Genomic DNA, 141,616 nt, shown 5'->3' on the forward strand with positions numbered 1-141,616 from the left:
ATCTTTTTTAAAATATGTATTTATTTTTATTGGAAAGTCAGACATATATGGAGAGGAGGAGAGACAGGAAGATCTTTCATCTGATGATCCACTCCCCAAGTGGCTGCAATGGCTGGTCCTGCGCCGATTCAAAGCCAGGAGCCTGGAGCTCTTCCGGGTCTCCCATGCAGGTGCAGGATCCCAAGGCTTTGGACCATCCTTGACTGCTTTCCCAGGCCACAAGCAGGGATCTGGATGGGAAGCGGGGCTGCCGGGATTAGAACCAGCATCCATATGGGATCCTGGTGCATTCAAAGTGAGGATTTTAGCTGCTTAAGCCACCACACCAGGTCCCAAATCTTAAAAAAAAAAAAAAAAAAAAGTGTTTTCAGGCCCAGCACAGTAGTCTAGCAGCTAAAGTCCTTGCCAGGATCCCATATGGGTACCGGTTCTAATCCCGGTAATCTAATCTAATTCCAGGTTCCTGGCTCAACCCTTGCCATTGTAAGGTCACTTGGAGAGTAAATCAATGAATGGAAGATCTCTGTAACTCTGCCTTTCAATAAGTAATAAAGAAGAAATGAATGCATTCAACTTTAAAAAGTGGAATTTACTTACTGACTTTGGGACTTGGGAAACTTCAATAACAAATCCTTTTTGCTAGTTATTTGAAAATTCTTATTATTTTATTTTCTGGGAAGGCCTGCAGAGGACATTTGGTACCATAGCAGAGAATGGAGAACAGAACATATGGACAACTACCCCAGGCAAACAATCACAGCAAATATCTGGGTGAATGGAGTCTATAAGGTCGACTGTATCAGCCAACGGACATTGGAAGGGATTCCTCATCCATAGATCGGTGAGGTCGACAGCATTTCAGAACTATCACATCCACCTGGACAGAACCCTTGGTGCATACGCCACTTTGTGACCCTAGGTTGATATAGGGTGGCCTTTCCCCATCCTCGGGTACTGGGATGGTTGGGGGCTATCACCCCCCATACACACACACACACACACACACACACACACACACACACACACACACACACACACACACACACACACACACCAGAAATGGAAAGAAGAAATAGAAAGCTTGGAAGTAAGAAAAAAAAATCAAATATTATCTTTTCAGTCATTTTTCAGTCATTATTATAACTCTTAAGAAATCCTCACAGCACCTAGCATGATAGCTCAGTGGCTAAACTCTTGCTTTGCAAGAGCCGGCATCCCATGTAGGTGCCAGGTCATGTCCTGGCTGCTCCACTTCCCATTCAGCTCCCTGCTTGTGGCCTGGAGAAGCAGTAGAGGAGGGCCCAAAGCCTTGGCACCCTGTACCTGTGTGGGAGACCTGGAGGAAGCTCTTGGCTCCTGCCTTCAGATCAGTTCTACTCCAGCCATTGCAACCACTTAGGGAGAGAATCAGCAGACCGATGTTTCTCTCTCTTCTCTATAAATGTGTCTTTCCAATAAAAGTAAATAAATCTTAAAAAAAAAAAAAATCCTTCCAGTATCAGGCCAGTGTTATGACACTGAGGGTTAAAGTGCCACTTGCAAAACTGGCACTCTACTACCAGTTTCAAGTTCCAGCTATTTGGCCTTCTGTGCCGGCTCCCTGCTAATGTAAATTGGAAGGCAGAAGCAGATGGCCCAAATGACTGGGCTCCTGCCACTCTCAGGAAGGGACGGACTAATGGCCCAGCCCTACATGTTGCAGCCATTTGGGGAATGAACCAGCAGATGGAAAAAAATTGTTTTTCAAATAATAAAGCTAAAAGGTAGAAATAAGGTAACTGGGAAACAGCATTAACTTGATAAAAAAGAAGAAGCCAGCTGGCATCTCTTGGATGACTGTATGCTGTATTTTACCATACAGTCTCTAACCCCTATAATATGGAGGAATTAGATTAAAACTAATTCATGACTTTTCCATGAGAAATTCAAGTCCTAAGAAACATCTCCCAGGGGACCCGGCAGGCATTGGGTCACCTGGCCCGGGTTCTTGGGCCAACCTGTGAGGCGGATGCTGGGCTTGTTTGGGCCCACCTACGAATGAAAAAGGCAGACCAGTGGATACAAACCCTGATGCGCATGGAGAATATGGCAGTTCACTGGGTACCAGAGCAGAGGAAGAACTGAACAAATTGGAAAACTACCCCAGCCAAACGATGACAGCAAAAATCCGGGTGAATGGAGACTTAAGGTCAACTATGTCAGCTAATGGACGTTGGAAGGGCTGTCTCACCCTTGGAGTGGGGACAGCATCTCAGAACTATCCAAACCACTTGGTCAGAAGTACCACATCAGGATCCTGGGTTGATACTGGGTAGTGATTCTCCAGCCCAGGTCATTTGGAAGACTGGGTGTGGCTTCCGCTTTATCTCTCCCCTTCCCCCAGAGACAAGAAGAAACAGAAATTTTGTAAACAATGATTTTACCCACTTTTCCCTAACCCTCAATCCTTCCCACCCTGATCACCCATGTAAATGTTAGATTTGCTGGGTCCGGCGCAGTAGCCTAGTGTAAAGTCTTTGCCTTGAACGCACCGGGATCCCATATGGGCGCCGGTTCTAATCCCCGCAGCTCCACTTCCCATCCAGCTCCCTGCTTGTGGCCTGAGAAAGCAGTCGAGGACGGCACAATGCATTGGGACCCTGCACCCGTGTGGGAGACCGGAAGAGGTTCCTGGTTCCCGGCTTCGGATTGGCGCAGAAGCGGCCATTGCGGTCTCTTGGGGAGTGAATCATTGGGTGGAAGATCTTCCTCTCTCTCTTCCTCTCTGTATATCTGATTTTCCGGTAAAATAAATAAATCTTTTAAAAAAATGTTAGATTTGCTGACCACCCATGTAAGAGAAATATCAGCCGAACATACAAAACAATGCAAAAGATCTTTACTTAAGGAACCCCGCTCTTGGGGTTTTCTCCTGCACAGAGAGACAGACATGGAGAGGAGGGCTGCAAAGGAAAACAAGGTGAGAGAAAAAGCAGGCAGGGGCTTTTGAACCCCTCCTGATGCAGAAGCTGAAGCAGGGTCGCTTTGATCCTTATTACGTAGATGTTGGCCTAAGCTTGTCATCGGTCCACAAGGGCTTTGCTGCCCTCGTGATGTGACGGATTCCTGCTGCCCCTTCAGGACTCGGCCCAAGTGACCTATTGGGTCTGATGCAAACTCTGCCCAACTGCTGTAACTGCAGCAAACACCAGTAATCATCATCAAAAATTAATAATAAAAAAAAATCTCCCAGGGCCAGAGCAATGGCTGCACTGGCTTGTCCTCCCCCTTCAAGCACAGGGATCCCACATGGGCATCAGTTCCTGTCTTGGCTGCTCCACTTCCCATCCAGCTCCCTGCCTGTGGCCTGGGAAAGCAGTTGAGGATGGCCCAAAGCCATGGGACCCTATACCAGATGGGAGACTCGGAAGAAGCTCCTGGCATCGGATCAGCTCAGCTCCAGAGCTCCAGCTCTTGTAGACACTTTGGAAGTGAACCAGTGGATGGAAGATTTTTCTGTCTCTCCTTCTTTCCATAAAATCAGTCTTTTCCAATAAACAAATAAATAAAAGAATTTCCTAGGTTTGGTTTGGGGTACAGTGAGTTAAGCTACTAGGACCCCAAAACCTAAATCTGAGAGTAGGCTGGAATCCTGCTACTCCACTACAGACCTAGTTTCCTGCTGATTATACTGGGAGGCAGATGATGACGCAAGTGATTGGGCCCAACATCCACATGGGAGGCTCTGACATACATCAGGGCTCCTGACCTCAGCTCAGCTCAGCACAGGTTGTGGGTATCTGGGGAACACACCAGTGGATGAAAGATCTTTCTCTCTGTTGCCCTGTCAAAAATTAAGCATTGAAAAATCAACTAAACCCTGGGGATCAGTATGGTGGTTCAACAGGCTAGTCCTCCACCTGAAGGTGCCAGCATCCAATATGAGCATTGGTTTTAGTCCAAGCTACTCCAGTTCCCATCCAGCTCCTTGCTTATGGTCGTGGAAAGCAGGTCAAGCTTTTAGACCCTGCACCCACACAGGAGACCCAGAAGAAGCGCCTGCCTTCAGATTCGCTCAGCTCTGGCCATTGTGGCCATTTGGAGAGTGAAGCAGTAGAAAATCTCATTCTGTCCCTTCTTACTGTAAACCTACTTTCCAAATAAAATTCGTTTTTAAAAAAAGCCCTAACAGCAGTATGAAAAACAACTTAAGTTCCTATGTGAATCTCAAGTCTGGGAATATTTCTAGAGGAGTAATGAATATGCATAAACCCATTTGATTCACAAGGTTGGACATACTATAATTCCATTTAATGGTTTATAAATGGTATTACTTGAACAGTTGGGAGACACATGAGAAATTGGGAGGACTAACCAGGTTAAGTGACTTTACCAAAGCTACTCAAAGAGCAGCTGTGTCCCGACTTCCGATTCAGTTTTCATTCCATGGTATGAGCCATTTTCCCAAGGAAGACCAATTACTTGTGCCAAGAGGTATTTTTCAGCAAATGCTGACGGTTGTGGAAGAAACTCAACCTCTTACAACAGGCTCCTGTCTTGTTGCGACCCTCCTCATAATCCCTTCCTCCTGGTTTTAGAAACAAAAGGGCTGCTCCACTTCTTATCTAGCTTCCCCCTCCTGTGTCTGGGGGAAGAGGGGAGGGTGGCCCAGGTGCCTGATCCCTGTCACCCACCTGGGACATCCATCAGGAGCTCGTGCGACCACAGGGTGGAGTGAACCAGCGGCTGCAAGGTCTCCCACCAACCCTTCAAAAAAACCCAACTACCATGCTTTCCTCCAACACACACAACAAGCGAGACCTCTGCAGCCATTTCCCACTTCATTCACAATCCGACAGGATTCAAGCAGCTTCCTTTGCGGCGGATGCTACCATGCTAGTCTCACACTAGCATGATCAGAGACCGAACTCCGAAGGCGGCTTCACGACTCAGGGAGGAAACGGGGGCACTGGTTTTATTTATTTTGCAGAGTCCGGGAGGGGCTGCGGGGGGCGGAGGTCACATGGTCTCAGGGAGCCCCTCAGAGCACAGGACGCGGCTGCTGGGTCATGAGCACCTTGAAGCGCTTCTTGATGGTGATGCGGTGGCGCGAGTACTTGTCGTCGGGGGAGAAGCGAGCAGGATGGGCTGAGCAGGTCTGCTGTCCCAGAGGGTCAAACTTCTGCTCGAGGAAGAGAGAAAGCGACCTCAGCACCGCCGCGACGGGACCGGAATTCTCTTCCGGGGGACCCGCCCCAATCGCTCCATCTCCCCCCCACACACACTCCCCAGCCTCACGTCTCCCCACCTTGAGCGTATACACGCGCTCTCCATCCTCGTTGAGATAATACTGCAGAAACATGACCACCGGGTTACGGATGCTCCAACGTTCTCCCCAGCTCCTCCGCCGGCCGCCTCGCGTGCGCTCCTCCGCTTCCTTCCGGCGGGAGTCTGACGTCTGTCTGAGGCATGCTGGGAAATGTAGTCCTCTTTTCCTCCTCCCGCGGCCAGAAGGGAGCGCGCTGGGGCAGGGGCTGGGCCTGGGACGCCACTTGTAACACAGTTGCACACCTCTGGCCTGGGGGCCGTTGGAGGACACGTGAAGGTGCCCACCGTGTGCCAGGCAGTGCTAAGCGCTGCAGGGGAGTAGGGATGAACCACCATAGGCTGCACCCTGATGTACCCACTCCTGTCTTGATATCAGGACCCACAACTACCTCCAGAGCCCCTCAAGTGGTTCTCCAGGGCCCACAGAAACAAGGGCCGGCAGATGGGGCGTCCCTTTACCTCAGGGAAGAAACAAGGTTTTCTAACCACCCCACTTTTTATATCTGGTTCCTCCGCCCCATTTCAAATTCTTGGCGGTAAAAAGTGCATGACGGGTATTCCATATTCCGTAGAACAAACAACCTAAAGTTGTCTTATGAGACGGACGCAGTATGTTCTAGCGGACGAAAATTCAGCGCAAATTCAGCGCTCGTTCTTAAGAGCGGTAAGTAGCTCGTACTAGCGTAAGATGTGTGTGGTCCAGCAATTTTTAGAATTTGTAAAAGAACGTAGACATTCTCCTAGCACGCTAAAGACGTGACCCTCACAGCGTTAGTGGTAATGTCCAAAACATTCGAACGTATGTTAATTTTGTAAGGAGAAAGACCGAGAAACTGTTTATTTTAAAGAACGTAGTTTGTACTTGCTTGTAGTTGATTCAGATACCTCTGCAATAATTAACAAGAAACGTATTAGTCTCCTGCAGCATAGGGAATGAGGCTGCTAGGAAAGGGGTGGAAACATGTTGCTGTACCGTCTGTTTTGCACAACTTGACTTTTGGAATACGTTAATGTATGCCCTACTTACAACTTTTAAAACAAAATAGTTTAACAAAAAGGAACTTTCTGGAAGTTTTTTCTTTTATAAGAAAATATAATGAGGCCTTCAGCAGAATAATCTGAGGGGCGCTGGGGACCCACTTTCCAAGGAAATGATGTGTGTACTGAACACCTCGGGTATCTGAGACATTTCTTCAGTGCAATGATTTTATTTCTTTGGCCCTTAAGTTATCTAGGTAGATTACACTGTGCTCTGGATTTAGTTCAGAAAATATAGTCATCACTGAATCAAGTCAAGGGTCTATCACTAGCTACTCGTGGGAAGTCAGTTAACAAAATTGGTGGAGAACAAAGGGCACAAAACTAGGTATGCTGGTGGAAAATTGAAGTGCAAGGTACTGAAAGGGAAAACTACGGTGTCCGTATTTGGAATCTGAGTAAGAGTTCACAGTCACTCCAAAGGAGTACACAGCATTGGTACACAGGCTCTGGTGAACAAAGTCCCTGGATTGCCTGCTGACTAGAATACCTCCCCTCCCCCGCCCCTGCTCCCCAGCTCTTCTCCCCTCCCCCCTGCAGAATGTCTGGAGCCCTGCATTCTAGTTCTGTTCTGATACAATCCTCACACTCCCCTCCTTGGATGCCTGTGGGTTACTCTCCGGGTCCCCGGAGAGTAGGGACTGCTAGACAGCCACAGCTAGTGCTCAGTCTGAGAAAATGGCCTCAGATGAAAGTAAGTCTGCAGGTGGCAGGGAGGGGTCCCACTGCCCTACCGCCACCCACAACTGCTCTCCTGCTTGGGGATTCAAATTGGACACTTCCTGTTGGATGCAAACTTTTTGGGCTGACTTAAAAGATGTGAGACCCTATCAAAGGCACCCTCCCTTGAGGTGGGTAGGGAGCTGGGGGTTAAGGAAGAGGGTGGATCCTGGCATCTTAGAGGAAACCACCTGAGTCTAGAGAATGGATGGCAGTTGCAACTTGATTCTCTGGAGAGAAGACTTTGCCACAGGGGTAGAGACATAAGTGTAGGGGTGGCACAGAAAGGGTTCCTGGGGAAGGCCCTAAAGTCTGTGTCATCTTTAGGGAACTGGAGCCGGCTCTGGGGTTTTGTTCCTGGATCAACTGTGTTGATCATGCCAGTGGGATGTGAGAGTGGTAGTGGCAGGTGGAGGGCAGAGCAGGGGGATGCCTTGAAAGCCCATGAGTGGAGTTAGCTGATGTAGAGAGATGTCCTGCTGAAATTAGGCCTGGCAGAGGCTTTGCACACAGCCTCTCCGTTCCTTCCTGCCTCTGAGATGGCTCCTCTTTCTGTGTAGGAAAGGTTTTTCTTTGAGAGGCAGATTTTCATTATCCAGCTGAGTCCCCAAATGCCCATAGCAGCTGTGTACTGAGAGCAAAGCTGAGAGCTAGGACTCTTCTAGATCCTCCTCTAACCTGAGCCGCCACTGCTGCAGAGTTGGGGCTGCAGGAGCAGGAAGCTGGAATCACTCCGTGGGGGATGCAGATGTCTTAACCCTTAGGCCAAACACCTGTCTCTGCCCCCGGCTTCTCATGACTCATCCGGAGGGGAGGAGGTGGCTCATCCCTGGGATGAGAGCTGCGGCTTCCCTAAAATAGTTTCCCTGCCTCTTGTTTTGCACGGCTTCTGGCATATTCCTGGCCTTCTGCTCTGTGCTTCGGATGAGTTTGAATCTGACTATGGTGTCTTCCACGGCTCTCTCAGGAGGTCAGGCACCAGAGCTGGACATTCCTAGCTGGAGCAGTAATCTTTCTGAGAGGGGGTAGGGGTGCACCCTGAAATTCACTTGTATAGCTGTTGTTAAAAGTCCTGGGAGCCACAGGCTCTGATGAACAAAGTATATGGTTGTGTGGGTAGCCCCTGCCTCCAGGAGACTACAAGGCTGCTCTGCAGGAGGGGCTGTTCCCCACTCAGGTCCCTTCCTCACTCTGACCCAACGTCTTGTGTCTGGTGGGCTCTCTGATGTTAGGAACACCCAGCAAAAGGGCCTCATACAGAGCTGAACATGTCCAGGGTGGTTTAAAGCTCTGGAAATTGCAGTTCTCTGGGTCATTTCTGGGTCTCTATGTGGTTATCTGGGAATCAAAGCTCTAATCCACATACCGTTTTCTGGGAACCACACTTCTGTGAGCGGTGGTAGGGACCACAGAAGATCCCAGGGCAGAGCGTGTGGGTTCTGAGTTGTGTTTGGAATAGGTGGGAGTAGGAGGATACGTGTAGGCAGTGTCAGGGGACAGGGCTTCATCCACTGCAGCTTTCCTGGTTGCTTTAGGTTAAGAAACAAAGGAAGGAGGTCTCTAAGATGCCACCAGGAAAGAGAAAAAGAGCAGGAGATGGGTCCCTAATCTTGAAACCACCTCCTTCTCATGGGCGGGGTGGGTCCCTGGAGAGGGGCCGGATGCCCTCCTGGGCTGGCTGTCTTACTGCTTCCAGGCAGCTGTGGGCTGTTGTCTTTGCAGAACAGCCTGTGGGGGTTGGCAGGGGTTTTTCTTAGAGAAGCTCTCGGGCTGGTGTCTGGCTGACGGGGGGGCAGCTCCACCAGCACGGCCCTCTCTGCTAGTACAGGTGCCCTGTCTTCCCATCTCTCCTTCCGCTGCATCCCCTCCTTCTGTTTGTCTCAACAGCATCTCCGTTGCCGGGACCGGATATGGCCGTGAAACCTGGTGCTGCCCTGTTTCCTTTCACTGCACTTCCCTTTCCCCCACCCACTCCTGGCGCCCCGGACCCACCACCCTGGGACCCACCTCCACAGCCCCCTGTGCCTCCAGCATTCTCTCCAGGAAATCCACACGTGCTCTCTGCTTTCCCAGGCCCCATGTTGATGATGGGGGAGGAGGGACCTGGCCCCACTGGAGTGGGGGCTGGCAAGGTCACACTCACAGTCAAGACAGAAGGAGGAGCAGCTGAGTCTTCTCAAGCTCACAACTTGGTCCTCACTCCCACCACCTTCAACTGGATTGCTGCAGGCACCCCCTGCTGGGGCCCTGAAGCTCCTCACTTGGTCAAAGCCTCTGCTGTGAAGACCATTCTGCCCGCCAAGGCTGCTGGTCTGAGCCAGGAGGGATCCCCAGCTTTTCCTCCTCAGGCTCCTCCAGCAGCTGCCCATCTGGCACCCATGGTACCCCTGGAAAAGGCTTGGCTGGGGTCCCCAGGGGCGGCTGGGGAAGGAGAGCCTGCTATGGCCAGATCGAAGCCTCCGCTGGGTGCCCTGTCCTATACTTCCAAGGGCGTTTATGAAAACTTTCGTCGCTGGCAGCGCTATAAAGCCTTGGCAGGGAGGCACTTATCCCAAAGTCCTGACACTGAAGCTCTTTCCTGCTTTCTGATGTAAGTGGGTGTGACCGCAGATGAAGGGTCCTAGGGCTGGTAAATATCAGGGACTTCAACTTCAAGGCTGGAGTCAAAGCTGTTTAGGAGGGTTTGAGGCAGGTCTCAAGGGCAGTAGAGGTGCTGAAAACAGCAACAATAGAAAATGATAAGGATCAGCTTCTTTCACCACTTCCTGGTGAATTTCAGCTGTCTCCTCTCAGTGACCCCAGAACCCCCGCAGCCCAGGCCAGCCTTCTCAGAGTAATCCTTGTTTACAAAGGAGGGGGCTAAAGCTCTAGGAGGCCTTCCATCCTCAAGCAAACAGCACTAATTGGAATTTGGGTCCTGGCTTCAAGTGCCAGGGTCCTCCCTCTTGCTGTTAGTACCGGCTTCTGGCCCATCCTGGCCAAGCCCAGGACTCTGTGTGTTGTGCCCCTTCTTTTCTCACCCCCGTTTTGTTCCGGGATAAAACAGGGAAGAAGGTCAAGCTGACTTTGTTCAAAAACCCAGGCTCTGTCCAGCAGATGTGTGATCCCAGGCAGGACGTTGGAGATTCTCGGTTTCCATTTTCTTAGAAGAGGGATGGATTGTACAACCCTTAGAGGGTCGCTGGAAGACTGATGACCTGATTCCCAGAGGGCACTTCCAGAAGCTTGTGGGAAAAAAAATGCAATGCAGCAGGGATTTTTTTTTTAATCTACTGATTTTTTTTTCTTAATACACAATTCTCCATGAGTTTTTTGAAAATCACTCCCATGCACAGTGCCTGGCTGAGGGACTGCTTTGTTAAATGGTCACTTGTATGATTAATTAAAGGCACTCTGCAAGAGAAAGAGGATTCATCCAAGGCCCAGAGTTCTTGCTGAAGAGTGAATGTCCGCTTAGCTAAAGAGCATGAGGTCATTGACTGCTCACTATGTTTATCAAGCAGTCATTAATCTTCTAGGAATTTTTCTTCCCACCCAGGCCATCTTGCTCCTCTGCAACAGGCACTGGACCCTCAGTGGTTTATGTAAGCCTTTGGATAACACATTACACATTTTATTGAATTAAAAAAACAAACAACTAAATGCTGCTCTCTCCCAGGGATGGCACTCAACAGTTCCCTGCCCCCTACCTCTCACTGCCAAGGCCGCCCTGACCCTGGAGCACAGGAACAGACAGGCCTCCCTGAGTTCCTAGAGAGGGGGCATCTTAGTGCAGCTCTGCCCTCTCTCTGGGCTGGGCTGTTAAGTGTTGGTCCTTGCACACTCCTGCTCTCAACCCTCGGGGTGCCAAGCAGGGGCTCCTACAGAGTATAGTTCAGGGTGGGGGGGTCTCAGGGTGCTGGAGGTCATGTTAATAACAAGCTTCCGCAGGTGATTTTCATGCGCAATGTTACACATCAAAGGGAAGTTAGGAGGTGGGGCAGAGGGTCTGACTTTAGGCTCCTGAGTTTCTCTAGATGAAAAAGGACTCAGGAGCCTTCCAGAAGTAGGTATGTAGCATTGGTGTTTGGTGATCTAGAGACAGAGATGCTAAAAAACTGACAAACACCACAAAGCCTTTAGAGACCCTTGTGCTTTAGGGAAAGCCTTATTATTATTTTAATGCAAGACTCCAAGCATGCTTAAGTCTATTTTATGGCTTAAAGGACAAGTCTTCTTAATGTTTAGCTGAGGAACAGCACTGTGGGAATTAGGGGGTGGTTAGTGTGGTTGGTTTTAAAAGGTGGGAAGAGAGGAAGGTGAATGAATGGGTAGAAGGCTGAAGTCTTCCCCTTAGAGGGACAGGACAGCCTTGGAAACATGCTGGGCGTGATGTGGGGTAGGGGTGCATGTGTGGTAGGCTGCGGGACAGGGAGATGCAAGGGTGGGAGGTTTACTTTCAGAATGGGACTGAGACTGATCTAATGGGGGTTTTAGCCCAGTGCTTCGTTCCCTGGCCCGACTGAAGCCCACTATGACCTTGGAGGAGGGACTGCCCAGGGCTGTACAGGAGTGGGAGCGCACCAGCAACTTTGACCGGATGATCTTTTATGAGATGGCAGAAAAGTGAGTCCAATGAACCCTCTTTCACCTAAGGGGGCAGTGTGGCCAAGCTGCAGGGGCAGTTAGGTGATTAAAGGGATGTGAGCACAGGGCATGCAGACTAGGCTAGGGTCTGATGGATCACCCTGCTCTCATCACCTGACTCTTTCATTTTTTTTTTTTTTTTTTTTTTACTATCTTCTCTACTCTTGCAAGCTCCCCTTTCTCTAGACCCTGGACGGGACCATGATACTGCAGGTTTTAGGATAGGATGGGAGCCCAGCACCAGGGTAAACACTATCAGGGAGGGTTTTTCTTTTAGTTTCTTTTTTCTCAATGGTCAGGTGGCAAGTGGCTGTGGATCCAGAACTCAGGACCATCTCTCCTTTGGCATAGAAGCTCCTTTCCCACTCACTCATCCTAGGAAGGGGCTGGTCAGGGAAGGATGGTCCTCAGTTCTTTGGCTATAAAAATAGCAAAATGAACCTTTTCCTCCAAGCCCACCTTCCATGTTCTTCCCTAAGTCTTCTGGGTCAGCTCAGCCCTCCTAGATTAACCCTGCTAGTTCTCAGCCTCCAGACTTCCAGGTCTCAGCACTGCCTCCTGGGGGAAATTGCTTGGAATTGCAACCCAGGTCCTGCCTCAAACATTGAGCCATTCTTTACGGTGGTAGGCAGGTACAGATGAGGCCTGGAGGAGGGGCCTGCTTAGGGGATACCCCTGCTCGTTGTTGTGTATCTGAGTTCAGCATGCATGTATTAAGTACTGCTGTATGCAGTCTTTAGTTGGATGGGACAACTACTGAATAGAAGTGGCAACCATGGTTGTGTCCTAGAGTTTACAAGCTTCTGGATCATTCTAGATCATCCATCTCCTCAGTGATGACTGCAGGTGAAGGCGTGAAGCCTCATGAAGGGGTGACTTCATGAGATTTCCCTGGAACTATTATTGGGCCACTTGTGAGCAACTACTCCCTGGGTGGCAGAGCTAGGCAGGACTTTGTCTCAACCGGGGCACTTCCTCGCCATGTGTGACTGTTGCCTTGTGTCTGGGTTCCTGATGGGACTGATCTCAGCATGGCTTGTTGCTTCCTCACCTTCTGCAGATTCATGGAGTTTGAGGCTGAAGAGCAGATGCAGATTCAGAACACACAGCTGCTGAATGAGGCCCAGAGTCGGCCTCCTGCAGCCCCTCTGCCATGTGATCCCCCAGGCCCCCCGGCCCCTGAGGTTTGCCAGCAGCCAGGTAAGGCTACCCAAGTCCAGCAGAAGCCAGCAGCCAGTTTGCCAGCAGCCAGTCAGATTAGGGATGGCATGGCCCTGGCTTTTGCCAGCTTCCCGGCAGGGGCTGGCATTTGGTGCTCCAAACAGAACACCCCCCTAGCAAGCTGGGTTCCATGGTTCCCTGTGCTGAATTAGGTATTGATCATGGCCACGTTAACTGTTCTCATCTAGATGTAAGTGCTTAGAAATGGGGGCTGGCTAAGGGAGTTCTAAGATTCCTCCTATAGTGCTGTATGGACTCTCTGGCTTTTCAGTCTTCTCCCTTGGCCGGGCTGCACTCAGTTATGCTCTACCCAGACTGCTGTCCTTAGAGCTGGGAAGCAGAGGCCAAGGCTCACGTGCCACTTCCTGTTCACCCTGCCATTTCTTCCCTCAGTATACATTCCCAAGAAGACCACCTCTAAGGCCCGGGCCCCCCGCCGGCGGCAGCGTAAACCCCAGAAGCCTCCAGCCCCTGAGGCACCCAAGGAGATCCCCCCAGAAGCTGTGAAAGAATATATTGACATCATGGAAGGGCTACTGGGGAGTCACCCGACATATGATCCTGGGGAGTCCAGTGGAACCTGGGAACAGGAAGAGGAGCGGCAGGAGGGGCCAGGGGAGGATCCAGAGTCCGACTTCTTGAGCTACATCGATGACCTGTGTTCTCAGGAGGTGTTTGTCTCCCAGGTACGCTGGGTTTGCACAGCTCATCTCCAACAGATCTTGGGGGTGGACACCGTGGGGGAACCAAGGATCTGAGATTCTGTGTGAGGTGGTGAGAATTTGGCTTTATCCTGAAACTAAGCAAATGTGTGTAGCTGCTGGTTGGTTTATAACCATCCTGGTGGTGGAAGAGGGGTATAAACATGCAGGTTAAATCCTGTCAGACACACATCACCTTTCTCTCTTTGCCCCAGGTGGAAGCCGTCATTAACCCTCAATTCCTGGAGGATCTGTTATCCCCGGAACAACAGAGGGATCCACTGGCCTTGCTGGAGGAGCTGGAAGAGGAGGAACAGCTCACTCTTTCACAGGTAAAGCCTGGGAGACAGGGCAGCATTAGAGCGAGGAGGGAGCATGATCTCATCTAATGCTACATGGTCCTGGGTGCTGTGGCTAGATAGAAACAGCTTGGGCTCCGGGTGCAGACCAACAAGGCAGGGGGCTATAGCAAACAGGAGATGAGAGTGGCAGGGCTCAAAGCATGAGGATAAGGCACAAAAAGGTGGGATATCATCACTCAAGCCACTTCCTCGCCTGCCTTGCCCTATAAAGCAGCTCCCACCACGCACATGGCCACCCGTCTCGCAGCCATGGGCAGAGCTGATTTCTCTCTTCTCTTCCAGCTGGTTCAGAAGCGAATCCTGGCCTTGGAAGAGGAGGATGGGGAGGCGTTTCCAAGTAGCAGTGGTGCTCAATCAGACTCCAGTGCTTCTGTTTCTGACGAGGAGGAAGATGTGGGTGGGCGGCGACGGCCCTCACCTGGGCCTCGGGGGGCTGGGGGTGCTGTCCGCCTCGGGAAGGCTGCTGTTGCTGTAGGAAAGCGGGCGAGAGAGGTGCATGGTGGGCAGAAGCAAGCCCTTGAGGAACCAAGAGGGGTGCGCATGGATGGGATCACTCCGCTCTCCTCCAGCAGCTGGGACCTGCAGTTGGGACCTGCAGCTCCGAGGCGAGTTCAGGCACCCCTGGGCACAGAGAGAGGAGGGTCTGGAGAGGTTGGGAATCAGGTATCTGCACATCTGGGTGACCACGTAGGAAGTGCTGGGAGGACTGGGTACGGCTTGATGGCCAATAAGACATCAAAGGCTCCGCCTGGTTGTTGGCAGGAAGACCCCCAGCCCGAGAGAGATCCTGGTTTGGATGTCAGATTCACAGAGCTGGCTCCTCTGCCTGAGCCCGGATCAGAAAAGCAGGTGGGGGAGCTGCAGGAAGGACAGATGGGGGCCCTTGGAGGGCTTGCTCAAGGGAAGAAGCTTCCAGGAGTGTCCCAGGGGGGCTCTTCCAAAGTCAGGTGGGGAGCTGACCAAAGTCCTCCTGTGGTTCCAGGGCACACTCAAAACCATTCCCCAAGAGTGGTGAGGGCTGGTGATAGGGCCCCCCTCAGCCTAGACCTGTGGCTGAATAGTGAGATGGACAACATAAGCCTGGAGTTGCCCTTACAAATTGAAGAGGTCATACAGAGCTTGCAGGATGGGGCATGTATAACTGAGCTCCCGGGAAGCAGCCAGGCCCTAGGCTCTGAGAGCACAGCACCAGGCGATATGGGCGACACTGCTGATCCCTGTGGAGGCACAGTTGCCACCCCTGCCTTAGAGAAGGGAAATGACTGCAGCACCCCAGGACCCCTGCCGCAGGCCAAGAGCCCAGCGGTGATGAGGAAAGAGGACAAAGCACAAAGCCCTGAGACCCTTAAGGGCCGGTGGCCTGAAGGCTGCTCCCCACTGCTGGAGAGCACAGCTCGTGTCTGCAGCCCAGGGTCTTCAGTGCCTGCAGGCCCAGACAGCTTCCCTACCTTGGAGACCCCGGAGGCCTCCCTCCCCAAGGCCAGCCAAGTGACAGGGGACTTGCTAGAAACCACAGACCAGGTCAACAAACTAGATATTAGAAATGACTGTGGCCTCCAGCAGGGGCTCAGTGAGGCTACCTGCCCCCCATGTGTCATCCCTAAAGAAGCCCAAGGAGAGGGCAGGGAAGACCTTGCTCTTTTGCAAGAGAATCCACAGCTTCACGCAGCTGAGGCTTCCAACTGTACATCTCCCCAGGGCCTCGCAGGCACTGCCCCTAAGTGGGGAAACCCAGCTGCCCCTCCTGTTAGTCAAAAACACAGCTCACATGGGGCCAGAGGAAGGAAGAAAGAGAAGAGGCGGCAGCAGAGGAAGGAACTGGATGAGGAAGATGAAGAACTTATTAACTTTGCCAACCTTTTGGCTTGTAAACTTCGCTTAGAGCCCAGGGGCCCTGTCCTCAGCCCTCAGCCTACCTCAGGTCAGGGCGTCCAGAATGCATGTGCACCCCCCTCGGCAGAGGCTAGAGGCCTTGGGAAGCCGCTCTATTCAGCTGCCAAGTCTGGCAAGCGAGTTCTGGTTGGAGGTTCAGCCCCTACTGAAAAGAGAGCCTGCCCAGACACACAGCTTGGGGCCTCCGGGGAGGAACCCTCAGCCTTGGGAGTAGTTCAAGCGTCACAGCCGCGTAAGAGGCGGCGTGACAGTTTTGTCACAGGCAGGAGGAAGAAGCGCCGCCGCAGCCAGTAGGGAGTAGCAGCAGGACCATCCCGCCCTACCTGCCAGCCCTCACAGCTGGAGTCTCCGGGTAGAGGGGCAACCAGCCTCTGCCCAGTGTTGTTTCGTTTTCCGCGGAAGTGGCGAGCAGGTGGTTCCTTTGTTCAGAAGTGACTGGGATGGTACTTATGGAAACAGTTGTGTGGCAACAAGAAAAATAAATATCTTTTTTGCTGTTGTAAGATAGCCTCAATGTGCTTTTCTTTGCGAAGAGCGTCTTCGCCGTGTGAAGCGTGGAAGTAGCGGTGGACACCCTGCCTTGCCTCCAGCCTCACCTGGCGACTCACTGGCTCTTGGGTCCCCAAAAAGGAGTCTGGCATCTCGAGACCACTGAACTCGCTGCCTCTTCCCAAGCCTGGATCTGGCCTCAGGAAGGCTGATCTGCCTTACTCCGCCTCCCTTTAAGTCTGTGGATGGAAAATATGCTTTTCTTTTTTTTTTTCATGCTGTCTCACTAGGATAAGAAATCTAATTCTCTAAATCTAACTAACTTCTTGTAATTGTGTCCAGATATATCTCCTTTCAGGGGCTTTGTCTTCTTCTTGCAGGCAGGGAGGCCATCCTATGGAGTTGGTCCCACCAGCCAGGAGGCTATACTTTCATAGTGGGCATCAAGCCTCAGTAGGATTCTTTAAGGCAGGACAGTATTAAAGCTGTTTTTTAATCTCTTGTGAGACAAAGCAAGAGGGAATAGCATGGAAGGGTTGAAAAAGGTTCATGAGGCAGGAGATGCCGACAGGAGAGGGGGACATGAAGTCGCGTGCAGGGGATGACTTCTGTAGAGGAGGGCCTGGTGCAATACCCTAGTGGCTAAATCCTCACCTTGCAAGCACCGGGGTCTCCCTTATGGTGCCGGTTCAAGTCCCAGCTGCTCTACTTCTCTTCCAGCTCCCTGCTTGTGGCCTGGGAAAGCCATGGAGGATGGATGGCCCAAAGCCATCCTGCACCTGCGCGGGAGACCCAGAAGCTCCTGGTTCCTGATCGGCTGTTTTGGCTGTTGAGGTCACTTGGGAGTGAACTAACAGAAGATTTTTCTCTCCTTCTATCTGTAAATTTGCCTTTACAACCATGGCTAATGGGTGTGACATTTGAAAACTTGTACATCTTCCAAGGGTATCCTGCAACTACTTATCCCAACTAATGATACCATCAATGTGACTGAGCTTCATTTTTTTTAATAGATATAGATATAGATTTATATTTATATATAAAATAGTTTCTTACAAAAAAACCAAACCAAAAATCAAAATCAACTCAAACATCAACAATGAAACTCAAAAAGGAGCAGAGATGGGGTTGAGGCATGGGGTAGGCTCCTGGCGCTGCCCTGAGTCTGTGGGGCCGGATTCAAGCCGCAGGGGGTGGGGCTGGGGGCTGAGGTGCTCAGTCGCCCTTCTGCTTGGGCTCCTGTACGGTGCCATTGGCAAGAGAGCTGGGGCTGCCAGGGGACGAGGCATTTTGCATCTGGGAGGGGCCTCGAGGGGTGTGTGGGGGCCGCAGGTAAGTGCTGAAGAGCTTCCCATAGAGGGGGTCGTGGAGGGAGAAGTTCTGGAACTGACCTGGACAAACAAGCAAAAAGACCTAAGAATGAGGGCCTTAGGAGGGCACCCCTGTGATTTTCTTAGAACACACACATCCCCACCCCCTCAGATCTAACTTGTCAGTCCAAGGTTTGGGTCATCTCTTCCTCTCCTGCTGGTTCCTCCTAGCCATCGCCTCTAGAAGGTTCTCACTCTCAGGCCTGGGATACTACCCCTCCTTCCCGCCTGGCCCAGGGCTTTCTTCTTCAAGCCTCAGTACTGATGGTGCTGAGTGTCCGTGCAGGGCCCGGGGCACCATGACTCACAGAGGGATAAGCCTTGGCTGGGTCCTGCCCGGCATAGCTCAGCATGCAAAGTCGTGGCAGCAGGGCGGGGTGAACCCAGTAGCAGGTGCAGGATGGTGCTGAAGCCATCTTGGTACAGAAGGCGGCCGGGCCCCTCTGCCTGCTCTTCAGCAAACAGCTTGGGAAAAAAAGGGATGCACGTCAAATTCTGTCCTGATGCTGTCGCTTCCAGCTGCCCTGCAGGTCTGCTCCTTCCCTTCCAGAAGTGCCAAAGTCCTGCCTGACGGCAAACTTCCCCGCTCCTGCCCTCTTCCTGTTGGGCTCTCAGCATGGAGACACTGGGGGTCTGCAGTTGCAGTGCTGTGGTATTGGGCAGGATGCCAAACACCTCCTCTCCATAAGCTACCGGACATATCCCACCAGCCAGTCTCATGGGGTGGGATGAATAGTCACCAGGTACCTCCCCTCATCCAGTACCTCAAATGCCAGGCGAGTCAGCTCCTCCAGGCTCCTGCCCCCATCCAGAGCTGCTAGTGCCAGCGCCACATCTCGGAAGTCCACCAAACCCTGGGCATCCTGCGAGTGGGAGGGAAACGAGGGCAATGCAGGGGGCAGGGCATCTCCCCCACCTCTTCTTGGCAGGGACCGGCGCAGTGACCTGCCTGCTCCTAGCTTCGCAAACCGCCAGTGCTCCAGAAGCCGTGACGCTTGTCTGAGGTCACAGGCCTGCTCAGACTGTGCCGTCAGCATTAGCGCTGCCTGTGAGGGGATCTCCCAGGAATGTTCAGGGAATCCCTCAGACAGGCCTCAAAGTTACCACCAACTTCCTGACACAGCCCAGAAGCGGCATTCCTGTCCCCAAGCTGGATGAACTGGTTCTCTCCTCTGACTCAGCCCGTGTGGGAGAACTGGTCCAACACCCCTGGAAGGAGGCCAGTGGCATCACTGCTGAACCCAGGAGGGATGGCTGCTCACCAACTCTCCGTGGCGTTTGGGTTTGAAGTTCTGCTCTGCTACAAGTGAGGGGAGAAAGCAGGAGAATCAGCCCCCCGTCTAAGAAACCCGCACAGCGTGGCACTGCTTATTTCCTGAGAGCATGTTGGGGAGCACGGTTTGCTTCTTAGAGCAGAAAGATATGAAGACCCTGGCTGGCCTTATGGACGCTAAGAATCTTCTCTATCTTTGCAATCTGAAAGGACAACCTGTTTAATTCCTGGGAAACAGATTGCCAAGATGCTTTAGAAAGTCAAGCATCACCTAGAGAACTTACAGGTTTTTAAAAAGGCCCTTGCCCAAAGCCCCATAGGGTTTCCCAACTTTGCCTCTTGAAAATGGATTCAGAAACTTATGGACACTGAGGCTTGGTGATGTCTCCTTTGTTTTTTCTCATAATAGTTCTTCAGGGCTCTGGTACTTGGTTACAAAAAAAAAGAAGGACTCAGGGTCCAGGCTAATCCTTCACTTCAGAGTGCTGGCATCCCACATGGGTACCGGCCAGTTCCCATCCTGCTCCTTGCTTATGGCCTGGAAAGCAGTCGAGGATGGCCCAAAGCCTTGGAACCCTGCACCCGCACGGGAGACCGGAGATCAGATCTGTTCAGCTCTGGCTGTTGCAGGCACTTGGGGAATGAACCAGCAGATGTAGAATCTTTCTCTCTCTTCCTCTTCTCTCTGTAAAATCTGCCTTTCCAGTTAAAACATATATATATATATATATATATATATATATATATATATATATATATATATACTTTTTTTTTTTTTTTGCTTCCCAAGTGGCTGCAACGGCCAGAGCTGAGCAGATCTGAAACCAGGAGCCTCTTCTGGGTCTCTCATGTGGGTGCAGGGTCCCAAGGCTTTGGGCCATCCTCAATTGCTTTCCCAGGTCACAAACAGGGAGATAGAAGGGAAGTGGAACAGCTGGGATACAAATTGGCAACCATATGGGATCCCAGGTGCATGCAAGGCAAGGACTTTAGCCACTAGGCTACTGCGCCAGACCCAAAAACATCTTAAAAAAAAAAAGTGATTCTCCCAGTGTTTCTCAGTAGATGCCCATCTAGCCACAGCTGCTATAATACTCAGCGTAGAAGCCAGTGGATGGTCATGTGACCGCGACGCCACGAGGATATTATGGTCCTTCCATCCCGTGTGTATCAGTGGAAGAGCAAGCCCTCAGCTCTGCCCTCTGCCTTCTAGCTCAGTTACCTGCTGGAAGTAGCGGAAGGCACCAGCCACCGTCTGGGGATCAGAGAGCTGCAGCTGCCTGGCAAACTCCTCCTGGTTGATCATTCGGCTCCGGCCTGGCTCTGCCCCCGTGTCCACACAGCCGGGGGACAGCCTGCAACAGGATTGTCGGAGGCAAAGGCCCACTCGGTTTCCTTCTAGCCACACCGTGCAGCAGCAGGACCCCGGGCCGCCCCCACAGTGCTTCCTGCACATGCTCTGCTCTTGCTTTGCTGAGATGGATCGACTCACAGTCCTTTCAAAGTCCTCCACACCTTCCTCACCTGCATCATTACACATCCTACTGTTTCTTCACCCCCCCATTTTTAACTCCATTATCTTTTAAAAATCCTTCTATCTTTCTACTTTCCTCCTTCCCACTTCTCTGCTTTTTTCTGGGGTGCTTGTCCCCTCGTATTCAGGGCCACTTACCCAGCCTTACGAAGCACTCTTCCCAGTTCCCAGAGCTGTGGTTCCAACGCTACCTTCAGCCGGCCCACCACAATCACAGGCAAGCTCCCTACGAACTCACACTCGGTGGCTGGAATGCCCAGGGCCCTAGGGGATGAAAGGGAGGGGAAACAGGAGAAGCCACTGAGGGCTTCCGGCTGAGCCTGCTGTTGACCAGGGAGACAGGTCAGACCCTTTAATTATCCCCTGCTGAATCTCACCATTGGTTAGTGTGTCCCTTTGCTCACTCCCCTTTCTCGGCCTCAGAACTCTGCCTGTCGGTCCCCTTCTTGTAACTGCTCCACCCCGGGTATCAGCTCCAGGAAATACTTTGTGCAATACTCACTGTGCCATGACCCTCTGGACATTGTTAGCATAGAGGGTGGGGTCCCTGCTCTCCTCCGGGCTGGGGTGATACACAGGGAGGAACTGAAGCACAGACACACGCAGTTCTTATCAAAGTGAGGGTTGACCCCTCCCACCCTGTTTTTCCAGGCTCCTCCCACCCAGGCCATGGTGGCTGGGGCTAATACCTCCACATCCACGATGCTGCAGGGCTGTGAGGCTGTGAGCCACAGGACTTTGAGTCTAAGGGAACAGAGATTAGGGTGCTCACCACTCTGCCTGGAGCCTGGAGGGGTAGGAAAGTTCTGCCCACCCATACACAAGCAGATGCCTAGCCACACAGCCAGCTGGGGGGAGCTGCAGCTGGCAGAGCAAGTGAAGGCTCAGAACGAGACGAGATGCTGGCTAGGGGAACGGCAAGCAGTGCATCTTGGGTGGCCGAGCGAGGGGAGAGAGCCCCTAGGAGACGTTGGGGAGGAAAAAGGAGCAGCCACGATGGGGATGGGACTGTTGAGGGCACTGTCGGGCTCCACTGGGAGACTGCAGAAGAAAGGGGTGCCTCCTTCTCACAGTTCTCAGTGAAAGAGGAGGGGCTAGGAATTCTCACAGACCCTGCTGCCATCCCTAGCCCCAAGAACCCCAGAACTCACACGCCAGGGCCCCTCCACGCCCAGCTGGTGGTGTCCTGGGGAGAAGCAGAGATTGGGGCAGATGAGTGCACCTTTTCTGGAATCGGCCAATCCTCACTGTGCAGAGATCTCCAGCTCACTTCCGGTCCCACCTCCTCCCCAACCTAACAGCCACAGTTTTCACTGGTTCCTGTGTTGGCCGCAAACCCCTGCCTCCCCCTTCCATTCCTTCTTGGACTGAGACTCACCAGACTGTTGGGATAGCGGATGAGGACGGGCTGCACAGGAACCCCTGCGATGAAGGCTCCTAAATCCCAGTCCCAGCCCACCCCCAAGGCAGAGGTTAGCACATGGACACAGTCAGAGGCACAAAGCGCAGGGGACTGGGACAGATCTCGGGTGAGACCTGGCTGTGCCGTGTTCAGTCATTTTCTCTGAAACTCCTGGACTTGTCAGCCTTAGCTAGCAGCTTCCCGTGTCCTTCCTCCCCCAACCCTCCCTACTCAGTGGGTTTGCCAGGAATCCCCACATCTGTGCCTCCCTTTGCCCACCGCCCTACCACCCACTTTCCTTCCATTTACCTGGTTTGAACTTAAGCAAAGCCTTCTTGTTGGAACAGGTGCCCTCAGGAAAGAAGAGCACCTGGGAGGCAAAAAAAAACCCAAAGAGGCAGCAAGAGGTGAGGAGGGTGGAGGCGGAGGAGAGGGTGGCATCTGCGGGGGAGGTCGGAAGACCCTTTACCCACCTGGGGCCACTTGCCTCCTGAGGTGGCACGCCTTCGGACCTCCTCCACCACTCTACGCCGGGAAGCTGGGTCATGGCGGGAGACTAGGATGGCTTGGTTGAATCGAAGGAGGGCTGGGGTTGGGAAAAGATATGGGCAGGAGTCACAGGGTTCCCATGGATTGGGGAGGTAGGGTATGGACACACATAACCTTCTGTTCCTCACAAGAGAGGGTTCCCAGCTATTGCTATGCCCTGGGGACAACCCCTGTTGTCTTTCTAGAGAAGTGAGCAGGGGCGCCCCCAACACCTGCTCAGTGGGCCCCTGCACTGGGAGCCTGGCGGCGGGTAAGTGGGGGTAGTTTACATTTCACTGTGCAACATTCCATATCTCTTTAGAACTTTTCCCCCTCCCTTTCACATGCATCTCAGCTGCTGCCTTTTCCCTTTTCTTTGCCTGCAACTGTCACCCTGCCTGCCCCCTCCCCTCCACCAACTCTCTTACCTCCGATGACAGGCACAGAGAGGTTCTCGGCTCTGGACACGACCTTGGGCAGGTCACAGGGCAGCAGGACAATGGGGTCAAAGAAAGTGGAATGGGGGGCAGCAACAAGGACTGGGGCTTGAAGGCGGGAGGCCCGCTGGCCCCGAACACGAATCCGGAGGAAGCCCAGTAGGAAGAAGAGGAGGCGGCTCAGGCCCAGCACCCCGTTGTGGCACACAGTCCTGCCAGAGCGAGGCGGGGTGACAGTGGAGGGGGTGTGCTGGCCCTCACCCAGCCAGCAGAATTGGGTATCCCTCTTTTGCCCACATGGATACTTTTGGTCACTGGACTGGGGGCGGTGGCCCCTCTGGGACAGGTTCAGGTCACATCACTCAGAGGTGAGGTCCTGGATACCTGGTTGGAGCTGGCTGACTCATCTCACCTACCCCGGCTGGGCAGGCTGGCTTCCAAACCCTCCCCCATCCTCCTCTCAAAGGGGTAGCAATAAGGAAAACAAAAAGGGGTCTCTGGAACTGACCGCCCACCCCCACTTACTTCCTCCATCCTGTGATTGGCTCTTGAAGCTGCTCCTCCGTAAGACCGGCTACTTGCAGCCAGGCAAAGGGCCAGAGGAGAAAGAGGACGATGAAGGCCAGAAACACTCGGATGGGGGCCAGCAGTGCCCCCAGGAGGCAGAACTGTGGAGGGTGGGAGAGAATGCCACTGCAGAGCTGGGAGAGGATGCTCTGGCCCGACCCCAGGGACCCCACTCTCGCACAAGGAGGGACCCAGGAGCAGAGGGCCATCATCCCCTGCAGGTGATGAGTGGCTTGGGAACAGGAGAGGTGGCAGGGATCCAAGTGAAATGAAAACATCAATGAGGGCAAGAGGGCAACGATCCCCACCTATAAAGGCGAATGCATAAACTGTAACTAAGAACATCCATGAGAAAAGCGGTGTGAGAGCGCCTAGCCCTGGGTTTGATGTGGAATCGGCTGGAGACAGGCCCTCCTCCCCCACATCCCTTTCCATAAATAGCTCTATCTCCAAGAGAAACCAGGTGCACGATTCTTTCCACTTTGGGCCTGGAAGGCAGAGGGCTGCCGGCCTCGGTCAGTCCTAGCACTGCCCAATAGCCATCCCGAAGTACTGGGGGCTGGAGATGGGGAAAAGGTGCGAGGTGTCGGGGAAGCGTTCGAACCCCTCCCCCCTTCCCCCGTTGCCATAAGCCAGGGTAACTCCAGATGCTGCCCCCGGGGAAACAGCAGGTAAACAGACCTAGCCCCTAGAGTCCGCCTCAGGGGAGGTGATGACAGCAGGCACCTTGAACACTCCCTCCCCAACACCACCTCCACTTCCTGTGGCCAACCCCCTTTCCAGCATCCCTGCCCCCACCGGGAGGTGCTGCAGTGCAGGGGGTGGGAGCGCGCGAGGGGACAGGAAGAGGGGGTGATGGAAGGGCACGGGGATGCATACTCCGGGTCCAGTACCGTTCTCCCTCCGAGCCAGAGCCCGGAGAGGCCGTGCACCCGCCCCCGCCCCCACCCCCGAGCCTCCGACTCCATCCTAGTCCTTCAGCTTCGCAGGATGTAGCCCGCATTCCCTAGGGGTCCCCTACAATCCTCCATCCTCATCTACTCGAATCTTCCGCACCTACGAGCTGATCCATCGCGTCCCCCTTCAGGGGCTCCTGCTCACACCTTCAGCCACCCCCCACGTGCGCACCTTCGGGCGCCCACTGCGCGAGCAGCGCAACCACCCTCTTCCCGGATCCCCAAACTCCATCCTTTGGCAAGGGCTCTAAACTGCCCCGTCTTCCTCGGCCCGCGGGTCCTCCCGACGCCCCCTGCCCACGCCTCACCTTAACCCTCTGGAGGCGGGAGAGATGTAACTCGTGCACGAAGGGGTTGGGGGGCGCTGGGGGCTCGGAGGTGGCATCGACAGGGGCCCAGTCCCCCGCACTTCCCTGACTCATGGCGGGAGGAGGTGGGCGGCAGGGCGCCCCGACCCCGGCCCCCGGCCCCGCTCTGCAGAGCAGCGGCTGCTCCAGCGGCAGCGCCGGCGCTCTGGCCCGGGCCCCGCCTGGCGCTGGCCGCCGAGGGGCGGGGAACCGGCGGCGCGGCCCGGCCCGCCAGCGTTGTCAGGGCGCCGGCCGAGGGGCGGGGCTTGCAGCGCCCGGGCGTCCCGCTCCTCGGTGCGGCCCGCCGTGCCCGCAGCCCCTCCGGCCATTGTTCCACCGAGGCCGTGGCGGCCCTTGGGGGCCTGCGAACGTCCCTCTGGGAGCAGATCTCCCGCTCCGGCCGCGAGATGCGCGCGGAGCTAAGGGCGCCCGGGGCCTCGGCGGGGCGGCGAGGTCACTGTGGGCTGGGAGGGGGCCTGTCGGGCAGGTGGGAACCGAGCGGCGGCTGTGCGTCCTGCGCCCAGGCCCGCGGCCGTACGGGAAGTCGGATGCTTTGGGGCCGCCGCCCCTCCTGGGAGGCCGGCCACCCCGGCTTCCAGGTCCGGGCGACGCCATCGCGCGCAGCCTCGCGGCGCCTGCGCCCCCTGACGGCCCGCGGGCCGTCTTTACCGCGGTGTCGTCTTTACCGGCTACCTGCCCTGCACCGAGCCAGGGGTCGTTGGTTTGAGAACTGACCCTTAGGGCCCCGTGGGAGAGTGCCCGACGGTGAGGGAGTATGTGGCTGGTCGTCACTCGACGGCCCCCCTGCCCCTCAAACTCTTTTCAGCTTCCTGGTTTTCAGGCTGAGGTGAGAACAGGGGTCAAGGGATTGGGGTAGACTTTGAGATCCGTCACCGGTATTCATACAATAAAAAATTAATAACGTGCGACCGCCGAAGACCTACAAGCTCCATGGCTCATGGACAGAAACTGCCTACAACCTGTTAGGGTTACAAGTTGGCACTGACTGACCTAAATGTGTGTGTGTGTGAGGTGCCGAAGAACAAACGAGAGACAGGCCTTGGGAGCAGCCAGAATTTACACATCAAAAGTCCTGGGAGGCCCCTAACCTTGTGGGTGGGTCCCAGCCTGCCTCTGGAGACACCTCTTGGGAATCTTCTCAGCCCTGTGCCAAGGGGCAGCTATTTGGGCCAGTAACACTGTGCTGATAAACCTGGGGAGGAACTTCACACATTCTGTGCCCAGGGATCTCCCAGAGGAGAGAGAGGCAAGGCAGTAGGAGGCGTTGTGGGCACACAGTCTAAAGACCAGTCTAAATGCTCTGTTGTTCAGGGAGGTGCCTGCCTGGCCGCCCAGGCGTACTTATTTTCTTACCCTTGGTTGGGTTGCTGCCTGCTGCCCATCTCTGGCTCACCTCTGAAATTCCTTCCTTACGAGAAGATGAGGACCTATTGGTGTTCTCAGCTTTCTTGGGTAACAAGCTTACCTTGCGTTGTGCCAAGGAGTGGCAGTTAGGGGAACTGAAGGAAGAAAGTGAGGGAGAAGGAGGCCCCCTCTTGCCACTGAGAGTGTTTGTGTCCACTGGCTTCTGGAAACCGAGCTCTGGGTCCATCTGCTTCTGGGAGAGCTGTGAGCTCGGGGTGAGTGAGATGCAAGGTCATACACATCCTTTGAGACCTGGGAACAGAACTGGGATAATTTTTTCCCAAGCTGAATGGAATTTTTTATACATATATATTTAGAATGGGATATTTTTGTAACATGGAGGTCCCCACACAAATCACACATAGTTCTCAGACTCTAGTTTTGATTTTATTTGTAAAAAGATTCGTTTGTTTATTTGAAAGGCCAAGTTACAGAGTGAGGAAGAGATGGAGAGACATCTTCCATCTACTAGTTCAATTCCCAAATGATTGCAATGGCCAGAGCTGGGCCCGTCCAAAGCCAGGGGCCAGGAGCTTCTTCCGTGTCTTCCATGTGAGTGCAGGGGCTCAAGCACTTGTGCCATCCCCTACTTCTTTCCCAGGTACATTAGTGCGGGGTGGGGGGAGACTGGAACCATACGGAATGCTGGTGCTGTAGGTGGTGGCTTTACACACTATGCCACAGTGCCCACTCAGACTCTAGTTTTATTTCATTTTTTAAAAGCAATTTCTTTAGAATAAAAAAAAAACCCTTTATTTTCTTTGAAAGGCAGACAAGGACACAGATTTTTCCATTCACTGGCTTATTCATCAAATCCCTGACACAGCTAGGGCTGGGCCAAGCGGAAGCCAAGAGTTTGGAACCCAATCCTGTTGAGCCATGTGGCTGACGGACTCAAGTACTTGAGCTGTCGCCTGCTGCCTCCTAGTGATACAAGTGGGCAGATGGGCAGTGAGGGGCAGGGAGCTGAGGAATGCTAACTGCCAAGCTGTGTGCACCATGTCAGCCCCATCACCTTTTGTGCCAGTGATGAGCAGCTCAGCACACTCACACTTCATGATGCCGCAGACACCATGCCCCATCTGTGGATCAAGTGTGCTATGGCCCCACCCCAACCCAGTCTCCTTTGAGGCTTCAATCAGACCCTGCCCTATAAAAGGAAAACTTTCGTCGAGACAATTCTGACTGCTGAGGTTGGCTACACACACTTTTGGGTGTGTGCTGTTGGCTCTTCAGTAAATCCTGTTGGTCTACTCGCCTCTGTCTCCATCTCCCAGTTGCATTCCTGTATGTAAAAAGACAAGAACCTGGACTGACTCTAGCCAGTGGTCTCTCCTTGTCCAGCCTGGACACCTGATCATCTCAGCATAATGTGAGGGTCGTGACCACCACAACACCAGGCAGTGCACAGTAGTAGGAAGTTGGGTAGGAAATGGAGGAGCTGGGGCTTGAACTGGACACCTTGACTGAGATACAGGCATCATGACCAGGCACCTGCTCTTTTTGATTGTTGCAGGGATGAGGAATGTCCAGTATGTGGGTCATGTAAAGTCCAGCAAAAAATTTAGTCTGGATGTACCAAGACATCTTCAGGTGGATTGTGAAGTTCAGTACACCCATTACAGGCTAATTTTTGAGTTGGTGATTCTGTATGGCCCACAAATGATGTTATAAATATCCAAATTGTCCTTGACACAGAAAATGTTCTCTAACCAGGCAAAGGGACAATTTCAGCTTTCTACATTCTCATCAGAACGGAGAAAGTACAATTTATTAGCCTTTTTTTGGCCTTACCTTTGGAGAGGACAAAGTCTAAGAAATGACATAATATTTATAGGATGAGGGACAGGAAAAGAGGAGCATATTCAACAAATACTATGAAAACCAGCTCTATAGCTGGAGTTTTGATTATCAAAGTTATTTGCTAGTGGGGGCTGTTGCAGTGGGTCAAGCTGCCACCCAAACACTGGCATACCCTATGAGTGCAGATTTGAGTCCCAGCTTCTCCACGTCTGATCCAGTTCCCTGCTAATTGCTATGTAGGCTCCTTCCCACACTTCACATTTAACAATGTCTGCATCCTCAAGAACAAAGCAGTCAACATTGTCAGAGAAATGAAAGCATATTCTAGTCCAAGTTTGTTGATTTCTGTTGTTGGCTGAATGTTTGTCCCGTTCCCTCTCATTCGTGTGTGGAAGTCCTAGCTCCCAACGTAGTGGTGAGTAGGAGGTTGGGCCTTTTGGAAGTAATTACGTGAGTAGAGTGGGACCTGCATGATGGATGAGTGCTCTTACAAGAAGAGAACTGGTTTAAGACATTATTGGAATGTCAGTGTAAAACAGAATCATGTTACCTCATAAATGCTTTTGAGTGTTTTTAAAAGATTCATTTATTTCTTATTTGAAATGCAGAGTTACAGAGAGAGAGGAGAGACAGAAGAGAGATCTTCCATCTGTTGATTCACTCCCCAAATGGCAGTAACAGCCAGAGTTGAGCTGATCCAAAACTGGGAGCCAGGAACTCCCACCAGGTCTTCCATGTGGGTCCAGGTGCCCAAGGACTTTGGCCATCTCCTACTTTCCAAGACTCTAATCAGGGAGATTGGTGGGAACTGTAGCGGCTATGACATGAACCAGCATCAGTATGGGATACCAGCATTATAGGTGGAAACTTAACTTTCTATGCCACAGGTGGATAGTCAAAGAAATTGGCCAAAAATCCTTGATAAAATGTATCTGCCTAAGTGAGATCAGCATCCGCTTTTCAGAGTATTTCCTATTACTTTGTTTTAAATAGCAGTTTGGAACACTTAAGGCTCATTACAATAATTTTCATCCATGGTTTAATTTAATCTTAACGATTACTAATGCTCTTCTTTTATTTTTTTACTGAGGCTGCTGTGAATCCAAATTTATGATTCATATCACTGATTATTGTTGAGAAGGCAGGAGACTTTGCAGGAAATAGGAACCCCAATGTGGAAAGAAGGGCAGGGTTATCGCTTCTCGGCCTTTTGGTTAAGATCAAGTGAAAGAAGGGCAGGGTCGCTGGAGGAGATGGTGAGGGCAGCTCAGGAGTGGGCTTGATGGCCCCAGGAAAGGCAGCGGACCTTTTTGGAGGCTCCTGAGGCCTCTTCTGGAAGATGAAGATGGGAATACCTCCCAAATCTGCATGTCTTCTTCTCTAAAAGCAAATCACACTACTGTAGGAGTGCAAGTTGGATTTCCTTAGAAACAAGTATTAACAGTAAAGAGAACAGGGCACGGCATAGTAGCCTAGTGGCTCAAGTGTTTGTTTTGCATGCGTCAGGATCCCATTTAGGTGCTGGTTCATGTCCCGGCTGCTCCACCTTCCTTCTAGTTCCCTGCTTGTGACCTGGGAAAGCAGTCAAGGATGGCCCAAAGTCTTGGGACCCTGCACCTGCGTGGGAGACCTGGAAGAAGTTCTTGGCTCCTGCTTTGGATCGGCTTAGCTCTGGCCATTGTGGCTGCTTGGGGAGTAAACTAGCAGAGGGGAGATCTTTTCCTTTGCCTCTCGTTCTCTCTGTAAGTCTGCCTTTCCAATTAAAAATAATAAATCTTTAAGAAAACAGTAAAGAGAACAAAATATTGTATAAGTAGCTAACAATAGATATTGATCAAATAATTTTTAAAAAGTAGTAAGATTCTTTTTTTTTTTTTTCATTGCACAAACAGGGGAGGCCAGGGGAGCGCAGGTCAGGAAGTTAGCCTTTACCAGACACCACATCTGCCCGGATCTTGATCTTGGATGATAATCTTTGGCATCTTATTATAGCAACTCAAGAAGGCTAAGAGGGGGCCTGTGTTGGGGTGCAGCAGATCGAGCTGCCACTTGCACTGTTGGCATCCTGTGTGAGAAATCATTCCAGTCCAGGCCGCTCCACTTCTGATCTAGCTTCCTGTTAATGTGCCTAGGAAAGCAATGGCTTTTGTGCTGGCTGTTGTTCTTGAGCCCCTGCCGCCCATGTGTGAGACTTGGGAGGAGTTCCGGGCTCCTGGCTTCAGCCTGGTCCAGCCACAACTCTTGTGAATCAGTGGATACAAGAGCTCTGTCTCTCACTCTCTTTCTGTAATTCTGTTTTTCAGATCCAATAAATAAATAAATAAATAAGTAAATAAAAAGACTATATGTATTCATTTTCTTATGGATTCTTAGAGAAGATTGTTTTTACATTCTATCAAAAAGAAGGCAAATTTTTGCATATCTTTTATTTCCCAAAATAGTTCTTATATATTTTAAAGATTTATTTATCAGTTTTGTTGGAAAGGCAGATATACAGAAAGAAGATACAGAGTGAAAGATTTGTGCATCCACTGGTTCACTCCCCAAGTAGCCGCATCAGCTGAAGCTGAGCCAATTTGAAGCCACAAGCTTCTTCTGGGCCTCCCACACAGGTCAGGGTCCCAAGGCTTTGGGCCATCCTTGACTGCTTTCCCAGGCCACAAGCAGGCAGCTGGAAGGAAGTGGAGCAGCCAGAATAGGAACTGGTGCCCATATGGGATCCCAGGTGCATGCAAGGTGGGGACTTTAGCCACTAGGCTATTGTGCTGGATCCACTTCCTATATTTTTATGATTTTTTTTTAGTTAAGGCAAGTCAGAAGTTCATAGTTATACATAATTTTATTTTTAAAAGATTGACTATTTTTATTGGAAAAGCAGATCAGATTTTATAGAAAGGAAAGAGACAGAAAGATCTTCCATTTGCTGGTTTACTATCCAAGTGGCCACATCAGTCGGAGCTGAGCTGATTTGAAGCCAGGAGCCAGCAGCTTCTTCTGGGTCTCCCACATGTGTGTAGGAACCCAAGGTTTTGGTCCGTTCTTGACTGCTTTCCCAGGCCACAAGCAAGGAGCTGGAAGGGAAATGGAGCAGCTTGGACAAGAAGTGGCACCCATATGGGATCCTGCAGCCTACAAGGAGAGGATTTAGTCATTGAGTCATTGCACTGCGCCCCATAATTTTATTTTTATGCAATTGCCCAGTTATTAAGCTTGGAGCCCAAAGCCATATATTGATAATTATCACATACAGATATGTGAGTAATAATAATCACGTACAAGGCACTGTGTAACTGCAGCAGTAGGCAATGCTTGCCTTATACCTTGGCAAGTTTTACACTGCTGGGAGAAAGCAGCCCGTAGCTGGTAGGCATTCAGGACCTGGTTAATGTCAAATTTTGTTAACTATTACTAGTGTACCAGCATAGTTGCCTATTCATTTTTTTTCCTTTTAAACATATGTGGGGAAGGCAGAGAATGCTGGACCAGGACACACTACCCCAGCCCCTAAGTGGAGAGGGGGAAGCTGTGGATTGCCCAGGGAAAGGGGACTGGGGATATACTGGAGTGTCAATGGCTGAGGGCATGTTTGACAGGGGAGGAATGACTTCTGGAGTCTTCCAAGGACTGGGACACTGCACTTGTGGGTAGGTGAGGGAGCTGAGATGGAGAGATTTAGAGGGGGAAAACTGGAGGTGTGTCTGGGTCAGGCCATGGAGGGTGTGTCCGGGTCAGGCCAAGGCACCCACCCATGTAGAAGACCTGGGCTGGGCTAAATAGCGTTTCCTGCTGCCTGCAGGTGCACACAAAAGCTGGGGCTGGGATCACAGTCCCTGCCATGTCTGGCTCGGCTGCAGCACCCGCAAGAATGGGAGAACTGGATCTGGGGAAAGATTCTGTGGGGGACTTCCAGGGCTTGCCTATATGGGACTGTAACACAGAATGGTTTTTGTGGAGGACTGGGGGTGGTAATGGGCTGAGCCAGGCTGGACCAGAGAACTCATCTGACAGGAACCCACCTGACATTCATGGGGACTGGGGCTGGGAGGAGGCTGGGTGGGAGCAGGCATCTGCTGACACATGTAAAGGCAGAGACTGAGGGTATAGGGCTGCTGCACCCATTGGCACATGGAGAATCCAGGGCTGGGAGCAGAACTGGTGAGGGAACTTGGAGAACTCTCCTACCAGCCAAGGAAAAATCACAGAATATGTGGTCTGGCCTTGGAGTGCATGTATCAGGAATGGGCTTCCTCAGTTGCTGTAGCCTGTGCAGTGGACAGCATGCCCAGCTGCACATGGGGAATGTGGCAGTCATCTAGGCCAGCAGAGGATGTCTACTGCCTCCTCAGAAGATGGAAAGCAAAAATGGTTGAAAAATTCTCCTGACTAAGGTTTGCAGCATGTTCCTGGGTCTGTGGATGCACTAAGGTGGACTTTGTTAACTAACAGACCTTGGAAAGATTTTTCTCAATCCTGGAAACCTATAACATCTCACAGCTATCAAACTACTCAGCACTCTTGGAACACTCTTCCCCACTTGATGCTGACATAGTTTGATAGCACGGGGCAGTTCCTTTCCTTCCTTCCCTATGGACATAGATGTGCATCCCTCTCAATTATGTAAAGAATACTAAAAAGAAAATAGAAAATAGAAAAAGATCAATCCTATTCAAAGAAAATTTCAGGACCAATAGCTTGGTTTCTTCAATATATAAAATTCAAGGACTCCGTGTGATGGCTTGATTGACTAATCCTCCCCCTTCAAGTGCCGGGATTCTATATGGTTGTCATCATGTCCAGGCTTCTCCACTTTTCATCCAGCTCCCTGCTTGTGACCTGGGAAACAGCAGAGGATGGCCCAGAACCTGGGGACCCTGCGTGCACATGGGAGACCTGGAGGAAGCTCCTTGTTTCAGATCTACTCAGTTCTGGCTGTTCCAGCAGATGGAAAGTTTATCTCTCCCTCCTTCTCTTTGTTAATCTGATATGCCTTTCTAAGAAAAATAAATAAATCTCCAAGAAGATAAATTTCAAGGGAAACTGAGTAGGAACCTATAAAGATTTAAGGGAAGTCTTTCCCCTTCCCCCAGATACAGGAAGGAAAAAAAAATGTGCAAACAATGGTCTTACCCACTTTCCTGTAGCCCTTGTCCCTTTGAGCCTTAATCAACCATGTAAAGATTATCAAAATAAAAAAAAATAAAAAAAATTTAAGGGAAAACATTGAAACTCTTTGGTTCATGATTGAAAGAATGTAAAGTGATCACCGTTAGAGAAATTGAGTGGGCATGGTGTGTAAATCTGGCTTTCCAATTAAAAAACTAAAAAAAAAAAAAAAAAAACCCAAAGCAAACAGCAAAACAAGGCCCTGAGTAAACAAATTAAGCATAATCACCTATGGCTGAGTCTAGAGATGCAGAGGAAATTTCTACCCTGTTTCCTGACTCTCTTGCTGCGCGGTTGATGAGACCTCTAGGCAGTATATTGTCTATGGATTTCTATTCTTTGCTCGTCTGTTCTGCTCATTTCGTACGCACCCTGACACTTGCTGGATCCTTGCTAATTCTTGCCCAGTTGCTTCTTCATTTTATGACTGATTGCACAGCAGTGTCATTGTGGCAATCTTTTTAGAATGATTTATTTTTATTGGAAAGTCAGATTTACAGAGAGAAGGAGAGACAGAGAGATCTTCCATCTGCTGATTCACTCCAGAAGCAGCCACAATGGCCAGAGCTGAGCTGATCCGAAGCCAGGAGCTTTTTCTGGGTCTCCTGTGTGAGTGCAGGGTCCTGAGGTCTTGGGTCATCCTCTACTGCTTTCCCAGGCCACAAGCAGGAGCTGGAAGGAAAGTGGAGCAGCTGGAATACAAACCAGTGCCCATATGGGAACCCAGCACATGCAGGGTGAGGACTTTAGCCACTAGGCTACCATGCCAGGCCCCATTGTTGCAATTTTGTAAAAGAAGATTTATTTATTTGAATGATAAAGTTCCAGAGTGAAGGGAGAGATGGGGTTGGGACTGGGGGAGGTTTTCTGTCTACTAGCTCATGTCCAGAGTGGCTGTGATAACTGGGACTGGGCTAGGCTTAAGTCAGGAGTCAGTACCATCATCTGAGTCACCAATGCGGGTAGCAGGGACCCAGACACTTATGCCTTTTTTCTGCTGCCTTTCCCAGGTATGTTAGCCAGAAGTTGGATAGGAAGTAGAACATCTGGGACTTAAACTGGTGCTTCTATGAGATGATGGGATTCCAGGAGGTAGCTTAATCTGCTGCACTTCTATGCTGGCTACTGTGGCAATATTTTTTAACATTAAAATTTTTTTATTTAAAAGGCAGAGCAAGAGATAGAGCATCCATGTGCTTCTTTTCTTTTTTTTTTAAATGTGTTGCTTTGTTTTGTTTTAAAGATTTATTTATTTTTATTACAAAGTCAGATATACAGAGAGGAGGAGAGACAGAGGGGAAGATCTTCCATCCAATGATTCACTCCCCAAGAGCTGCAATGGCAGGTGCTGTGCCGATCTGAAGCCGGGAACCAGGAACCTCCTCCGGGTCTCCCACGCGGGTGCAGGGTCCCAAAGCTTTAGGCCATCCTCGACTGCTTTTCTGGGCCACAAGCAGGGAGCTGGATGGGAAGTGGAGCCGCGGGGATTAGAACCTGTGCCCATATGGGATCCCGGTGTGCTCAAGGTGAGGACTTTAGCCGCTAGGCCACGCCGCCGGGCCCATGTGCTTATTTTCTTCCTGTGTGGCTGTAGTAACCAGACTTGGGTAAGGCAAAAGCCAGGAGCCAGGAACCCTCTCCTGGGTCTGCCCCAAGGCTAACAGGGACCCAAGCATTTAAACCCTTTTCTTCTGGCCAACAACTTACTGGAAATGATTGCAAGGCCTGGTTCAATGAGATGCCAAGGAAGACTGCTGAGGAGCTCCTGGGAAGTCTCTTTACTCCTAAGAGAAAGCTCTCAAAGAAAACTCTTACGTATGTCACTGAGGAGGCCCACATCCCATACTGGGTGCCTGGATTCAAGTCTGAGCACACTTCCTGACTCCATATACCTGCTAACGTCTACCCTGGGAGGCAGCAGATGATGGGTCCAGGGCTTGAGTCCCTGCCACACACACGGGAGACCTGGGTTAAGTCCCTCGCTCCCGGCTTTGGCCTGGCCCAGCCTGGGCTATTGCAGGCATTTGGGGAGTGGACCGTCTGTAGAGGATCTTGGTGTATCTCTGCCTTTCAAGAAACAAACCTACTAACACCAACATTCTCATTTTATCCTCTGGGTGCTTCTAATGTGACACCTGTGACTGTGGGAGCTGTGTTGCAGCTACCCCAGGATCAGCCAACAGCTAGGAAGGCAGAGGGATATGATGTGCAGAATCGGGCCTTTGGATGACAGATTTTAGCCTCTGAACCAGGTGGAGTCTACAGTACTTCTGGATTTTCTGTCACATGAGAGAAAATGTTTCCACTTATTAATCCAGTGTTAAAGAAAATTATTCATGATACTCATTAAAGAGAAGACAGACTTTAGCTGGACTACTAGAGTTTGATTTTTAGTGAGGTCAAGTGGAGATTTATAGCCAAAGGATAGTAAGGGAGTCAGTGGGTAGAAAATTATTTGGAAGAAGCATGAGGGATCAGGAGAATTCTGGTTACACAGACCTATTAGGATTTTTGCTGAAGGCAGACCTCGGTGATAAGATATGGAGGATGATGGATAATGAATTTGATGAGACTCCAAGGGTGATTTTAAAGCTGACCCAGCAGAATTTGTGCTTTAACTGGACTAAGCAGAGACGAACACCAAAGTACCAAAGTGAGAGCCTCGTTGAAAAGAAAGTTCAGAGGAGTCTGACCAGAGTCATGTCACAGGAGAGACCTTGGTGATGAGCTTGGGTATGTTTTGTGCAAAAAGGCCTACTTGCTTTCTCTTTCTGTGTAACAAAATTGCTGTAGTAGTAGCAGCTCCAAAAAGCGCCCTGTCACTACTGGAACTCTGCAGGCCAGGGGTGCAGGCACTAAGTCCGATGACAGGATGAAATCAACACGTTGGCCGACTCGTGTTCTTTCCTGTTGGCACAACTGGGTTAGTAGCCACTTCCAAGTGCTGTCATTGTTAGCAGAATTCATTTCCTTGAGGCCCTAATTATTTGTGGCAGGTTGCCAACCCTCCTCCCTACCCCTCTCATCAAGGCTCTGGTTGCTTCTAGTCTCTAACCTCCAGAAACCATTTTTCAAGGGCTCGCCTGGTTATGCTTGGCTCATCCATGATAAAAATCCTTTTTGATTAATTTAGAGTTAACTAGCTGAGACCTTAGTCTTATCGGTCAAATCTGTTCACTTTTGCCAAGTAATGTAGCATAAACATGGGGCACATCCTGTCACCTTTGCCATATTCTGTTAGAAGCAATCGCAAGCTCTGCCTGGACTCATAGGAGGGGTTACAAAAGGGCACTGTGTATACTAGGGTGTGTCTACTATGGTGTGACTGTTCAGGGTCCAATATACAGGTTGCTTTCTTCAATATTTAGTCTCTTGTTCAGAGTTCTTTGTTTAATCATTTTGTGCTTCTGATTGCATGAGCTATACGGAAATGCAGATGCGAACAGGACTTCTTCAAGGTATAACAAAGGAATCACTTAATGCCTCAAGAGGGACTTTCCTAAGGAATGTTAGTTGAATTATAGCTTGATGAATGAGTAAACAGTTTGCAAATACATTGGCGAGGGACAGATCATGCCAAAACAAGAGAGCATAGTTCAAAGACAGGGGAAGTTGATGAGGGTGTGAATTTACTTGTGGGGTCAGAGTGCTGGGAAGAGAATGGCAGGAGACTAGGCTGGTGAGGGAGGCATATTGAGGATTAAGGAGTATTTTTTTAAAGGTTCTATTTATGTTTGAATTTTAAATAAATTCTTTATTTTTCATGATACAGTCCCTTAGGCTCAGGGATTTCCCCTTCCACCCTCTCCAACTCTCCCTCCCATTGTTTTCTTCTACATTGTAATAATAGTTTAGTCACTCATTCTGCTATTTACATATCCTATATTGTATGTGTAAAGAATGATATAAAGTCCAGCATTCTAGTGTCACAATATATTTAACAGTTTCATTGGGAGTCCATCTTTAAATCAGAAGTAGTGATGCATACTGCAATGTATCTCTAACTTATGGTATATTTGCCTCCATTATCCAGAATGTCTAGACAAATATATGTATATATATGAATATCTACATCTCTATATATTGATCTTGTGTTTTGCATGAAGGTTGCTTTATATCAGCGAGAACATATAATATTTGTCCGTTGGGGATTGGCTTATTTCACTGAGCATAATAGTCTCTACTTGGGACCATTTGGTTGCAGATGGTAGAATTTCATTCCGTTTAATGACTGACTAGTATTTCACAGAGTAGATGTGCCAGGGTTTCTTTATCCACACCTCTATTTGACAGACGCCTGGTTGTCTTCACTATTGTGAATTGTGCTGCTATAAATATAAAATTGCAGGTCAGTTTCTCATATTCAGATTTCATTTCCATTGGATACATTGTCAGAAGTGGGATAGCTAGGTCATATGGTAGATCAATTTTCAGTTTTCTTAGCGCTCTTCATATTGGTTTCCATCGTGGTTGTACTAGCTTACACTCCCACAAACAGTGAAGAAGGATACCTTTCTCTCCACATCCAAGCCAGCAAGTGTTTTTTTTTTTTTCTTAAAGATTTGTGTATTTTTATTACAAAGTCAGATACACAGAGAGGAGGAGAGACAGAGAGGGAGATCCTCTGTCCGATGATTCACTCCCCAAGTGGCTGCAACGGCTGGCGCTATGCTGATCCAAAGTCGGGAAACAGGAACCTCTTCCGGGTCTCCCACGCGGGTGCAGGGTCCCAATGCATTGGGCCGTCCTCGACTGCTTTCCCAGGCCACAAGCAGGGAACTGGACGGGAAGTGGAGCTGCCGGGACCAGAACCAGCGCCCACATGGGATCCCAGGGCGTTCAAGGTGAGGACTTTAGCCGCTAGGCCACGGCGCCGGGCCCACCAGCAAGTGTTGTTAGCAGAGTTCTGAATGTAGGCCAATCTCACTGGATTTGGGTGGAATCTCAATGTGGTTTTTATTTGTATTTCTCTGACAGTTAGGGAGCCTGAGCTTTTTTTTTTTCATGTGTCTATTAGCCATTTGTTCTTTTGAAAAATGTCTGTTCATTTCCTTTGCCTACTTCTTCACAGGGTTGTTTGTTTTGCTGTTGTTGAGTTTTTGAAGCTCTTTGTGAATCCTGTATATCCCCTATCAGTTGTGTAGTGTGCGAAGATGTTCTCCCATTCTGTTGGTTGCTTCTTCAGTTTGTTGATAATTTCCTTTGCTGCACAGAAGCTTGTTAGTTTAATGTAGTCCCATTTGTTTATTTTGGCTTTGACTGTCTGCACTTTGGGTGAGTTTTCTTTCTTTCTTTTTAAAGTTTTATTTTACCTTATTTAAACATTTATTCATTTTTATTGGAAATTCATATTTATAGAGTGAAGGTAGAAACGGAAAGATCTTCCATCTGCTGGTTCACTCCGCACAGAGCTGCAATGGCTGGAGCTAAGCCAATCAGAAGCCAGGAGCCAGGAACCTCCCATGCAGATACAGGGTCCCAAGACTTTGGGTTATTCATTACTGCTTTCCCAGGCCACAGGCAGTGAGCTGAAAGGGAAGTGGGGCAACTAGAAAATGAACCAGCACCTCTGGGTGACTTTTCTCCAAAGTCTTTACTAATGCCTATATTTTGCAGAGTGCTTCCTATGTCCTCTGATAGTTTGATGGTTTCTGGGTGCTTATTTAGGTCCTTGATCCATTTAGAGCTGATTTTTTGTATGAAGTGAAAGGTAGCGGTCTTGCTTCTAAAGGCAGAATTACAGGGAGAGAAGGAGAGACTGATTTTTCATCTGCTGGTTCATCCCCCAAAGGGCCAAAAGGGCTGGAGCTGTGCCCATCCTAAGCCAAGAGGCAGGAGCTTCCTCAGGGTCTTCCTTGTGGGTGCAGGGACCCAATGACTTGAGCCATTCTCTGCTTTTTCCAGACCATTACTGGGGATATAAATTTGAAGTGCAGCAGCTGGAACTCAAACTGGTGGCCATATATGATGCTGGCACTGTAGGGGAGTTTAGCCTGCTATTCTACAGTGCTGTCAACTTGTTAGTTCCTACCGTCCCCCAACTGGGACTGTTTTACAAATCCTGTGGGATAGGATGTGATGGAGTGGGGAGAGATTGGTAATCAGAAGTGAGTTGGGAGGTATCACCATGGTGCAGGTGGGAGTTGTGCCTCATTTTTTTTTTTAAACAGACTTATCCATTTGGATTGGCATGGATATCTACCTTTGCACTGGTGTCAATACTGGCTCATGGGAGCCTCGGGGTGCAGGCTTATAAGGAGGCCTTAGGGATGGTGCTGGTGGGGCCTGTGGGGACCTGGGGGTGCATGCTTAGGCAGGTGGAGTGAGTCTGAGGATTTCCCCATGTGCTTGAGCACATCTGGGCAGTAGGGAGGAGAGAGGAGAGTCCTAGGTTAGCATGTTGGCGTAGGGAACTTTGAATGTGCTTGGATCTAGGTTGGGCAGAGGGGTAAGTTCCCAGGCCAGCACACATGCCAGGAGCTTAGGACCCTAGTGAGTAAGCAGAGCTTCAGACCAGCACAGTATTCCACTTGAAGACTGGGCTTCAGAAGACTGGGATGGTGAACCCATGCACTCCGGGTGCAGAGACTGTGGACTGACCATGGGAGGGGGTTAGGGAATGTGTGGGAAGGAGGACTGCTGAGGGAGTGTGTTGCAGGTGAGGGATGACTTCTGAGGGACTTCCATCAACAAGGCCATGGCAATTGCAGGTAAGCGAGGGGGCTGAGACAGAGTGGTTTGGAGGGGGAAAGCTAGAGGACTTTTCCTGTAGATATGCTTACTCACATGGAAGACCTGAGTTGGGCTAGTTAGCATGGACCACCAAGGACCACCAATCACCAATGCACACTAAAGCTAGGGCCAACCTGGCAGGGCTAGGTCACAGTACCTGCCAATGAGTGTTAAAACAGGGGACAGCTGATGGTAGACTGGGTCATGACACTAAACAGCACATGAGAGAACCAGGTCTGGGTCAGATTCTATGGGAGATATTTGGGCTCATCCTATGGAACTGCAATTTTCACTGGTTAGCTGAAGAGTTGACTGTGGTGACAAGCTGAGCTAGGCGTGGCCATGGAACTCTGACACTCACAGGTTGGGATAGGCCAGGCTGGACCAGGCTGTAACACCCATAGGTGCACCCAAGAATAGGGTGTGGGGTGGGATGGGCTATAACATCCTATTCTCATGTAGCTCATACAAAGCTCATACCAGCTCATTCAAAGGCCAGGGCAGAGGAGGCAGACAGTGCCAGATAAAGGCCTAGTACTTACTGGCACATTGGAGATCTGGGTCTGGGAGTGGGCCTAGTTGAGGAACTTGGAAAACTCCTCTGGTGGGTCATAGCTCCCACTGTGAGCATGTGATTCAGGCCTTGATGATGGTCAGACCGTAAAAGGCAAATGCACCCACTGGCAAGTGTATGGGCTGGTTTGGGGGTGGAGACAGGTGGACTAAGCAGGGCCAGGCCAAACCTTAGCACACCGGGATGTGCGGGAGCCAGGCTCAAGTATGGGTCATGTTGGGCTAAGCTATCACAATGACTGGTTTGCATGAGCCAGGGATGAGGCAGACTGGGTAGGGCTAGGCTGCAGCACCCACCAGCGAGAGTTGGGACTGGGATAGGCCAGGACAGGCCAGCTTGCAGCCTTCAATGACAAAGGCCAAGACGGGTGATGGGCTATGCTGAACCATGTTAGAGCAAACATTGGCACATGCAAGATCTGAGGCTGGGAACAGGCCTGGTTAGGGAGCAAAGGGGATGCTCTGTCACTGCAGCCCAGCAGCGGGGACACTAAAATGCCGAGTCATACTCTTGAGGGTCCGGGAAAAGCCAGAGCCGGACCCATCACTGCCAAAAGCGGCTGTGTTTAAATCCTTCTCTCCACTGTGCCTGTTCCCATTTGTCTAAGCTTTCCTTTCCGCTTCTTCCCCCACCCTTTGTCCCATTTTCCGCCACCCTTCTTCCCACATTTCTTCCCATACTCTGCTTCATTCCCCAGTCTTTCTCCTCGTTGCCCCCCAGTCTGTCTCTGTGTCACCCCCCAGTCTTTCTTCACCGACGTTGTCTGTTCTGTCCCCATCTGTCGTCGTCCAGCTTTTACCGGCTACTTTTATATAGTTCTCCACCAATCACTTCTCCCCTTGGGTCCACTTGGTGCTATCTGATAGGCCAGCAATCCCAGCGGGGGCAATAGCCTATCCCTGTGACTTGCTGCATACCTGCTGGTGAGACCAGCTCTACCTCCTGGCCCTGGGCCAGCCGCCATCTTGCAACGGCCCCTCCCAGTCCCAGGAGCCGTGTTAGCACACTACTCCCCACAATGCCCTGGCTGGGTTGTGGTTCCCAGTGGTGAGTGTGAGAGCCAGAATGCGGACAGTGATCTGTGCTGGGCATGGCTTCATTGTCCCTCGGCATGTGTGTAGACTGGGTCTGGTGTGTGCCACTGAGCTAGACTCCAGCACCCACTGATGTTTGTGAGATCCAGAGTGCATGTAGGATAGGCTGGCCTTGGTCTTGGCACTCACTGACACACGGGAGAGCCATGTCTGGGTGTGGACCAGGTGTGACTGGGATATAACACCCAACAATAAGAATCAGTATGGGTGTGAGCTGGTTGTGCAATGACACTGTTCCTGCCAGGGCAAGAGATGAACTAAGTCAGTCTTGGTCAAGGACCAACCCATGTGCACAGGCTCCTCTGCTGGGCCATTGCTCCCATTGGTGAGCGTGAGAGCTGGGACCAGGGGAAAACCAGGCTGGGTAGGGCTATAAAATCTGCTGGCCTGCGTGTGAGCTGAAGTAGGGGAGAGCCAGGCTGGGTTAACTGACTGTATCTACAGGTGCATGTATGAGCCAGAGTAAGTGTAAGCTGGTCAGGCTTTGTTGCAGCATCAACTGGCAAGTGCTGGGACTGGAGGCAAGTCCTGTCAACCTAGACTGCAAAATCACCTGGAAAGTGCAAGATTCAGGACTGGGAGCAGGCCCAGAAGGGAAACTGTGGACACTTCTCTGATGGGTTAAAACTCCCACAGGTGAGCATTAGAACCAAGGCTGGGGGCAGGCCTGGTTTGACAGATGGTGGCACCAGCATGAATAGTTGGGTCAGTTGAGCTAGGCTTCATTGCCCACTGATGTGTATGAGAGCTGAATGCGATGTGGGTCAGAGTGGACCAGTCTGCTTCATATACTGGCAAGCACAGGAACCAAGACTGGGGGCAGGCCTAGTGTAGGTTATTGAGGTTCACTCCAACGAGGCTGTGTATGTGAAGGCCAAGTGTGTGGTGGGTGGGGTTGAACTGGGCCATAGCATCCACTGGTTTGCATACCAGATGGGGCTGGAGACAGAACTGCAACCATCCATGTATGTGTGGGCTGGTGTGGGTGGCAGACTGAGCCCGACCCTGTACAAAACTCATGTCTAGGATCACTTCAGGTGATGTTTCTTTGGGGATACCCTCAACTGGATTCAAAACTCCAACCAATGGGGAGAATCTCAGGATTTGTGGTCTGTTTAGTGCATGTGACAGAACTGGGCCTGCTCAGTGGCTAAGACAGAGCAGTGGATGGCATACCTGGATGCACATGGAGGATATGCAGCACCCTCAGAGCATGCTCCACATCGGGGACCCAGCAAGGACATTGGCTGGCTGTTCCCCAGTGATGCAGTTGGGATGTGGGGTGTGGCTTCTCTCCTTCTCTTCCCCCCGTTCTCCATGATACAGGAAGAAGAAAAAAGAAAATCGGAAACAATTGTCTCATCCTCTTTCCCCTAATTGTTGAGCCTTCTCAACCTAATCAGTGGTCCACATGGCTATGCACCCTTCTTGACTGTGTAAACATCATAAAAATAAAATAATAAAAAAGACTTATCCATTTGAAAGACAGGGATATGCAGAGAGAGAGAGAGAGAGAGAGATTTTCCATCCACTGATTCCCTCTCAATATGGCTGTGACAGCCAGGTCTGGGCTGGGCTTAATGAAGCCTGGAGTCAGGAGCTCTGTCCTAGTCCCCCGTAGGAGTGGCAGAAACTAAAGCAGTTGGGCAATATTCTGTTGTTTTAACAGGAAAACGATTGGAACTGGTGTAGCCAGGGCATGTACCTGCATTCTGATGAGATTTGCTGGTATCACGAGTTGCAATATAACCTGCTGCAACACAGCCTGACCCCCTCACCCCAGCTCTACTAATTCCAGGTTCGTTGCACACCCTGGAGGGCAACAGGTGATGACAAACACTTGAGTCCTTGCCACCCATGTGGGAGACCTGGATTGAATTTCTGACTCCTGGCTTTTGCCTGGTCCAGTCCTAGCTGTTGTGGGCATGTAGGGAGTGAACCAGCAGATGGAAGACTGCTGTCTGCCTGTCTTCATCTTTGTTTCCCTGCCTTTCAAAAGAATATTTAGTTGGCATTGTGGCACAGCATGTTAAACTGCCCCTTGTGTCTCCAGCATCATATATTGCATTGTCAGTTGAGTCCTGCCTCTGATCCCGTTTTGTGTTAATGCACCTTGAACAGTGGAAGATGGTCCGTGTGCTCGGCTTGCTGCCACACTCTTGGGAGACCTGGTATTGATCTGGCCCAGTTCTGGATGTTGTGGCCATGGTGGGGGTGGGCTAGACAATGGAAAATTCTTGCTCTGCCTCTCTCTGATACTCTGCCTTTCAAACAAATAAATGAATAAATATTAAAAAAGTTATCAAAATTATTTTTTCAAGTTGCGATATGGTAATATTTACTCTTTATTAATGTGCTGAATAACAAAATTTGGTGGCAACTATAAAAATCACCAGTATTTTTAAGTAAAAGATGAGTATGAATGTTAAACTTGTTACAAAAGGACTAGACTACTGTGACAGTAGGAGGGAAAATGGCATGAGAAGAAAACATGGAGGGAAAAAGAGGAGGGGTTGGGAGGAAAACCCCGCACTACAAACCTGTATCATGGAAAATAATAATATAAAATAATAAAAGAGGGATGTGAGTAAGTTAAAACTTGTACCACAATGTAAAGATCCCGAAATTTACCTATAACTTCCAATGCTAATGAAGTCCTAGGGACTGCTAATACCATGCGTTTTGCTTATATTCATAATAAGAGTGGTTACTTTGATTAGAGGTTAGTCAAAATGAAGCTGGACCGGTTCAGGGATTTCCTGTTACCATGGCTTGCATGTTTGTGTCCACTCAGAACTTCTGTGTTGGAATCCAGTCCCCAGCGTGCAGTGGTGCCTTAGGGAGGTGACCAGGTTACCTGTGGAGTGAGGAGAGTGTGCCCGTAGGAAAGGGAGTGTGCATGGAGTTCCTGCTCCTGGCTGTGTCTGCCTCTCTCGCCCAGCTCTGGCTGCGGTGGCCACGGTGAACCAGCAGATGGACTCTGTCCTGCTGCTCGCTTCCTTCTCCCGCCTCCTCCTTCTCCCCCCCCTCGTCTCCTTCCTCCTCCTCTTCTTTAAAGATTTATTTCTTTTTACTCGAAAAACATTTCCAGAGAGAAGGAGAGACAGAAAGATTTCCATTCACTGATTTACTCCCCAAGTGGCCACAATAGCTGGAGCTGAGCTGATCCGAAGCCATGAACCAGGAGCTTCTTTCGGGTCTCCCACGTGGGTGCAGGGTCCCAATGCATTGGGCCGTCCTCGACTGCTTTCCCAGGCCACAAGCAGGGAGTTGGAAGGGAAGTGGAGCAGTTGGATATGAACTGGTGCCCATATGGGATCCTGGCGCATTCAAGGCGAGGACTTTAACCACTATGCTATCGCGCCAGGCCCTTCTAGTAACATTCTTAAAGGTGTTTTGAATTTAATGACTTATGCTGAAAAATAGTTTATATGATTATTTTTATCTCTTAATATTTATATTAATCAAATTTTTCCATGTCCTAAAAAAGAACAAAATTGCTTGTTTGTTTGAAAAGCAGAGCAACAGGGCCCGACACAATGGTTCAATGGCTGAATCCTCACCTGACACATGCCGGAATCCATATGGGCACCAGTTCATATCCAACTGCTCCACTTCCCTTCCAACTCCCTGCCTTGTGACCTGGGAAAGCAGTTGAGGACCCTGCACCCGTGTGGGGAACCTGGAGGAAGTTCCTGAATCCTGGCTTCGGACAGGCGCAGCACTGGCCGTTGCAGTCACTTGGGGAATGAACCATCAGACGGAAGATCTTCCTCTCTGTCTCTCCTCCTCTCTGTATATCTGACTTTCCGATAAACATAAAATAAATCTTGAAAGTCTCAGATCTATTTGTCTGTCATAAAATTATTGATCAATTTATATGAAATTTATGAATTTATAATCTTATAACATTATAGAAATTTACAAATTTCTCCAGAGAAAGCACCACTCTCAACTGCTTGTTCCCTCCTCCGATGCCTGGGTTAGAACCACATCCTAACTCTTGTGCTGAATGCCAACCATAATGTTACCCTTTTAAAAAAATCTGTTCTTATGAGCATGTAGGTATTTCATCTTCCTAAGGCTGTTGATGTTTAACACCTTTTTGGTCATGGTTTAAAAAATGTTTTTGAAGAGTTCTTCTTTCTGAACTTGGGCAGAACCCTGAGAAAATGCTGTGCCTCGGGGGTCCTGGGGTGACATTGGGTGGCCGCTCCCTGTCTTGGGTGCTGAGGTGGTTGGGAGGTTGGGAGGTTGGGAGTGGTTTCTCCCCTCTCCCCACCTCAGATACAGGAAGAAGAAAAAGAAAATGTGTAAACAATGGTCTCACCCACTTCCCCCTGATCCTCAGCCCTTCCCACCTTGATCAACTGTATGAGCATCATCAAAGATCAAATTTAAAAAAGGAAAGGAATAAGTATTGGATCACATGTTGGAACACACTTTCTCCTCTAGCTTAAATATCTTTCTTTATTCACTGAGTATTGAGAACAGTAGTTGGCTTGTGATTGGGGGTCATAAGGGAAACACTATCCTTTTTTTTTAAGAAAAAATTTAAAAGATTTATTTTGTTTCTAATATTGTTAACGCAGTTAAGAGGAAGCGTGCCCATATGGGCCTCTGATCAGCATGGGAAGGGTCAGGTATGGAGGAAGGTGGTGCGACAAATATTTCAGGTTTCTTTCCCCCTGTGTTCGCAGGGGAGGGGGAGGGGGATGTTCTTTGTCATCCAACTATGTCAGCACGCAGGGATGGGGAGGATGGGCGTTGGAGACGTCCTAGAAACCCCAACGCGGGGAAGAGTGCTCTGGAAAACCAGCTTTTTACAAATACAATCTGTGGCCCAAGGAAAGAAGTCACGTGAGAAAATCATCTTCTGCTAATTTGTCGGATTCTCTATCTAAACTATCCCTGCCTTTTGGGGATTGATTTTGTTTTTATTGGAAAGTCAGATATACAGAGAGGAGGAGAGACAGAGAGGAAAATCTTCCGTCTGATGATTCACTCCTCAAGTGGCTGCAGCACTGGAGCTGTGCCGATCCGAAACCAGGAGCCAGGAGCTCTTCCAGGTCCCATTTGAATGTAGGGTCCCAAGGCTTTCGGCCATCCTCAACTGTTTTCCCAGACCACAAACAGAGAGCTGGATGGGCAGTGGGGTTGCCGGGATACAAACTGGCACCCATATGGGATCCCAGTTCATGCAAGGTGAGGATTTTTAGCTACTAGGCCACCATGCCAGGCCCCAAATATCCCTACTTTTAAAAACCGATTTATTTATTTGAAATGCATATTTACAGAGGAGAAAGAGAAAGAGGCAGATAACTAGAGAGTGAGTTATCTTCTATCTGCTAATTCATCCTCCAAATGTCTGCAAATGCTAAGACCAAGCCAAGCTGAATCCAGGACCCAGGAGCTTCTTCCAGGTCTCCCATGTGGGTGCAGGGCTCCAAGGACTCCAGCATCCTTGCTGCTTGGCCCACGTAGGGAGCTGGATTGGACATGGCACAGCTGGGACACAAACTGGATCCCTTATGGCATTCAGGCGCTGCAGGCAGATTAGCTTGCTACGCCCCATGCTGGCACCCGATACTAAACTTTTTAGGGCTGGACCTCTGCTTGAGAAAGCCTGTGGAGGCCCAGTGCTGCTTGGACCTGCCTTGATCTTGTTTGGCTCTCATGCCTCTAAACGATATGCTGTGTCAATAGCAAAAGCGACATTTGGTTTGTAAGATATATTATTTATCATATTTATATAAATTGACCAGGAGGAAGGAAGTGGATATTATCTCAAATCCTGCCTCTGGTCTTTGTGCGTTGGTCTTTCTAGAAATGCCTTTTTTCCTGGGCAAAACCAAGACAACACAAAACAAAACAACAAAAAACCTTGATGCTGGCTATTCGTAAAAGTAACACCAGGTGGCAGTCATGCTCCACCCAAATCGACTTCCTAGCTTTCCTGGAAAACAATTGGTCCCAGCAGGATGCGATGAATGCCCTGTTAGAAATTAGATGGCTTTGGTGTACCCTGAAGTATCCTTGCCTGTGACTCATCGAACTGGGACCAGAAATCACGTCACACAGGTAGTTCTGTCCAGGGCTGACTCCTCTTGAGTGGGGAGTGTTTGCAGCAACAAACCATGCAAATGGAGAACAACAATGATCATCAGGTGCTTAGTAACTGCCAGGCAGGTGCTAAATACTTCACACGTGCTGTCACGTTAAACTGACGTCTGTTGTAGGCATGGTTACTATCCCTGCTCCATGAATGAGGCATCCGAGGCTGGGGTTTACACAAGGTATTTAAATCCACCTGCAAATGAGTGGAGCTTTCTTAGACTCCTGCTCTAAATTGCTGTCCTCAGTGCCTTGGTACACATTAACATTGTTGAATTAAAGGAGCCCTTCCTTTTATCAAGAGTAAGGAGACTGCTGTGCTTGGGGGTTGGACGGCTGCCGGTAGGTGAAGACGTACTTGGGCAGCTCTGGAGGTTGGACCTGCTGTCTGGGAGCAGCCAGTTTCTACACAGAGGCAGATACCATTTCTTCTCTTTTAAGATTTATTTTTATTTGAAAGGCAGAGTTACAAAGAAAGTGGGAGAGACAGATCTTCCATTTGCTGGTTCGTTTCCCAAAGAGCTGCAACCTCCCGTGCTGGGCTGGTCTGAAGCCAAGAGCTTCTTCTGGGTCACCCACATGGGTGCAGCGTCTCAAGGCTTTGAGTCATCTTCTGTTGCCTTCCTAGGTCACAGGCAGGGAGCTGGAATAGAAGTAGAACAGCTGGGACTTGAACTGCACCCACATTGGATGCAGGTGCCATAGATGTAGGATTAATTAGCCTGCTATGTTAAGGTGCTGGCCCCAAGGTATCACTTCTTCACAGGGAAGATTTTCTAACAGAATAGATATGGAACATTTTTTTATTTTTTAAAAAAGGTTTATTTTTATTGTAAAAGATATACAGAGAGGAGGAGAGACAGAGAGAAAGATCTTCCGTCCGATGATTCATTCCCCAAGTGACCACAACAGCCGGAGATGAGCTGATCTGAAGCCAGAAGCCAGGAGCTTCTTCCTGGTCTCCCATGTGGGTGCAGAGTCCCAACGCTTTGGGCTGTCCTTGACTGCTTTCCCAGGCCACAAGCAGGGAGCTGGATGGGAAGTGGGGCTGCTGGAATTAGAACTGGCGCCCATATGGGATCCCGGCGCATTCAAAACAAGGATTTTAGCTGCTAGGCTGCCGCGCTGGGCTCTTTCTCTTTTATATAGTAAACTTTCATTCAATTTTATTTTTTTTTGAAAGTCTTACAGAGAGAAGGCGAGACAGAGAGAAAGATCTTCCATCTGCTGATTCACTTTGCAAATGGTTGCAACGGCCAGAGCTGAGCCAACGTAAAGGCAGGAGCATCCTCTGAATCTTCCACGTGGGGGCGCCGTTGGGCCACTCTCTACTGCTTTTCCAGGCCACAAGCAGGGAGATGGATGGTAAGTGGAGCAGCTGGGACATCCTTATGGGAGTCCCGCAGATGCATGGCGAGGATTTAGCTACTAGGCTACTGTGTCTAGCCCTCACTCAATTTTAATTTAAGACATAATTACAAGTATTTTAATTTCAAACAGGTGATTGAAGGTGAACTGTTTATATTTGAAATGATTTAGTTACAAGGTGGGTTAGCTGAAAGCAAAATAACTTTCCAGTAGGGGAAAAAAAAATCACTGTGCAGTCTGTTTACAAAGGAGAAAAAAGCCCACAGAAAGTACAGTCCAACATTTTCAGCCTTCTTCTCTAGTTTGTGTTTTCTGGGGATGTTTATCTTTTGACCAGCTTTTCATGTTGGCTTCCTGGTAGAAGGTAGAACTTGTTGCACTTTTTAGAAAGTTATCTTCTTTTGCTGGATGGACAGTAACCCTCATTGGTGGCAGAAAAAAGAAAGTTTGCAAAATCATCGAGTTATTGTGAAGAAACGGTTGTAAAACCTATGAAACACAAATTTCGCCGTCTTATTTCTGTACGTTGGCCTTCTCTGACAAGCCAAATCCGTCACACTTTTCTTGCCATGATCAGTTTTGGGATAGATTTCCTCACTTGTGGAGCATTTTTCCAGCTTTTGGATCAGAAGCAGGATGGAGCAGGTGGTAAAATCGTGAACATCTAGGCTTGAGGAAAAAGTTTCTTTTTGACCAATTTGATAAATTCTCACTATAGCAGTAAAAATGTCATGCTGATTTCCTGCTACTGATTGTCCATTTGAGTTCAATTCTCGCTGCACTAGTTGGGGTTGGTGATGGAACAGACTCGGCACTGGACTGTCATGTTTAGAGGTTGGCTTTGACACTCGCCGATCATGTGACCTTGGGGAAACTGAGGGACTGCTTTGTGAATCAGGCCTATCATCCATCGACAGAAATAGTTACAAGGATCACTGGTGGATTGTTGGGCAGATTTACAGAGAGAAGGAGGGGCAGAGACAGATCTTGCCCTGGCTGCAGGCGTCCGCCTAGGTTGCCTTGCATCTTGGCAAGGGTTACACTGCTGGGAGGACGCAGCCAGCAGCTAGCAGGCATTCTGGGTCTGATTAATGCTGAATTTGTGTCATCTATGCCAGCGTGCCAGCGTAGTTGCCTGTTATTTTTGTTTAAAGATAAGTGGGGAAGTTGAGGTACTCTGGGCTGGAGCACGGCACATTGGCTGTAGATTGCCCAGGGAAGGGGGTCTGGGGACGTACTGGAGTGGGAACAGCTGACGCATATTTGATAGGGAAGGACTGAATTCTGGAGTCTTCCACAGACTGGACCACTGCACTCAGAGGTGGCAGAGGAGCTGAGATGGAGTTGTTTAGAGGAGGCAAACTGGATGGCATGTCTGAGTGAAGCCAAGACACCACTTGGGAGAGCTGGAGTGGCATAAGTAGCAAAAGTTGGGACTGGGGGTTATGCCTGGCTGGGTTAAGCTGTAGTACTCACCTATAAGTGTTGGAGCAGGGGGTGGGCCATATCAGGCTGGGCTGTAGCACCCACCACAATGTGAAAGAAACGGATTTGGGAGCAGATTCTGTAGGGGAATTGCAGGCTTGTCTCTTTGGGACTGCAGGACTCAAGGGTTTACATGGAGATTTGCGGTTGGTAAATGGCTGAGCCAGCTGGACCACAGAACTCACGCGACAGGGACTCACCCGACATTTGTGGGAGTTGGGGCTGGAAGAAGGCTGGGTGTGGCCAGGCTGCAATACCTGCTGGCACATACAAATTCAGGGACTGAGGCAGAACAGGCCAAGCAGGGCTGCTAACCCCACTGGCTTCTGTGAGATCCAGGCCTGGGAGCAGGCCTGGTAGGGGAACTTTGTGAATTCCACTCCTGCTGGGGAGCACAAGAGCCAGTGCTGGGGCCAGGTCTGGCCAGGCAAGTCTGCAGCACTTGTCAATGTTTGGGTCGAGGAACAGCCCAGGTTGGGCCATGCCTCACTGGTGCACACAAGAAGAGGACAGGGTGTTGGCCATGCCTAACACTTGCCAGTGAGAGCTGAGATTGTGGGTGAGCAATGCCTGAATGGGTTGTAGCATCCACCAGCATGCACAAGGCCTCAGGCTGGGAACAGGCCTGGTAGGGGAACTCTGAACACTCTTCTGTTGTACTGCAGTTCCCACAGCTGAATATAAGAGCTGGGGCTTGGACAAATTAGTCTGTGTAAGATTGCCGCACCCATCAGCATGTGTGTGCTGGGTCTTGGTGTAGGCCAAATGGGCTAGGCCTCAGCATCTGCTGGAAATTGCAAAAGCAAGAATGGGTGTAGGACAGGCTAGGCTAGGACGTGGCATCTACTGGATCACATGAGAGCCAGGTCTGGGGTGGGCCAGGCTGGGCTGGGCTATAGCACTCATTGGTGATGGCTGGAACGGGTGCAGGCCAGTTGGGTCATAGTACCCAGTGGTGAGTTCTAGTACTGGGGGCTGGTCATGTCAGTCTGGGTAGCAGTGCCCGCTGGCACATGCAAAATCCATTGTTGGGGTGGTCCTGTTAAGGGAACTTGGGGAATTCCCCTGCTAGGCTACCATTCCCACTGGTGAGTATGAGAGCTGAGGTTGGGAACAGAAGACCAGACAGGGCTACAGGACCTGTTTGCAGCATATGTGTGAGCTAGGCCTGATGGTGGGCTGGGTAGGGTCAGTCCACAGCACACACTGGCATGAGTGAGAGCCAGGTGCAGGGTGCAGGCCAGGCTGGGTTGGACTGCAACACCTGCTAGTTCACATGAGGGCTGTGGGTGGGCCTGGGTGGCAAGGCTGCCTCATCTGCTGGAGAGACCTGGGAATGGTGATGGGCTGGGCTGAGTCAGGGTGTAGCAGCTACTGGAGAATGCTGGGACTGGGGATGGATCCTCTCGGACTGGGCTGCAGCACTTGCTGGTGCACACGAGAGCCAGAATGGGTGCAGTCCAGCTGCGCTAGTTCAAAGCACCAGCTGGCAAAAGTCAGGACTGGGTGTGAGTCATGTCAGGCTGGACTGTAGTACCGCCTGGCAGGTGCAAGATCCCGGGCTGGGAACATGCCTGGTAGGTGAGCTGTGGGCGCTGCCCAGGTTGCTGGTGAGCGCAAGAACCAGGGCTGGGGATGGGCCAGGCTAGAAAAGGTGGAGGTACCTGTTGGCATACATGAGGGTGGCAAACTGGGCTAAGCCACAGTACCCATGAGGGTGCAAAAGAGCCAGATGGGATACAGGCTGGGTCAGGCTGGTTTGCAGCAGAAGCTGGCATGTATAAAACTGGGACTTGGAGTGAGCCTGGTGAGGGTTATTGGGAGTCTCCTGACTAGGTGGTGGCACCTGGTGACGTGCGTAAGAACTGGGTCTGTGGCAGGCTGGTCTGGGCTGGGCCACAGCACCCATCAGTTCACATGTGATATGGGCCTGGGGCAGAACTGACCAGGCAACTATATCTACCAATATGTGCATTGACTAATGCAGGTGCCTGACTGCACCTGTCCCTGCACAGGCAGGCACACACAAGAGTAAAGTCACTCCAGGTGAGGTTTCTTGGGGGACCACTGGACTCAGAACCTGGCCGCAGGGAAAAATCACAGAATGTGTTGCCCAACCTTGGGCTATATGTATAGGGACTGGGCCTCCTCAGTTGCTGATGCCTGTGCAGTGGACAGCATGCCCAGATGCACACAGGGGACATGACAGCAAGCTCATCTAGGCCAGCAGGGGATGCCTCCTCAGAGGGCAGAAAGCAGGCAGATTGAACAATGCTCCTGGCCAAGCTAGCAGCATGTTCCTGGCTCTGTGGATACATTAAGATGGACTGTGTCAACCAACAGCCCTTGGAAAGATTTTCTCAACCCTGGTGCAATAAACCAACAATTTTTAAAAGCATCAACAACCGCTCAAATAACCCCATGGAGATAACCACAGTGGAACACTCTTCCCCACATTGGGGTCTCTAGGGTGTTATTAAATGGCCGCCCCCCATCTCCAGGTACCGATACAGTTTGACAGCAAGGAGTGACGGCCTTTTCTCCCCTCCCCCGATCCTGTGGACATAGGAGGAAAAAAAACCCCTGAAACATATGTCCCACACCTCCCTCCATACCTGACCTTCTCCACCCCAATTAGAGGCCCTCTCAACTGTGTAAATAATATTAAAAAGAAAATAAAACATTAAAAAAGGACAGATCTTTCATATGATCTTTTATTCCCCAAATGGCCACAAGGGCCAGAGCTGAGTTGATCCAAAGCCAGGAGCCAAGAGCTTCTCCTGGGTCTCCCGTGAGGTCCAGCGTGCCACTGCTCTGGGCCATCATTCACTGCTTTCCTAGGAGAGAGCTGGAATAGAAGTGTGGCAGCCAGGACATGAATTGTCACTCATATGGGATACTGGCACTTGCAGGTGGAGAATTAGCCAATTGAGCCATCATGTCAGCCCCTTGGAAAGCCTTTTAGCAATGTTGATTTAAAGACATCTTGCCTTATTTTTACAGTGTAAGTATCCAGATGAAATAAATTTCAGAATATTAGCTATTCAGTGAGAATAGCTTCTTTCAGAGTTCAGGATCTTGGAGCAACATCAACAATTAATTAAAAAATCAAGGCAAATAAAAAAAGATTTATTTATTTTTATTGCAAAGTCAGATATACAGAGAGGAGGAGAGACAGAGAGGAAGATCTTCCATCGATGTTTCACTCCCCAGTGACCTCAATGGCCGGAGATGAGTTGATCCAAAGCTAGGAGCCAGGAGCCTCTTCCAGGTCTCCTACATGGGTGCAGGATCCCAAGGTTTTGGGTTGTTTTTGACTGCTTTCCCAGGCCCCAAGCAGGGAGCTGGATGGGAAGTGGGGCTGCTGGGGTTAGAACTGGCACCCATATGGGATTCAGGTCATTCAAGGCAAGGACTTTAGCTGCTAGGCTAACGCGTTGGGCCGAGGGCAAGCTTTTTAAAATATTTTATTTATTTTTATTGGAAGGGAAGATTTACACAGAGAAGGCGAGACAGAAAGATCTTCCATCCACTGGTTCACTCCTCAAAAGGCCACAATGGCTAAAATTGAACTGATCTGAATCCTGGAGCCAGGAGCTTCCTATGGGTCTATCACATGGGTGTACAGTCCTAAGGCTTTGGGCCATCCTCCACTGCTTTTGCAGGGCACAAACAAGGAACTAGTTGGGAAGTGGAGCAGCCGGGACATGAACTGGTACCAATATAGGATGCTGGCACTTGCAGGAGGAGGATTAGCCTATTGAGCCATTTTGCTGGCCCCAGGGCAAATTTTTTTTCAAGTGATTTCTTTTGGCTGTTGATTAAGTTAACAAATGTTACTAGTATTTTTTAAAATGCTACTAATATTTTTTAAGATTGTATGTGTTTCATGAATCATGGCGGGGGGGAGGGTGTGGGGAAGTGAGGGAAGAATCCCAGTTCCTATGAAATTACAACACAATGTAATTAATGAATAAATTTAATTAAAAAAAGGAAAAATTAGCTTCTATGTATTTTGTGTGTGGAACTACTGTAGGAGAGAATAGTTTTCGAAGAAGTTGAGAAGACACAGTTCAATGCAGCCTGAAGTGGAATCTACTAAATGTGTCACAGGCTGTAGTTAAAATATGGTGGAGCACTAAAAGAACACATTGCATAAGTGTGTAAGATTTGTAAAATAGAAGGTATTTCAAACTTACGCCCATGACTTAGATTATTCATCAGTAGGTGGTCCGTAGAAAATATTTAATCTAGCTGGTATTTGTTCAACCAGCAGTGTCTGCAGTAAGCCTATGCATTTTAGCAGACTTGCCTCCTATTTAATTTCATGAATCTAGGTTAGAAATAGAAACTAAATAGGTTGGATTTTCCTGTAACACAGTGATTTGATAGCTTAGGAGTGGTGAAGTTTTCTTTGAATGCTTTAAGTTCTATGCTTTGGGCTGATGAGAAATTATTAAAAACCCAGTATGAGTTAATCAGTACTACGTAAGAGAACAAACATACAGGACACTGATACCTCAATAAAATAACTGAATTCTGTAGGAACACAGATGGCTGTGAAAGTCCAAGGACCCAGCGAGTACTAGCTTAGAGTGCCGTGTAAGTGATGGCCAGAGTTAGGCTCCTGTGGTCTGTTTTGTGAAAGAGTTAGATATATACAGAAAGGCAAAAAGAAGAAATGAGTATTAAATTATTATATTGACTGAAAATCACTTTAAATCAAAGATAACAAGATTTCTCATCTTAGCTCTTCAAAATTAATAAAAATTATCTAGGACTTTATAGCCAAGACACACGGGAACCACAATGCTGTGTGCTATGTTTTGATCTGTGCACTTGACAATGAACTGTTCTGTTCTGTTCTTTCATTCTTGTCAGGTTTCTACAATTAGTTCCAGGTAACCTCAGTTCTCTTCGTAAATCACACATCTCCATGTATAAACTTTTGTCAACCCCCTGGGTGTGATATGCTATTTCAAACGTTCCTATCTTCATATATACACTGTTCCTCCTGTTAGTGCTTAAAGCCAAGGTGTTAGCTCTTTATACTTTCCACTCCTATTTTATCATTTCGTCTTCTGTATAGACTTTTAATATTACCTGTATCACTGTATTTTGGATGTTTTCCTGCCTGTTGTTTGTGGACTGAAGTGTTTGAGAGGGCATGCCTCCTCCTCCTCTCCTTTCTGTGTAGTAATCACTACGTATAACTGAGCTGGGCTTGTTGGAATGACAGTATTTGTAGAAAAGATTAGTCCTCTCACCCTCCTACCTTCTTAATCAGTGATCTTTTTTTTAAAAGACTTATTTAATTTTATTGCAAAATCAGATACACAGAGAGAAGGAGAGACAGAGAGGAAGATCTTCCATCCGATGATTCACTCCCCAAGTGACCACAATGGCCAGTGCTGTGCCGACCCAAAGCCAGGATCCAGGAGCTTCTTCCAGGTCTCCCACATGGGTGCAGGATCCCAAGGCTTTGGGCTGTTCTTGACTGCTTTCCCAGGCCACATACGGGGAGCTGGATGGGAAGTGGGGTTGCTGGAATTAGAACTGGCACCCCATGGGATCCTGGTGCATTCAAGGCAAGGACTTTAGCCGCTAGGCTACCGCGCTGGGCCCAACCAGTGATCTTTTAATAATGAAAAATATTTTAAGAAAATTAGCAAGGCACTGCAAATTCCAAAACTGAATCAGAATAGACCTCAATCCACAAAAACTTTTTAAAAGATTTGTTCGGGAGAGGACTGTATATTTAGAGGCAAGAACATTGATGAACAGAAGCAAATTCATTTAACAGGTAGACTCAGGAACAAGATCAGGAATAAGGAGTCTTATTTCTGGTGGCTCTTTTTCTTGATACTTACTATATTCTCCTGAACCCCAGTATGTGCTTGGTTTTGTTTTCTGAACCTGCCCAATGCATACATCTAGAAACTAATAAGGATCCATTGCACATTTTTTTGTGCTTTCTATGTGTGTTTATGATTTCCATTAAAAAGTAGTTAAAAGATATTTTCATAAATCACAGGACTTCATGTTAGTCTCACAGCATGAGGTGTGGAAATCATGCAGTAAAGCTTACTTACTCCTGATGGATTCCTGCCCCCGGTGACCCATTAACTGCCTCCTCCTTTGTTGCCCTGGGAAAACGGTATTATGCTATCAGATTGCTCCTAGTGGACTCAAGTCACATTGATCTTTGTTAACATTTCTGTCCTCTTTGTGTTGCTGGTTTTTATATCTTTACTCTTCTGGGATAATTTCAAATAGTTTATGTGCCTTGTGTGGTTTCTAAATACTGCTGTTTCAGATGTGCAGTAGACCAGGTGGGTGAGAAGGACAGACAGAAAAGAGCCATTTAAATCATTACATTTTGTGGGCTAATAGATAGATAGATAGATAGAAAGAAACTGCAAGATTACGTAGATTTTCTGGTAGCCAAATCACAAATTTGAAGTTAACATTGAATATAGGACTAGAGGGTGCCCAAAAGGAGAAAGAATTGGGAACCGTAGTTGAGTCAGCAGGCAGAAACTGACAAATGTTCTGCCATCCTGGTGTTTAAACTGGGATGTGTTGGAGTTAGCCACAGGCGCTGAAGGTAAGAACCATGGAGAGTGTCAGCAGTGAGCCAGGAGCACACAGGAGAGTGAATAACATTAGGGTATTTGGATTGAGCTGATTCAGATTAGTTTGACGGTAGCCCCCCTACTACCATAATTGTATTTCATCTTGAAGACAACTACTGTATGGATTGTGCAGTGGAAGTGTAAGTATAGAAGTTTGCCAAAGAAGTAGGAACTGTCTATGTTTTCCCCTCCCATGGGTCATTTAGTCAGTCATTGTAAGAAGCAATCCAGGAGATCAAATCTGAGCTGATTGCTGATAGCAAATCTTTTCCCTAATTTTCTTAATGGGATTGATATCTTTGTGAAAATTTTAAGAACCTTGATATCAGGATTAGGCAAATCCACTTTTTCATCCAACAAATCACTTCTTCAATTTCTATCATGAGGAGCTCAGAGCCTGTTGTGGGAGAGAGGTGCAGAAAGCGACACTGTCTTACTGTGCAGACAAGAGAAATAGCCGACAGGTGGACAGGTAATAAGAGAGGAATTCTTAGGGAAATGTCCTTAGGAGAGATGCAAGAAATGGGGAACGTTTGGGTTTCAAATGGATATCATTTTTTTTTTCCGAGAAGGAAAACTCAGTTTTCGTTTTTGCATGATAAACTTTTCTCTGAAGATGTTCGCTGAGTGTGTGGGTAGGGCTGCTTGAGAGTCTAAATATATAAATTAGTTTTCATCTCTTTTCCATGTTCTATTTGGGAATATTAACCTCCAGTGTGAGAACTTGAGGAAAGTTTTTTCTTTTTTGTAAAAATATTTTATCTACAAAGAGTCACATGGAGAGACAGACAGTGGGAGATAGATCTTCCCTCTGCTGGTTCACTCTCCCCATACCACGACAGCTAGTGCTGTACCAAGCTGAAACCAGGAGCCAGGAGCTTCATTCAGATCTCATGTAGGTGGCAGGACCACCTGGAGGTATTGTCTGCTGCCTTTTCCAGGCCATGAGCAGAGAGGGGATCGGAAGCAGAGCAGCTGGGCATGAACCAGTGCCCATACGTGATGTTGATGTTACTTAACTTGCTGTGTGATGGCACCGGCCCTAGAGGGTATGCTTATAAATTATTTGATCTTTTCATTAGCAGTTGTTACAATGCCCAGAACACTTATTTCCATTAAAATTGTTTTATTTATTTACCTGAAAGGTAGAGTTAGAGAGGGGGATTGGGTAGACAGAGATCTTCTATCTTGTGGTTCACTTTTCAAATATCCGTAATGGCCAAGTGAAGTCCTGCTTTCCCACTTTTACAGCATGACTTCACTCTTCACTCTTTCAGAGTTCTTCAAAAGAGGTCTGGAATTTATTATTTTTTTTTAGAAAATGCCTTATTTATTTTTATTGGGAAGGCAGATCAGATTTATGGAGAGAAGGAGAGACAGTGAGAAAAATCTTCCACCTGCTTCTTCACATTCCAAATGGCCACAACAGCCAGAGCTGAGCTGATCTGGGTCTCCCATGTGGGTGCAGGATCCCAAGGCTTCAGGCCATCCTTTACTGCTTTCCCAGGTCATAAGCAGATAACTGGATCAGAAGTGGAGAACCCGGGACATGAACCGGCACCCATATGGAATGTTGTTGTAAGCAGATAGAGTATTAGCCAGTTGAGCAATTGCACTGGTCCATGAAATTTTTGTTTTCACCTTGAAACTGATAGAAAAAAACAGCACATGATGTCACTGCTGTGTAAATCAAAGTCAACAATGGAATGAAGAATAAGAGTGTTGTCTGTGTAATGGTCAAATTGGTTGGTAAGGTGTTTTAACTAGTTTCACTTAGCAAAACTAGTTTCTGAGGTGGCATTTTACTGGAAGCTTCACATTGCTGTGTTCTTCCTCTGAGCCATTCATCTCCAAGGAGCTGGAGGTGTTCAAAGATGATCCTATTCAGCAGGGGTCTTCTACACAAAGGAAGCATCTATGATCATTATTTTTAAAGTAACTTATTTTGTTTATATAAAATGAACACATTTCATATATTTCACAATACAGACTAAGAAGCACAGTGATACTTTCCACCCCACCCTCCTTTCTCCCTGTGTTCCCCACAAACATTCCTTCCTTCCTTCCTTTCTTCTTTTAAAAAAATCTAACAATGGCATATTTTTATTTCACCTTGCAATCACATGCTTCACACTCCATTAGGTAAACCTTTTGACACAGCAAGGAGATCGTTTGAGCCAAAGGAGAAGAGGAACGTTTTAGAGATGGTAGGAGTGCTGATTGGGCCAGAATGGCATGACCATTCTTGAGACAACGAGAAACCGCTATCCAATGGGGAATGATTCGTAGCAATTGAGGCATAGCTCATGTTTTCACAATAGTAATCTGTTATGAAATGAGCTGAGAAGAGCACAGGTTGGGAACTGGGAACACTGGAATTTTCAGAATTCTTATTTTTTTCACCTCTGGCTGGTTAATCCTTATTATGTGTCATTTTGAAGCATGTCTTTCTGATTTATTCTATGCTTTTGATATTTGTGCTTCTTCCCTATAGCCTGAGATCCCACCCTATCCCAACCTGTTTCCAGATAAACCATGGAAAACTTTGGTGTTTCTTTTCCTCTTTCAGATGCTCCAGTTACAGGATAGCTGAGGATATTTTCCTTGGATTTTGGGTATTGTTTATTTGACAGTGACATGATCCAATGGAAGAATGGAGAGTAACAGATGACCACTTGAAAAACTAGAGTTATGCAACTTATTGACTGTAGAGCCAGAATGATCTCTGAAGTGTAAATCTGTTAAAATCTGCTCGTCACCAGTCTCGTATTATATTCACTACAGCAAAAGCCTTTGTATAGATTCATTTATTTGTGTCTTAGTGTGTACTTTTTCTTTCTTTTCCCTTGATCCAGAGCTATATATATATATCCTCTTATTTTGCAACGCTAACTCATCTTTTTTCAAAAGTATATTTACTTTTAATTTTTATCTTATTTATGATAGAAAGTGGGAAAAGTGAGATTCCATCTCAATTTACTGCTCAAATGCCTGTAATGGCCAGGGCTGGGCCAGACTAAAGCTGCCAGCCAGGAACCTAGTTCAGGTCTTCTAGGTGGTGAAAGCAACTCAACCGTGTGGGCCTTTACCCATTACCCATTACCCCTCAGGAAGTTAAAATCAAGCACAGAGTTGGGACTGAAACCCAGGCATTCTGATATTAGATGTGGGTGTCCCAACTGATTTGATAACTCCTAGGCTAGATGCCATCCCAACTCTTCTTATCTTTGTTCTTGACTTAGCCTATTTGTGATATTCCAGAATATTATGATCAATTACTTCTGATTCCTGTGCTCTTTCACATTGATTTCATTGGCTCATATGAAATGCTCATTTCTCATTTGTTTAATTGCTAGAATATTCTGCTTTCTTCTTTTATTTTATAATTGGCTTTTATTCTTTTATTTTATAATGGCTCAGTTGAGTAACTTTCTTAGTATGCATGTTTTCCTTAACCTCTGGAAATCTGAGTTCTTCTCACCATTGTTCATCCATTTATTTATCCCATAGATATTTATGAAAACATATGATGTACGTATTAGGAACATCATAGTCATTGAGAATGCATTAGTGAAAAATTCCTATAAGGTCATTGTCTTAATTAATCTTTTTGATTCCACTGAAACACTCTTCACCCTTTCAACATAATCTGTTGATTTCCTTGCTCGACTAGGACAGGCTTCAAGATTCTTTTGCAGAAGCTGGAGGCTAGAACCAGAGCAGCAGCTGCACCTGTATGTATCTCATACGTGTTCCTTTTACTCAGCTGGCTTGTGCTATTGGTATGAGACGGTGGCTGGGACTGCAACTGCCACCCCTTGCTTGGGATTCTCTCTTACGTTCATTAGCTCATGGACTAAGGATGTGTGTATATTTCTATGTTCAAGCACCCTGCCTTCTGCAGTCCACCCATATCATCAAAGTCAGAGGCAAGAAGATCTGACTTGGGTTTTAGCCTGTCCTTGTGGAGTCTAGTTTTTGACTGCGGGTTCCAATTTATTCTGCCTTTCCCCAACTTTACATTCAGTTGTCTGACTGCCTGACCTGAGGACTTCAAGCTATAACATTCTATATAAAGACAACGGACTGCTAAAACAGCTCCCGTGATTATGTAAGGTCAACTTCCTGTGACAAAGGCCATAGTGTAGTATTTCCAACTTGTTATGCTAATGGACCCCTGAATGATACAGCAAATGATTTCACTTCTTTCTCCTGTTCTTTCAGGACAATCTGGATTCAGAAGTAGTTGAGACCATGGGGGAAGGAAATGATTCAGTGGTGTCTGAGATTGTGTTGGTAGGACTCACTCATTCTTTGGAGATGCAGCTTGTCCTCTTTCTCATTTTCTCTGTTTGCTATATGGCAGGAATGCTAGGAAACCTCCTAATTGTGCTCACAGTGACCTGTGATTCCCACCTGCACTCCCCCATGTACTTCTTGCTGGCTAATCTCTCTTTTATTGACATATGGGTTTCCTCCATTACAGTTCCCAAGATGATTTCTGATCTTTTCAAGGAGAGAAAAATAATCTCTTTCAAAGCTTGCCTTACACAAATGTTCTTCATTCATGTCACGGGAGGAACTGAGATGGTGTTGCTCATATTTATGGCCTTTGACCGATATATTGCCATATGTAGGCCTCTGCATTACCTGATCATCATGAACATCAGAACTTGTGTTATACTCTCGGTGGTTGCCTGGACTATGGGAATCATCCACTCACTGATCCAGCTTGCATTTGTTGTAAACCTACCACTTTGTGGTTCCAATGAAATGGACAGCTTTTACTGTGATCTTCCTCGATTTATTAAACTTGCTTGTACAGTCACTTATAGATTGGAGTTTGTGGTTACTGCTAACAGTGGCTTCATCTCCTTGGGAACGTTCATCATTTTGATGGTCTCCTATATCTTCATCTTGGTCACTGTTTGGCAGCACTCCTCAGGTGGCCTGTCCAAGGCCCTGTCTACATTGTCTGCTCATGTCACCGTTGTGATTTTATTTTTCAGTCCATGCATTTTCGTGTATTCATGGCCATTTCTCACAGTGCCTATAGATAAATTTCTTGCCATTTTTGATGTAATAATCACCCCATTTCTGAACCCTGTCATTTACACTTTTAGAAACAAAGAGATGAAGATGTCCATGAAGAGAATATTCAGCCAATTGCTGAGTTTCTAGAAGTTGTTTTAACTTATTTAAAAGAAAAGATTGTTTATTTTTATTTGAAATGCATATTTTTACAGAGAGAGAAGGAGAGACAGAGAAGTCTTCCACTTCCAATGGGCCACAACAGCCAGAGATGAATTGATCCAAAGCTGGGAGCCACATGGGTCTCCCACATGGGTGTGGGATTCCATCCAGGCTGCTTTCCCAGACCATAAACATAGCACTATTAACTTAGTTTGATACAAGAAAGACAAATATCTCTAACATGCCCCATCCGTATTATAAACATGGGACACAGCACAAGCCTGCTTACTAGGTTAATGCATTTCCCTAATGTGCTTTTTGTCTCCAAACAAGGAGGATATACTGTTCTTCCTTTGTTCTGCAATGTGTTAAATAAAAAGTGTTAATGTAGAGCTGTTTCCACATTTTTCTCAGCCTTTTTGATAAAGAGAATTCTGGGCTGTCTGGAAAAATTCTCTGCATTATGAGGAGAATCTTTTCTTGTCAGATTGATTTTGGGGATTTTTGTGCAGAATATGAACAAAGTGCTTGGAAAATAGGCAAGGTTTGGGGAGGGGGGGGAGAACCCAAGTATCTATGTAATTGTGTCACATAATACAATGTAATTACTGAAGTTAAACAATAAATAATTAAAAAAAAATAAAATAAAAAGAAAGAAAGAAAAAGAAAAAAAAAAAAGGAAAAAAAAAAAAAAAAAAAAAGAAATTGCTTTTGAAGTTCAGGGTGAGATGTCTTGGAGCAGGTATAATGTGGATTTTAAGGAGATATTATTGATATATTATTACCTTATGTATATTACATTTCAATAAACAAAATGAAGGAACTTATATTATTTTGAAACTATTTTGTTTTTATCAGTCTACATTGATTCTGTGAGTTCCATCCCTTTAAGCGTTTCTGCTAGTTGTGCATAGTAACTACAAATAAAGCCCTATAATTATTCCAATTCTTACAAAAACTACCTGTACACTGTCAAGAGAGTTTTTTTTAATGATTTGCTTATTTATTTGAACGTTGGAATCACAGAGAGAAACAGAGAGGCAGAGGTCTTCCATCTGGTGGTATACTTCTCTGATAGCTACAATTGCCAGGGCTAGGTCATGCTGGAACCCAGAGCCAGGAGCCAGGAGCTGCATTCAAGTCTTCCACTTGGGTGGTAGAGGCCCAAATACTTGGCCCATCTTCTGCTGCTTTTCCCATTAGCAGGCCATTGGCAGGGAGCTTGGATGGAAGTGGAACACCTGACACTTGAATCAGAATCCCTATGGGAGGCCACATTGCACGTGATGGCTTCACCAGCTATACCATAATGCCAGCCCTGTCAGAATATTTGAACAATGGAGGCTTAGTACGGAGTAAAGACAATAACCCAATTTATTCTCTTCCCACTAGTGCTTTTTTCAATTCCCCAGGGTTGGGAAACTTCTTTTTCAATGACACAGTTATAAAATTTTGAGGCAGACTAACTGATTTCAAAGACTAGCCTTGCTTTTTACTATCAAGTTGTTTAGATTTATGCTTAAGTTCTTTCATCTGTAAAATGGAGATAGTTTGAACTATTTGAAATTCATGATATTTGGTTGTTTCTGATTTTAGGGAATGACAGCTTATTTTGATTAATATCTTTTTCATGAGGCTTTAAATAACAGCTGAATTAAACGTGGTACATATACAGTATGGAATACTTCTCAGCCACAAAAAGCAACGAAATCCTGTCTTCTGCAACAAATGGATGCAACTGGAAACCATTCTGCTTAGTAAAATAAGTGATTCCCCAATAGACTAGTATCTAGTTTTTCCTAATCTGTTGGAACTAATATACAGAGCACAAAAAATGTAATCTACATGAGATTGACATTTTGAGATTTGATTATTGTTTACAGCCTTTGTCTATACTCTTGAGAAAGAGTAGGGTCTTTTTTCTACTTGATATTAGTTGAATTATTTACTTAATGGGGTGTTAATCCTGTGTTTGCAAAGCACGCCATTGTAAAAGTTAACAGTAAAAAATAAGAAAGGAGGAGAGAGGGTTGGGTGGGAAGTATCACGCTGCACCTAAATTTGTATTGTGAAATCAAGCACTCGCGTTTAGAGTTGCAGTTTAGCTTAGAAGTGAAGGAACATGTATTTCATATCAGAGTTCCTGAGTTTAACACCTGATTCTGGCTCCTAAATTCAGCTTCGTGCTAATGAAGACTCTGGGAGGCAATGGTGGTGGCATACACAATTAGATTCCTGACACCCACCTGGGAGACCCAGCCTGTGTCCTTGGCTCCTGCTGTTACCTTTATCCCAGGCCATTGCTGGTATATGGGGAGGGAACCAGTAAAAAGTGGCTCTGTCTCTGTCTACTTGTCAAAAACTAAAAAAAAAAAAAAAAAAAAAAAACTTGCTCTTTTCCTAATAGGGAAAGAGTATTAAGTTGTTAAAATTATCAAAATATTTGAATATTCTTGAGGCCTTCATAGTGTAACAATCCAACTTTCTATACTTTCTCTTTTATGCGAAGTCTGAATTCTATGGTGCTTCTTACTATTCAGAAAGAAGTTACAGGCTGGTTAGTTTAAACAAGTATAGAAATTCAACTGGTGAAAAAGTATATTGTTCCAATTCCTGTGGCAGCAGATGTGGGAGGAATCTACCTGTGTTAGAAATCTACAACCTAGGGGCCGGCATCATGCTTCAATAGACTAACCCTCCAACTTCAAGCACCAGCATCCCGTATGTGCACTGGTTCCTGTCCTGGCTGCTCCATTTTTTTAAGCTTTATTTATTTGTATTGGAAAGGCAGATTTATTGAGAGATGGAGAAACAGAGAAAAAGATCTCTTTCATCAGCTGGCTCACTCCTCAAATGGCCACAATAGCCGGAGCTGAGCTGATCTGAAGCCAGCAGCCAGCTTTGGGCAAGCCTCCACTGCTTTCTCAGCTCACAAGCAGGGAGCTGGATGGGAAGCGGAGCAACCAGGACATGAATCAGTATCCATATGGGCTCCTGGTCCTTAGAGGTGGAGGATTAGTCAGTTGAGACATTGTGCCGCCGGATGCTCCATTTCCGATCCAGCTCCTTTTTATGGCCTGGGAAAGCAGAGGATGGCCCAAAGCCTTGGGATCCTGCACCTGCCTGGGAGACCCAGAAGAACCTCTTAATTCTTGGCTTCAGATCAGCTCAGCTTTGGCCATTGTAGCCCTTTGGAGAGTGAACCAGCAGTTGGAAGATCTTTTTCTGTCTCTCCTCTCTGTAGATCTGCCTTTCTAATAATAATAATAATAATAATAATAATAATAATAATAATGCCTACAATCTAGAATTTATATGGACTGTCTTCTTAGATAAGTGCACATCATGGAAGGAGAGAATTGTGAACGCTCCAGAGACTAAAGGCAGTTGACACCACAGCCTGCCTGGGAAGCTGGGTGCCTGCTCTACCTCATTGTTCAGCCATGTTCAATAAAACCTCACATGATCTGCTTTCACGAACCCCACCAAAGTTTTATTCATCTTTCTCTTCCTTGTGTGCTGTGCCTAACAAGTTTTAGATTTCCTCTTATTTTAACACACCAAGATTGTGGCCTCCTGGGATTTGAACACCGACTTTTCCCTTTGCCTGCAGAGCACCACTGCCAGGATGTTTGGGGCAAGGGCCTCATCACTCAGGTTTCAGCGTGAGCGAGAAGTCCCAGGAGAGACCTCCCTCTTGCCTCTACTTAAGTCATTCTCTATAATATACTTTACTGTCTTCACAACCTTAATTGCCTCTTTAAAAAAGACTATTTGTTTATTTGAAAGGCAGAGAGGAAGAGAGAGAAATACACAGAAAGAAATAGGGAAAGATATTGTGGATGGAAGAACTCTGTCTCACTGCTCTTTCAAACAAATAAAGGTATGAAAGTTGGGACTCACACAGTGGCTCAACAGGCTAATCCTCAGCCTGCTAGCACCAGCATCCCATATAGGCACCAGTTCATGTCCTTGCCTTCTGATGCAGCTCCCTGCTTGTGGCCTGGGAAAGCAACAGAGGAAGGACCAAAGCATTGAGCTCCAGTATTCACGTGGGAGACCCAGAAGAGGCTTCTGGCTCTTGGGTTCAGATTGGCTTAGCTCTGGCTGTTGCAGCCATTTGGGGTGTTAATCAGCAGGTTCACTTCCTTGGGACTCTGCCTTTCAAATAGATTAATCCGGGCCCGGCGGCGTGGCCTAGCGGCTAAAGTCCTTGCCTTGAACACACCAGGATCCCATATGGGCGCCAGTTCTAATCCCGGTAGCTCCACTTGCCATCCAGCTCCCTGCTTGTGGCCTGGGAAAGCAGTTGAGGACGGCCCAAAGCCTTGGGATCCTGCACCCCTGTGGGAGACTTGGAGGAGGTTCCAGATTCCCGGCTTCAGATCGGCACAGCGCCGGCCGTTGCGCTCACTTGGGGAGTGAAACATCGGATGGAAGATCTTCCTCCCTGTCTCTCCTCCTCTCTGTATATCTGACTTTGTAATAAAAATAAATAAATCTTTAAAAAATAGATTAATCCTTATTAAAAAATAAGAAATTAAGTTTTAAAAACAGTGATATTTACTGTGGATTTTTTTCCAGGCTAAAAGAATTAATTCCTTTGTATACTCTTTTTTTTTTTTTTGAAACAGCATTTTCCCCCTCCCTCCATCCTTTCCTTCCTTCTTTTTGAAAATTTGAAATAATTATAGAGGAGAGAGAGAAAATATTCCATCTGCTTGTTCATTCCCCAAATGAGCCCAGTGGCCAGGGCTGGGGTGGGCGGAAGCTAGAAGTCAGGATCTTCAACTAGGTCTCGCACACCGGTGCAGAGGCCCAAGCGCTTGGGCCATTTTCTGCTGCTTTCTCAGGAGCATTAGCAGGGAGCTGGATGGGAAGTGGAGCAGCAGGGATCCCAACCGGTGCTCATATGGGGTGCTGGTGATACAGGGAAGGTTTACCTTGCTATACCACAGTGCTGGTGCTGGCCCCTAATGTCATGAATGGGGGTGAGTTTTATCCAATGCTCGTTGTTTGTACTTATGTGATAATTTCTTTTCAGTGGGAAAGGAAATTTTTTATGAAGTATTTGGTGAAATAAGATAAACACTTTTATAGTCATGTGACAGCATTTACATAGTTGTATCAAACATATGTAAGAATTACACCTCACAGTGCTAATTATAATTAATACAAACCTCAGCAATTTTAAGATCACATTTATTATTGGTTAACTCTACTTAGCACGTTATTTAAAATGTAATCTCTCAACTTGAATACAGGGCAAGAATTATTTTTCTAATACAAGTTACACATATTACTTTTCACATGCTGTTCTCTAACACTAGCTCAAATCTTTACAAACACAGAACGCACTGCAAACATAACAATTTCCTGGCAAAACTTGGATGCAAAACACATTGCAAACACAACAATTTCCTGGCAAAAACTTTGATGCAATCCTAATGTAAGGCACTGCCACTAATTTTAAAAAGGTCTCAGCAAGTTTTGACTTTTTTTTGTAATCAAGTCTTCATAAGCTATACAGTAATGTAACTTCAAGTAAAACTTATTAATATTCAGTTTCAGCTTTATTACTGGAAATGTGCTCTTAAGCTTGCTACATCTCTTCCCATTTTAATTATCTTCCTTTTGGCCTCCATCATATTCCCAAATTGTGTTCTACTTACTTTTATTTTAAATTACTTCATATGGAATACAACTGTCTTTCTTCAAAAGATTCATTGACTTGAGTTTCTACCATAGACGTTATGTGGCACAAAAATAAAAAATGGGGCCCAGCGCAGTAGCCTAGTTACTAAAGTCCTTGCCTTGCATGCGCTGGGATCTCATATGTACGCCGGTTCATATCCTGGCTTCTCCACTTCCCTTCCAGCTCCCCTCCCTGCTTGTGGCCTAGGAAAGCAGTTGAGGATGACCCAAAGCCTTGGGACCTTGCACCCGCGTGGGAGACCTGAAAGAGGCTCCAGGCTCCTGGCTTTGGATTGGCCCAGCTCTGGGGACTGAACCAGATGATGGAGGATGTTTCTGCCTCACCAACCCCAGCTCTCTACGTAATTCTGCTGCCATCCCACAGAGGCGAGCCCACGAGTCCTCTATGGGATCTCTAGGATCTGCACCCGGATCTGGTTCTTTCACATCCTGGTGGGTACTGCCTAGTCTGATATGGCCCACTCCCTGCCCCAACACTTGTGGGTGGGTACTATGTTCTAGCCCAGCCAGGCATGCTCCCAGACCCAGCTTTAGCATGCGCTGATGGGCCACAGGCAATGTTGCTTAGCCTATTCTAGATCTACCACGTGTGCAGGTGCCTTGGCCTGACCCAGACATGTCCTCCAGTTTCCTCCCTCTAGACCACTTGGTCTTAGCTCCCTTGCCTACTTTTGCATGCAGTGACCTGGTCTGTGGAAGACCCTAGAAGTCATTCCTTCTCTGCAAGCATGGCCACAGCTGCTCCCACTGCAGTATATTCCCAGACCCCCTTTCCTGGGCAATCTGCAGCTTCCCTGCCTGGAGGCCAGGGTGGCTTGTTCTGTCCCAGTGTTCCCATGCCTTCTCTACTTATCTTAAAATAAATTAAAAAAAACTAAAAGGATAAATAAATAAATAAATAAATAAATAAATAAATAAATAAAAATAAGCAACTATATTGGCATACTGGTAATAATTGACACAAATTTGGGATTCACCAGGCCTAGAATGCCCACCAGCTACTGGCTGCTTTTCTTCCAGCAATGTAACACTGTCCAGGTACAAGGCAACCTAGGCAGTTACCTACAGCTGGGAGTTATATTTCTACGTAACAGTTAAATGAGTTAATAATGTCTGAAGAATGATGGCAGGAAGAGAAGCAAAGGTAATGATCACAGAACCCTTCTCAATTAGCCCTACCTTCTGGTCCTAATGGAAAAGAATGCTCCCCCCCCCCCCCCGATTCTGTTAGTACTAGGACAGAGCACTTATTCTTTGTCCTAGTTTTGCTTCTCAATAATTTAAAGTATTGGGTTTACTAGTTTCTTTTAACTTCTCATTTTGAAATAAAAAGTTTGGCACACTTATCTAAGGCACCATTGCACTAAAACATCAGGAGCTGCATTTCTTTCTTCTGTTCCCCTGTCTTTTTTATTCCCTGGGTGAAAAGCAGTGTGGACTCTGAGGTCTAATTCCCAGGAAATTCCAATTGCAGAAGGAGTGGCTGTTCCCCTGACTCGGTAGTGTCATTGGTCACCAACACTGAGGTTCCTAATTAGGATCCCACTTGCTTGAGAAAAACACCATGAGACTCTGTTTTGGAAGAGGTTACCATCTCAGAGTGTGAAATCCTTGTTGGGACCTAGAAAAGCACTCCTGCTTCAAATATTGTCATGTCCAATGCATACAAAGGAAATACTACACAGTTCAGCAGATTGGACATTCATCCAACATCTTCCAGGATAGCTGGCGTGTCCAATTTTTGGTCAATGATTATTTCTCCTCTTAGTTTAATCTGCGTTGCCTGTGTGTCCTGGACAGAGCATGGGGAAGAGCAGGAAGATAAGTGAACTATGGATTTTACTAATGGTTTTAGAGAAGATTCTTTTTTTGGAAGCAGAAAACGCAAAACAGGATCTTGAAAGAAGGGTGAAATTTTGACCAGATGCGGATGTCCGTGAGTAGGACACAACGCATCTCTTTCATTCTCTCTGTTCCTTTCTGTACTCCTGTGCTATATTTTTCTTTAAATGGTGAATAAATTCCTAAGTTCTGTTTTAAAGTTCTGTTTTATGAATTCAATTTCTGTTGTTTGGCTCTCAATATCACTCAACTTCTCATCTTTATTTTTAGAAATGCTAGTTTAACTGTAATCAAAACTTCTTATCTTTTCACAAAATTTGTAGGGGATTGACACATCATCTAATGAGACCTGATTACATTCTTTTGTCTAACTCAGGTAAAAAAACATTCTGGTTCGTATTGCTTTTATCTGAGAGCAGGATAAATGAAAATTTTTATCATTGATCATATGAACTCGATTCTTGTGAAAATTTTGCTAAAGGAACCTAAGTCAGGTACAGGCACCATTTTAGAGGTTGAATAATAATTGTTGATTTCCTTCTTTTTGATGTGCAAGGAAAAACAAGGTGAGATTTGGAGAGTTGTATCAGCCTGGAATAGGCAAGAAGCATAGATGATTAGAAATATCTGTAGCTAAAGTAAAAATATGAGAGTCTATATAAAATTGGAATAACTGCACTGCTTCCTTCTAACTCTCACACAGAACTAGCTTAACATGTAAGCAGTTTAATTAGAGTGGGTCTATAATGGATACTTCTTTAAGGCTAGACATTTAGAGAAGCCTTCTGTTAGGCAGAGGGGTACCTGGACATGACTTGACAGCAGTGTGACAAGGGAACATATGGGAAAAGGTCTGGTGAAGGTGTCAGAGAATCAGTTTGCTGCCTATGTAATTAATATATTGAAGTATCATGACCCTGAAAATTATCTTTTAAAAAAATATTTATTTCAAAGGCAAATTGTCATAAGAGATTAGGGAGAGATGGGCAAGTAAGAGATACTTTTTTTGATCCATTGGTTCACTGCCCAAATATCTGCAACTCCCAGGGCTGGGCCAGGCCAAAGCCAGAAACCTGGAACTCCATCAGGGTCTCCACATAGGAGGCAGGGACCCAAGTACTTCAGCCGCCATCTGCTGCTTTGCTAGGCACATTGGCAGAGAGCTGGGTCAGAAGCAGAGAAGCAAGGACTTGATGTTTGTGTTCCAAGATCAGAAGTGGAATAGCTGGGACTCAGACTGATACCCATATGGGATGGGTGCCATAGGTAGACGATTAGCCTGTTACTCCACTGCGCCCTCCCCCAGGTGCTCAACTTGCACTTGAAAAACTAATTGCAAGAATTAGTTACTTCATTGTTCAAAATTGGCAATTCAGTTAAATTGTTTGAGTCCCCTTTTCTGATTTACAAAACGTGGATTATACAATTTCTTCACTAAATACTTGCTACAAAAAGTGAAAGATTTTTAGAGACAGGAAACTTCAGTGAAAGAGATGACTTAATACTGTAAACCTTGCTATTTCTATAATCCAAGAAGTGATAACTAAGATAACAAATACAGAATAGAATTTATGTTAGAGCTAATAGAAATTGTCTTATTTATAATTATGTTGGAGAATGGGAAGATAGTGTAGTTGCGTTTATAACTCAGAACTAATCATCAGATCTGTTTGGCTTTCTAAGAACCAATCTCCTGGCTTACACAGAAGATGTATTAAAGCAATGTTTTTTGAAATATTTTGAAATGCAGAATGAGGTCAGGAACAATAGAAACCTGACATGTAAAACTGAGGAAGTCATTGGTTATGTTATAATTAGGCTTGTTTTTATTACAGTTTTGTAACCCAGTTCCATTAGCACATGAATTAGCACATGAAGGAAAAGATTTGTAGGTGGTAAAGATGGGGAACCATTTACATATTATGATCTGAGAAAGGAGGTATGATTAAAAATAAAAATGTTTATTCTGGATATCTATTATAACTTAAAGATAGGTGAAGGTACAAAAAAAAAATGAGGTAACCGGTGAGTGTTGGATCTCGAGGTTGAAAAGTTGGTTAAGATGCCCATAGTTCAAATGGAGGGGCTGGGTTTGACATCTACCTCTGTCTTGAGTCCAGCTTCCTGCCAGTATGGACCCTGGGAGGCAGTGGCGAGGGCTCAAGTGGTTGGTATTGGCACCTGCTGAATCACTGAACATTTTTTGTTGGTGTTACTTAGATAAACAAGATGCTGTTTAGGGAGAGTAAGCTCATCATAACGTACAGGTGGTTGGCATTGTGACACAAAGTGTTAACTGCTGCCTACACTGATTGCTGTCCAGGCTGCTTCACTTCTAATCCAGCTCCCCTGCTAATGACCTGGACAAGCAGTGCAAGAAAGACCAAGTCCTGCACCCAGGTGGAGACTTGGGTGAAGGTCCTACCTTGACCCAGCCATGTTTGTTGTAGCCATTTGGGGAATGAATCAGAAGGTGGAAAATCTTTCTCTGTTTTTCTTGCTTCTTCTCTTTGCTGCTCAGTTTTTCAAACAGGAAAATCAGTCTTCTTTGAAAGACCAAACAACCCATATTATTCAGGCTGTATGGAGAGGTTAGTTATTTTGTGTTACAGTAGTTCAGAAAGAGTTAGAGAAGGCTAATGAAAAAGTCTGAAAGAAATGAGATGGGGGGTGCTTGTAATGTTAGGATTCATGGAGGAAAACTTCATTGGAAAATAGATGATTATGAGTTTTGTTTTTGTGATTAAAATCTCATAAATATGACTAATTTATTAAAATCTAGGTGATAGTGCTTAGCGAGCTGAGGGGAATATGATTTCAACATTCAGGAAAAAAATTAAGAAACTAGTGATTTTATATATATATACATAGCACACATGAAGTATATGTGGTATTAGGCTGAGCTTTGATGTATGCTGCAAGAAGAAAAAGATATTCTCAATAAAACCGAAAAATAGCAAGTAATGAAGAGCTGAACGATTTAGAAAATGAATTTAAGGAGAGAAGAATAATTCTAGAAATCTAAATTTTAGTCTAGAGGATTTGATGAAAAGGATACTTTTAAAAATACTTATTTTTTTAAAGATTTATTTATTTTATTTTTACAAAGTCATATAGACAGAGAGGAGGAGAGACAGAGAAGAAGATCTTCCGTCCGATGATTCACTCCCCAAGTGAGCCGCAACGTTCTGGTGCTGCGACGATCCGATGCCGGGAATCTGGAACCTCTTCTGGGTCTCCCACGCGGGTGCAGGGTCCCAAAGCATTGGGCCGTCCTCAACTGCTTTCCCAGGCCACAAGCAGGGAGCTGGATGGGAAATGGAGCTGCCGGGATTAGAACCGGCGACCATATGGGATCCCAGGGCGTTCAAGGCGATGACTTTAGCCACCAGGCCACGCCGCCGGGCCCTAAAAATATTTATTTATTTTTTACTAGAAAGGCAGATTTACAGAGAGGACAAATATCTTCCATGCGCTGATTCAATCTCCAGATGGGCTCAATAGCAGGAGCTGGGCCTGTCCGAAGACAGGATCCAGAAAGCTAGTTTTGGTTTTCCACATGGGTATAAGAGCCTCTGGCCCTTGATCACATTTACTGCTTTCCCAGGCAGGGAAGTGGACTGAAAGTAGATCATCTGGGACCCTAATCAGTGCCAATATGGGAGGCTGGCAATGCAGATGGAGGCTTAGCCTACACCACAGCATTGGCCCTGATGTGAAGGACTTTTGAAGGTAATGAGATAGAAGTCATGATAAAATATATGGAAAATAGCTTCAGAGCATGATAGGGAAAACAATAGGTTGTCTATAAGGATAAAAAGGAATTTAAGTGTGTGTGTGTGTGTGTGTAGGTTTGGGGGAAGCAGTCTCAAGGTTTCATCTTAATGGCATTGGTAGAATGTAGGAAGGAAATAAAACAGATTGGTAGGCATCAAATTATAAAATGAAATTAAAGAAATGGTCAGTGGAAAAGGGATGGTAACTGTGAAAATAGCAGAGACGTTAAGGCACTGCTTGGCTGCCTGCATCCCATGTTGGAGTGCATGGTTGGAATCCAGATACTCTGCTTCTGAACCGACTTCCTGCAAATGCATATCTCATGTTTTCAGTGCCCTCCACCCACATGACACACCTGTAGGGAGTTCCAGCCTGGCTTCCACCACCGTCAGCCCAACTGTCGTGAGATGTGGGCAGAGAACCAGGGGATGGGAGATTTTCACTCTCCCCTTGCCCCTTCCTCAGCCTTTTAAATAAATGAAAATAATAAATAAAGATTAAAGAAAGGAATGGAAAAATATGTTAGTAATGAATTGTATATCACTGTAACTAAATCTGAAAACTTTAAAAATGAAAAATTTATCTCCTTTTCTGATAAGAGGATGGCAAACCTAGAATATTCAAGTCATTTCAGTAAAGACTGCAGGAAATAGTAGAGTGGATATATGTAACAGACAAAAATAGAGTCTGCATTTTAGTATGTCCCTGTTCTATGACATTTTTCCATGTAAAAATAGGCAGTCTTTCTTTTATATTTCCTTGCATAACTCTCACTAAATTCTTACATACTTTTGTTTAAATATTCCCTATTTCATTATATACTAGAGCCCAAAGTAAATTTGAGGTTATGCAGTTACATACTGAAGACTTAGGAATGGAAAAAAATTCTCAGGCTGGCTCGTTGGGAGTCTTATGATGTGTAAACTCTAAGACGTGGCAATGTGACCTTAAGTTTTTGACATTGGAACCATCATTAGTCTATAATCAGAATATCTGTCTCAACTGAAATATTTTGCATTTTCCTCTCTTGTGTTCTTCAGATAATCAGGGTGAACTTTCATGTGAGGTTGATGGATAGAGGAAATCACTCAGTGGTGTCTGAGTTTTTGTTGCTGGGACTCACCAGTTCTTGGGAGCTTCAGGTTCTCCTCTTCCTGTTTTTCACGGTATTTTACGTAGCAAGTATGCTGGGAAACCTTCTCATTGTGTTCACCATCATCTCAGACCACCACCTACATTCCCCAATGTACTTTCTGCTGGCGAACCTCTCATTCATTGACACTGGCGTTTGCAGCATTGCCACCCCAAAGATGATTTACGACCTTTTCCGGAAACACAAAGCCATCTCTGTGAAAGGGTGCATCACTCAGATGTTCTTCATTCACGCTGTAGGAGGGACAGAGATGGTGCTGCTCACCGTGATGGCCTATGACCGCTATGTTGCCATCTGCAGGCCCCTGCACTACCTGACCATCATGAGCCTCAGAATGTGTGCTTCCCTTCTGGCTGTTGCTTGGACCATTGGTCTCATCCACTCTGTGGCTCAGCTGGCTTTTGTGGTGAACTTACCCTTCTGTGGTAGCAACCAAATGGATAGCTTTTACTGTGATTTTCCTCGGTTCATCAAGCTTGCGTGTACAGACACATACCAGCTGGAGTTTCTGGTCACCGCCAACAGTGGTTTCATCTCCATGGGCACCTTCTTCATCTTGCTTGTGTCGTACGTCTTCATCCTGCTCACGGTTCGTAAGCACTCTCCAGGCAGTTCTTCCAAGGCCCTCTCCACCCTCTCGGCTCACATCACTGTTGTGGTGTTTTTCTTTGGCCCTTGCATTATTATCTATGTGTGGCCATTTCCCACCTTGCCCATGGACAAATTTTTAGCTATCTTTGATGTTATTATCACTCCTTTTATGAATCCTGTCATCTATACTTTCAGAAATAAAGAGATGAAGGTGGCGATGCAGAGACTGGTTTCTAAGGCTTTGTATTTTTGCAAGCGATCTTTCATACACACTCCAAGAAATTCACATTCAGTTTGACTCTTCTTGGAAATCAATTCCTTTAATTAACACATCTCTTTTCAGTTTACTTAGGGTTTTCAATATGTCTGTAAAATCTCTCTTGTAATGACTGCTGTGATTGGTGATTTCACCATAGGGAGCCCTTGGTCACACCAAGGAATGAATACAGACTTGAAATGTCACTTACGTGTTGAGTACTGAAGACTTTGGTGATGATGCTTGTAATCCCAAGTACTGGACGTGTTTTCCGTGAACATCCAATGTTAGGCATACTGTCTGTGGCACTGGTTCTTCAGACTGTCTCCTCTGATTCCCAAACATTCCTGTGTTCATGCCTTCTGAGTTTCTCAGTGTCTTTATATGTGGAGGAATAAGGAAAATGAGGTTATTGCATAGAAAGTTTTGAGAGTTTGATGTTTTTAACATCTGGATTTGCTGCTTGAGTTTTCATTAGTGCCTACGGTAGTTGTGGTTTTGAAGTAATAATAGAATTGGGAAATAAAGCTGTTGTAAATCATAAAGTCACCTTAGGAAACTGTGACATATTTAAGGAATAAACTATTTTCAGATAATATGATAATTACTTTTTATCCCATTTTCCCTTAAAGATCAGTCATTATTTTTATATGGAAATGGAAACTGTGATATTGGGTGATTAAAAATTGATTCTCTGTTTTGGAATTACAAAGGGAAGGCACTGATTTATGAATAAATGAACAAGAATGAAAGTGTCCTGTTTGATATGACTCATATGTATGCCTAAGTAAAAAAAAATGAGAGTCTAAAAAATATTTTGTAAAATATATATTTTGTAAGTATATAGTTTGTAAAATATATATTCCTCTATGAAGGAAGAATAATAAATTTATAAAGAATTATATTAATATAAATTATATTGTACTAATTATATTAATTCATTCATATATATATATGTACTAATTAAAATGTAGTATTTATAGATATTGCTAATAAGTATTCAGGCAGAATATCTCTGTACTTTCTCAGTGGTATCAAATGAGTAGGAACAGGTGTCATCTGAAATACTGCTGTTTAAGTGCGGATTATACAATCTGGTAGTAAATTGTCATTCCTCCCATGAGCTCTAGCAACTATCATGGCTGCAGCAGATTGTTAGTAAAGGAATAATGTTAAAGGCAGACAGTAATATTTCTGGTAGAGCATTTCATTTCTCCTACAGAAATCTGCCACTGATTCTCAGATAAAAGGTTAAACTCTCAAATTTGGGCATGGTGGGATGGCACTTCGTTTTGTTGTTCTTGAGTTTATGTGGTCAGTGTTTTATTTTTGAAATACAATCCAAATTTCTAATGCCATTCCTAACTGCTAGGATTATGCCAGTCCTAAATCAGGGATACCCTTCCGGTAAGGAAGGTGAATTCCCATCTTTGAGAGGTAGCCTGAGCAGAGATAGACACCATGTGTTAACAGATACATTTTTCAAATTCTCTATTTTTGTTTAAAAATGTTTATTTTTATCTATTTGAAGAACTGAGCAAGAGGGAGAGAAAAGGAGAGAGAGAGAGAAATCTTTCATCTGCTGTTTCACTTATTTTTATAAATGGTTAGTTGCTTGAAAGGCAGAGTTGTAGGTGGGGGTTGGGGGAGAGAGAGAGAAAACAACAGCACACATCCACTGCTTCACTGAAAGTGAGAGCGAGACAGAGACACACACACACACACATACAGAGAGAGAGAGAGAGAGAGAGAGAGAGAGAGAGAGAGAGAGAGAGATTGAATCTACTGAGTCACTCCCCAAAGATCTGCATGGGTTTCTGTTCCAAAGCCAGCAGCCCTGAGTTTTCCTGGTATCCCACGTGGTGACAGGTGCCCAAGCACTTGGTTTATCCCTTGCTGCTTTCCCAGCTGCATTAGCACGGAGCTGGATTGGAAGTGGAACAGATGGGAAGCCAACATTGTAGGCAATGTCTTTACCTGCTGTGTCACAGTGCCAGTCCCTGCTATTTCCTTTTCTAAATTTCCCAAACAGCCATGGTTGGCCAGATGGGAGTCAGAAGAACAGAACTCTGGATCTCCCTGAAAAGCAGTATGTACCCAAGTACTCTGCGGCTGCGTCAGCAGTGAACTGGATGGAAAATAAAGAAGCCAGGGTTTGAGCCAGCTGTCTGATAAGGGATGTGGGTATTGCAAGCATTAGCTTAAACTTCTGCATAACTATGCCCACTCATTTTTTAAATGCTCATTATGTGAAATTTATAAATAATATAATACAAAACATAATCGTACTCTACTATGCTGTCTCCTGTTTTTGAAATGTACCAGTGATGTATGTGGCAATCTTTCCATGTGATATATTTAGCCACATATCATTGTTTAAAGATTTATTTTATTTATTTTTTATTGGAAAGTCAGATATACAGAGAGGAGGAGAGACAGAGAGGAAGATCTTCTGTCCCATGATTCACTCCCTAAGCAGCTGCAACAGCCAGTGCTGCGCCAATCCGATGCCAGGAGCCCAGAGCTTCTTCCAGGTCTCCCATGCGAGTGCAGGGTCCCAAGGCTTTGGGCTGTTCTTGACTTCTTTCCCAGGCCACAAGCAGGGAGCTGGATCAGGAAGCGGGGTTGCTGGGATTAAAACTGGTGCCCACATGGGTTCCCGGTGCGTGCAAGGTGAGGACTTTAGTCACTAGGCAACCACGCCAGATCCAACATATCATTTTTGATGATTACATAGTTTGTTTTACAGAACTTCCATATTTTTAAAATCTAATGTACTTAGGAAGAAATACATTTAGTCATATAGTCACCAAATTTGACTATTAGGATATATATGATAATTTTCATTGTGCACTTCTCTGATTATTTTCTTTTAAAAAGTGTATTTACATATTCCATTTTTTTTGAGTCAGAGAGATTGAAAGAGAAAGGGACAGAGACATGAAGCTCTTCCAATCACTGGCTTATTTCCTGATAATCTGTGACAGAGCTACACCAGGTTAAAGCGTGGAACCGCGAAGTTTGTGTGAGTCTCCTACCTGAGCCATCATCTGTTACCTCCCAGAGTGTGCATTAGCAGGAAACTATCAGAATGAAGCTAGGACTTGAAGAGCAGGCATTCAGGCATGCCATGTCATGTCTCAAGGGGCATTTAGCTACTCTGCCACCTGAGCCCCTGAAGTGAATATGGAGTGTTGACCATGCGTTTTGCATTGTGGATGCAGCTTGACTGTCTTCACTGAATAGGTTATGGCTGTGTGTGGCAGAGGCATTGGAGCTGACCCACAGAGGTTCTTTAGGAGAGCTAACATGAGATGACACATTGTGAAAGGTGATAGCAAGTATGTAAACAAGGAGAGATCATGACTGAGATGCAAAGATGTCTTGTTAAATGTGGTGAAAGATGGCTTTGCTGAAGAAGGCGTAGTTGTTTGAAGAGAAGAGATAATTACTGCCTCTTACCTCTGGGTCCTCGTTGAAAAGAGTGGTTTTGTTCCACCCCAGTGAAATTTCTACTCAGGGGTGGAACACAACAGATAATCTTTGTACTTCTAGTTTTACTTCCCAAGAATCCTAAAGTGTTAATTTCTTCTAATTTCTCATTTTAAAAGTAAAAATATTTTGGCACACCTATCTAAGGCACCATTGCACTAAAACATCAGGAGCTGCATTTCTTCTGTTCCCCTGTCTTTTTTATTCCCTGGGTGAAAAGCAGTGTGGACTCAGGTCTAATTCCCAGGAAATTCCAATCGCAGAAGGAGTTCCCCTGACTCGGTACTGTCATTGGTCACCAACACCGAGGTTCCTAATTAGGATCCCGCTTACTTGGAAGAGGTTACCATCTCAGTTAGAATGTGAGATCCTGGTTGGGACCTAGAAAAGCACTCCTGCTTCAAATATTGTGATGTCCAATGCATACAAAGGAAATGTTACACAGTTCAGCAGTAGTTGATATGTCTCTAATTATTGTTCAGTAATTTTCTCTGAATTTAGTTTTTATTTGACATATTTTTTGCATATGTATTTTGGACAAGGCATGGAGAAGAGTATGAAAATGAGTCAGTTTGGGATTTTACTAATGATACTAATGATACTAAACACTGAACAGGATCTTGAATGAAGGGTGGAATTTTGACCAGAAGATGATGTTCCAGGAAGTGAAAGGAGCAATTTTCATTCTTTCCATTATTTTTTGTAATCCTATTCTACATTTTGCTTTAGCATTTTACACTGTATAAATTATTAAGTGAGGCTTTCAATATCTGTTTTATAAACAGTCTCATTCTCTGACGTTCGATGTTCAGGATTACTGCAGTAAGTTCTTATCTTTCTCTTTTAGAAATGTTAGTTTCCATGTAAGTGAATCTTCTGGCAAAATGGGAGGGAGATTGATCTGTGATATGATGAAAATTGATTAGATTCTTTGGTCTAACTCAGGCAAGAGAGTTTTGATTTTCATTGCTTTTATTGGGAGCAAGATTAATGAAAATTTCCTCATTGAACATGAATACTTTCTCTGAGAAGAGTCAGCTTTCTTTAGTGTAAGTAACATTGATGGAACACACAACAAAATTCAGCAAACTCGATTCTGATTTGTGAATTTTGCAATAGGGAGCTAAATCCTGTACAGGCAGTGTTTTAGAAGTTGATTGCTCAATTGCTGATTTTCTGCTTGGTGTGTCAGGAGGGCAGTGTGAGTATTGGAGAGCTTTAGTAGCCTGGAATAATCAGGATGCAACATGGTTTGGAATATCTGTAACTAAAATGTAAGTTTGACACGAGTGTATTTTCTATGAAACGAGATCACTGCACTGATTTTCTCTTAACTGCATACATTGAACTGGCTCAATGTGTGAATGTTAATTGCAGAAGATCTGGAAAGGGTAATTCTGTCTGCTAGGAACCTGGAGAGGAGTGGACCTGTGAGGAGTGTAAGCGGACTTCAGATGGCCAGAGACCGGTGGGGGATGTGAAGGCAGGCGATGCCTCAGGGAAGGCAGCAAATCGAGAGACAGTAGAGGGACTGGAGATGACGTGCAGACACCCAGGAATCATTTTTCTCCCGGAAAAAATTTATCCTGACTCTGACTTCTTCCTGCCCCTGAAACTCATCTTAGACTTCAGGTTGCCTGCGACTTACAGAATAGTGTAGTGAAAAACACCTGGAGGTGGGGACCTGCTTGTCTTTCAATGTTTTTCTTTAAAAGAGAAATGCATGTGTCCAATTAAAAATTTGTAAGTAAAACTGGAAAGAAAAAGAAGTACTCACCCTGGATCCCTCCATAAAAGTCTTTTTTTTTTTTTTTTTTGGTCAGGTGCCTTTCTATGCATTTGAATTAAAATATAATCCTAAGACTTGGGCTTGAATTTGATATTTCAAGGTGCAAAATCAGGTGATTCATTTAACTTCTTTGAGTCCTTTTCTGATCTGAAAAATTATGTGTAGCTAGTGAAGATGGTCACAGAAGAATCATTAACATATTTAAAAAGGTTTGAAAAAGGTGATACCATTTGTAATAAAAACTTTGTTTATTTGATTATCACAAATTAGGAAGAGGTGAGTTGTCATTATATTAAAAACCTACATGGTGGGGGGTGCTTATTAGGTTGAGGTAATAGGACTGCTTAATAAAGAATGATAGAAAATACTTCTTTAGTATTTTTGTTGTCTTTCCCATTGTGGTTAAACTTTTGGGAAAGATTAAATACTACTGAAGAGAAAACCCATTGGGAGAAGAGAACAGGCAAGATCTTAAATATGATTCTTGGTTATGTGGTCAGTAAAGCATGTACAACTGAGAAATGACCAAATGCTTTGAGAATTAGCAGAGTTTCCAGAAGAGTTTAGTGTTACTAAAGCATGCTTTTAATCTTTATAGCAAACAATCATTGATTCTTGCTGTGACCAAGTACTTTTGAAACTTCTCTTAGAGGCCAGAACTATCATTACTCTGTTGAACAGATGAATGAATAATGAGTATAATGTGATTAAGTTTGTTTTTAAAGTTAGAATAAGAGGCAGACAGGAAGTTGAATCAAGTTTAAACTGAGTAGTTTGACTTGTGATTATTTCAAAATTAATATGCTACTTCCATTTTTTTCCCAGATTTTGAACAGAAGAAGTATAAAGTGCACTACATCCAAGACTTTATATTTGGAAACATGAGCAAGATGAAATATTGCTTTAAATTCCAAATATCGTTTTTTTCTGGTGGGAAAGTGGGTTTATTTTTAAAATTTTTATTAATACAAGAACAGATTTCATGTATTTCACAGGTACAACTTGACGATAACCATGCTTTCCTCCCTCCCAGCATCCCTCTCTGAATCCTACTCCTTCTTTTTTTTTAAATTTTTGCAAAAACATAATCTTGGTCCACTTTATATTCACAGATTTAATGCAATTTTTTTGTTTTTCTTGTAGAAAAAAATTGTGTTCAAGGTCAGCCCTTTATGTAACAGAACATACCTGAGAGTAAGTTGAGTTCTGAGTTTAGATCCTTAGTGAAACTCCCAAGTCAGCCTTAAACGTTTGATCACCATATATTAGGTAAGAATATAGGTCCTGTGAGTTAGCCTTGATGTCAAGTCCCAGAATTATTGTATCTCTTTCTTTATTTTTTAAAAAAATGTATTTACTTGAAAGGTAGAGTAACAGAGGGAGAGGGAAAGGAGAGAGAGTGAGCTTCCATCCTCTGATCCACTTTCCAAATGGCTGCAGTGACCTGGGCTGAACTGGGCCCAGAACAGGAGTCAGGAGATTCTTATGGATCTCCCATGTGGGTGCAGGTTCCTAAGAGAAATACACATTCAAGGCTCATGATGGTCAGGCGGGGTGGGGGGGGGGGGCTTTACTGATAGCAACTTCTGTTAAAACTTTTGTTTCTTCCTCTCTTGTGTTCTTCAGATAATCAGGGTGAACTTTCATGTGAGGTTGATGGATAGAGGAAATCACTCAGTGGTGTCTGAGTTTTTGTTGCTGGGACTCACCAGTTCTTGGGAGCTTCAGGTTCTCCTCTTCCTGTTTTTCACGGTATTTTACGTAGCAAGTATGCTGGGAAACCTTCTCATTGTGTTCACCATCATCTCAGACCACCACCTACATTCCCCAATGTACTTTCTGCTGGCGAACCTCTCATTCATTGACACTGGCGTTTGCAGCATTGCCACCCCAAAGATGATTTATGACCTTTTCCGGAAACACAAAGCCATCTCTGTGAAAGGGTGCATCACTCAGATGTTCTTCATTCACGCTGTAGGAGGGACAGAGATGGTGCTGCTCACCGTGATGGCCTATGACCGCTATGTTGCCATCTGCAGGCCCCTGCACTACCTGACCATCATGAGCCTCAGAATGTGTGCTTCCCTTCTGGCTGTTGCTTGGACCATTGGTCTCATCCACTCTGTGGCTCAGCTGGCTTTTGTGGTGAACTTACCCTTCTGTGGTAGCAACCAAATGGATAGCTTTTACTGTGATTTTCCTCGGTTCATCAAGCTTGTGTGTACAGACACATACCAGCTGGAGTTTCTGGTCACCGCCAACAGTGGTTTCATCTCCATGGGCACCTTCTTCATCTTGCTTGTGTCGTACGTCTTCATCCTGCTCACGGTTCGTAAGCACTCTCCGGGCAGTTCTTCCAAGGCCCTCTCCACCCTCTCGGCTCACATCACTGTTGTGGTGTTTTTCTTTGGCCCTTGCATTATTGTCTATGTGTGGCCATTTCCCACCTTGCCCATAGACAAATTTTTAGCTATCTTTGATGCCCTTATCACTCCTTTTATGAATCCTGTCATCTATACTTTCAGAAATAAAGAGATGAAGGTGGCGATGCAGAGGCTGTTTCTTAAAGCTTTAAGTATCCGAAAGAGCTCTTTTATGCACAATCCAGGAAATACAGGTTAATTTTGATTCTTATTAAAAATTAACCTATTTAAGTACTTCACAAATATTTTCAGCTAAATGAATGTTTCAAATGTCCACTGTGAAATCTCCCTATACGGAATCTGTTCTGTCAGGTTTTTTTTGGTGAGCTCCTGCTCTCAGGGTCTTGAGAACACGATGAGGAGTGAATTCAGCCTGGAGATTGCTGTATGTCTGCTCATTACTGAAGTTTTCGATGGTAGTATTTGCTTGAATCACATGTGCCCGGCATGTTTTTCACTTATAGTCGATGTTGGAGAGTTTTTCTGGGCTCTGATCTCAATGAAATATTTTTTCAAGTTCACATAAGTATCTATATTCTTGTCCTTTATCTTAGTGTCTGAATATTTAAAAAGTAAACAAAATGAAGATAATTGCCTCACTAAGTTTGAAAATTTGGAGCTTTTTGCATCTGAATGTGCTCACTCAGATTTTAGCTGGAATTAAGATTTTAGATGTAGTTAGAACTGGAAAGTGAAATTTAGAATAATTCACAAGCATTCATTTCAGAAGATGTTTAGAGAACAGAAGGTGAATATTCCTACACAACTCAGTGTGTATGAAAATTGTTTTTACTCCAACTACTTGCTAATTGGTAGTGATTATTTCTATATGGTAAGGAAAACTATATGAATGGTAAATGATTATGAATGGATTGAATATTTGGAGCTAAAAATAGAAGGTTAGATTTATGAATAAATGAATGAGAATTCAAAAGACTTGCATGAACCAATTTATAACTAAATAAAAGCAAATATAAGTTGTAAAATTATGAAAGAAAATGCATTGTAAAACTGTATAAATGAGCAGATATAAATCTGTAGTGATGAATCCATTAGAATTTAACATGATAAAATATATAGTTATTATAATCTATTAGTTTAGAAGTACTAGAATTCTATTGACGAGCATATCTTACTTTCACTTACCAGTTGAGAAAGAGCAGGTTTCATATGAATATGTTATTGTTCAAGTGTGGGCCACACAGTCTGTTCAAAAAACTATTGCTATCATGAGTCCCGAATGATCCATAGGAATTCTTGTGATTATTGTTATTAAAGAATTGGAAGAATAATGTGAAATCCAGAGATGAGTACTTGCGGTAGAGCCTTTTTTCCTTTCTGTGAACACTCCGCCTCTGAATCTCAGCGAAAGGTCTGTTATATTTGAGATAGTTGTAGCATTCCTCTTTTGTAGTCCTTGCTGCCATGTATTAACAGTCCTGCACTGAATGTTGCAGGCCTTGAAATATCTTCCCCAGTTTCCAAAGACAGTCCTGAATTCTGTGTTGAATTCCAGATGACGTAAGTTGAAAGAGAAACTGCACATTAACATTTTTATTGAAATTGTTGCTTTAAAATTTTTTATTTATTCAAAAGACAGAATGACTTCTTTTTTCTTTTTTCATTCTAAGAGGAAGTCTCTGAGAGAGATTTTCCATCTACTGGCTTACTCTCCAAATGGCTGCAGTGGCGGGTTTAGGTCAGGCTGAAGCCAGGAATTGGGAATTCCTCCCTGGCCTCCAGCATGGGTGGTGGTGGCCCAGTACTTCAGTCATCACCTGCTGGAGAGAGGAGCAGTGACTCAGACCTGCATGTTGCTGTCACAGGAGGTGGGTTATTCTACTGTGACAGAACATTGGTCTTATAAACTTGTTGTTTTCCCTTAGAAATATATTTTTCTACATTTCTTCCTTAGAGCATTGACGCTGTTGAAACTTTTCAAGTTAGAACCCTGAAAGATATTTAGATTCTGTTATCAACTACCAGAATCTCATTTAGTATGCTCCTCCCGCCCTCGGTTTTTAAAAATATTGCTTGTTTTTCATCTACTTGAAAGACTGAGAGAGAAGAGAATCTGCATCCACTGATTTATTCTTGAACAGCCAGGGCTGGGCCAAGCCAACGCCAGGAGCCAGGAGCCAGGAGCCAGGAGCCAGGAGCCAGGAGCCAGGAGCCAGGAACTCTGTCTGGATCTTTCATGTTCGAGCCCAAATAAATAGGTCATGTTCTGTTGCTTTCTCAGGTGCATCAGCAGGGAGGTGGATTGGAAATGGAGGAGCCAGGACTTGAGCTGGTACCCATCACAGGTGACAGTTTAACTTGAAATGCCACCATGGCCATCCCTAAAACTTAGAACTTTATGTGTATCTCACACATGGGTGGCAGGGCCCCAAGTACTTGAGCCATCATGTGAGGCTTCCTGGCATGCATAGCAGGAAGTTGTATTGGTAGCAGGGAAGTTGGGATCCTAACCTGCACTGTGGTAAGGGCACTACAAGTAGCAGTTTATCTTGCTTGGAAGACTATCTAGTCTTCGATATTTTGTGTGTTTTCCTCTTCCTTTCCCCTTCAGCACCCTGTTCTTAGACTCTACTCTCTTATTCTTCACCTCCTAATTGGTATCTGGGCATTGATTCTTCTCTTCCCTCCAGATTCTGTCTCATAATGCCTTTCCTTAATGTGAATCTCACGATACGACTGTCCTCAGAAACTGCCCCGCATACAAGACTGGACTTTCCCTTCTCCATATTTCTTGCATAGGATTGGTGAAATCTTGATGTTTGCATTACTACTTATATAGATCATGTTTTTGGTGAAACATGTAAACTCATAAGTACCAAAATTGGATGTTTCTAGCATGAATGATGTTCTTCAAAAGCTAATAGTTCTGGTACCTATCATAGCATAGCATAACCCAAAGTACTTTAGATTCCTGGATGGGGCTTGAGAAGACAGGAATATGAACTTCATTTGACTGATTGTTGGGATGTGGCACCCTTGTGAGGTCTGAAGGGAGGCTTGCTGCTGTTGAGTGCATTGGGAATGCAGAAATCTGGAGGAAAGTTTGTGAAAATCACCCCTTTGGGCTGAGCTTGAGCTGACTTAGTGCCAGCAATGCCATGGGTAGACATCATGCCATTAATAGCATCATCCCAGAATCCATACACTTATCTTCATTTTACAGCTGTGGTTTGAAGGAAACCAACATCCTGGGAGAAAAAGGATTTGATAATCTAATAACATTTTCAACCTTCAGTTTGAATCTACAAATCTTCAGAGCCACAGGAGAGAGTAAACCTGCCTTTTCCAATGAGTATTTGGAAATAGGAATTTTTTTTGACTTTGACTTTAGTGCTTTATCTCCCAAGAAACTTGAGAGCGTTTCAGCTGTTTGTTTCTTCTAAAATTTTTACTTTTTATTTATGTATTTTAGAGGCAGAGATAGATAAATGGAATGGGAGAGAGGGATAGGGAGAAGAGACAGACATCTCCCATTTAATAATTCATTTACCTTAGAATGGCTATCACCTCTCCCCAGTTAGAATGACTGTCATCTCAATCTGAAAGGATAGTAAATGCCAGGGAAATGTAGAGAAAAGCTGTGCTAACACACTGGGGTGGGAATATTAACTGCTACTATAACCAAGTGGAAGATGGTATGCAGATTCCTTGAAAACTGAAAACAGATCTTCTGTATGACCAGCTATCCCATTCCCAGGAATATACTCAAAGTAAGTGGAATTAGCATTTGAGAGAGTTACCGGTATTCCCATGTTAACAGTAATTCAATGGTCAGGACATTGAAACAATCTTGATGTCCATCAGCTGATTCCTGGATAAAGGAATATAACTCAACCATAGAAAAGATTGAAATCTGGACTTCAGTCATGAAAGTATGCAGTTTGAGATCATTATTAGTGAAATAAGCCTGACCCCTAAAGACAAATATCATGTTTTCTCTTACTTGTGGTTAATGTTGTCTTGTCTTTGGATTTGGTGAATGTTTGTGACCATTGTGTATAATCCTGATGAACAGTGGTCTTTCACTTTTTGGTTGTTGGACTTTTTTATTTAGTGACCATTAAGCCTTTGACTATAAAGTAACTTACATACATATTATGTCAAAAGTTAGAGGTCGGGGGGGAGAAAGAGGAGTAAGGGAGGAAAGGAAGTATAGTTATTCTTAAAATTGTATTCATGAACTTCTTTATATCTGTTCTATTTATATTAATAAAATGTAATAAAAATTCACTTATTTATTTTTGTTAATACTTGAAAGCCAGTAATAGATAAACGAGGGTAGCAGGGAGAGAAAGGGAGAGATAAGAGATAGCTTTTATTTATTTATTTGTTTTTTTAAAAGATTTATTTATTTTATTACAAAGTCAGATATACAGAGAGGAGAGACAGAGAGGAAGATCTTCCATCCGATGATTCACTCCCCAAGTGAGCCGCAATGGGCCGGTGCTGTGCCACTCTGAAGCCAGGAACCAGGAACCTCCTCCGGGTCTCCCACGCGGGTGCAGGGTCCCAATGCATTGGGCCATCCTCCACTGCTTTCCCAGGCCACAAGCAGGGAGCTGGATGGGAAGTGGAGCTGCTGGAATTAGAACCGGTGCCCATATGGGATCCCGGGGCGTTGAAGCGAGGACTTTAGCCGCTAGACCATGCTGCCGGGCCCGAGATAGCTTTTATTTAACAGTTTATTTGCAAATGTCTCTAATAGTCAGGGTCCTACAAGGCTAAAGTTAGGAGGCTGGAAATCAATCCTGGTCTCCCACATGGGTGGCAGGGAGCCAAGTACTTGAACCATCACATTCTGCCTTCCACGTTGTGTGTCTGCAAGAAGCTGGAATCATCCACGTTGTGTGTCTGCAAGAAGCTGGGATCAGAAGCAGACATTCTGACATGGAATGTGTCATCTTAACTGGCCAAATGTCTGCCTGTACTGTCCTTGTTAGGAGGATGGAGTTTAGATCAGTGTAGTTAGAATCTCACTGTCTTGAGAGCCAGTCAGACCAAAGATCGAACATTATGTTTCAACAGATACGTTTTCCTCCAGATTTATTGAAGTGCCCAACATATGTGATTAATATAGAAAACATATTAAGCATAAATAATGCATACAATAAAGTTTTGATGTATTTCTATACATATAGGCAGATCATCATCATAATATGTAAGAGAATGATACAAAACATGAAAGTTACCAAAAATTCCTTCATAAAGGATCATCACTGCTAAAATTTCCAAATTAAAAGCAGATTTTACAATTTTGTATAAATGCCTTTTTTCTGTGTATAAATCCTATGTTATGAAATATAATTATATGTTAATATGGCTTTATATCTTGTTTTTCAACCATATTGATACAATGCAGATATCTTTCTATTATTAAACACTTAATCATATTATTACATTTTTTTGGAGATTTTATTTGAAGGGCAGATTTGTAGAGAGAGGAGGAGACATATGGAGAGAGATCTTTCATCTGCTGGTTTACTCCTCAAATGGCTACAATGGCTGGAGCTTGGCTGAGGCCAGGAGCCCAGAGTTTCTTCTGGGTCTCCCATGTAGGTGAGAACTTGGTCTTCTGCTTTTCCAGGCACATTAGTGGAGAGCTGGATCAGAAACGGAGCAACTGAGACTTGAACTGGCAACTCTATGGGATGCCATCATCACAAGTTGCAGCCTTACCTGCTACACCATAACAGTGGCCCAAGTTTCTTCAATTTTCATAAAATTCTTTGAATTTTTGGCATTTTAATATATGGAATTATTTAATATGTATAATATACATTGTCTAACATAATACCTATGATTATATAATTTCTTCAGGTTTCTAATTTTGGGGGGCTTTATTATTGAAGTTTGCTTAGATTTTTGTTAGAGTGCATCATCTATACTACTTCCAACTTTGTGTAATTTCCTGTGGTACAATGTATAGTCACATAAATAGTTTCTGTGGGTGCTTGGAAAGAAGGCATGGATTCTGTTTTAGGCTTCAGTTCTAGTTATTACTATGATCTATGTATTTTACATTCATACCTTTTTGTTCTCCTTATCTTTTGTGATGCAGTTTTAGCTTCTTCTGTTGGCTTCCTAGGATTCTGGATGGCAATTTCCCCAATGAATTAAATCATATTGATATTGTATTTCTCTGAGGAATCATTTGGTCAGCATTCCCCTGTGTGCCAGTTAGCTCTAACTCTCACCATAACAGCACTTTTATGCTTGTTTGTGCTTGAATTATTAGTAATCACACTTGGAGGAAGGGTGGATATAATCAAGTCTACTCACAGCTTTGGCATTGGAGTGAGTTGATTGCAAATACAGAAACAGCTTAGGGATATTGTTGTACAATGTTGAAGTCTCCAAGCGCCAGTGTTGAACAGATGAATGTGTCAACAGTATGGCTGCCAAAAGGAATCAATTGAACGTTCCTTTGAAGCAGCTCGGTTGAGCTTAATGAGAAAGAACCAATACAAATGGAAAGGAATAGGACTTAAAATGGAGAACTGAGATTTCCTTTCTTTAAGAAACAAACAAACAAACAAACCTCATTACTATTCAAGATTAAGATCCAACATAGGGAATTACAGTAGTTAAGAGGTGGTCCTGTGGGTGGGGATAGAGTCTGTCTTGCTTTGGGACTGGCCTTTACTTCATTCTTGACATGAAGACAGAGCATCTTTGTCTTTTCTGTTCATTAGAATGGTGAGAACTGAGGATTTCATGTGGATCAAGACAATGGATGTCTGGGAACCCAACTGGGGTGCTTTGAGCTGCAGGTATCTCATGGATTTGTCTTTTCCTACCATGTTTACTTAGAAAGCCAGATGAATTACAGATGTATTTAGAGTATGTTAAGAAGCCCAGGTACATGTGAATACTTGAAGACAAAGCTGCTTTCTCTTCTCTCACTTAGATGTCCCGAGGATGCTGAGGCACCCAGTGAGAAACTGAAGTGTGTAACACAATTGGAAAGTCGGGAGAAAAGAGCCAAGTATTTTCTACAGACTGGGTAAGAGACAGACCAGACCACCAGTGTCAGTTCTGTCATTTACTTTTGCTATTTGTTTCCCCTCTCTGTTGATTTCCATTTTGACTAAATGTAAAAACAAGTCAAAAATAGAAACTTCATAGATATCAGTGAAGATAGTGTATGTAAAGGAGTAATTGTGGTTTCTTACACAGATAGCCACTCTGTTTTATTTTGGCTATCAATATTTTCATTGATAGCTCATCAACTACTGCTCCAAACTTGTAGATATTTCCTGAGTATTTCAGTAGTTCTTTAAGCTCTGACATGAAGCTGTAGATTGAATTGAATTAGATCCAACTATTAAATTGCTGCATCAGCTCTGATGGTAGCTCTCAACTACTACTGCATGGCATCATGTTTATGGATATTTCTTTTGCTTCAGAATCTAATGCTCTACTGTTTAATTCAACATTTCAACATTTTTAGGTGGTGCATCTTTCATTATTTACATCTTTTGTATGGACTACAATCTAAAATCCATAAGGGTTGTGAATGCTTTAATACCTCAGTAAGTCCACAGTCTGCTGTGTAGGCATCTAGTAAATGTTTCCTGACTGATTACACATCGTCTGGTAAAGGCCAAAATAAACGATTCAACAAGCTTATAGTAATACATTGAGTTGTAAAATGAATATGGAAGAGGGAGATGGAAATGAAGAGAAGGGTTTCTATGGGTTATGAGATTGACAACCATCCAAACAAGGGACAAGGTTGTGAAGATGGTTGTAATCCAGTGCAGAGGGTATCATCATGATTGTGAACTTCATTACATACTGGAATAGCCTTGTCTTATAGGATAATAGAAGTGTTGGACCTGGAAGGATCAGTTAACATCATCTGCTTCAGTCTATTTAAAAAATGATTAAACTGAATTCAAGAAAAGTGTCAAGAATGGAGTGGGTAGGAGAGAAAACTTAAGCTTTCATGAACTCAGGGAAGATTTGAATTTCCTCCTTCTGATTTCAGGAATAAAGTTATGACCTACAAGCCATGAAAAGTTAATATAATAATATAATATTTCATTGGTATCAATCACATGGAATTTTATTTGTTAATTTGCATTAACTTTAACCATGGTAAGTTTCTGCAACATAAATCTCTCCTAACTCTGCCATACGCTCAGCTTTATGGCCACTTCTTTGCCTGACGGGCTGCAAAAGTGGACAGGATTTCCATATTCTCTTCTCTTCTTATCAGAAAAAAGCCATTGATACGGTTTGATCAGAGTATAGTAACAGAAAACTAAACCTGAATGTATAATAATGAGGGAGTGATAGGGATGTTTAGGGAACTCCTTGGGCAGGAGCAACAAGCTGTGAGAGAGAAAACAATCTTGATATTATTTCAGGAATTCCTATCTCTCTCATGGCCCTTGATCTGGTGTAGCATTTCTCTTTAGCTAGTCTGGGGAATTAGAAGAAGTGTTTTGTAGTTATAAATTATGGCCTGTTTCCTGAAGGACAATTTAGAGGTTAAGTAGAGGAGGCTTGGATTTGTGATATAAGGTCATACACACACACACACACACACACACACACACCCCTTTTTTTCTTCACAGTTTGAAACTCATGCAGGTAGGGATTCACTCAAGGCTTGGGTTTTCTGTTTATTTTCTTTTTCAGGTCATGTTAGAGTTAGTTAATGCTCACACAGCCAATGGACAGAGCCAACCACTCAACAGTATCTGAATTTGTGTTCTTGGGACTCTCTAATTCATGGGAGATTCAAGTTCTTCTTTTCCTCTTTTCCTGTGTGTTCTACATGGCGAGTCTGATGGGCAACCTCCTCATTGTGTTCTCTGTGGCCTCTGACTCTAACTTGCACTCTCCCATGTACTTCCTGCTGGCCAACCTCTCCCTTCTTGATCTGGGGATTTGTTCTATTGCAGCCCCCAAAATGATCTATGATCTTTTCAGAGAGCACAAAGTGATCTCTTTTGGGGGTTGTATAACTCAGATCTTCTTCATTCATGCTATTGGGGGCACAGAAATGGTGCTGCTGATAGCCATGGCCTTTGACAGGTATGTAGCCATATGTAAGCCTCTGCACTACTTGACTATCATGAGTCCAAGAATGTGCATTTTCATTTTGATTGCTGCCTGGACCCTTGGCCTCATCCACTCAGTGGCCCAGCTGGCTTTTGTTGTGGATTTACCCTTTTGTGGCCCAAATATATTGGACAGTTTTTACTGTGATCTCCCTCAGCTCATCAAACTTGCTTGCACAGAGACCAATAGATTGGAGTTCATGGTCACAGCCAACAGTGGACTCATCTCTGTGGGATCCTTCTGCATATTAATTATTTCTTATGTCTTCATTCTGGTTACTGTTCGAAAACACTCCTCAGGTGGTTTGTCCAAGGCTCTCTCTACTTTGTCAGCTCATGTCACTGTGGTGGTTTTATTCTTTGGGCCGTTGATCTTTTTCTACACCTGGCCCTTTCCCTCATCACACCTGGACAAATTTCTCGCTATCTTTGATGCAGTTCTCACTCCTTTTCTGAATCCAGTTATCTATACTTTGAGAAACATGGAGATGAAATCAGCAATGAAGAAACTTTGCCATCAGCTTGTGCATTACAGAAAGTTGTCCTAAACAATCTAAAGCTAAACGAAAGTGTGGATTGACATTCAGTGAAAATTTGAAAGTCACCAAAATTGTAGATCTCTGTTAGTTTTGTGTCTTAGGCTATATTTAGGCATCTACCATGCTATTGTGCATCTCAAGTATCCCAATCAACAAGGATAAAAAGAATGAACATTGGACCCCTCTGTATTTCAGAATCCGTGATGGGAGATGTTTAACATAAAGTCTTGAATGTTTATGATAACTGTGCAGTATTTTTACCTTTCAAAAAAAAATAAGCTAACAAGTGCTTTCTGTTCATGCTCCTTATAATTCCTATGTACTATGTTTCAACCTTCGATTTCTAATATTAACCCAGTTTACCACTTTTAATAGTCTCCTGCCTCTAAAGGTGCCAAATGGAGAAAATATTAAACGATTTAGTTCTGAAAATCAGCGTGTCATTTCTTTTCAGCGTTACATTTTCCCTGTTTTGGTTGTATAAAATTTGAATATTTATGTGTGCAAGAGAGAGAGAGAGATTAAGAGAGAGAGAATGAGAGAGAGCTAGTGGTCCCTTCAATTACCTGGGTTTATTTTGTGTGCTTGCAATAGCTGAAGTCAGAAGCTGGAACTCACTCTGGATTTTCCACATGAATGGCGGGAACCCAGTAAATGAGTGGTCACCATGGCCTCCTAGAACTCGCATCAGCAGAAAGCTGAATTCAAAACCTGGAGCTGGGTGCTGACTCAGGCACTTGAGAGTGGACCACACTAGCTAGACTCACTGCCAGTCTCATTTTCCTTATTTTAGATTGATTAAGGTCTTGTCCTCAAACCTTTTACTAAAATGCCATCATACATAACTAGTTTGAATTTTTGCTCTGCCTTTAGTGTGTGCTTGCTTCTTACACTCTTTGAGTTTTAAAGGAAAAATATATTGAAATATCATGTAATTAAGAAACTGGTTTCCTTATTTTTGACTCAGAAACAAAATATTTATACTGACTTGTTGATTTGGATCCTTGAGTCTTCCACTAACTGATTAAACTGGTAGATTTCTTTTTTTTAAACCCATATTATTAATTTTTAAAAAAGTTTTATTTTAGTTGGAAGTCAAAGTTACAGAGAGACAGGCCAAAGTCTTCCATCTGTTCTTCTCACTTCCCAAATGGTCATGAGAGTCAGAGCTAGACTGGCCCGAGTCTGGGAGTCAGGAGTTTCTTCTGGGTCTCTCACATGGGTGCAGTGGCCCAAGGATTTGAGCCATCCTCTGCTGTTTTCCCAGGCCATAAGCATCAGAGAGCTGGATGGGAAGTTGAGCAGCAGCCAGGACACAAACTGACACCCAAGTGGGATGCCAGTGCCACAGGTGGAGGATTAGCCTACATGCTACCACACTGGCCCTTTGCATCATCTTTTTAATTCCATCTTTCCATGAACTTTAAATTTTAATTATTTTATATTTAAAATTTTATGTTTAATATTTTCCACACAGTTGAGAGGTATGAACCCCCGTGTGGGTCACTGATAAGGGTGGGGAGGCTGGGTTTCCATTGCCTTTCTATATATGAATTCAGTGATAGCAGAAGAGACATCAGAGGTGATTACTTTCTAAGTGGACATCAGTTTCGTGTGATTATTTGTTGTTTCCAAGTTCTTTCTTTGTCTGAAACCTAAAAAGAACTTCCTAGAACTAAGTCTAGATTGTTTGATAACTGAATAAATTTATTATTACCATTCCTCTCATATCCTTGGCTTTTATTTATGTCACTTACTAAAACATCACACTTAAACAGCATTCTTCTTTCAATATTGCTACTTTGTTGAACACTTTAAATGTCATTTACCCACTGTTTTTCTTAGTGTCACCAAGATGTGGTAGTTATGTTAAATAATATTTTCATTTCCCTGTGTGCTAGACTGCATTATATAGTCTATGAGAAAATATTTATGTATGTGTAGACCTAAATACCTATTTGCTTTGTATTTTGCATGGAGTTTGCCTTATATCAGAAAGCACATATGGTATTTGTCCTTCCAGGACTGTCTTATTTCACTGAATATAATCACCTCCATTTGGGACTGTCCAACTGAACTTAGTTCACATTGTAGATTTATGAGTATGTAAAATATTATTGAGTTAAGCTGTTTTGTTATACAGCAATAGTGAACTGATAAAAAATACTCTACATAGAATTTATCAATAACCCTTTCACTGACTCAATTGTTCGTGACTTGCCTTGTCTCATTTCTGCTAGTGTTTCGAGTTCATCCTTTGTGCTGCTCTTGTAAGAACTGGTTTATCTTTATCATACACGTTATAAAGAATGAGGTAACTGTCGCCTGGACAGCTGTGCATCTCCAATTCCCTCCAACTTAGTTATTCTTTCTTAGGAGACATGGATCACATGGCAGCTGGCACAGTAGGGCTTCTTTTTCTATCTTTGTCTTTCTATGTTTTCCTTCTGTGAACATTTTAAGTTTATTTTCACTTTCTGGAAAATGTATGTTTTCATTTTTATGGGGTTTCTTCCTTCATAAATCAGAAAAATAAGTAGGTAAAAAGAAAAAAAAGAAGACGTGGTTTCACCCCAAATCTTTCTTCTTCCTCCCCTCAAATGTCCGTTATTGTCTTTCTGCTTTGATTGTGGTGACCAAATTTCTGTGGTCCTAAGAAACAATTCCCTTGGCCAAATGAATTCATGGCAGTAATCCCAGGACTACTCAGCAGCAAAGTAACTTTTTAGTGCTGTTAATTATCTACCTTTTCCTCTATGGTATTACATATGATTTTAAAAAAAGATCGAGTGCCAATAACATCTCAAGGAACAGAGTTCTGTTTCGTGGTTCTCTAACTGCATGACAATCTCAACACTGGTTCAAGAAAATTAGATGGATGAAAGCTATCTTGAATGATGAATGGAACTTCAAGTGGAAATACCCAGAGCAATGAGAGGGAGAATTTAACCAGAGGAAGAAAATCAACAGTTTTCAAACAGGAAAATTGCAATAAATTAGCCAGTAACTAAAACGTGGGAAACAACAGGATGCATAGACTCAACTATAATCTCTTGTCCCATGTTGCAGATGTTATTGTAATGGTATTTGTACAGGTATGTGTTGATGGCCAGGCAAAGAATCAAGTAGGGGTGGAAGAACCGAGTCCCATCAGAGCTAAATGGGAAGAGTTTTGGACAATAGTAAAGAAATTAGCTTTGATTTCTTTAGGCTTTCTTTACAAAATTTTAAATTGATGCAATAAAATTGATGCAATGTGCAAATTCATGGGACACAGTGTGATGCTTTGATATGTGTGGAGAGCAATAATAATAATCTCTTCAGGTACAAAATTCTTTCTTCGTTATTGTCTAGCTTTGGTATATGATGATTTGATGTATATGATGTATATGATGATTTCCGCAGCCACACCCAGGGCACAGCCATGGGAGCTCTGCAGTAAAAGCAGCATGGTTTAATGGAAATCATCTGAACTGATGAACCAGGCCCAAACACATCTCCTGAGGTTGCGGCATGGTTTCTTTAGCTTACAGGAGTCTTTCCCTCTCTCTGGACCTTTATTTCTCCAACTCTAAGATAAAGGTACTGGACATTCCTAGAAAAGCTTTCTTTTGGTCATGACAATCAACAGCCCTCTTTGGGTCTTCCTGCATTGATAGTGCTAAGACCTACCTTTTTGGGAGCAGGCAGCGCCAGTGCTCATTCTTTCCATCTCTTCTACATTCTGAATAGTGTCCTGAGATCTTTCTTCCTTTCTCAAGAACAGACTAGTGGATACATTTCTATGATGAAAAAAATTTCCAAAAATAATCCAAACTCTCTTTACCTCTTTCCAAGACTTTTATAATGTACAGTAAATCTAATTTAAATTCAACTATAAGCCCCTGGTATTTTTCTATTTTGGTATGCATTTACTTAGTTGTGAAGGAGGTAGAAGAGCTCATGTACATGCAGATGGGGCCATTTCTAAATGCTCTGATATTCCCCTTTGTTTATTTTACTTGAGATTTAGGACTCTTCATTCTCATTCTGTCACCTCTTTTGCTTGCTGTCTCATGTTTTCCTGACTCCTTACTCAGAATCTTCTCCACAGCACCCATGATTATGCCACTTTTCTCTACTTCCTGTGGTGAATGCCATCTCTGTCATCCTTTATTCCTCTGTTTCTTGCCCTTTTAAAATAAATTTATCTCTTAAGGCCTTAAAATAACACACAGATACTTGGAAGAACTTGACAGAATGAGTATGTTGAGGAATGTCTAAATTATGAAACTCACTATCATTTAAGGATTTCACATACTTTATAAAAATATACCTGAAGCTTACTGTCATAATTGAGATATGATTGTAAAATAATACTAAAAAATACAACAGAACTACATATCCAAAACGTGAAAAGATTATTTTCTTTTTGTTAGACTTTTGACTGTCAGATACATAAACAGAAGCACATGAATTGCTTTAAAATAAAAATTGTCTCTAAAGATTAGCCTAATTTCCTGACAACTTTTAAATTTCCTGTGATTTTGTCAATATCCATACCACCTGTCCTGACTTAGTTTTTCGTAATTCTTCCTTCTCAGGTCGCTGAGAGTGCTCACTGCTGACAGAGGCCATGGGTGATGCCAACCACTCAATGGTGTCTGTGTTTGTGTTTCTGGGACTCTCTGACTCCTGGGAGATCCAGCTTCTCCTCTTTCTCTTTTCCTCTGTGTTCTATGTGGCAAGTCTGATGGGAAATCTTCTCATTGTGCTAACTGTGACTTTTGACACGCATCTGCAGTCTCCCATGTACTTCCTGTTGTCCAACCTTTCCATCATTGATGTAGTATTTAGCTCCTCCACAGCTCCCAAGATGATTTATGACATCTTCAGGAGGCGCAAAGCCATTTCTTTTGGGGGCTGTATAGTTCAGATCTTTTTTATTCATGCTGTCGGGGGCACTGAAATGGTGCTGCTCATAGCCATGGCTTTTGACCGCTACGCTGCCATCTGTAAGCCTCTGCACTATGTGACCATAATGAGCCCCCGCAGGTGCACTTTGTTTTTAGTTGCCGCCTGGCTCATTGGCCTGATTCACTCAGTGACTCAGTTGGCTTTTGTGGTAGATTTGCCTTTCTGTGGCCCTAATGAACTGGACAGCTTTTTTTGTGACCTTCCTCGATTTATTAAACTTGCATGCGTAGAGACTGACAAGTTGGGATTCATGGTTACAGCCAACAGTGGATTTATTTCTGTGGCTTCCTTCTTAATGCTGATCATTTCTTATGTTTTTATCTTGGTGACTGTTCAGAAAAAATCCTTGGGTGGTTTATCCAAGGCCCTCGCCACTTTGTCAGCCCACATCACTGTGGTGGTTTTGTTTTTTGGGCCGTTGATCTTCTTCTACATGTGGCCATTTCCCACAACACATCTGGATAAATTCCTTGCCATCTTTGATGCAGTTATCACTCCTTTCCTGAATCCAGTCATCTATACGTTTAGGAATAAAGAAATGAAGATGGCAATGAGAAGATTATGCATTCAGTTTGTGAATTACAGTAAAATATCTAAAAATAATAAGTGTATATAAACATGGAAATATGTTAGAATTTTGAATGGATTCTGTGCTAATGAGCCCGTTAAATTTATCAAGAATGTAACTATATACTAATATGTGATATGTGATGTGTGCTCTTTTTTGTCTTCCCGGACTTAGTTGTGATTGATGCATTTCTTGACTGTTGGTACAGGGGACTTAAAGACTAAAGGACACAGCGGCTCTCATTTCACTAGTGACCTTACTTCTGTATTAGTATCAAATATATTAACTATAAATGGTAAACAACCCATTTTGAAAGTCAGTGTATGTATGTTATTCATTTTGTATTTTTTCCCATTTTAAGCAGACTATCTTATTTTAAAGATAACTATTACATTTTATTTCCCTCAGTCTGAATTACTATTCAGTTGTTTTGTTTTATATCTTTTCTTTAACTCTTTGCTTTTTAGCTATATATTTCCTAATACAGCTTTCCCCAAGTCTTTTTTTTTAAAAGATTTATTTACTTTATTACAAAGTCAGATATACAGAGAGGAGAAGAGACAGAGAGGAAGATCTTCCCTCTGATGATTCACTCCCCAAGTGAGCTGCAACGGCCGGTGCGTGCCGATCTGAAGCCGGGAACCAGGAACCTCTTCTGGGTCTCCCACACAGGTGCAGGGTCCCAAGGCTTTGGGCCATCCTCGACTGCTTACCCAGGCCACAAGCAGGGAGCTGGATCGGAAGTAGAGCTGCCGGGATTAGAACCGGCTGCCATATGGGATCCCGGGGCTTTCAAGGTGAGGACTTTAGCCGCTAGGCCACGCCGCCGGGCCCAGCTTTCCCCAAGTCTTGAAAGGATACAGAAGCAATAGAGCTTTATTTAATGAAGAGAAATAGAGAAACTTCTCATTTTGTGGTTCATTTTCCTAACGTCTGCCATGGATGGGGAGCGAAAGTTGGTAACCAAGGACGAATCCAGTTCTCTCAAGCAGATGTTAGGAACTAGTAATCTTGAGCCATTGCTGTTGTCTCCTAAAGTCTGGAGCAGCATGAAGCTGGAATCAGGAATTGGAGCTGAGAGTCCAACCCAGGCAATCTAGTGATTTAGTTTTGGTAGTTTGGAATTAGTATTAGTATTATTATTGGTGTTTTTTTTAAAGATTAATTTATTTTTATTGGAAAGGCGGATATAGAGAGAGGAGGAGAGATAGAGAGGAAGATCCTCCATCCGATGATTCACTCCCCAAGTGAGCCGCAACGGTCGGTGCTGTGCCGATCCAAAGCCAGGAACCTGGAACCTCCTCCAGGTCTCCCACACGGGTGCAGGAACCCAAGGCTTTGGGCCATCCTCGACTGCTTTCCCAGGCCACAAGCAGGGAGCTGGATGGGAAGTGGAGCTGCCGGGATTAGAACCGGCGCCCATATGGGATCCCGGGGCTTTCAAGGCAAGGACTTTAGCCGCTAGGCCATGCCGCCGGGCCCGGGACCAGGCTGACTCTTGAGGATGAAGAGATTTTCACCAAAAAACTGTGAAAAAAAAGTTCAGAAGAAATATGATGAGTGAAAATAAACAAACATCCAAGCCAGCCATCTTCTGGAGGAGCAGTAGGCCGAGCTTGTTGGGTGCTTTTTGAGACCCAGTTGATGTGGCTGGGCAGGTAGCTATGTGCTAGAGGGCTTGGAGCTGGAGTTCTAGCTGAAAAAAATCAGGGTTTAGAAAGGCAGGCAAATCCTCCATTGTGTAATAAATGCATTTATTGTTCTAGTTCTTCAAAACAAACAAACAGGGTCTGGCATGATAGCCTAGTGGCTAAAGTCCTCACCTAACACGCACCTGGATCCCATATGGGGGCTGGCTCTAATACCAACAGCACTGGTTCCCATCCAGCTCCCTGCTTGTGGCCTGGGAAAGTAGTCGAGGATGGCCCAAAGCCTTGGGACCCTGCACTCATGTAGGAGACCCGGAAGAGACTCCGGTCTTCTGGCTTCGGATCAGCCCAGCACCTGCTGTTGTGGCCGCTTGGGGAATGAATCATAGGGCAGAAGATCTTCCTCTCTTTCTCTCCTCCTCTCTGTATATCTGACTTTCCCATAAAATAATAAATCTTAAAAAAAGAAGTTCCTCTTTCTTAAAAACAATCAAACAATGGCCTCCTATAAAATGCTTCATACTTTTTATACTAGTTAATAATTCTTTTTTTTTTTTAAGATTTGTTTATTTTTATTTGAAAGGCAGATTTTACAGAGAGAAGAGAGACTTTCACCTGCTGGTACGCTCCCCAAATAGCTACTACTGTTGGAGCTGAGTTGATATGAAGCCAAGAGCCAGGAGCTGCTTCTGGGTTCCTCACTTTGGTACAGGGACCCAAGACTTTGGGCTGTCCTCTATTTCCAGGCCATAAACAGGAGAGTTGGATTAGAAGTGAAGCAGCTGGCATGTGAACTGGTGCTGATTTGGGATGCCGGCACTCACTGGCAGAGGATTAGTATGCTGTATCACCATGGTTGCCCTTAGTTAACAATTCTTTAACAAACATTGTCGCTTCAAAATGTCTACAGGAGACAGAAGGGTGACCTTACAATTAATGTTATTTAGGATGCCTGGGGCTAACATCAGAGCACAAAACAGGACATTGTGGTCACTGTTAGTGTCACCAGGAAGTTCTCTCTATTTTGCCTATAAGGGAAGTAACTCTGAACGCATCAATCACTTTTTGTTCACCAGGTTCACCCTTTTCAGCTGTTTTTCTCCTATAGTGAACATTTCACTGTAACACATACATATTATAATGACGTATTTTTAAAAAACCACCAGAGTGGTCACCTCTGAGGAAAAGAGATTAAGAATGGAGAATGATGGTGAAAGGAACAAACTAGGGAAGCAAGATGGGGTACCTTTGAAAGCCAGTGCTCAGGGTGTACCATGGAGGAGGACATATGATGATCTCAGTCCCCTGCAGGTAAAGTTAAAAAGACAGACAGAAGCAAGTCCTGTACTTAATATTTCAAAATCATCTTTCTTTTCATTTGTGCCTTCAAATGATAGATAATGAAGGAACTATTTTACTTTTTTTGCTGAGTACCACATTTTGTTTGCTTTTTAGATTTTTCTTTTATTATTGTTATTATTATTATTTTATGATGCAGTTCCACAGGCTTTAGGATAAACCCGAACCCCTTACCCAAATCCTGTCCCCACCACTGATTACAATATTACTTCGTAAATAGTCATAAGTCCATCACTGCGGGCATGGACAATGGCAGGGAGTTCAACATCCTATTGTCAAGATATAGTAAACAGTTTCATTGGGAGTCCATCTTTGATCTGGAAATACAGATGCATACTGCATTGTATCTTCACATCTGCATATGATAGACTCCATTACACAGTTGCTATACATTCCCTTAAATGAAAAACCACAAAACAAAATCAACAACAGGAAGAAAAACAGAAATTTACAACACCATGAAGTTAAAAAAAATATGCTACTGGGGCCCGGCGGCGTGGCCTGGTGGCTAAAGTCCTCGCCTTGAAGGTTCCGGGATCCCATATGGGTGCCGGTTCTAATCCCGGCAGCCCCGCTTCCCATCCAGCTCCCTGCTTGTGAGCTGGGAATGCAGTCGAGGACGGCCCAAAGCCTTGGGACCCTGCACCCATGTGAGAGACCAGGAAGAGGTTCCTGGTTCCTGGCTTTGGATCGGCGCAGCACTGGCCGTTGCGGCTCTCTTGGGGAGTGAATCGTCGGACGGAAGATCTTCCTCTCTATCTCTCCTCCTCTCTCTATATATCTGACTTTGTAATAAAAATAAATAAATCTTTAAAAAAATATGCTACTGAAAGACTAATGTGTCAGTGAAGAAATGAAAAAGAAAATCAAGAATCTTCTTAAAGAAAATGATGCTACTGTATAACCTATGAATCAGTGAAAAATTTAATCAGAAAACAGTTTTGAAGAAATGAAAATAAAAACAAAAATGTCAAAATTGATGAGATAGAGTATCCACTGATATTTTTGATGAGATGTGTCTCCTGTAGGCAATAGATAGATGTGGTTTTTCTTTTTTTTTAAATCCAATCTACTAATCAATGACATTTGATTGATTTCAGTCATTTACATTCAGGGTTAATATGAATAGGTGGTAACTTGGTTCTGTCATTTTAGCAATGGGCTGTTCATTGATTTAGTTTTCTGTTGTTATTTTACTGGGATAATCTTCACATTTGCCTTTGCTTTTGGTGGGTACTCTTATTTTTCTTTGTCAAGAGAACATTTTCAAGTATCATTTGTAGGGCAGGTCCGGAAAAGGAGTATTCTTTGAGCTTTTCTTTACTGTGGAGGAATTTTATTTAATTTTCAAAGACAACGGAAAGCTTGCTCGGTACATTATTCTGGGGTGACTTTTTTTTTTTTTCTTTTAGAATCTGGAATATGTTCCTCCATTCTCTTCTGGTCTGTGGAGTTTCCTGTGAGAGGTCAACTGTGAATTTGATTTCCATTCCTTTATATGTCAATTGATTTTTTTTTCATTTGCACATTTAAGGGCCTTTTCCTAATGTTCAACTGAAGAGAGCTTGATTGTCACGTGTCTTGGTGAAGATCGTATTTGGTCAAGGCTATTGGGAGTTTTGAGCCCCTTCTGGATGTTGTTTCCCAACTGTTTCTCTAGGTTAGGGAAATTTTCATGTATCATTTCATTGAATACATTTTTAAACCCAGCTTCTCTTTCTGCAATTTCTGGAACTACTGTAACTCATATTTAGCCTTTTAATAGTGTCTTTTGATTCTTGGATACTTCTTTTAACTTGACTCATGCTTTCAGCTTTTTGATTATTTCTCCATGGTAGAAATATCTTCTAATTTTGGGTTTCTTTCTTCTGCCTCATTCATTCTATCATGGAGACTTTCCACAGAATTTTTAATTTGCACTATTGCATCCTTAATTATCAATAATTCAGCTTGAGTTTGTTTTTGTGTTGCTAGTTCCTGTGTGACTTATTCCTTAAATTCCTTGAACTCCTGTATGTGCTTCTGATTGTTGATAAGAAGCTTTATAACAAGTGTTTTGAATTCTGTATCCCCCATTTTCTCAATGTCTTCCTCAGTTGACTGAGGTTGGCAAAGTCTTTTGTTCCTTTTCAGGGGAGTCTTCAGTAATATTCATTTTGCCTCTGTCTCTTCTTTTGCTCTTGGTCATTATACTTCTAGTTATCAGATTTTTCTCCTTGGGACAGGTTTCTAAGCTTAATAGGTCTACAGTTCAAGTTTAGTTATTGCATTTGGTATCCGCTTCTTTGTTTGCAGTCACTGTGCCACTGCCTCCAGCAAGTTCCAGGTCTGAGTTCTTATGTTAGATTTCCACCATGGTCTCCATAGCCCCGGCTCCTGGCTCATCAGTATCCACCTTCTGTGACACCATACTTAGGCTGCACCGTTGTCTGTACAACCTTTCTCTCACCTTTGGTTGGAGCAGGACCCAGGATTAGAGAGACACCAGGTGTCCTAAATAACTAGGTTGTTACTGGTGCCGACGTTGCTGGAACATACAAGACATTCACTCCCAGATCAGCACATGCGCAGCTCACTATTGTCCCTGCAGTCCTAAAGCCCTTGCCACACTATACAAAGTGGCACCTGATGTGCCACTACTAGAGTTCTTGATCTGCTGGCTGTCAGGTCTGGGAGTTACCTGGACTTATCTTTTGTGAAACTTGTAGGATGCCACGTTGTTGCAGTTCACTGAGCCAGAAATGAGTTCACTCCCAACTCAGTGCACATGCAGTCCTGTCTCATAGCCCTTTGTCTTCTTAAACAAAATGGTGCCCGACTCAGATCTTTGGGGGCAAGCTGGACTTGAAATCCACCCTGTTCCCGCACTGCCCATCTGGGACCTTGCTGCTCTGTTTCTGCTCCTGGTCAAATCAAACAAACCAGCAGGAAGAGCAATTCTTTGTCTGGTTTCACCTCCATAGCTCCTGGTGAACGTCTCCACCTTGCTGCTGGTGGAGTTCCAACTGTGACTGCAATTCAGATCACCACTCGCTGAATGCCGCTGGAGTATCACTCACTGCTACACCACATCACTGTGTCCTCTGCTTTCCTGTGTCTGTCAGTCTCCAGGTACCCCTCTGCTGCTGTTCTGTCCTCTTTTGTTTCCTGAAATGTGCCCTTGCTGCTTCACATTAGCTGATGATTCTCTTTCTGGTTATAAGTGTCTTTATTCTGCCATCTTGATTCTCCAAAATACACAGTTTTGAGATATTTTAAATCAGATGATGTGATTCCCCCAATTTGGTTATATATGGCAGGATTGTCTAGCTTACTCAGTGTCTTTCATGCTCCAATAAAAACTATGGAATTGTTTCTTCTACTTGTGCTAAAATGTCATTGAAATTTTGTTAGACTTTGCACTGTATCTTAAACTAACATCAAAATGGTATTAGTATTTTGATATTTATTCCACGCTTACAGTTTTACTGAATTCAATTAATATTAGTCAGTCTTTTCTTATCAAATAATTTACACCACTTATGTTTAAACCAAATATAGCAAGGTTTTACTATTTAAAAAATTTTTTAAAAATTGTTTTATGTGAAAGTCAGTTTTACAGAGACAAAGAGAGACAGAGAGAAAGATCTTCCATCCACTGGTTCACACCCTAAATCGCTGCAACAGCCGACCTAAGCTAATCTGCAGGCAGGAGCCAGGAGTTTCCTCTGGGTCTCCCACATGGGTGTAGAGGTCCAAGAACTTGGGCCATTATCCTCTTTCTTCCCAGACCACAGCAGGAAGCTGTATGAGAAGTGGGAAAACCAGAACACAAACCAGTGCTTTTATGTGATGCTGTCACTTGCAGATGGAGGATGGTGGGCCACCAAGTGTTTACTATTACAGTTTGGTATTTAATGATGAATTTGTAGATCCATTGTTCCATTCTTCCTGCCTTGCTGCATTTTCTCTAGAGTCACACTTTATTACTGTCCTCTACATCTTTTCATCCTTTTTACATTGTCATTATAATGAGTATGTGTCTAGTTAGAATAGTGTATTTTAAGCTGGTAAAAGCTCCACTTCAACTGTATGTGACTTTGCCAGGTGAATGTCTAACGTAACTAAAACATTTGTGCCTCTCCCAACCATCTCCACTGGTTGTTCATTTTGGGATATTTTCATTGAGTATGAGGCTCATTAGCCAGTCTCAGAAGCTACCAGCACAATTCCAGTGCTCAAGGCACTACATACATCATTGTCTAAATTCCAGATGAAACTCTGGAATGCCAATTATTTCTATCTGATTTAGTCTCCATAGTCCTTTGCAGTACAAACTACTAAATTCATTCACATATATCTTCTCCAAACTCTTAACAATTAACAATATAGGTAAAATTCTTTTCTTTTGCATAGCTTCTTTTATTATTATTTTTTGATACAGTTCCATAGACCCTGCATTTTCTCTTCCCAATTCACAAGTCCTCTCCCCAAACATTGATTTCCCATAGATTATTACAATAGTTTAGTCCTTCATAAACAATCATAAGTCAATTATTCTGCGTTTATGTGTATCCTGACATTTAGGTGTACTCAGTGGCAGGGAATCAGGGATCTTATCGTCAAAATGTATTTCACAGTTTCATTGGGAGTCAATGTTTGATTTGGAAGTATAGATGCATACTGCATTATATCTGCACATCTGGATTTGAAGTTCTGCATTTAACAACTACTTTACATCAACTTAAATGTAGGAAATGAAACAAAATCAAGGACAAGAAGAATAACCACAACATGAAGTTAAATAACATGCTACTGAATGACCAATGTGTCTCTGAAGAAATAAAGAAAATTAAAATTAGAGATTTTTTCTAAAAATATTTACTTTTATATGAAACTTTTGTTGGCTTGATTGCCTCTGTGCAGTGAGTCACAGTATGTATGTGAATTTACATTATGTTCCTTTTTGGAAGGCACTATCAAGAGTCGTGGGACTATCACAGCTCAGTCCCATGATTAAAAAATACACAAGTTCATCAAGTCAAAACTTGTGCAGTGAGCATACCATAGCAGCAACAGAGCAGTTTAAGAAGGTAGTAAACTGAATTCACAAGGTAACAGAGCATGTAGTAAAAGGAAGTCAGACTGGTGTAAGAAAGTGGTCGAAAAAGGAGAAAAAAGGAAACTGAAAGAGGAAAGGGAAAGGAAGAGAAAAACTACTATATAGACCATAATGTGGGTAAGAAAAGTGGAATGGGAGGGAAAACTGAATGAGCCTGAGAACAACCAATGCTAATTGGGAAGAGCAAGCTTGGTGCTTTCTCATTTATTTCTTGGTATGACGAAAAGAGTTCATGCAGCTTCTACTCACAGACATGCACTCATTAGGCCACTGTGTGTGTTCTCAAGATTCTACTCAAGTTTCTCAGCTCTAGAATAGACCAGAGTGGAACAGGCTATAGCCAAGGTAAAGAAAGCAGAAAAAGGGCTATATTTTAGAGTAACAGGTTAAACTGCTGGTTAGCTACATGGTTGTCCCTCTCTATGTGTACATATGTGTGTCTTTGCTGTATGATTTTCAAGTGAATAAATGAGTCTTTAAAAAAACCTTACATCAATATCCTTATAAATAGACAGAGGGGTAGTGCCTAAAATTCTTGTAAAACAAACTCCTAATAAAAATGAAGTTTATCCTTAAAGTAAGACTTACAATCTTTTATATTTCTAAGAAGTGCTTTATGTAAACACTATCCCTTAGGAATTGAGTTTCAAGATTAGTATAATCTCTGATTTTTACACATATATGATTGCTTCTTTCATCGAAGAAGAGAATGTTGCTCCTTCCTATTGGAGACAAAATATAATCAATACTAGTATGTATAAGTGAACAGAGTGTTGAAAGAGTAACCAGTGTCAGAGCCAAAACATCAACAATGAAATTCTGTATTCTTTGAGAAATCTTCAAAGTACAGGCAACCATCTAGGAGATCTTCCTGTAAGTCACCAACTGTCTACATACTCTCTTCATTGCTGCTTTCATTTCTTGATTCCTGAATGTAAAAATTATGGGGTTCAAGAAGGGAGTGAGAACTCCATCAAAGATGGCCAGAAACTTATCCAGGTTTGTGGAGGGGGTTGGCCAGGTGTAGATGAATATCAATGGACCAAAGAACAAGACCACCACAGTGATGTGAGCTGAAAGTGTGGACAGAGCCTTGGATGAACCAGTTGAAGAGTGTTTCTGAACAGTGACAATGACAACAACGTAGGAAATGGTCAGTATGAAGAAGGATCCCACAGCGATGAATCCGCTGTTTGCTGTGACCACAAACTCCAATCTATATGTGTCTGTGCAGGCAAGTTTGATGAACCGAGGAAGGTCACAATAAAAGCTGTCCAACACGTTAGGGCCACAGAAGGGTAAGTTTATCACAAAAGTCAACTGAACTACAGAATGCAGAAGGCCAATCAACCAAGAAGCCACAGAAAGTAAGATGCACACTCGTGGGCTCATAATTGTCAGGTAATGGAGAGGCTTACAAATTGCCATGTATCTGTCAAAGGCCATGGCTATCAGCAACACCATCTCCACGGCACCAATGACATGGATGAAGAAGATCTGGGCAATACAGCCTCCAAAGGAGATGACTTTGTGCTTTCTGAAGAGGTCATAAAGCATTTTAGGGGAAGTGACAGAGGAAGCACCCAAGTCAATGAAGGAGAGATTGGCCAACAGGAAGTACATGGGGGAGTGTAAATGAGGGTCAGTGACCACCGTGAACACAATGAGGGAGTTTCCTGTCATGCTTGCCACATAAAGCATGGAGGAAAACACAAAGATGAGAAGTTGGATGTCCCAGGAGTCAGTGAGCCCCAGGAACACAAACTCCGACACAGCAGAATGATTGGTCCCGTCCATTGGATTTTTGACAGTGCTACATGAAGAAAAATACAAGAAATTGCGTCATGGAAGGTATATAAAAACCTAGAATAGATACAGTTGAAACTATGAAAGCTTACATTAATATTACCATTATGGTGAACTTGAAAGTGAATGAATATGTGAAAAATGCTCATAATCATTTATCATTTGGGAATTAAAAATTAAAATGATGATGAGGCATCATCATCCTTCTGTTAGAATCATTATCTATACACCATTTCTCAACTGGCACAACCTTTCCAAGAGAACAATCCTTTTTGAGTAAACAAGAACTTTCTTCCCACACCTCATGGCTGCAAAGCATTTGTCCCTAAAGATCATTAAATGTTTCCCCATATGACTATCTTGTATTGTATTAATCTTGTAATTTTTAAAGAAGTTACAAGCCTGACTCTACAAAGAGATAAAGTCATCTTCACATCAGTGGTTATGGCTTGTTTAGCCTCCATTCTTTCAGCAATAAAAAGAGCTCCGCAGAATCGTGAAGCTGGTTTGCATTACTTTGGGCACAGAAATTACACATGTTCAGAAACCTTTCTGGCGATCTGGCATTACAGCTAACCCAAGTGTCATATTTGTATTCTGGTAAAGCATCACTCCATGAAGTACCGAGTGAGGGTGAGTAGGAGAGCCTGCAGTACTGTGACAATGCCTGCCTGATCATCCTTACAACATAATTACAAAAGCTTAATCCAGGAGTGACGCTGCTGTGTAGTGGAAACTATTTAGTCTGAATCTCTATCACACTACACTCTAATTTGTCTTATTTAGTGAAGGAACTTAACAGACAGAATATGGGAGTTTGGATTCAGACAGCCAGGATACCTACTAGTCAATTAAGCTGACAAATTGATATTGTGTGATTTACTTACACTCTTGAGTCTCAATATATTTATTCACAAAACTGCTTACTAAGAAAACAAACTTCTCAGAACAAGTTCCAGAGATAAAAATAATTAAAAATGACAAGCATGTATTTGGTGTGTAGACAATTCACATTTAGATATTCAATAGATTTTATTATGTTGCTTGTAACAGTGCTCACCACATGAAAAATGTGATTTAATTAAAAAGTTAAAATGGTTTTTGGTCAGCAGAAAACATCACAACTCAACCTTTAGGTGACTCATAATGTGTACAATTAAAAGTAATTGGGAGAGGAGGAAAAAAAAAAAGCAAACTTGACTCAGTTGAGACAAATCTACAAACACTTACCTTTTAGAAAGTAAATCTTTGTTCCCAAAAAACCATTTTCAAGACCCACTGAATTTTCTTCAGATAGCTATTGCTTAGCATGTAGAACTGGAAGTCAAAGAGACAGCTTATGCATGTCTAACAGTCAATGATGGTTGCAGGACATTCAAGGACAATTAGTCATAGCTCTACTTATCCTTTTCCCATTATGCCTTTCCCATTCAATTATTTTACTTAAAAGATGCATTTACTGCATCTATTCTGTTGAATGCTTGGAAACACAGTGCTATAATGACATTTACATACGCACAGGCAACATAAGAGGAGAATTACACAGTGTCTCAGGTTCAGTAATGGCTGAGTAAAGCAGAAGGAAGGAAGTGCAGCAGAACAATCAAGGTGGAAGATGTGACAGTGAACAGAGCTCTAGCAGACAGAGTCACAGCTGATCTGAGCAGGGAGGATCTTCATGTCACTGAGACCATCTCTGCTTCCCACAGAGAAACTCCCACCCTATGGTAACCTTACTATTTTTATCCCCTCACCTACCTGTTTTGCCAAAGGAATTAAGAAGACAGTATTCATTAAGAGCCACATATGGCCTGCAAATAGCAACCAGAGCCTATCCTGGATTGTTACAAGCACACACAAAAAGTCAACAACAATATCACAGGAAGAGAAGGTAATTACTGCTCCACAGAATACTGACCAAGATATCCTGCCAAGATCTGGAGCTGCCAGGTTGAACTCCATTGGGCTAGGGAATTAGTTCCTTAGATCATGTTGGTTTTCCCAAGGTATCTAAATTTTAAAAATTGTTGATGAATAGAGTAAGAGCCCGGTTGGCTTTATTTTGTTGTTCTTCCTGTTGTTTTGGTAGTTTTCTTATGATAAGGAAACTTTATGTCACACACTAGAATGATTTTTTTATTCATTTCTTTACTTTGTTATTTTCTGGTTATCTGGTTTTTCCCTTTTCTTTAAACATATAATATCCAAATAAAAATTGAATATATTTGCAATGCGAATATATGATGTTTAGACATTGTAGACAGAGCAAAATGATTAAGTCATACAGATTTATTGCCTTGCATATGTATATGTTTTAGTCCCACTTCCCTTAAACATTTTGAGTCCACATGTCTATGTCCTACGTGATAGATGAGTATATTTGAAAGATCCTCATTTCTGTTAGCTATAACTGTAGTTTTAATAGGATTTAGTCTGTCAGACTCATGCATACATGCAAATACCAAAGTCTTGTGTCCACAGTGAATGAACTGCTACTGGATTAACTGATCCACTTTTGGAGTCTTGGAGGTGGGACTGGGTGAGGGCGTTAGGTGCCAGGCTTACCTTGGGACGATAATTCTCAAGAGTTCAGAGTGGAAGCAGAGTCTGGATAATCACTGTGTCTCTGACTCCTGACTTGCCATGGGATCATCCCCCCACCATCCACCGGTGTCAATGGATGCCAAAAACCGTTGGTGCTGCTCAATCTTCTGGCATAAAAGCAGACTTTGCATGGCCTGAAAACTCTGCACTGCCTGCCTCCCCTCTCTGCTTTGCTATCAGTGCCACAATATCTGCTTTGTTATCAGCGCCACAAGCACAGGAAATGGGTTTACATTTTATTTGCTAATATATTCCAAGTACCCACAATGCTAGAGACACTTTGTAGGTATTTCATAATTGGTGTAAGAATGAAAAAACAGAAGAGGCAAAGAGAGCTGTGTTAAATGGCTGCATAGACAATGATAAGGAGGAAGCAGTTTTCAGTGATGGTCATAAGCACTGTCTGGTCAGATCTGTTGGTCATGGAACGTATGAGGTACCCAAGAGAACATGTCAAATGATGTACCACAGATGAATTTGGATCTGCAAAGGGTCAGCATGTGCCACAGTGAGTCACCACCTGCAATGCTGGCATCCCAGATCAGAGTTCCTGTTGGATTCCCTGTTGCTTCTGTTATGACTCAGCTTCCCAACGTGTTGGAAAAATAGCAGATGGTGCAGAAGGTGGCTTGGGTCCTTGCCACCCAGGGAGGAGACTCAGATGGAGTTCCTGGCTCCTGAGTTCAGCCTGGTCTGATCCTAGCTGTTACAGATACTTGGGAGGCAAAGTAGCAGAGGAAAGATCTCTCTCCCTCAATCTCATCTCTCTCTGTTTTTAAATAAATTAATATATCTTTTTCACTTCATCAGGATTGTATTTTATATACTTATGCAGTATAAAATGGGGATAATTTTACAAATCAAAATGTAAATCACAGATTATTCACAAAATGGTGCTAGGAAAAGTAGTAAAATAAGTACAAACACTTTATTTTTTGATGTATTCATCAAAAAATAGGTTTAATGTACATTGTGTATCTTTTAATACATGTTTATGAATGTTCAGTAGATATTGATGTAAATATGCTCTTCATAAAATAAAATATGGAAGTCACATTTTAACATCATCATAGAGTTGCAGTATAAAAACTATAGATTTAGTATAAAGAGTGTCATAGGCGAAGTGAAGAATGAAATTTCAACCAGGGAAGTACCTTGAAAATACACATAAGAATTAAAGAATTAATGGCTTAAAATAAATACTCTTGAGCTTCAAAGTGGATTTCTGAGACTTAAAATTCAAGAAGTTCTTACAAGATTTGATATACTAAAAATCAATAAACACAAAACAGTATTTTACTAGTTTTCATCTTTGAAGTAGAAATCAACTTTTTTTAAAAAAGATTTATTTATTTTATTACAAAGTCAGATATATAGAAAGAGGAGGAGAGACAGAGAGGAAGATCTTCCCTCTGATGATTCACTCCCCAAGTGACTGCAACGGGCCAGTGCTGTGCCGATTTGAAGCCAGGAACCTGGAACCTCCTCCGGGTCTCCCACGCAGGTGCAGGGTCCCAAAGCTTTGGGCCATTCTCGACTGCTTTCCCAGGCCACAAGCAGGGAGCTGGATGGAAAGTGGAGCCTCCGGGATTAGAACCGGCGCCCATATGGGATCCCGGTGCGTTCAAGGCGAGGACTTTAGCCGCTAGGCCACGCCGCCGGGCCCAGAAATCAATTTTTATACATAATCCGAGTCAGTCTTTGGAAAGCACACAGGCATGGATGCACTCAGCAAGCACAAGTCCTTTCAGACAAGAAATAACATGAGCACAGAACTGAAAAGTTATTGTAGCTTATTCATTCGATTGTACTGTCTGTAGGGGAAATAATCTGATATGCAAGCAAAGATTTTTTGGAAGGGTTTTCAATACAAGATAAAATACTGACATCAATCTATATATCCAACAACAGAAAATATGTAGTATAATCATGATATAATCATAATGTAGTGCCATACACGCATGTAAACAACTGTATAGTATGTAATAACATGACAGAATTTTTAGACTTATTAATCAAAAATCTATTGTGAATATAAAAAATATCCCAAGTTTAATCATAAGAAACACTAGAGTAATTATACCAAGATATTATTAGGAAATATCCCCTGTGGTGATTTCTATTCCTCCCCCACAACTCTCTTCCTCCTTCTTTCTCTGTAAAAATTTGTCATTCCAATAAAAATAAATCTCTTTAAAAATTATGTCATATGATTATAAGAAAAGACACATTTTGCCAGAAAAATAAGATTGTTCAGTACAATCAGTTAATATACAATATACAGTACAAGCAGTTATTTCCACAGAGGGTGTAGTTATATATAAAACACCTCCCAGTGATTGGCATTTGTTGTACAGCTAAGCCACTGCTTGAGATGCCCACATCCTGTACTGAGGTTCCTGGATTCAACGCCCAGCTGCACTTACAGTTCCAGCTTCCTGCAATGCTGTAAGCAGCAGCAGGGAAGGGCTCAAGAGGTTGGGTTCTTGCCACTGATGTGGGAGACCTTGATAGAGCTCCTCACCTCTGGAGTCACCCTAGATCAGCTCTGACAGTTGTAGGCATTTCAATGGTGAACCTGAATATGGAATATTCTCTTTCTCTCTCTCACACACACATATTCTCTCTCTCTCCCTTCCTTTACTTCTCTCTTGGTTTGCCTTCATGTATATACATAATTAAAAAAAATAGCTCCCACACTAAAATTGGGACTGTGTTGACACAAATTCTACAAACGTAACAAGAATTGTCTTGTATCATCAGAAAGAAGAGGAACAACCTGGTATTTACATATGTAAAAATAATATAACTGAGGACATAAAAGACAGCAGAACATGCTACTGAAAAGAGAGTCAAAATTAAAATCTTGTGATGTAAGAGAGGAAAAGGCTGTCCAGTTAAGAGTAACCAGAACTAAAGATCATTATTTTTCTTGTTGTAAACACACGCATTACCTAGCATAGAAATATACCCACTGGGCTCGAAGCAATTGCTCAGTGGCTAAATCCTCACCTTGCATGCAACGAAATCCCATATAGGTGCCAGTTCATATCCCAGCTGCTCCACTTCCCATCCAGCTCCCTGCTTGTGACGTGAGAAAGTAGTAGAGGATGGCCCAAAGTCTTGGCACCTGCATTTGTGTCGGAGACCTGGAGGAGGCTCCTGGCTTCAGCCTTCAGCTCAGTTGATCTCCTGCCATTGTGGATACTTGGAGAAGGAATCACTGGTTGGAATATCTTTCTTTCCATTTCTCCTTCTCTCTGTAAAATCTTTCATTAAAATAAAAATAAATAATTCATTTAAAAAATTATGTCCTTCAAGTATGAAATCTGGTATCATTAAAAATTAATTACTGCTGTTCTAGAAGTATTCTCATCATCATTCAGCTTCATAAAACTTCCCCTGCAGTTAATGAGTTGAGTTCAGAAGACCATACACTTGATAGATACTTTGTGATAGATTAATAGTTTGATAACTTAATATATGAATTTGCTATTTCTAATCTATTGTATCAATAGCATCCTCTTACATGATTCACTCTGTGATACTGAAGATAAACAATTTAGAAGTCTTTACTGTGGAAAATTCACCAAAGGAACAGCTTCTGAGAGACACTAGATTGTCTTTCTCCCAGAGACACGTCTCTACCACACTACCTGCTTTTTCTAACTGGAAGCAGGAAACAAATTTTCTATTAAAATGTTCAAAGAACTTTATGAGTTATCTGGGACACCTAAAAATCAATGAAGTATTTTGAAACTCTTAATATAAAGTTACATATTCAATATTACTTCAAGTCAGTAAGAAAACATCATAATATGTTGTCAGGAAATTCTTCTGTAAATGATAAGTTGACTACATACTCTCCTCATTGCCATGATCATCTCTTTGCTCCTGAAGGTATAGATAACTGGGTTCAGAAATGGAGTGAAAACTGCATCAAAAAATGCAAGAAACTTGTCTATATGTGATGTGGGATAGGGCCAAGTATAAACAAATATACAAGGACCAAAGAACAAAGTGACCACCATGATATGAGTTGACAAAGTAGAAAGGGCTTTGGACGAGCTGCCTGAAGAGTGTTTGCAAACCGTGATCAAGATGAAAATGTAGGACAGCACCAATATGAAGAATGATCCCAGAGATATAAATCCACTGTTAAACGTCACCATGAACTCCAGTCTATAAGTTTCCATGCAGGCAAGTTTGATCACTCGAGGGAAATCACAGTAACAGCTGTCCAACACATTAGGGCCACAGAAAGGCAAATTTACAACAAAAACCAGTTGAACTGAAGAGTGGATCAAGCCAATTATCCATGCAGTCACCAGCAACAGAACACATGTTTTTGGCTTCATAATGGTCAAGTAGTGGAGAGGCTTGCATATAGCAACATATCTGTCAAAAGCCATGGCTATCAGCAGCACCATCTCCACGGCACCAATGACGTGGATGAAGAAGATCTGAGCAATGCAACCACCAAAGGAGATGACTTTGTGTTTTCTGAAAAGGTCATACATCATCCTGAGGGAAATAACCGAAGAAATACCCAAGTCAATGAAGGAGAGGTTGGCCAACAGAAAGTACATGGGAGAGTGTAAGTGGGAGTCCATAGCCACCGTGAACACAATAAGGGAGTTGCCTATAATGGTGGCAACATAAAATATGGAGGCGATAACAAGGAGTAGAAGCTGGATCTCCCAGGAATTGGTGAGTCCCAGGAACACAAACTCTGTCACAGAAGAATAATTTGCTCCATCCATTGATTTATCAGTTGAGGTGTCTCAATAGTTACTAGAGAAAAAGAAATGGAGACAAAGAAAAAAATAAGAATGTTGTATGTTTCAATGTTATAATGATTACCTCATACTGCTATATATATGCATGTAATCATATATACATATGTCTAGGAAGACAGACAGATAGATAATAGATAGGTAATAGATGAACAATAGAAAGACAAACAGATATATCCCCTCAATTCCTTCTTGGAAAGTAAGCAGTTTACCTAAATCAGCTGAGTTACACACTTAACAATATATCATTATGCCTTCCAGGGACTATTCTTCAGCAATAAACAAGAAAATGGACCAACATGGAACTAAATGAATGTTTATGGATAACTGGAAGGAAAACATGAAAATAAAATCAAGAGATAGATATGGTGTCATTTCCCAAAACTTGCTTGTTCTATTTTTATCTTGCTCTTAGAACTGTTCTTCATCCATTCAGGTTATCTATTCTCTTAAGTGCATCTCATCTTGATCACAATACATTATTCTCACAATGCTACCCACAGGCATATTTTCAAATCCAAAAACACCCACAGCGTCACAGTGAACATAGGAGAAATTGGTATCAGTTAGAGAAGTGACTCCAGAGTGCAACAGAACCAAAGCAAATGGACACTAGTTGTTTATGGCATAAGCTACATGCATGAACGCTCAGAAGCAGGAGAACCTACTGTGATGGTTAGTAGTCAGGACATGGACATGATGTGCAAAAGGGGTGGGTTTTGGAAGTCCCTCATTGGTAAAGCAAGGCAGTTACAGTACCCATTTGGTAGACAGCTGTGTCTGTAAGGAATATATCCTAAAAGTCCCAACTGATGCTTGAAACTGCAAAGAGTACTGACCTGTGTTGATATTACTTTTATCTTACTCATCTATACCCATGATAAAGTTTAATTTGGAAAATTAGCACAGTAAGAGATTACAGTAACTAAAATAGAATAAATATTAAATAGAATAACTAAATACTAAATATTAAAATAGAATAACCTTTGCAATTTGCAGAGCCAAATTACCAACTTCTTGGGCTTTGGGATATTATTAAGTAAAATAATAAGCCTAACCCTAACTCTAACCCTTGTTATCACAAGCAGTGTAATATCATGACAATTGATCCGATAACTAAGATCACCACTTCCTGGCTAATTAGTAAGTTGTGGCTATGCCGGACAATATTCAGGCAGAATAATAAGAATGACATCATCACACTACTCTGAATGGTATACACTTTGAGATTTCCACTTGACATTTTTTACTGCAATTTACCACAAGTAACTGAGACTAGAGGAAGATAAACTAGAGATAATGGAATCTATTCCGATTCTTTACAATCATTGGTTTTTTATATTGGAGTGCAAGCTTGCATCGGTTTTCATGGTTCTTACCACTTCTTGCTAAGAACACAGTGTACCCTGAGGACATAATGTCTCAGGACTGGAGGCTAAACACTCTGTATCAAGCCCTCTTGCTCTCAAAACGTTAGGTATATTAGTAAAGGCATTGGAGTGCGGGTCAGATAGGAATGCTGGGGCACAAACACCAAATTGCTGGTGCAATAAAGGAATCTAATCACAAACAATCTTCAGACCTGGAGTTGAAAGGGAGAAAGAAATCCAGCAAAAGAATGAAAATGGATCCCAAAGCTTTGCTTTTCAAAACACATTTGCTATTTCTATAAACACACACACAAACACTTGTGGCAAATGATGAGCAAAGTATATTACCACACAAACCCCATTAGCACAGCTTGATCCTTTACATAATAAATTTTTACAACACCAGTGTTAAATTTATACCCATGTATACTTCTCAACTTATCATTTGGTTACCTCCTGACAAAGTATTAATGTGTGAAAATATCATAAGACAGAAATGCGTTTAGCACACCTAAAGAATGCAACACTGTAAGTTGACTACATAGCTCACTATAGAATACTACTTACGTCATGATTCAGTGGCTCACCAGGAGCTATATGTTGTTGCAGCTGTCCAGTAGCAAGTCTTATACCGCATGTGGCTAGTTTGAGAAAAGATCACAACTCAGAATAAGAAATTTTACCAAATGCATATCAGTTTTACATCATCATGAAGTCAGAAAATCTTTAAGTGAAACCCTTTTAAGTTGGCAACCATTTGCAGCTACAAACAGAACATCTACTCTTGGTAGTCCATTTACAGTTTTGGAATTTACATATGAAAGCAGAAAAAAATAACATGAGTATAGGTAAGCCAAACTGTGCATCTTCGTGGTCCAAGATAGCAGCTACTAGTCATACACAATCATTAAATGAGATTCAGAAGCTACGCAGTTAAGCTAGTCACATGTCAATTACTCAATAGACACACATACCCAGTGGTTATATAATGGACAGGTTACTATAAGATTTCTAGTCACTATCCAATTTATTTATTTATTTATTTTTTTTTTAAAGATTTATTTATTTTATTACAAAGACCTACAGAGAGGAGGAGAGACAGAGAGGAAGATCTTCCCTCCGATGATTCACTTCCCAAGTGAGCCGCAACGGCCAGTGCTGCGCCGATCTGAAGCCAGGAACCTGGAACCTCTTCCTGGTCTCCCATGCGGGTGCAGGGTCCCAAAGCTTTGGGCCATCCTCGACTGCTTTCCCAGGCCACAAGCAGGGAGCTGGATGGGAAGCGGAGCTGCCGGGATTAGAACCGGCGCCCATATGGGATCCCGGGGCGTTCAAGGCGAGGACTTTAGCTGCTAGGCCACGCCGCCGGGCCCATCACTATCCAATTTAAGGAAAAAGCTCCCCAAGAAAATTTTCCCTGTAGATCCAATATACATTTTTCTTTCTTTTGCTTTGATAGATCAAGAAATTTAACATTTAATTGGAGGGCAAGTGTTTGGCACAGAGCACAAGTTGAGATGTACACATCTCTTGTCGAAGTACCTGAGTTTGAGTCCCAGCTCTACCTCCAAATTCAGTTTCCTGATCATTTAAGCCCCAATAGGCAGCTGTTGATGGCTTAAGTCAGTTCAGGTTGGGTTTCTTTGACCTACATGGGAGACCTGCATTGAGTTCTGGACTCATGGCCTAACTTCAGTTATTTGAGGAGTTAACGCAATAGTTGAAAGGTATTTCTCTCTCTCTCTCTCTCTTTCTCTCTCTCTCTCTTCCCTACTCTCATTTACTTATCTCTGTTACTTTCAAATAAATAAAAACATAAATTAAAAAATTCACATTTGACTCAGAAAAGTAGAGCCCAGTGCAGTGGTATAGCCTGTTAGTGCTAGCATCCCACAAGGGTACCATTTCTACTCCTGGCTGCTCCATTTCCTAATCAGCTCACTGTTTATGGCTAGAAAAGCACAGGAGCGTGTTCCAAAAAGCTCCAGGCTCCTGGCTTCAGATCAGCTCAGCTCTGGCCATTGCAAGCATTTGAGGAGTAAACCAGGAGGAGGAAGATCTCTCTCTCTCTCTCTGTGTCTCTTTCTGTCTGTCTATGTCTTGTTCTCTCTCCCTGTCTCCTTCTCTTATTTCTTTCTCTGCTTCTCTCTCTCTCTGTTACACACACACAAACACACACACAGAGAGAGAGAGAGAGAGAAAGAGAAATATATATATATATATTCCTTTTGTTCTGATTATAATTCTTTGATGCTGTCATTCTTATACATTCTCTCTCCCAACTAAATTCTCAAAGTTTCAAGGGGATAAATGACTTTTTTCTTGTCTTAGATTTCCAGATTAGAGGAAGAAAGAAACTGTAAAGGTTTCCTGATGATTCAATTAGTAACACTTCTCTGAGGTGAAGCCATGACTTTAAGTCCATAATGTTGTGCAAGTCCTGATTTTTTTTGTCCTTCCACCCTTTTAAAATTAATTCCAGCATGCATAAAAGAAGTTTCCAAAATCAAAACAAGGTGTTCTTCCATGCACTGGTTCACTCTCCAGACGGCCACAACAGCTGATCTTGGGTCACACAAAAGCAGAAGCCTAGAATCCCTTCCACATCTCACACGCTGGTGCCAGAGACCTGAACATCTGGACCATTTTCTGCCGCTTCCCCAGACATATGAGCAGGGAACAGGTTCATAAAATACAACAACAGGTCTCAAACCAGCACCCATCTGAGATGCTGACATCCCAGGCAGAAACTTAACACGCTGCAACCACAATGCCACCATCACAGAAAAGAAAACATAGAAATTCCTTCACACTTTTTAAATGTTTCTGCAATAGCGAATGCTGGAAATTTAATTGCTGGAAAGCATAATTATTTCCATGGCACATAATTATGAAGTCCTTCCACAATCTGCTGCTAAAGGTCAGTATAACTATACTGCAAGCAAATTCATCTATGGCTTCTAAGTTCACAGAAATTAGCATCTTACCCAAAATTATATAGATATGCAGCTCAGCACCAGAAGTCAGGATTTTTCATTCTAAACCCAGGACTCTTCAATTATGTTAAAGTAATTGATTCACCTATTCATGATCTAAAACTAACATTCTTGCCATAAATTAATACAGAATTTCACTTGCAAAAGGATTCCATCCTGCACATATAGACATCAAACATATGTGTAACAAACTTAAGATTTCACTTGTAATAAGTGACAGAGCCAGACATAACCCATATGTTATTAAGACAAATTAGAGGGAAAGAAGAAGTGGTTGCTAGCTAGAGTGAGAAAGGATCACTACACAGCACATTTGGATGCCAGCAAGAGAATCAAGTTTAAGAAACAATCTACACACTTTCAACAATGCCTAGAACACTCAATGCTCTGGCTAGAGTTAATTATTCCATAATTTAATTTAATACAAAACCATAAAAATTGACAGGCAAGAAAGATCACAGTTGCAAATCAAATCTTAGGGGTCATTTACAAGTTAAAAGTCATGAGGAAGACCTGATTAAAATACAACGATAAGGAAACGATAAAGAGTAAATATTCAAATAGAATGAATCCATATTACTGATTATCTTTGATTAGCATTCCTACTGTTTTCACATCTTTTTCTGGCATGTAAAAACCCAATTCCATGCACCGCTGTAGGAAACACAAATTAAACGATGTCAAAGAAGAAGGAAACACCTCCTGCTTCCATATGACACAGAGAGATCCAATAAGACACTTGATGTTAGCCAAAAGGCTGAGAAGCGATGAGAGATCCAATTAGAACAAGAAACTAGCACAAGTTCAGTGCTGAGCAATTACTTACACTATTAAAGACAGAAGGTGCAATCAAACAGAGGAGAGATCATGAAGATTGTGGATAAATAAAAATGCTGACAAATGAGAAATTTAAAAATACCTTCAGTAATATTAGGGGAGGATCAGTAAAATCATGCATTATTTGTATAAAATTTACAGAGTGGCACAATTCTGTAAACAAATGGTAGCTTCCTGAACAAACTTTGAGAATGTCAAGAACCTGGACAATGCCTAACTGAAATATTTTTTGACATCATTCAGAACATTCAAAAATGCTCCTGAACTCAAGACTTGAAATTTTAGGGTAGCTCCATGTTGTAGTACAACGAACAGAATGGAACACAACAACATAAGTTTGATGTCTGAGGTCATATTGAAATTCTCTGACCAAATTGTAGATGAACTGATTTTGGCATCCTGCAGATCCCTCACTTTCTATCTATGTCTTAACAAAAATCACAGGGTGCCCTGTCTTCTCTGTACAAAGCCAACTCTAGATATCCCCCAGTAGCACTGAACTCAAACCAGGACATGGTATTTAGATCAAACTAGTTAGAATACTTCTCAAAGTGCTGGAAGAAACTGTCTGTGGGTAGCCCTGAGCCATTTCCTTTCAACACTATGAACTCCATAGACACTGTGGACATACCCATAGAGAACGACATCTTTGTCTTTTGGTCAGTTACAAGGATATGCTGTGGCATTCTGAAAGTAGGCTTTCCTACCACAGGACTGGGGCTGATCCCTCTGCTTTCCCAGTGCTCCTTTCTTTGGAGTCCCAACCAGCCCCATCTCACTGTTGTTTAGGGGCACTCTCTTGCAGATATTCTTGTGCAGATGTTAGGGGTGATTCCAGCTGCAGCTATAACTGGGAAGAATCGTTGCTACATGAAGAAAATAGCAGGAAGAGGTGTCCAAGAGCATAAAAGCAAGCACGATAATACATTCATGATGGCTATCGTTTTATATTTTGATTCTCAGTTGCAGATTCCTTCCTAGTGAAAATCAAATCACTCTTTGTCATATTCCCTTCTCCATACAAATGTCCACCTCTTCCTTCTGGTGCAATTTCTGCTCCTTAATTTACATTCTTCCTCTCTGGAGGCTTGAGGACCTGGGGAAAAAGGTCTTTCATAATACATTTCAAAAATCACGACCCGTCTTCAACACCTACCTGCTAATATATCAAAAGACTTCAGATGCCATCGTCATCAGGGCATTGGCAAGGTATGCATGCTACCACTGCTGCCGTGCAGAACCACTGTCCCCATCCCTCCATCCACCTTCCCTCAGACAGAAGCTATAAATAACACCACCATTTGGGGATAAGCACTCAGCTCCGGGGAAAGGTGGAGGTCAAATGAGGCTCAGAGTTCTGAGCTTCTCTGAGAAAACCAGCTCAGAGTGTGGGAACGAGAGGGAGATAGCAAGACCAATAGCATTTTATTATAAAAATATTTACCACTTCATTTTTGCCTGATTCAATGTTTTATTTTATGATAGAGACAAGGAAGCACCAATACAAAGAAAAAACACATTCTGTAATTTCTAATGGACAGGTCCAAAACACTTCTGGCAAAATCAGAACCAAGATTTTTAAACTTTGTATTGACTTTTATTCTGTTTGAAAGGCTGAGGCACACATAGACCAACAGAGATCTTCCATGGGATATTATATTTCACTCCCCAAGTGCTGACAACAACTAGGTCTGGACCAAGCCAAATCAAGAGCATGAAATTCAGTTTGGGTTTCCGGTGAGGATCCTGGGACCCAAGTACTTGACCAATAATTTACTGCCTCCCAAAGTGCACATTAGCAGGAAGCTGGACTTCAAAGTAGAGCCGAGTCAAACCCAAACACAACAATATGGGATTCAGGGACCCCAAGATGGGATAATAGCAACGAGACAGGGCAATGGAGGAGAGGGAGGAAGCCCTGTGCCTGCAAAATTGTAATATGAAAAATAAGAACTTAAAAAATGTGCATCATGACAAAAATTGAGAAATCAATCTCATTCATACTGAATCAAAAACATTATAAAAGTCAGTTACTGAAACATGTAAACTGTAAAGTATAAAGCACTAAAGAAACTGAAGAAACAAATGGAAATAAATCAAGAAAAAGCACTTCTCTACCATGAAGGAAACAGGCAAGAGAGTAAAGAGAAATCAACAATGTGGAAGCAAATATTGCACGCTATTTATGAATCCAGATGGCCACCAGGCATATGTAAAAGTGTTCGAAATTGCTCTTGCTGAGGGAAATGAAGATCAGCACTATGATAAGGTGTCACCTCATCTCAATCAGAATGATTACTATTTAAAAAAAAGGTAATGTTTGGAAAAATACTCTTTGTAAATGTGAATTAGTTAAGGATTTTGAGATGAAGAGATTATCATGGATTATCCAGATTAGCCTTAATTCTGTTAGTTACTTAAAAAGATGGTAGAGTTCTAATTCATAGGTGATATGTGCTGGATCTAGGGATTAGGACACAGATATCTCTTTTGTCAACCCACCAGTTATGAGATCTTCCTTCTTTAACACACAACGTGAACTCACACATCCCTATAGGTAACATTTTTACTGCATAGTTTTTATACACTGCAATTTCATTTTCATTTACCTTAAAGTATTTTGTGATTTCCCTTTTCATTTGTTTCTTGATCTGCTGACTATTTGGAAGTGTATAATAAAATTTCAGCATATTTTTGAAAAAAAAAAACAAAAACAGAACAAAACAAAAAAAACGTAATTGGCCAATCTGAAAGCAGAAGCCAGGAGCTTCTTCCAGGTCTCTCATGTGGGTGCAGGTCCCAAGGATTTAGGCTGTCCTCGACTACTATCCCAGGACAAAACAGGGAGCTGGAAGGGAAGCACAACAGCCAAAATATGAACCTGTGCCCATAGAGGATCCCTGTGTATACAAGGTGAGGACTATGCCACTGCGCCAGGTCTGGGTTTTACACTTTGAGAGCTTGGACCATTATACTTTTAATAGGAAGGGACTGAGTGGGCTGGTGTTTTGTGCAATGGTTAAGCTGTTGTTTTGGAGTGCCTGCATCCCATATCAGAGTGCCTGAGTCTCAGTCCTCATAGTTCCAGTTCCTCCCTAATGCACATTCCCAGGGCAGCTTGACTAGGTAGATCCCTGCCATCCACAGGCTGATGGAAGGTCTGTCTTTCTGGTCTTCACATAACATACACAAGAATTTTAAAAAATGAATGGGCTGCATGATTAAACTAAATGCTGAGGCGTTAATATTGTTCTTTCACTTAGCTTATAAATATATTTTATTTACTTGAAAGGCAGAGTTAGAGAGAGAGAGAGAGTTAGTTCTTCCATCTGCTGGTTCACTACACAACGGCCATGTCCATCAGGGCTGGATCAGGACAAAACAAAGAGACAGAAAATTCTTTTGGTTCTCTCATACAGGCGGTTGGGCCCAAAACTGTTGGAACATCTTTTGTTGCTCTCCTTGTCAACTAGCAGCATGCTGGCTTGGAGGTGAAATAGCTGGGAAGCACATTGGCACTCATATATTTTGCACGCATTGAAGACATTGGCTGAACTCGATGTGGCCAAATGCTTGTCCCTCCAGGTCCTAATTTTCAAGGGACCTACAATGTTACAGATTTTTTACTGAGTTGAAAGGGAGAGAGAATGAAAAGAAGAGAAGAAGAAATGAGAGAGAAATCGATCTGTGAGTTGACTTCCCAATGTATTCAACAGCTGAGGCAGGGTCAAGCTGAAGCCAGGAGTCTGGAACTCTCTGGATCTGACATGAAAGCTGGTGTCTCTCAGGATACGCATAGCAGAAGCTAGATTAGAAGAAGAACCAGGACTTAAACCCACACACCTAAACTGGGATGTTTGAGTCCCACATGGTATCTTGATGCTATGTCAGATGCAACACCATTGCTTCTAAACGTGTAAGAGACTCAGGTAAATTCTTCCTGATTTGCATATATGTGCTTAAGCTGAGTGAATTTTATAGTGAACTTCACATAATCTTGACTAAATGTAATCACACTCCCCATATAGCCTGCCTCATTTTAGGCCACCAATGAGGATAGCAGAATGGGCAGATAAAACTGCCAAAGGTGATGTTCTTAGCACACAAGGTTCAGCTTTGTGTCGTCTCCAATGATTTCGAGACTCAGTACAAGCTGTTTTTATCTCTTACCATACCAACTGGGTTTCAGGAACAATTCCCTTGGCCACGTGAACAAAGCTGGCAAGTCCAGGTTCCTGAAGCAATACCTGGTCATTACTCCTCCATCTGTTAATTAACCATTGTTTTGGAGTTCTTTTGGGTTTTTGCATAAAAACAGTAGCACAACCAGCAGCTTAGTGAATAAGAAACTCTAATAACCTGAAGATGCTATGTTCTGCGAACAGGTAGGTGAAAAGATGGAAAAAAATATACTTGACCTGTTAAACTTAGTTTCAAAACATCCACCTAATAAATACCAAATCAGTTTTTGGATGTTTTCCACTCAGTTATAACATGGGGCAATAGATTGTGAAAGACATAAATGATTGAATTTGACTTTTGCCAGGTGGTGAAAGCATGTATTGAGGTTTTTTTTTCCCAAAAAAATGTCTTTATTGTTGTTTGAAAGGCAGAGCTGCAGAGAAGAGAGAGAGTGAGAGAGGATCTTCTCTGTATGTACCAGTTCATTCTTCAAGTGGTTCCTATGCCTGAGCTGAGCTGAAGCAGCAGCGAGGGGCTCCTGTCGGGTCTCCCACACGGGTGCAGGGTCCCCAGGCTTTGGGCCATCCTCCGTTGCTTTCCCAGGCCACAAGCAGGGAGCTGGATGGGAAGTGGAGGAGCTGGGACACAAACTGCTGCTCGTATGGGATATTGGTCCTGCAACAGAGGATTAGCCTGATGCTCTGACATCCCTGGAACTGTTTTAGTTTTATCATTATTCACTATACTTTTTTTTTTTTGGTCATCTTCTATATACAAGACATTGTATGTGCAAAGTATGGGAACCAAAGTGCAAGGGGATAGTTACTGATAGCCCTGATTAATATAGAGTCATAGAGGAAAATAAACATATAGCAAGAAGCAGATGAAATAAATTTAGGCAGAAAGGTGGACCAGGAGAAAGATGTGACTGATGAAGTGTCATGTCATCTGAATATTAAACAATGACTGTTATCTTGAAAAATATACAATGGAAAAGTTGATTTCTGGCTTGAGTAACACAACCAGAGTTGTGGGATTCTGCAGATTCTCCCATCGAAATCGTGTTTCTCTGTCTGCTGTGTGTAAGTTGTTATTCACTCAGAAAGTACCTAAGTCTCATGCATACAAACATTGGACATCAATGCTGCTTGTTTGTGCTTTCTTCAGGTGCCTCATGGGAACTGGTCCTCCGGACCTGGAACTATACATGTTGTTAGCAAGCCCATGTAGCAACTCATTAGCGGTTACATGTAACATTGGCATTAGTGGTCACAAGAATGCTACTCATAGTTTGTGAAATGTTCAGGTAATATTTGACTTTCATGATGTATGTACTTTTCCAAAGAGTAAATTTGCATAATGCTGTTTATTTGCATTCTCTCTCTCTCTCTCTTTATTTACCTTTAGGTAACATGAGAGTGAATCTACCGCATGACTCAGTGAATGGAAAAAACCACTCAGTAGTGTCTGAATTTGTGCTCCTGGGATTGTCCAATTTTTGGGAGATTCGGATGTTTCTGTTTTGTTTTTCTAGTGTCTTGTATGTTTCCAGCTTGACAGGAAACCTCCTCATAGTCATCACTGTGTCCTCTGAGCCTTACTTGCACTCCCCCATGTATTTTCTGCTGGCCAATCTTTCTGTGATTGATTTGATATTTTGTTCCATTGCAACCCCCAAGATGATTTGTGATCTTTTCAAGAAGAAGAAAGTCATCTCGTTTGGGGGCTGTATGGCTCAGATCTTCTTCAGCCACGCTGTTGGGGGTGCCGAGATGGTGCTGCTCATAGCCATGGCCTTTGACCGCTACGTGGCCATCTGCAAGCCTCTGCACTATCCGACTATCATGAGCTCACGGCTGTGCACTTTGATATTAGTGCTTGCCTGGGTCATTGGTCTCGTCCACTCCTCCACCCAGTTGGTTTTTGTTGTAAATTTGCCCTTCTGTGGCCCTAATGTATTAGACACCTTTTACTGTGACATTCCTCGCCTCATCAAACTTGCTTGCACAGACACCTTTAAACTGGAGTTCATGATCACTGCTAATAGTGGGTTCATTTCCGTAGGGGCTTTCTTCCTGCTTGTCCTCTCCTATATCTTCCTCCTGGTCACTCTTCAGAAACGCGTCTCAGGAGGCTCATCCAAAGCACTTTCCACTCTGTCAGCTCATATTATGGTGGTGATTTTATTCTTTGGCCCACTGATTTTTTTCTACATGTGGCCATCTCCCTCAACACATCTGGATAAATTTCTAGCCATGTTTGATGCAGTTTTGACTCCTTTTCTAAATCCAGTCATCTACACATTGAGGAACAGAGAGATGAAGAGAGCAATGAGGAGAGTGTTCCGGCAGCTCGTGGGCTTTAGAAGAGTTACTTAAATGGCTTGAATGAAATAGAGCTTCCGAGCGCCTCTTGGAAATTGATGATAGCCACCTCTCACAGGGAAGGGACTTTCAGTCAGCCAACACTGTGTTCATGGAATTTCATCACTTGTATTGTGTCTCTGTTGTTATGGAAGAATAGTGACAGTCCTCCTTAAACAGAAAGACAGATTTTTAAATCTAAAATATACAGAAAAAATTATATTAACTCTTGTCTTATTTTTCTGAAAGAATTGTGCCAACAATAGCATTTGCCTGTATTACGTAGCTATGTCAACACTTTTGTTCCTCAGGATAGCTATGCTACCGTTTTTAAGCTGCCCTTCCTGTAGATGTGTACTTGTTTTTTTTTTAAGATTTATTTTTATTACAAAGTCAGATATACAGAAAGAGGAGGAGAGACAGAGAGGAAGATCTTCCATCCGACGATTCACTCCCCAAGTGAACCGCAATGTCCGGTGTGTGCCGATCCGATGCCAGGAACCAGGAACCTCTTCCAGGTCTCCCACATGGGTGCAGGGTCCCAATGCATTGGGCCGTCCTTGACTGCCTTCCCAGGCCACAAGCAGGGAGCTGGATGGGAAGTGGAGCTGCCGGGATTAGAACCGGCAGCCTTATGGGATCCCGGCACGTTCAAGGCGAGGACCTTAGCCTCTAGGCCACGCTGCCAGGCCCTAGATGTGTACTTGTTAACCTCATGCTTTATATCTGCTTGTATTCCTTATATCCTTTCTTATTTTTTCTGCTTTGCTATTTCAATCTTTGAATTATGAGCAAAGAGAGGAAATATTTAGCATCTGTGACCATTAAGCATTCTTTTTAGAAATTATTTTTAAAAGATTTATTTACTTATTTAGTTAATAGCAGAGTTGTAGCAGAGAGAGAGGGAGAGAGAGAGTGAGCGAGAGAGAGAGAATGATAGAGAAGGGGAGTTATTCCAATCTGTTCATCATCTCTTGTCCCTTTGCTACAAAGCTACCAAATGTCCACAATTGCCTGGGTTGAGCTGAGTCGAGGAGAGTCTGAATTACCCACATGTGTGGCAGGGGCTGAAGGACCTGGGCCATTTTCTGCTGTTTTGCAAGCACATTAACATGGAGCAGCCAGGAGTCTAACCAGCATTAACATGGTTTGAGGCCATTGCATGCTGTGGCTCTATTTCCTCTGCACAGCACTGGCCTCCCACTTATGCATTCTAATCCACAAACCTTGCTTTCCTGCTTTGTTTTGTATGTTGAGGGAACATTTTTCCACTTTATTTTTAATCAAGTAGATTTCGTGTTGGCACTTGTTTTTTTCTGTGAAGAGTTTGATCATTAATAATTTTGTCTCTGTAGGCCACAACCATGGCCTCTGCTGCAACCTTTAATTTTGCTGTTATATAGAAATTGCTGTAATCAGCACTTACTTCCATTTAAATGTTTATAATTTGTTCTACGTTGAAAAGCTACAGACTTCCAGTTTTTTTATAGTATACATGCAAAAATTATTGTGATAGTCACTCATCAGGCTGAGAACATTAGAACTTATGCCTCCTGCGCATCTTGCATGACTCTTACTCAGCCTCCTTCTATCCCTTCCCCAACTCTGCTTCTCAGTAATCAACATGAAATAGGACGTGTGCTGTGTGTATGTGTGTGTGTGTGTGTGTGTGCCACACTTGTTTCACTTGACAGAAATACCTCCAGCTCCATGCATATTACTACAGCCCACAGGATTGTATGTGTTTGATGGATGAGTTGGACTGCCTTATGTTTATTTACCACATTTTCTTTCTTTTCCATTGAGGGACACATAGGTTATTCTATATCTTTGTTATTATAAATAGTTCTGGAGTAAACATAAGACTACAGATATGATTTTCAATCTACTAATTTCATTTCCCTTGGCTATGTATCCAATACTGGAGTTGCTGAATCCATATGTTAACTCTATTTTTATTATTTATTTATTTAGTAAAGCTTCATTTATTTTTATTGGAAAGTCAGATATACATAGAGGAGGAGAGACAGAGAGGAAGATCTTCCATCTACTGAATCACTCCCAAAGTAGCTGCGAAGCCTGGAGATCAGTTATCTGAAGCTAAGAGTTAGGAGCTTCTTCCTATCTCCCATGTGTTTTGCAGGTTCTCAAGGTTTTGGGCAATCCTTTACTGCTTTCTCAGGCCACAAACAGGGAGCTGCAGAGACATAAACCAGTGCCCATATGGGATCCTGGTACAAGCAAGGCAAGGACTTCAGCTGCTAGGGTACTATGCTGAGACCAGTTCTATTTTTTTTTTTTTTGCCATTACTGAAAATAAATTCATGAACATTTGAGAGGCAGTTGCAACATAAGGCTCTGCAATTCTGATTTCTATAATGTATATAGTTTTTAAATTTCATTTTAAAATGATTATATGATTGATCAGAATGGGAAGGTTCGAGATTTGGGGGAAATTGGGTGAACTCTTTTCTTCCAAATTTGCTATTTCTTCTTGTTGTTCCTGGGGGAAGGGGAGAAACAAACGGGGAAACCACTCACGACTTTCCACACATCTCAGTACCCGGGGATGAGGAACTGCCACCTTATATCAACCCAGAGCCTCAATGTGTACATATTCTGAGGGGTTTGGTTAGTTCTGAAATGCTGATTTCACCGATCCGAGGATGATGTCACCCTCCCCATGTCCATTGGCTCCGTTCACCGAGATTTTTTGCTGTCATCGTTTGTTTGGGGTAGTGGTCCACTTTCTTCTGTTCTTCTTCTGCTACAGGACCAAATGTACTGCCGTATTGTCCTTTGACAACAGGCTCTGTGTCCACTGCTCCACCTTTTTCATTGACTGGGACATATTTAATGTTTGAAAAACTCACATGCTGTTTTTCATATTGCCTGCACCCATTTGCATTGCTGCTAACACGGTTCCTACCTCTCCATATGCATACTACTTTTTTTTAAAATAGTAATCATTCTGATTGAGATGAGGTGACACCTTATCATAGTGCTGATCTTCATTTCCCTCAGCAAGAGCAATTTCGAACACTTTTACATATGCCTGGTGGCCATCTGGATTCATAAATAGCGTGCAATATTTGCTTCCACATTGTTGATTTCTCTTTACTCTCTTGCCTGTTTCCTTCATGGTAGAGAAGTGCTTTTTCTTGATTTATTTCCATTTGTTTCTTCAGTTTCTTTAGTGCTTTATACTTTACAGTTTACATGTTTCAGTAACTGACTTTTATAATGTTTTTGATTCAGTATGAATGAGATTGATTTCTCAATTTTTGTCATGATGCACATTTTTTAAGTTCTTATTTTTCATATTACAATTTTGCAGGCACAGGGCTTCCTCCCTCTCCTCCATTGCCCTGTCTCGTTGCTATTATCCCATCTTGGGGTCCCTGAATCCCATATTGTTGTGTTTGGGTTTGACTCGGCTCTACTTTGAAGTCCAGCTTCCTGCTAATGTGCACTTTGGGAGGCAGTAAATTATTGGTCAAGTACTTGGGTCCCAGGATCCTCACCGGAAACCCAAACTGAATTTCATGCTCTTGATTTGGCTTGGTCCAGACCTAGTTGTTTGGAGCATTTGGGGAGTGAAATATAATGTCCCATGGAAGATCTCTGTTGGTCTATGTGTGCCTCAGCCTTTCAAACAGAATAAAAGTCAATACAAAGTTTAAAAATCTTGGTTCTGATTTTGCCAGAAGTGTTTTGGACCTGTCCATTAGAAATTACAGAATGTGTTTTTTCTTTGTATTGGTGCTTCCTTGTCTCTATCATAAAATAAAACATTGAATCAGGCAAAAATGAAGTGGTAAATGTTTTTATAATAAAATGCTATTGGTCTTGCTATCTCCCTCTCGTTCCCACACTCTGAGCTGGTTTTCTCAGAGAAGCTCAGAACTCTGAGCCTCATTTGACCTCCACCTTTCCCCGGAGCTGAGTGCTTATCCCCAAATGGTGGTGTTATTTATAGCTTCTGTCTGAGGGAAGGTGGATGGAGGGATGGGGACAGTGGTTCTGCACGGCAGCAGTGGTAGCATGCATACCTTGCCAATGCCCTGATGACGATGGCATCTGAAGTCTTTTGATATATTAGCAGGTAGGTGTTGAAGACGGGTCGTGATTTTTGAAATGTATTATGAAAGACCTTTTTTCCCCAGGTCCTCATGCCTCCAGAGAGGAAGAATGTAAATTAAGGAGCAGAAATTGCACCAGAAGGAAGAGGTGGACATTTGTATGGAGAAGGGAATATGACAAAGAGTGATTTGATTTTCACTAGGAAGGAGTCTGCAACTGAGAATCAAAATATAAAACGATAGCCATCATGAATGTATTATCGTGCTTGCTTTTATGCTCTTGGACACCTCTTCCTGCTATTTTCTTCATGTAGCAACGATTCTTCCCAGTTATAGCTGCAGCTGGAATCACCCCTAACATCTGTACAAGAATATCTGCAAGAGAGTGCCCCTAAACAACAGTGAGATGGGGCTGGTTGGGACTCCAAAGAAAGGAGCACTGGGAAAGCAGAGGGATCAGCCCCAGTCCTGTGGTAGGAAAGCCTACTTTCAGAATGCCACAGCATATCCTTGTAACTGACCAAAAGACAAAGATGTCGTTCTCTATGGGTATGTCCACAGTGTCTATGGAGTTCATAGTGTTGAAAGGAAATGGCTCAGGGCTACCCACAGACAGTTTCTTCCAGCACTTTGAGAAGTATTCTAACTAGTTTGATCTAAATACCATGTCCTGGTTTGAGTTCAGTGCTACTGGGGGATATCTAGAGTTGGCTTTGTACAGAGAAGACAGGGTACCCTGTGATTTTTGTTAAGACATAGATAGAAAGTGAGGGATCTGCAGGATGCCAAAATCAGTTCATCTACAATTTGGTCAGAGAATTTCAATATGACCTCAGACATCAAACTTATGTTGTTGCGTTCCATTCTGTTCGTTGTACTACAACATGGAGCTACCCTAAAATTCCAAGTCTTGAGTTCAGGAGCATTTTTGAATGTTCTGAATGATGTCAAAAAATATTTCAGTTAGGCATTGTCCAGGTTCTTGACATTCTCAAAGTTTGTTCAGGAAGCTACCATTTGTTTACAGAATTGTGCCACTCTGTAAATTTTATACAAATAATGCATGATTTTACTGATCCTCCCCTAATATTACTGAAGGTATTTTTAAATTTCTCATTTGTCAGCATTTTCATTTATCCACAATCTTCATGATCTCTCCTCTGTTTGATTGCACCTTCTGTCTTTAATAGTGTAAGTAATTGCTCAGCACTGAACTTGTGCTAGTTTCTTGTTCTAATTGGATCTCTCTGTGTCATATGGAAGCAGGAAGTGTTTCCTTCTTCTTTGACATCGTTTAATTTGTGTTTCCTACAGCGGTGCATGGAATTGGGTTTTTACATGCCAGAAAAAGATGTGAAAATAGTAGGAATGCTAATCAAAGATAATCAGTAATATGGATTCATTCTATTTGAATATTTACTCTTTATCGTTTCCTTATGGTTGTATTTTAATCAGGTCTTCCTCATGACTTTTAACTTGTAAATGACCCCTAAGATTTGATTTGCAACTGTGATCTTTCTTGCCTGTCAATTTTTATGGTTTTGTATTAAATTAAATTATGGAATAATTAACTCTAGCCAGAGCATTGAGTGTTCTAGGCATTGATGAAAGTGTGTAGATTGTTTCTTAAACTTGATTCTCTTGCTGGCATCCAAATGTGCTGTGTAGTGATCCTTTCTCACTCTAGCTAGCAACCACTTCTTCTTTCCCTCTAATTTGTCTTAATAACATATGGGTTATGTCTGGCTCTGTCACTTATTACAAGTGAAATCTTAAGTTTGTTACACATATGTTTGATGTCTATATGTGCAGGATGGAATCCTTTTGCAAGTGAAATTCTGTATTAATTTATGGCAAGAATGTTAGTTTTAGATCATGAATAGGTGAATCAATTACTTTAACATAATTGAAGAGTCCTGGGTTTAGAATGAAAAATCCTGACTTCTGGTGCTGAGCTGCATATCTATATAATTTTGGGTAAGATGCTAATTTCTGTGAACTTAGAAGCCATAGATGAATTTGCTTGCAGTATAGTTATACTGACCTTTAGCAGCAGATTGTGGAAGGACTTCATAATTATGTGCCATGGAAATAATTATGCTTTCCAGCAATTAAATTTCCAGCATTCGCTATTGCAGAAACATTTAAAAAGTGTGAAGGAATTTCTATGTTTTCTTTTCTGTGATGGTGGCATTGTGGTTGCAGCGTGTTAAGTTTCTGCCTGGGATGTCAACAACTCAGATGGGTGCTGGTTTTGAAACCTGTTGTTGTATTTTATGAACCTGTTCCCTGCTCATATGTCTGGGGAAGCAGCAGAAAATGGTCCAGATGTTCAGGTCTCTGGCACCAGCGTGTGAGATGTGGAAGGGATTCTAGGCTTCTGCTTTTGTGTGACCCAAGATCAGCTGTTGTGGCCGTCTGGAGAGTGAACCAGTGCATGGAAGAACACCTTGTTTTGATTTTGGAAACTTCTTTTATGCATGCTGGAATTAATTTTAAAAGGGTGGAAGGACAAAAAAATCAGGACTTGCACAACATTATGGATTTAAAGTCATGGCTTCACCTCAGAGAAGTGTTACTAACTGAATCATCAGGAAACCTTTACAGTTTCTTTATTCCTCTAATCTGGAAATCTAAGACTAGAAAAAAGTCATTTATCCCCTTGAAACTTAGAGAATTTAGTTGGGAGAGAGAATGTATAAGAATGACAGCATCAAAGAATTATAATCAGAACAAAAGGATTTGGGCTAAATAAGAGCTATGTTACTCTCTTCTCTCAGAATACATTGGTCTTTCCTCCTGGCTCATAGAACTCTTAGTTTTCAAATCTTACCCCAAGGCTTTCCTTGTAAAGTTTTCTCCAGATTGTGCAGTGGACTCTTCTATGTCCTCCCTTGCAAGAAAAGACTGAAATGCTGTTGATCTCTCCAGTGTAAGGCTGAGGAAAGCCTTCCAGTGTCCATTGGCTTAAATGGTCATCCTTGGACTCTGCATTTGCTCAGATTTTTACTGACATCGTTTGGCTGCGGTAGTTGTTCAATTTTTTGTGTTCTTCTTCCTTTGCTATTGCACCAGATGTCCTCTGCAGGCCCCAAATTGGCTGCCATAACGCTCTATGTGCCTCTGGGCTTGTCATTTACTACTCATCTTTTCCACTGAGGAGAATATGATCTTTCAGGTGGGCCCAGGAATCCATGCCAGGTGACCCGGGGCTCACCAGATGCCACACAGGTGGTCTGCATACTCGGTCAGGTGACCCCGGTCCCTACGGACCACTCGTTTCCCTAGGCCGATGGACGTGGCACTTGCTGCACAGCTGGTCCCAAGGACATGAGCCAACTGACCCAGGCCTTGCACTAAATATACTTTTGTTGATGACATTTTGCATATATGATGAGTTTTTCAGAAGGTAACTGCATCATAAGTTGAGAAGTATATATAGTATAAAATTTTCGCTGATTTTATAAAAAATTTATTATTTGTAAAGGATCAAGCTGTGCTAATGGGGTTTGTGTGGTAATAGTTTTTGGGTTTACTCTGTTCAGCATTTGCCACAAGAGTGTGTATATGTGTTTATATGAATGGCACATTCAAAAGCAAAACTTTTTCCCTTCCCAGTCAACTCTAGGTTTGAAGAGTTTTGTGCGGTTAAGTCCCTTTATTGCACCAGCAATTTGCTGTTTGTACCCCAGCATTCCTATCTGACCCGCACTCCAATGCTTTTAGTAATATACCTAACGTTTTGAGAGCAAGAGGGCTTGAGACCAGAGTGTTTATCTCCCAGTCAGGAGACTTTATGTTCCTCGGAGTAAACTGTGTTCTTAGCAATAAGTAGTAAGAATCATGGAACTTGATGCATATCCAATACATATATATGCCAACTATAACATTAGTGTGCAGTTCTACATTTCCAACAAAATCTAATACAAGCTTGCACTCCAATATTAAAAACCAATGAGCAGAAACCTAAGTGATTGTAAGGAATCAGAGTAGATCCCCTTATCTCTAGTTTATTTTTTCTCTAGTCTCAGTTATTTGTGGTAAATTGCAGTAAAAAATGTCAAATGGAAAAGGTAGAAATAAACAATTCATAAATTTCAAAGTGTGTATCATTCAGAGTAGTGTGATAATGCTATCCTTCACTATTCTGCCTGAACGTTGTCCAGCATATCCACCAATTTACCCGTTAGCCATGAAGTGCTGATCTTAGTTATCAGATCAGTTGCCGTGATATCACACTGCTTGTGTTTAAGTAATTATTATTTTACAAGATCCTGGTAATTTTACTCTTGTATATTTTTATGGATGTTCTATTTTGTTATTAATCACTGTTAAACACTGTGGTAAATTTTTAAACTAAACTTTATCATGGGTATAGATGAATGAGATGACATGTAATATCAACACAGGCCAGTACTCTTTGCAGTTTCAAGCATCAGTTGGGACTTTTAGGATATATTCCTTACAGACACAGCTGTACACCAAATGGGTATTGTAACTGCCTTGCGTTACCAATGAGGGACTTCCAAAACCCACCCCTTTTGCACATCATGTCCATGTCCTGACTACTAACCATCATAGTAGGTTATCCTGCTTCTGAGCGTTCATGCATGTAGCTTATGCCATAAGCAACTAGTGTCCATTTGCTTTGGTTCTATTGCACTCTGGAGTCACTTCTCTAACTGATACAATTTCTCCTATGTTCACTGTGACGCTGTGGGTGTTTTTGGATTTGAAAATATGCCTATGGGTAGCATTGTGAGAATAATGTATTGTGATCAAGATGAGATGCAATTAAGAGAATAGATAACCTCAATGGATGAAGAACAGTTCTAAGAGCAATATAAAAATAGAACAAGCGAGTTTTGGAAAATGAGACCCTATCCATCTCTTTATTTTCTTTTTATGTTTGCCTTCCAATTATCCATAAATATTAATTCACGTTTTTCCGTTATACTGTTTATAAATATAAAATAGTCCTTGTAAGTCACTGTGATGGTTATGTTATTTGTGGCATTCAACTGATTCAATCAAACCTTTCACTTCCAAATAAAGAATTGAGAGGATGTATCTGTTTGTCTCTCTCTCTCCATCTATTTGCTTACCTATCTAAACACTATACATATTTGTATATATATGTGTGCATATATATGTATATGTGCACATATATGTTTAGCAGTATGAATATCCTTGAGTAATTATAACCTTGAAACTTACAGCATTCTTATTTTTTTCTTTGTCTCCATTTCTTTTTCTCTAGTAACTATTGAGACACCTCAACTGATAAATCAATGGATGGAGCAAATTATTCTTCTGTGACAGAGTTTGTGTTCCTGGGACTCACCAATTCCTGGGAGATCCAGCTTCTACTCTTTGTTATCGCCTCCATATTTTATGTTGCCTCCATTATAGGCAACTCCCTTATTGTGTTCACGGTGGCTATGGACTCCCACTTACACTCTCCCATGTACTTTCTGTTGGCCAACCTCTCCTTCATTGACTTGGGTATTTCTTCGGTTATTTCCCTCAGGATGATGTATGACCTTTTCAGAAAACACAAAGTCATCTCCTTTGGTGGTTGCATTGCTCAGATCTTCTTCGTCCACGTCTTTGGTGCCGTGGAGATGGTGCTGCTGATAGCCATGGCTTTTGACAGATATGTTGCTATATGCAAGCCTCTCCACTACTTGACCATTATGAAGCCAAAAACATGTGTTCTGTTGCTGGTGACTGCATGGATAATTGGCTTGATCCACTCTTCAGTTCAACTGGTTTTTGTTGTAAATTTGCCTTTCTGTGGCCCTAATGTGTTGGACAGCTTTTACTGTGATCTCCCTCGAGTGATCAAACTTGCCTGCATGGATACTTATAGACTGGAGTTCATAGTGACATTTAACAGTGGATTTATATCTCTGGGATCATTCTTCATATTGGTGCTGTCCTACATTTTCATCTTGATCACGGTTTGCAAACACTCTTCAGGCAGCTCGTCCAAAGCCCTTTCTACTTTGTCAACTCATATCATGGTGGTCACTTTGTTCTTTGGTCCTTGTATATTTGTTTATACTTGGCCCTATCCCACATCACATATAGACAAGTTTCTTGCATTTTTTGATGCAGTTTTCACTCCATTTCTGAACCCAGTTATCTATACCTTCAGGAGCAAAGAGATGATCATGGCAATAAGGAGAGTATGTAGTCAACTTATCATTTACAGAAGAATTTCCTAACTGACAACATATTATGAAGTTTTCTTACTGATTTGCAGTAGTATTAAATTTCTGTGGCTTTATATCAGGAGTTTCAAAATACTCTTTTTATATTTGGGTGTCCCATATAACTCATCAGATTCTTTGAAAATGGAGTACGTTGATTCCTGCTTCCAGTTAGAAAAAGCAGGTAGTGTGGTAAGACGTGTCTCTGGGAGAAGGACAATCTAGTGTCTCTCAGAAGCTGTTCCTTTGGTGAGTTTTCCATGGTAAAGACTTCTAAACTGTTTTTCTTTTTTTGCTTTTGTTTTTCAATTATTATTATTTTAAAATTTCATTTTATGACACAGTTTCATAGGTTATGGGATTCCCCTAACTCCTCCCCATGCTCTCCCCCCATGGTGGACTCCTCCCCATTGCTGCAGTATTATTGTCCATATCCAGTCATGATTCCTTCATTCCTAGCATGTACCATGCATAGAGTCTGGCATCTTATTGTCCAGATCAATTCAACAGTTTTCCTGGGAGACCATCCCTGGTATAAAAGTAGACCTGGCAGAATATCATCCTGTTCAATGAAAAGCCACAACATAACACCAATAACAATTTACAACATTATGGAGTTAATTGGCATGGTATTGAGTGACCAATATGTTAGAAAATGTAAGTTCTTAACTACATCCTGTGACTACTTCATTGACTTTTCAATTTTAGTTTATGCACAACTGGCTGCTATATACCCTAAAATGGTTATAGGGTACTATTCAGCTATCTCGTGTTTATTTTCATTTTTATATTTAGCAGTTTATAGTATTGAAGCATGATTTTTACTGAACTTGGTGAATTTTAGGATAGTCCAAACAAGCTTATCACTGTAACATTGTATATGTTAACAATTGAGGCACAGAATAGTTTTAGAAGGGGTGTGCAGAGAAATCTTCAATACCTTAGTGAGGAATAACTAATCTTTGTGTCCTACCTAGCAAAGTATATGTGAGTCCAAGCTAACTGTTTCCTGTCTGTTCTAAGCTTTCCTTATTGGTGTCTATCTATCTAATCTAATTTTTTGGCTGGGGGACTCTGGAGCGAGCCTGACGGTCATTGCAAAAGAGGGTGGGGATCCAAAGTTGGAACTAAGCAAGGACCAGTGAAAGCTCCCCTCCCAAGTCCCAAAGGAAGTTTACTGTTCTTCTTTTTCTGAGGACTGCTCAAGGCTCCTGGCTGTTGTTCCAATGACATTAGATCCTGTGAGGAAGGAATTGGGCATCTTCCATCCCATGTGGGAGATCCGATAGAGTGGATGACCTCAGAGTTCTTAGCCTACAAGGGCAGTCCAATTCCCCGTGGTCTCCTTGGCAGTTGGGATATAGCTTTTGGTGCCTGTCCTGATAGTCCTAGGTGAGGATCTGGGAGTCTCTAGGGTTGGGATACAAACCTACTCCTGTTCTCCTGCTCCACTCTGGGGTCCCCCTGCCGGCTCTGTGCATATGACCTCCTGTTAAGAGGTTGTCACGATCGCTCTTGATTCCCACTGTATGTCTTTATAGTTTTTTTACTGTCCAATGCTGATTTGAGTCTATTGTCTGTAAGTTACCTGTTATATTCTTGATAGGTTATACTTAACTTCTTCCTCACACATTCTAAGAAGGTGGAATATTTCTCTGCTCTCTCAATCCATTACAGAATAACATAGGGCATTGAAAGTATATTAAGTTTTACAGCTCTTTGATGTAGATCATAAGCAGTCTGACTCACATTGATTGTTGGTTCATTGGTTACATCTAAATTGTTTTTCTTCAGTATCACAGCTTGAGTCATTTAAGATTAAAGATTGATTTCATGTAGAGGAGATGGAAATTCATAGATAAATTTGTCAAATTATTAATTTATCACAAAATATCTATCAAGTGTTGCTGGCGTATGAACTCAACTCATTCTTTAGCTGCAGCGAAATTTTGTGAAGCTGAATGATAATGAGGATTCTTCTAGAACAGGTGCAGAGCAAGATAAATTATTGGGACTACTCAGCTTTTTTTGGGGGGGACTACTCGGCTTTTTAATGTTATTAGATTTCATACTTAAAATATTTCTTTTTAAAAAAGTTTTATTTTTTTGGAAAGGTATATTTAACAGAGAGAAGCAGAAATGTAGGGAGAGATCATCTATCTGGTGGTTCACTCCCCAAGTGGCTGCAAAAGCCAGAGCTGAGCTGGTTTAAAGCCAGGAACCATGAGTTTTCTGGGTCTACCTTGCAGGTTCAGGGTCTCAAGAATTTGGGACACCCTCTACTGCTTTCAAAGGCCACACGCAGTGAGCTGGATGAGACTTGGAAAATCTCAGGCACAAACCTATGACCATATGTTATTTTGGTGCATGCAAGATGAGGATTTGGCCACTGAGCCATTGCCTTGAGCCCAGTGGGTATATTTCTATACTATGATATGCCTGTGTTTACAACAAGAAAAAATTATGATCCTTAGTTTGGTTACTCTTAACTGGACAGCATTAGCCTCTCTTACATCACAAGATTTATGTTTTGACTCTCCTTTTGGTATCATGTTCTGCTGTCTTCTGTGTTATATTATTTTTCATATGTAAATACCAGGGTGTTCCTCTTCTTTCTGCTGATGCAAAAGAATTCTTGTCACATTTGTATGATTTGTGTCAACACAGTCTCAATTTCAGTGTGGGAGGTATTTTCTTTCATTTATTCTTTCTTTTTTTAAAAGAGTTTATTTATTTTTATTGGAGAGAAGATTGTGGCTTTCCCAGGCTGTAAGCAGGGAGCTGGATGGGAAGTGGAGCAGCCAGAATGCGAACCAGTGCCCGCATGGTTCCTGGCAGGTGAAAGGGAAGGACCTCAGTCACTAGGTCACCGTGCTGGGCCTGTGGGAGTTATTTAAAAAACTGACTTACTTAAGGCAAACAGAGATAGAAGTAAAGGAAGGGAGAGAGAGAGAATATGTGTGTGTGTGAGAGAGAAAGAGAGAATCTTCCACATTCAGGTTCACCACTGAAATGCCTACAACTGTCAGAGCTGATCTAGGGTGACTCCAGAGGTGAGGAGCTCTATCAAGGTCTCCCACATCAGTGGCAAGAACCCAACCTCTTGAGCCCTTCCCTGCTGCTGCTCACAGCATTGCAGGAAGCTGGAACTGTAAGTGCAGCTGGGCGTTGAATCCAGGAACCTCAGTAGAGGATGTGGGCATCTCAAGCAGTGGCTTAGCTGTAAAACAAATGCCAATCACTGGGAGGTGTTTTAATATAAGTCTCTGTGGAAATAACTGTACTGTATGTTTGTTCCTGATGTTTGTTCAACTCAATAATCTTATTTTTCTGGCAAAATGTATCTTTATTGTAACCACATGGCGTAGAAAAAGAGATTTATTTATTTTTATTGGAAAGAAATATTTTTACAGAGATGAAAGAAGAAAGAGAAAGAGAGAGACAGAGAGGTTGAGATTGTAGAAAGATGTTTTACAGCATTCAAGTATTTATTTCCAGCTCTTTTGTACATAAAATTGATTCCTACCTTCCTGTAATTAGCAATTGAGCTAGTAAATTAATTTTCCTTCCTAAGTTTTTTTAAGGTGTGATTATGTCACAATTTAAAGACACATTGATAAAAGCCTTTTCTTTATTAAGAGAACTTTTTAAAAACTCTGATGTGAAATTGTTCCTATTTTCTTATTTTCTTTTAAAAATATATTTC

At 43.6% G+C, this 141,616-nt stretch overlaps 12 protein-coding genes across 14 annotated transcripts; 8 read left to right on the forward strand and 4 right to left on the reverse strand.

The window, feature by feature from the left end:
- Positions 1-4,971: 4,971 nt before the first annotated feature.
- Positions 4,972-5,446, reverse strand: NOP10 (NOP10 ribonucleoprotein). The gene is made up of 2 exons (XM_004578213.3): positions 5,288-5,446; positions 4,972-5,161 (listed from the first exon to the last, which is right to left on the reverse strand). The coding sequence occupies exons 1-2, from the start codon at positions 5,339-5,341 to the stop codon at positions 5,021-5,023; spliced, it is 195 nt and encodes a 64-aa protein (XP_004578270.1). The 5' UTR covers positions 5,342-5,446; the 3' UTR covers positions 4,972-5,020.
- A 1,473-nt stretch (positions 5,447-6,919) lies between these two features.
- NUTM1 (NUT midline carcinoma family member 1) lies at positions 6,920-16,673 on the forward strand. The gene is made up of 7 exons (XM_004578445.2): positions 6,920-7,039; positions 8,953-9,655; positions 11,542-11,670; positions 12,752-12,891; positions 13,306-13,598; positions 13,829-13,945; positions 14,258-16,673. The coding sequence occupies exons 1-7, from the start codon at positions 7,024-7,026 to the stop codon at positions 16,160-16,162; spliced, it is 3,303 nt and encodes a 1,100-aa protein (XP_004578502.2). The 5' UTR covers positions 6,920-7,023; the 3' UTR covers positions 16,163-16,673.
- A 679-nt stretch (positions 16,674-17,352) lies between these two features.
- On the reverse strand, positions 17,353-25,070 carry LPCAT4 (lysophosphatidylcholine acyltransferase 4). The gene is made up of 14 exons (XM_004578214.3): positions 24,733-25,070; positions 23,427-23,569; positions 22,893-23,113; positions 22,410-22,522; positions 22,246-22,306; positions 21,913-21,971; positions 21,686-21,720; positions 21,224-21,278; positions 21,037-21,119; positions 20,673-20,798; positions 20,223-20,355; positions 18,492-18,590; positions 18,036-18,192; positions 17,353-17,748 (listed from the first exon to the last, which is right to left on the reverse strand). Exons 1-14 carry the CDS (start codon positions 24,844-24,846, stop codon positions 17,573-17,575), a joined length of 1,575 nt encoding a protein of 524 aa, XP_004578271.2. The 5' UTR covers positions 24,847-25,070; the 3' UTR covers positions 17,353-17,572.
- Positions 25,071-25,469: 399 nt separating this feature from the next.
- LOC131480555 (olfactory receptor 4F15-like) lies at positions 25,470-93,096 on the forward strand. 3 transcript variants are annotated; one of them, XM_058666126.1, is made up of 4 exons: positions 70,241-70,290; positions 89,001-89,117; positions 90,324-90,419; positions 92,063-93,096. In XM_058666126.1, exon 4 carries the CDS (start codon positions 92,082-92,084, stop codon positions 93,033-93,035), a length of 954 nt encoding a protein of 317 aa, XP_058522109.1. In that variant the 5' UTR covers positions 70,241-70,290; positions 89,001-89,117; positions 90,324-90,419; positions 92,063-92,081; the 3' UTR covers positions 93,036-93,096. The 3 variants fall into 3 exon arrangements, with proteins under 3 accessions (XP_058522110.1, XP_058522108.1, XP_058522109.1); XM_058666127.1 differs by lacking the exons at positions 70,241-70,290; positions 89,001-89,117 and adding an exon at positions 25,470-25,618; XM_058666125.1 differs by lacking the exon at positions 89,001-89,117 and having other exon boundaries at positions 70,236-70,290.
- Positions 61,419-62,345, forward strand: LOC101528366 (olfactory receptor 4F3/4F16/4F29-like). The gene has a single exon (XM_012928892.2). It carries the CDS (start codon positions 61,419-61,421, stop codon positions 62,343-62,345), a length of 927 nt encoding a protein of 308 aa, XP_012784346.2.
- On the forward strand, positions 69,859-75,733 carry LOC101534188 (olfactory receptor 4F3/4F16/4F29-like). Its single transcript, XM_058665385.1, has 3 exons — positions 69,859-69,900; positions 70,236-70,290; positions 74,732-75,733. The coding sequence occupies exon 3, from the start codon at positions 74,762-74,764 to the stop codon at positions 75,731-75,733; it is 972 nt and encodes a 323-aa protein (XP_058521368.1). The 5' UTR covers positions 69,859-69,900; positions 70,236-70,290; positions 74,732-74,761.
- LOC131480475 (olfactory receptor 4F3/4F16/4F29-like) lies at positions 82,589-83,594 on the forward strand. The gene has a single exon (XM_058665386.1). It carries the CDS (start codon positions 82,629-82,631, stop codon positions 83,592-83,594), a length of 966 nt encoding a protein of 321 aa, XP_058521369.1. The 5' UTR covers positions 82,589-82,628.
- A 4,519-nt stretch (positions 93,097-97,615) lies between the features above and the next one.
- LOC101534435 (olfactory receptor 4F6-like) lies at positions 97,616-98,598 on the forward strand. The gene has a single exon (XM_004578447.3). It carries the CDS (start codon positions 97,642-97,644, stop codon positions 98,596-98,598), a length of 957 nt encoding a protein of 318 aa, XP_004578504.2. The 5' UTR covers positions 97,616-97,641.
- An 8,868-nt stretch (positions 98,599-107,466) lies between these two features.
- LOC101528606 (olfactory receptor 4F3/4F16/4F29-like) lies at positions 107,467-108,456 on the reverse strand. Its single transcript, XM_004578215.2, has one exon. The coding sequence runs from the start codon at positions 108,454-108,456 to the stop codon at positions 107,518-107,520; it is 939 nt and encodes a 312-aa protein (XP_004578272.2). The 3' UTR covers positions 107,467-107,517.
- Positions 108,457-114,893: 6,437 nt separating this feature from the next.
- LOC101523278 (olfactory receptor 4F3/4F16/4F29-like) lies at positions 114,894-115,832 on the reverse strand. Its single transcript, XM_004584616.3, has one exon. It carries the CDS (start codon positions 115,830-115,832, stop codon positions 114,894-114,896), a length of 939 nt encoding a protein of 312 aa, XP_004584673.3.
- A 10,830-nt stretch (positions 115,833-126,662) lies between these two features.
- Positions 126,663-127,761, forward strand: LOC131480476 (olfactory receptor 4F3/4F16/4F29-like). The gene has a single exon (XM_058665389.1). The coding sequence runs from the start codon at positions 126,663-126,665 to the stop codon at positions 127,626-127,628; it is 966 nt and encodes a 321-aa protein (XP_058521372.1). The 3' UTR covers positions 127,629-127,761.
- Positions 127,762-136,986: 9,225 nt separating this feature from the next.
- Positions 136,987-137,925, forward strand: LOC101528840 (olfactory receptor 4F3/4F16/4F29-like). Its single transcript, XM_004578216.2, has one exon. The coding sequence runs from the start codon at positions 136,987-136,989 to the stop codon at positions 137,923-137,925; it is 939 nt and encodes a 312-aa protein (XP_004578273.2).
- The last annotated feature ends 3,691 nt before the right edge of the window (positions 137,926-141,616 follow it).

Source organism: Ochotona princeps, chromosome 6 (assembly GCF_030435755.1).
Source record: "Ochotona princeps isolate mOchPri1 chromosome 6, mOchPri1.hap1, whole genome shotgun sequence".
NCBI lineage: Eukaryota > Metazoa > Chordata > Mammalia > Lagomorpha > Ochotonidae > Ochotona > Ochotona princeps.

Excerpts from the sequence above, each read along its gene's own strand:
- LOC131480476 (XM_058665389.1), top strand. The coding sequence starts at position 126,663 with ATGAGAGTGAATCTACCGCATGACTCAGTGAATGGAAAAAACCACTCA.
- LOC131480555 (XM_058666127.1), top strand. The coding sequence starts at position 92,082 with ATGCTCACACAGCCAATGGACAGAGCCAACCACTCAACAGTATCTGAA.
- LOC131480475 (XM_058665386.1), top strand. The coding sequence starts at position 82,629 with ATGGATAGAGGAAATCACTCAGTGGTGTCTGAGTTTTTGTTGCTGGGA.
- LOC101528606 (XM_004578215.2), bottom strand. The coding sequence starts at position 108,456 with ATGGACGGGACCAATCATTCTGCTGTGTCGGAGTTTGTGTTCCTGGGG.
- LOC101528840 (XM_004578216.2), top strand. The coding sequence starts at position 136,987 with ATGGATGGAGCAAATTATTCTTCTGTGACAGAGTTTGTGTTCCTGGGA.
- LPCAT4 (XM_004578214.3), bottom strand. The coding sequence starts at position 24,846 with ATGAGTCAGGGAAGTGCGGGGGACTGGGCCCCTGTCGATGCCACCTCC. Across the intron at positions 23,570-24,732 it reads CCCGCCTCCAGAGGGTTAAG|TTCTGCCTCCTGGGGGCACT; the intron begins GTGAGGCGTGGG and ends CACCCTCCACAG. Across the intron at positions 18,591-20,222 it reads CCTTCCGCTACTTCCAGCAG|GATGCCCAGGGTTTGGTGGA; the intron begins GTAACTGAGCTA and ends TCCCACTCGCAG.
- NUTM1 (XM_004578445.2), top strand. Across the intron at positions 13,599-13,828 it reads AGGAGGTGTTTGTCTCCCAG|GTGGAAGCCGTCATTAACCC; the intron begins GTACGCTGGGTT and ends TCTTTGCCCCAG. Across the intron at positions 13,946-14,257 it reads AACAGCTCACTCTTTCACAG|CTGGTTCAGAAGCGAATCCT; the intron begins GTAAAGCCTGGG and ends CTTCTCTTCCAG.
- NOP10 (XM_004578213.3), bottom strand. The coding sequence starts at position 5,341 with ATGTTTCTGCAGTATTATCTCAACGAGGATGGAGAGCGCGTGTATACG. Across the intron at positions 5,162-5,287 it reads AGCGCGTGTATACGCTCAAG|AAGTTTGACCCTCTGGGACA; the intron begins GTGGGGAGACGT and ends TTCCTCGAGCAG.
- LOC101528366 (XM_012928892.2), top strand. The coding sequence starts at position 61,419 with ATGGGGGAAGGAAATGATTCAGTGGTGTCTGAGATTGTGTTGGTAGGA.
- LOC101534435 (XM_004578447.3), top strand. The coding sequence starts at position 97,642 with ATGGGTGATGCCAACCACTCAATGGTGTCTGTGTTTGTGTTTCTGGGA.
- LOC101534188 (XM_058665385.1), top strand. The coding sequence starts at position 74,762 with ATGGATAGAGGAAATCACTCAGTGGTGTCTGAGTTTTTGTTGCTGGGA.
- LOC101523278 (XM_004584616.3), bottom strand. The coding sequence starts at position 115,832 with ATGGATGGAGCAAATTATTCTTCTGTGACAGAGTTTGTGTTCCTGGGA.